At 47.9% G+C, this 121896-nt stretch overlaps 4 protein-coding genes across 4 annotated transcripts in view; 1 reads left to right on the top strand and 3 right to left on the bottom strand.

Annotated features, from left to right (window-relative positions):
• The window catches only part of LOC122923218 (plexin-B2-like), a gene marked incomplete at its 5' end in the record, with an annotated part of 14911 nt that extends 4822 nt beyond the window's left edge, over window positions 1-10089 (top strand). The window contains 8 exons of the mRNA XM_044273972.1: window positions 288-424; window positions 2731-2898; window positions 5083-5203; window positions 8121-8351; window positions 8876-9052; window positions 9371-9507; window positions 9646-9686; window positions 10067-10089. Of these exons, the coding sequence (XP_044129907.1) occupies window positions 288-424; window positions 2731-2898; window positions 5083-5203; window positions 8121-8351; window positions 8876-9052; window positions 9371-9507; window positions 9646-9686; window positions 10067-10089 (1035 nt within the window). The remainder of the gene's footprint in view (window positions 1-287; window positions 425-2730; window positions 2899-5082; window positions 5204-8120; window positions 8352-8875; window positions 9053-9370; window positions 9508-9645; window positions 9687-10066) is intronic.
• Window positions 10090-17912: 7823 nt separating this feature from the next.
• Window positions 17913-76374, bottom strand: LOC122923224 (regulation of nuclear pre-mRNA domain-containing protein 2-like). Its single transcript, XM_044273984.1, has 11 exons — window positions 76000-76374; window positions 45633-45762; window positions 40181-40281; window positions 37449-37517; window positions 36727-36782; window positions 26443-26569; window positions 26170-26345; window positions 19530-19818; window positions 18309-18647; window positions 18025-18219; window positions 17913-17926 (listed from the first exon to the last, which is right to left on the bottom strand). The coding sequence occupies exons 1-11, from the start codon at window positions 76175-76177 to the stop codon at window positions 17913-17915; spliced, it is 1674 nt and encodes a 557-aa protein (XP_044129919.1). The 5' UTR covers window positions 76178-76374.
• Window positions 76375-95846: 19472 nt separating this feature from the next.
• On the bottom strand, window positions 95847-107823 carry PRPF3 (pre-mRNA processing factor 3). Its single transcript, XM_044273974.1, has 16 exons — window positions 107708-107823; window positions 106566-106745; window positions 104319-104449; window positions 103676-103816; window positions 103376-103456; window positions 102379-102596; window positions 101961-102267; window positions 101700-101866; window positions 101534-101616; window positions 99472-99615; window positions 99154-99253; window positions 98240-98353; window positions 97914-98032; window positions 97029-97112; window positions 96837-96898; window positions 95847-96159 (listed from the first exon to the last, which is right to left on the bottom strand). Exons 2-16 carry the CDS (start codon window positions 106708-106710, stop codon window positions 96013-96015), a joined length of 2043 nt encoding a protein of 680 aa, XP_044129909.1. The 5' UTR covers window positions 106711-106745; window positions 107708-107823; the 3' UTR covers window positions 95847-96012.
• Window positions 107824-112288: 4465 nt separating this feature from the next.
• On the bottom strand, window positions 112289-114276 carry MRPS21 (mitochondrial ribosomal protein S21). The gene is made up of 2 exons (XM_044273975.1): window positions 114130-114276; window positions 112289-112616 (listed from the first exon to the last, which is right to left on the bottom strand). The coding sequence occupies exons 1-2, from the start codon at window positions 114210-114212 to the stop codon at window positions 112436-112438; spliced, it is 264 nt and encodes an 87-aa protein (XP_044129910.1). The 5' UTR covers window positions 114213-114276; the 3' UTR covers window positions 112289-112435.
• Window positions 114277-121896: the final 7620 nt, after the last annotated feature.

The raw sequence follows: 121896 nt of genomic DNA on the forward strand, positions 1-121896 counted from the left end.
GAATGCAGTTACTTTCCAATTTCCATGCAGCCACCACAGGGAAATAATAGGCATGGCACAGTGCCCATTCCAGCCAGTGGTCTACAGGACAGTTCCAGAGGGAGCGACCCTCTTTTCAAACACTTTCCACCTTAGCGAAGAGATAAGAGACCAATCAGAGGACCCCTCTCTAATAACTCCCTATAAGGTGCATGAGAAAGTGCTATCTACATGGGAGAACTCCATTCATTTGATATGAAATCTAACTAAAGGACTTTTTTTTTTTTTCTTTTCCTCACCACTTCTAGGAACCAGAGCCGACATCTCTGAGACCCGTTGAAGGAGTGCTTGCTGGAGGAACGCATGTTACAATATCCGGAAATAATCTAGAAACTGGATCAAAAAATGATGTCCAAGTGTCCCTCGACGGTTTCCCGTGTAAAGTGTATGTAGTATTACCTTGCCTCTATACTATGCAGCACTCCTTCTTTTATAATACTGCCATTCTTATCTTGTTGTGTACAAATACACTCTGAATTTGAAGCGCAAGCAGGCAGAAGTACTAGGAATGCTTCATATATGGGTCATACTCTTGCAGAGAGTTGCAGAATCTTGACTAGGACATGAGCATTAATTAGGAGAGAAGGGAATTCACAGACTGCCTGGATAGACGGAGGCGAGGAACTGGTTAGAGCAGTGTTTTGGGAAGTTTACAATGGAGATTGGCTGCACACCAAATGCCAGCCAAATTATGTCTGAGAGGTTCCACTAATCAGGGCAGCAAATTACACGCACATCGAAAACATACTACCTTTTAGACCTGGTTTAGTGTTTTTGTCTTTTACAGATATTTTAACTCTAGATGATAGTTACTTATGGATTTAATACTGTGTTTGCCGACAGAGACTACATAAATATCTTAACAGGCAACCAAATCTCATTGGCTTAAACAAAGACATTTTGTTATAAGAGCTGGTTATAATTACAATTAAGCGGCATGTGTCAGCAATATGGCAGTGGTTGTATTTTAGGATTGAAGACGATGCATGATGTAGTTAATTCTGAGAGGGTCAATAGCTAATTGGAATGCTGTGTGAATGAAGGGGTTACTGTGCTGCTCACCAGAACCTTTGACTTCAAGCTGTGCTAGAGAACTTGCCAAATTGTTCCAGCTGTCCCTGTTGTATTCCGAAGCTTTGCTTAGAGATTTGCCAATTTGGCTGAAGAGAGATACAGTGATTAGTAACAAATGCTCCATGATTTTCAATTCCCTTTTAAATTATAAGTAACATCAGCCAATCCCACTCCAGCTAATTTTTACGTCTGCACATCAAACAAGGCATTTTAGATGCTCTGGTCCCCAATATGTAAGGGGACATGGCGCTTCATTATCTTTGTCTACAAGAAGAAAAAAAAAAACTTTCTCACATCAAAAGTGTAAACTATCATTTAGTACGGTGATATTCCTTACTCCAGCATCCCATAATCCAGGAGGTCCTGTAATCCATCTCTTAGGACAGTACTGCAGTATACTGTGGATTCAGAACACTGAGCAGAAACTGTCTAGAAAGTATGTCGCTAATATTTCTCTACCCTTAGCTTTCTATGGCCATTTTAAAAGGTCTCCTGCAGATGCCGGAAAGACACCACTGTACAGATCTATACTGTGTATAAGTGGAGATATTCTCTACTTGAGCCAATGCTTCTAAGTGGAGAACATTTCTGTACCTGTGGCTGACAGAAGACTCATCATCCTCAGTAGAAGCCTCAAGGGTTTCTGTGTTTAAAAGGCCTCATGCACAAGACTGTTGTTGTGGTCCGCATCTGAGCTGCATTTTTTGCGGCTCGGGTGCGGACCCATTCACTTCAACGGGGCCGCAAAAGATGCAGACAGCACTCTTGCTCCGTTCCGTGGCCCCTCAAAAAAAAAAAAATTGCATGTCCTATTCTTGTCCGTTTTGCGGACTAGAATAGGCATTTCTACAATGGGCCACCCGTTCCGTTCCGCAAATTGCTGAAGGCACACGGGCAGCTTCCGTTTTTTTTTGCGGATCTGCAGTTTGCGGACCGCAAAAAAAAACAGAACGGTCGTGTGCATGAGGCCTAATTCTCATAATCCAGTAGTTTCAGGTTCCCCTATGTGAATTTTACTGTTTTGCTTGTATAATTAAAGCCTTCTTCGCTGCATATCCCATCATCTGTTTGAAATTGAGAAAAAGTGAGAAAGATAAAGGAAACGCCATGAAAAGCATACGTAGCCGCCAGTAGTTTGTCCGACAGACCTCTAGTTTCTGTGACCAGCTTTAACGTGAAAGTCTTCAGTGTTAGGCAAACCTAAATTAAATGATATCGATAGATATACTTCAATGGTCTGTGACACAATTCAGTGTATTTCTTTATTACTTTCAAATTATGATGCTTGCTAAATGTTTCGCATGACCCCAAAGACCCCCAAATCGCTAAGCTTAGGGCACTACCTTACTTAATCTTTAATCTTCTGAAATCCATACGTAGGTAGCATTGGCCCACGTTTATCAGTGTATTCCTGGATTATTTTATCTTACAATTATCCCAGCTAGCCTCAAGGATTTACTAGCTGCCATATGGTTTGTCTGTTTTGCTTGTGGAAGACATGAAGCGTGAAGGATACACACATTTATTGCTTTGTGCTTATTCACCAGTCATTTTATGGAAGACAATTACCTGTTTAGCATCGCCCACCTGACATGTTTTTTTTTATCTTCTTCATAGCATTTCATTTGGTGAAGAAATAATCTGCATTACAAGTGAGGCAAAGAAAGAAGGAAACGTCAAAGTGAAGATGTCCTATGGTACGAACACCTTAAAAGAAGCTGGAAAGTTTACATACAGAAGCAATCCCATCATTTCCCAGTTTTACCCTGATCGCAGTTTTGCCAGGTATTTAGCATTGTTTTCTGCTGCAGTATCATATCTTGCTAGACCATACAATGTGCATCCTTTATTACAATCCATGAAAAAGACTGTTAAGTAAGGATGATTAAAAAATACACAGCGCAGAAAATCCTAAAATAAGCATAAACCATATGGGGTGAAAATAAACATGTACTAGTAGAAATCACTAATAATATATTGACAGGGACAGCTGTGTCCAAAAAAATGAGGGCTCGTTCACATCTGTGTTTAGCTTTCCATTCTTCTGATCTGTCAGAAGAACATGAAAATGAAAAATAACTGATCCATCTTTTGAACATCAGTTTGCATCAGTCTGTGTCACTTCCATTAGTGATCAGTTATTTTTGGCAGAAGTAGTGCTGCATGCATTTCTTCAGTCCAAAATAACGGACCTGTGACAGAAATGACAAAAACTGATGTTGGCTGATCACAACTGATACTTAAAAAAATAAATGAAACCCCAGACAAAGCCATTGGCAAAATGCATCAGGTGTGGTGGGTCTGCGGTGAATATGGAGAGCTCCCGGTTCTCCCCCAAAAAGTGATGTCTGGGGAGAGAAGGATTGGGTTAATTGAATTTTTTTTGTTCTCCCTAGAGATGAGCCACAGCCAGAGGTGTCTCAATTAGTGTTGAGCGAACTTGTGTTTCAAGTTTGGCGTGCAAGGTTCAGGTTATCTAAGAATTCTGTTGTGGATTCCACTACCACAGACCATAACTTATAGTCCGTGATAGCCAAATCCATAACGGAAATCTTAGATAACGCGAAGCTTGTACGCCGAACTTGAAACACAAGTTCGCTCATCCCTAGTCACTATGTGTATGGGGGAGTTATGAGAGAGAGTGGTCAGCTGAGAAAAGCTGTATGGACGCCATTAATTGCAGCAGCAATGCTTGCCAACAGCATTCAGTTTTATAGTGCAATATATAGCAGCAGAGTGCTGGTGCCTTCTACTTACAGCACCACAAATAAACCCCTAAAAAAAAAATCTATATACAAACGGCTCGAGCGCTAACACCCTGAAATAAATGAATGTGTTAGTAAACTCAGAAGTAAGGCTCCTATTCAGAAGACCAGTACCTGTTATCCTCTCCTGAGATGTATGTCTCGATCTTTCTCATTGCGACTGGTATGTGCTCCCAATGGCTGCTCTCAGCTGGGTCAGTACCGTCTTAAAAATCCACAAGGTTTCTTTGCTTAGCAAATCAAGCAGAGGAGCCTGGCTGGTGGCTCACCTCGCAGACAGTAACGTCCAGCAGATCTGTCCACTAGTAGTGGCAGCAGATAGTGGGGATGCACATAAGCCACACATTTGGGGGGCTCCTAGCACGGTTTGCTACAGCAGGAAACCTTGTGGATTTTTAAGAGTGCGCTGATCAAGTTGGGAAAATCAGGAGTATGTATTGTCAGAATTAGAAAGATCGAGACCTACATCTCAAGAGAGGATAACTGGTCTTCTGAATAGGAGCATCACTATTGTGTTCATTGCAGTTCAGTGACATATTGTTTACGTCAGACAATTAGCATAAGTGCTGTCTGTATATTGCTCTTATTAGCAGTTTGTAATTCATAATATACCTAATGTAGGGATGCATTGATATCAAGGTGTTTGCACCAAATAACAATGTATGGCCCCTTTCACACGAGTTAGATACGGATGCGTTCAGTGAAACTCGCACAATTTTGCAAGCAAGTTCACTGAGTTTTGTCTGCAATTGCATTCATTTTTTTCCCGTGCAGGGGCAATGTGTTTTTGTGTTTTTCACGCGCATGATAAAACACTGAAGGTTTACAAACAATGTCTCTTAGCAACCATCAGTGAAAAACACACCGCACCCGCACTTGCTTCCGGATGCAATGCGTTTTTCACTGAAGCCCCATTTATTTCTATGGGGCCAGAGCTGCGTGAAAAACGCTGAATATAGAACATGCTGCGTTTTTCATGCAACGCAGAACTGATGCGTAAAAAAAAACACTCATGTACACAGACCCATTGAAATGAATGGGTCAGGATTCAGTGCGGGTGCAATGCGTTCACGTCACACATTGCACCCGCGCAGAAAACTCGCTCGTGTGAAAGGGGCTTTAGAATGGCTGTTTATCTAAACTAAGACTTGAACTGTGACTGTAGTACGCCATGGTGATGTACTTTTTTTTTTTATTTATTCAGTGGAGGAAGAAATATCACCATTTCTGGGATAGGATTTAATCTTGTGCAGCATTTCAGCATGATGGCCACATTGCAAACAAGAAGAGAGAAAAGAGAACTGGAGGATCATGGCTGGCATATAGTAAGTATTAGGGTACTTTCACACTTGCGTTGTGAGCATCCGGCAGGTTGCTGGAACTGCCTGCCGTATCTGGAAATCCGTATGCCAACGGATATAATTTGTAGACTGATCCAGATGCGGATCCGTCTGACAAATGCATTGAAATCCCGGATCCGTCTCTCCGGTGTCATCTGGAAAAACGGATATAGTATTTATTTTTTTCGCATTTTTAAAGGTCTGCGCATGTGCATTCCGGCAAGTGTTCCGGAATTTTTGCCAGAGAAAATACTGCAGCATGCTGTGGTATTTTTTTATCTGGCCAAATACTGTTAGAGGGACTGAACTGTATGCGTTTTGGACTTTTCCACATTTTTGCACGTTACACCAATAAACTTAAAGGTATTTTATTGGGATTTTATACGATAGACCAACACAAAGTAGTAAGTATGTGTGAAGTGGAAAGATAATGATACATGGTTTTCAAAATAGTTAATAAATAAAAATCTCAAAGGTGTGGTGTGCATTAGTATTCAGCCCCCCGTAGTCAATATTTTGTAGGACCACCTTTTACTGCAATTAGAGCTGCAAGTCTTTTGGGGTATGTCTCTATCAGCTATCTGTACATCTAGAGGCTGACATTTTTGCCCATTCTTCTTTACAAAATAGCTCAAGCTTAGGCTACTTTCACACTGGCGTTTCTGGGTCCGCTTGTGAGATCCGTTTCAAGGCTCTCACAAGCGGCCCAAAAACAGATCAGTTCAGCCCCAATGCATTCTGAATGGATAAGGATCCGTTCACCATGCATCAATTTGACTGCGTTTGGTCTCCGTTGCATTTTTTTAGACGGTCACTAAAACGCAGCTTGCAGCGTTTTGGTGACCGTCTGACTAAGCGGAGCCAAACTTATCCGTCCCGACTTACAATGTAAGTTAATAAGGACGGATCCGTTTTTCACTGACACAATATCGTGCAATTAAAAACGGATCCGCCTCCCATTGACTTTCAATGCAAGTAAAGATGGATACGTTTTGACTTTTTTTTTATGAATAATGCAAACTGATCTGTTCTGAACGGATACAAGCATTTGCATTATTGGTGCGGATCCGTCTGTGCAGATACAAGACGGATCCGCACCAAACGCAGGTGTGAAAGTAGCCTTAGTCAGATTGGATGTAGAGCGTCTGTGAACAGCAATTTTCTTGCCACAGATTCTCAATGGGATTTAGGTCTGGACGTTGATTATGCCATTCTAACTCATGATTATGCTTTTATCTAAACCCGGGATGCTCAACCTGTGGCCCTCCAGCTGTTGTAAAACTACAACTCCTACCATGCCTTTCTGCAGGCTGATAACTGTAGGCTGTCCAGGAATGATGGGAGTTGTAGTTTTGCAACAGCTGGAGGGCCGCAGGTTGAGCATGCCTGATCCAAACCATTCCATTGTAGCTCTGGCTGTATGTTTAGGAACCTCCTCTCAAGTCTTTTGCAGCCTTTACCCGGTTTTCCTCCAGGATTGTGTTTAGCTCCCTCCATCTTCCCATCAACTCTCACCAGCTTTTCCCTGTCTGAGCTGAAGATGGTGTGTTCAGGGTGATGTGCAGTGTTAGATTTCTGCCGCCCATTTTTGCTTTTAGGCCAAAGTTCTTCTTTGGTGTTATCTAACCAGAGCATCTTCTTCCATGTGTTTGTTGTGTCCTCTACATGGCAAACGGGACTTCTTATTTCTTGCTTTCAGAAATGGCTTTCTTCTTGCCACTCTTCCATATAGGCCAGATTTGTGGAGTACATGGCTAATCGTTGTCCTATAGACAGATTCTCCCACCTGAGCTGTGAATCACTGCAGCTCCTCCAGAGAGACCATGGGCCTCATGGCTGCGTCTCCAATTAGTGCTGTCCGTTTAGGTGGACGGCCATGTCTTGTTAGGTTTGCCGTTGTGCCATACTCCTTCCATTTTCGTATGATGGATTGAACAGTGCTCTGTGAGATATTCAGAGCTTGGGATATTTTTTAGAACGCTGATTTACACTTCTCTACAACTTTATCCCTTCATTAATGAGGCACGAAGCAGAGTTTAGTATTTTGATATAGTAATTTATGCAAATAAATGTATTGCTACAACTTCGGAAAGGCCTCCGCGGAGGCCATACATTTTACAGTTTGACAGTGCCCATATTCTTAATAAAGTTTTTAAAAGAATCTGGTTCGTATACAGCAATCCGAACCTGATTTGTATCGGCTATCTCCGGCGATCCCATAGAAATGAATGGAGCTGCTCTGTCTAGCCATGGGACCCTCAACAATTTCATAATTATCCCCTATACTGTGAATAGGGAATACATTTTTATAACTGGAATTCCCTTTTAAGCCAGATCCCCCACAGTCATTTCACTGCCAAAAATGGAAGAGATCAGCTGGAGATTAACTCCTGTTTAGTCGTCGGGATTTTTAAAAGCCTATTTGTTTGAGAAAATGCAGGAAGTTCTGCAGATTACAAAACCCTGGGGCAAGATTATTTGCTGTTTTCTTGTATGATTCATTTTTAGATTTTTCATGTTGGTTTAAGTATTCATGCAGTTTTTATGCGGTTTGTTGTTTGGTTCACAGTTTACCTGTTTGTTAACAAGCCTACTGTTATTCTGGAAACAAGAGCTGGTCATTTATCAGCTATCCTCCACACGGTGAAAGAAGCATTGTTTGAAACGTAAAATACATCTAGTAAATTATTATACACACTAGTTTTATATACAGTATACCAAAACGTGGCTAAATTAGGTCTGTTTTACTAGTACCCAGGGCTTGCATCGTTCTTGTCGTCGATTCAGTGCAGCAGTCTACTTCTTACTGTGCTCTATTAACTGTGTATAAGTGTGTAAAATGTCAGTTATCCATAGTATGTTATTTGAGAGGTCAGCAGTTTTCTCACTTTATTCTTAACAGATAGAAAAGGAAGACATCCTTGAGAAAGTTGATGACACCGTAATAATATTCTCCTCTCCTCAAGTACCGGAAAATTACCAGAACTCAGAGGTTATTGTAGTGATTCAAATGGATGGGTTTGTGACACCTCTGCAGACAACTGATCTCTCTTTCAATTATCTCCATGATCCTACTTTTGATAACTTCACAGATGGGATCAAAAAACAAGTGAACAATCTCATAAATGCCAAGGTAACTATACTGAATACCCTGCTGATGGTGTTGATATGGTAAACTTGTCTGCATTTGATCCTTGGGAAGTCCTCTCTTGTGTGGCCTAGTTGTTGAGGGCAAGTGTTCTATCATTACTATTTTATTTTTTTACAACGTATATCACATTTCACTTCAACATTGGGTCAAATTAAGGTGAATAAAAAAGATTTCCAGGCCAAGAACTTGAACATGTTAACTAATTTGCTTATACTGCCCTCTAGTGTCTATTGATTGTTTTTTTAACTACGGTATGTAAATTATTGTAAGCCAACCAATGGCAAATTCCATTCTTCTAGAAAGAACATTTTCCTTGGTCATAAATGTATAATTGAAGATGCTTAGAAGGCTTATTGTAGACTATCCACCCATTCTGTCTCACTTGATGCGTAACCGCATCCAAAATGTACCCCAAAAAAAGGCAAACATTTGTTTGCGGAGTCATTTTTTATGACAATATTGCAGTTTATGTATTGGTTTATTCACTTTCTGTTCTTGTTATTTAGGGCAATAACCTAAATTCCGCAATGACCATAGAAGAGGCAAAAGCTTTTGTCGGTGAAGGCGTTTGCAAGATAAATACTTTAACTGCAACAGACTTGTACTGTGTTCCACCTGAAGAACAACCTCCACCCAGAAAGCGCCATAAGAGAGACACCACAGACAACTTGCCAGAGTTCACGGTATGGACATCATTGGGGTCTTTTCTCAAACTGGTGTAAAGTAGAAATGGCTTAGTTGCCCATAGCAACCAATCAGATTCCTCCTTTCATTTTCCAAAGGATCTTTCCAAAATGAAAGGTGGAATCTGATTGGTTGCTATGGGCAACTAAGCCAGTTCTACTTTACACCAGTTTGAGAAATGACCATACATGTTTGCTCGGGTATCTTTTCCCCTCATGTTGCCATCTGGTTACTGTAAATTCTTTGCCCAGTAAAGGTGGGCTGTGAAATAGTGGAATTTTTTTTTTTTTAATGTTTAACATTTTTGTCTTGCATAGGTTAAATTTGGAAACCGAGAATGGATACTGGGAAAAGTAGAATATGGACAGTCCCCAGCAATTCCCTTGCACATAATTATTCCAGTAGTGCTCATACCAATGATCCTAATCATTGTCATAGCTGTCTACTTCTATCGGTATGTAGTGCCTCAAGTTGACCTAATACAAGTATGGATATAATAACCTGAATGTGTGTGACCACCTTGGTAGTCTGTTTGCGGCTTGTGATACAATGAACTGCAATCCTAAAGGGGTTTACGGTTATAATTCTATAGCCTGCCGCTGGTAAAAGAAAGACCGGGGGAACATGGAGCAGGTAAGTATGAAACGTCTTCTACAGGCGCTATGCTGAGGGGGGTTACTTAAAGGGGTTGTCTCACCTCAGCTAATGACATTTCTCATGTAGATAAAGTTACTACAAGACACTTACTAATGTAGTGTGATTGTATTGCTTCCTTTGCTGACTGAATTCATTTTTCTCGCTAGTATCATTGGGGGACACAGACCGTGGGTATAGCTGCTTGCTGCCACTAGGAGGCGACACTAGGCTAAGAAGTGATAACTCCTCCCCCGCAGGCTATACCCCCTCCAGCCTGGAGAGAGCATATCAGTTTTTAGCTTAGTGTCGTAGGAGGCAGACCTCCCTGCTTTTGCAGGGCGGCTTACCTTTATTATTTTATTTTTTTCCTCTTTTAGGTTGGGGAAACAGAGTCGCCTAGCCACTCTGTCTACCCCGGGAGCAAGGCCGGTGTCGGAATCCCTCACCGCTCGCCCTCCCCAAGAAACAAAAGTGGACCAGGGCAGCCCAGCTCCCCTGCTTCCCGCCAGCCAAGGGGGTCACCTGAATCCGGCGAGACCCTCCGCCATTCCAGTCTCCTGCCACTTCGTGTGCCAGCGGCTGAAGAGGTGACCCTGCTGGTACTCTGAGAAAGGGTGAAGAGAAGAGGATGAAGATGGGGTGAGTAGTCCGTATTGGGTAAGTACCTCGGCCCTTCCCCTCCCCCTTCTCCCTTCCCCCCCGGTCACCTCATCATAGATGGAGGACCTTTTTCCTCAGGTGGGCCATTCATGGTGAGGGCCCCACATTACCTCAGGCCCAATGTAGGTTTGGGCTTCTGTCCATACGGGGGGCCTGGGTTCTCCTCAGTACGGCCTGCGGGGTGAGCTCCCGCGGCTGATGTTCAGCCAGGGCACTTACAGAGCGCCGCTTCCGGTCACTCCACTCCCGGCCGGCTATTCGTTTGGCCGGCGCCAAAAATTTAGCCCCTGGCTCCACTTCGGGCCTACCGGGATTCAGCCCGTGCAGTTGTTTTAGCGGCACGGGATGAGTTCCCGCAGCGAGAGTGGACACTCCCCCTCCAAATCAGTGGGCAGACATCGGCGGTTGCTCTTCAGGCCCCGCTGTGGTAACCGGCTGGCAGTACCGCCCGGTCGGCTGTGCGCCGAACTTTATGTCCCGGCTTTTGCGGCCTACTAGGCCGCAACTTTCATTCCAGTTATGGAGGGGGCGGGTCCGTCCTTTTGGCGCGGATTCTCCCCGACTAGCTGTCGCTCCTCCCCCAGGTGCCCCGCTGAGCTCCGCATCTGGTCCTCTGAGCTGGGTTAACCCTTTGTGGCAAGTCGTTTGTTTGCAGCCGGCACTGCATTATCTGAGTGTCCCCTTTCTGCATGCCAATTACCTTAGATTAGGAAGTTAACCCTAACCCCTTCCTGCCGGCATGTCCACCCTGGTGGTGGGGTATGGGGCTGGGCCCATGTCCTATCTGGACAGGGCAGGATTGCTCACAGTTTCCCATTCCGCCCTCCGGGGCTGTTTAGTTGAGAATGCACACATGAAGAATTCCCAGACCACCTTCTGGGTCGTCTGGTGTATAGGCCACCACAGGTGAAATCCAGGGGAGCACATCTGAGGGATTCCCAATCCGCCATACGGGCCGTTTGGTTGATAATGCTCCACCTGCACAAATACAGGGGAGCACATCTGAAGGGAGCACATCTGAAGGATTCCCAATCCGCCCGCTGAGGCCGTTTGGTTGATAATGCTCCACCTGCACAAATGCAGGGGAGCACATCTGCAGGATTCCCAATCCGCCCGTGGGCTGTTTGGTTGATATTACTCCACCTGCACACATACAGGGGAGCACATCTGGAGGATTCCCAAACCGCCCGCTGGGGCCGTTTGGTTGATAATACTCCACCTACAAAAATACAGGGGAGCGCATCTGAAGGATTCCCAATCCGCCCTACGGGGTCGTTTGGTTGATTAATGCTCCACCTGCACAAATCCAGGGGAGCACATCTGAGGATTCCCAATCCGCCCGCTGAGGCCGTTGGTTGATAATACTCCACATGCACGGATCCGGGGGAGCACATCTGAAGGATTCCCAATCCGCCCTACGGGGCCGTTTGGTTGATAATGCTCCACCTGCACGGATCCGGGGGGAACACAGATGCAGGATTCCCAATCCGCCCTACGGGGCCGTTTGGTTGATAATGCTCCACCTGCACGGATCCGGGGGGAACACAGATGCAGGATTCCCAATCCGCCCTACGGGGCCGTTTGGTTGATAATGCTCCACCTGCACAAGCCAGGGGAACACAGCTGCTGGATTCCCAATCCACCCTCTTGGGTCATTTGGTTGTTAATCCACATGCGCAATCCAATGGAGGACCTCTGGCAGTTCCCAATCCACCCTCCTGGATTGTGGGTCGATTGAGTACCGCCCACACAATCCTGTGAGCGGTCAGGTAGGGATGCCGATTCCACCTCCTGGGTGTTTTGATGGTTATATCACCGCTGTCACAGCCTGCAACTGCCATGGCTGGATGCTAAGAGGTAGAGCTGCGCACGAGCAGGACATTCCTCCTCGGTCTCCTCCGCACCTCCATCCTTCCTCATTAGGGTGATATTCAGAACCCTCCCTTCTGACAGGGGTTGGTTCTGAGGGAACAGGGAACAGTTCTGCGGACTCTGATATGAACCTTCTAGACTGCATCCATGCTACCGGCAGTACTGATTGTCTGCATTGCCCCTTCCTTAGGCGGCATTTGCTTTGCTACTGGATACAGTACTTACCCTTTGTATTCCCTCCTTCCACAGGTGGACTGACGGCACTTGCACTGGTCAGTGCCAGCCATTTGCGTCTCCCCTTTCGGTTGTTGACGGATTGCTGTTCCACTGGGTACAGTACTGGCGTTATGCATTAGCCTCTCTTATAGGAGGCGTTATGGCTTTATCGCGGGTGGCAATGTTTGCTGTAAGTATTACCACCTTGCTTAGGTGGAGGAATTCTTTACCCACCGGGAACGGGACTATTCGTATGCATTATCCTCTTCGATAGGGGTGTAATTCTCTGCCATAGGGGTCAATTCCTACTGGGTGCATTACCCCCTGCCAGAGGTTAGGTACTGGCGCTAACCTCAGGATACAGTACTCCCTATATATTTTTCTCCCCTTCATAGGTGGAGTGGTTGCACTTCCATTGAGGGTAGTGCTTACAGTACGCGTTACCCCCTCCAGGGAGGGGGTTGTTACACTACCGTTGGATGCGGTTCTGTTTATCTCCCTACCTTCCTTCCTTGACGGAGGGTTGCGCTACCACTGAATACTAGTCAACAGTCGTGGCATTACCCCCTTCTACATCTTACGGGAAATCTCTGAGCATCTATGCATGCTTTAATTCAACTAAGCCTCCGCACTAGATGCCGTGGCTTCCTTCACGGGTGGGCCGCAGCAACAGTCGTTGCCATTGGTGCCTGGTACTCTTCATCTAGAGGTATATGGATACTGGGACTGCTCCCATACTGTATCCTCCCGTCTCTTCTGGTACTGGTGGTTGGCGCAGATAGGTCGTTCCTTGTTCTCTTAAGGGAGTCGCTCAGCAGCTCTTCAGGTGCCCTAGATTCCCATCCCTATGGGCCTCCACCGTTCAGGTCGGTCAGAACTTGGTCCTCTACAGCGTGTGGGTGCACGCCATTATACAAATGTTGGGATTACGACCCAGCGAGCCCAAGGTTGCACTGACTCTGTATTCTGGGCCACCACTCTTCCTCATTAGGTGAGGGTGTTTTGCTGGCATTCTGCATTGACTACTACAGCGTGTTCTCTAAGTCAGGATGGCCGAGTGGTCTAATGTGCCAGACTCAAGAGTTAATCTCTTCCGTGTATGGGTGTTCGGGTCTCCAAATGGAGGTGTGGGTTCAGATCCCACTTCTAACAAAAACAAAAAAAAAAAAAAAAAAAAAAAAAAAAAAAAAAAGCAAGGGTAGTTCTCACAAGGGCCGGAGATCGAACTCATGGCAGAGGGTCATCCCCCTCAGATAGGGGTTCTACCCTGACACTGCTTCGGCGGTTGCTCTGGTTTTGCCCCCTTTTTAGATGGAATGCCTCAGAATGGCTCTGGTTGACTGAGTTAGCTTGGTTCCATGCTACTTCTGGGTGTCCTTAGGCCTCTCCCTCAGTTTTACGCTGGGAGGAGCAGGCGGTAGCTATTACTGTACAAAGGGTATTTGCATCTCCACTACATGCTAGGGTTCCTACTGAACATTCCTATTGCACAGTTCCTTCGTCAGACGGCGGTTTCTTCCGACTCTGGGATTGGTATCCTGTACGGTGTGGCATCCTCCTCAACTGGAGTGTGGCCTTTGCGTTACTCTGGCAGCTTCCTTTGTATGGGCTCCTCCTCAAGGGTGTATTTCATTACCAAGAGATCTGTACAGTGTCAGTCCCTGATGGCAATGGGCTTGCCCTGACCTCTCATTGGTCTTCATTACTGTTAACTGTCCGTTGCTCTGACGACTATTGTTCTTGTGTCGTCAACTCGGGTTTTGCATTGGCGTCAGTGCCATAGCTATCAGCACCTTACTTGGGCGCGCTCGACTGGGTAGCTTAGTCCCTGTGGCACTCGTCTACCACTACGGTGATACTGTCCGTCAGATATGTTTACTTGGTCCCTGTGGCACTCGTCTACCACTACAGTGATTCCTTCCTTCAGTTATGGTTACTTCTGTGTCACATCAAGCGATGGTGGTCATTCCTTTCACTGCTCCTTCCGGGGGTGGACTACGGTCCCCCCAAGCCAGGCTGAGCGGGTGACTGTCTCACCTTGTCACCACTGGTAGGGATTTCGTTCCTTGAACGGAACACCCCTATTTTTCTTTCCTGTCCTTCCTCTAGCTGGACTGCTGACCACCTTTTCCCTTCGGTCTCCTCGACCGGTGGCAATGGGTTGTATAGCTATGGAATCCGGGATCTATTTTTTTCCACGGAGAGTATTCTCTTATCTTGGTCTCTGCCCGGAAGTCAATATATGTCAATTATGTTTTTTTTTTTTTTTTTTCCATTACCGGTTTCTTTTAACCAGAGGAGGATCCTGCGAACCTGGATTTTGGTTCCGCTCCCACAGTTGTGTTCTACAACCGACTTCGCCCCGACGATCGGTATATCGCTGGGGGCGTTTCAGGAACAAACAAGCCCCCCCTCTGGGACTTCTTCTTCTTCTTTTTGTACGTCCATTTGTCCTTTGTCATTGGCATCAGGCAGTGCTCCGCCAGAATTTTCTTTCTGGCGGAAGGTCACCGCTTTTCGGGTCTTCTCGGACATGGTTTTTCTCTTCTTTCTCCCTCGTATTTTAAGGGCGGGCTCTCCATCAGCCATCTATTTTGGCCTCGGAGATTTGCTGGTCCATATCTGGCGCGTTGGCGCGTTCCGCTGTATGGGTTTTCTGCCTGATTTTCTTGGAGGTCCTTGTCATAGCTGGCGTCTTCCAACGGGATGCTTTTTTTTTTTTTTTTCCTGGGATGTCTGCCTGTCGGTTGCTTCCTAGCGGAGTGATGGCCTGGCCGTCCAGCGGTCGTCATTTCTCGGGTTCATCTACTCCAGACATCGCTTCTAGAGGGCAGCGTCTTGGTCTTCCGGCAAGTTCTCCGAGTGTTTCGGGGGTCTTTCCTAGCCATCATCTGTTGCTGCTCCAGGCAGCAAGATCTTGCAGGCGGCAGCGGATGCCGCATCCTCGAGGGCGTTTTTTCTCCAGGGGCGTGTGATTTTTTTTCCCTCCCCGTGGACTGCTTTAGGACGTCCCACGGTCTGTGTCCCCCAATGATACTAGCGAGAAAACGAGATTTTTGTGAACTCACCTGTAAAATCTCTTTCTCGCGTAGTTCATTGGGGGACACAGCTCCCACCCAGTTTCGGTTTGCCGCTCATATTGGCGGTTTGTGGGCCAGTATGGTCCTCAGTTCTGGTGCATTCCGACTGATGTTTGTCAGTTGTGGGTTGTGTACTGTATTTTCATTATTGATTTTTTTCTCCTACTCCTATTGCTTGGGCACAAACTGATATGCTCTCTCCAGGCTGGAGGGGGTATAGCCTGCGGGGGAGGAGTTATCACTTCTTAGCCTAGTGTCGCCTCCTAGTGGCAGCAAGCAGCTATACCCACGGTCTGTGTCCCCCAATGAACTACGCGAGAAAGAGATTTTACAGGTGAGTTCACAAAAATCTCGTTATTCCAGTATTACAAGAAATTATCAGGTCAGTGGATACGACCAGATCGTACGAATATATGCTCGCTCACCAGGAGTTTCGAGTTAATCGTCATCTTCAACTCTGGGGTTCTTGGAGGGGTTTGATCCCAGCGATTCAAGATAGAATTGGAATGGGATGATTGTAGAATTATACTAATGTAATGGTGGCTGGCGCCCTTACATTTGGATGCAGTATTACATTATGATGATTGATATATTGCTGTTCTTATTGTTTTCCACTGGCAATAATGAATGCGGACGATATCTTGGACATGACTATGTTTGTTATGTTTTGCCTTGTATTTTTCTGTTTTTCCTTTTGCTTTATGAGTATATTAATGCTTTGGATTTTATCTTTCTATGTTTTTCGCTAAAATGATGAAAACATTGTAGTTTTATGTTCATTATCATATCGCTGTACTTGCATACGGTATACTTTGTAAGTGAACATATTCTATGATAATAAAAAACTATTGAAACTTAGAAAGCTATGGGAAGGGTTAAAAAAGGTGAAACTGTGATGACAGACTCCCTTTAATGTTTTTGTAGCCTGTGTAATATTACCATGTTCCATACAGAAGCAGGGTAATATGTGAATTGCTCATGTATTATGTTCACCTGCCTGCTTGCCAACATAAGAATTGTAGCTCTAATATGCTGGGTCTCTTCAGATACACCAAGTGAATTAAAGTCAATTGCCGGCATCCCCATTGGCCACATGGACTCAAGCAAAACAGTTAAAGGGAACCTGTCACCCAAAAATCGCCTATTAAGCTGTTTACAGTACCTTATAGTGCTGTATAGTCGTTTCCTGATGCACTTTTTGTTAGTTTTGCAGCATGTATTCTCAGTCAGAAATCGATGTTATATTCAGCTGCTGCCCCGTGCTTCAAGTCAGGCTTGAAGTCACGGGGGCAGCGGCCTCGGCGTCTTACATGGCCCTCTCCCCGCCCCCTGCCTCTGTGACTGACAGCCGAAATCCGATTCCGGGACCGCGCTCAACGGCCGCATGCGCAGTAAAGGGCGGCAGGAGCGCGGTCCCGGCTGCCGCGCGTACTACGCGCCGTCTTACTTTCGCCGCACTGCGCATGCGCCCGACATCCTGTATCAAACGCGCCCGCGCCCAGATGCCGGGCGCGTTTGATACAGGATGTCGGGCGCATGCGCAGTGCGGCGAAAGTAAGACGGCGCGTAGTACGCGCGGCAGCCGGGACCGCACTCCTGCCGCCCTTTACTGCGCATGCGGCCGTTGAGCGCGGTCCCGGAATCGGATTTCGGCTGTCAGTCACAGAGGCAGGGGGCGGGGAGAGGGCCATGTAAGACGCCGAGGCCGCTGCCCCCGTGACTTCAAGCCTGACTTGAAGCACGGGGCAGCAGCTGAATATAACATCGATTTCTGACTGAGCATACATGCTGCAAAACTAACAAAAAGTGCATCAGGAAACGACTATACAGCACTATAAGGTACTGTAAACAGCTTAATAGGCGATTTTTGGGTGACAGGTTCCCTTTAAGTAAAGTACTTTTCCCAGAGCCCAAGCTAAGCTCAGGCACAACAGTTAGGTAGTTAAAAGGGCATCTGTCAGCCAATTAGTACTTATGACACTGGCTGACCTGTTACATGTGCGCTCGGCAGCTGAAGGCATCTGTGTTGACCCCATGTTTATTGTGCCCTTATTGCTGAGAACAATTATGTTTTATTATATGCAAATGAGCAATCTAGGAGAAATGCAGGCATTGCCACTGCAGAGAGAGCTGAGCCCGTTGCTCCTAGAGGCTCATTTGCAGATACTATAACATCATTGTCCTCAGCCACGCGGGCACATATGAACATGGGACCAACAGATCCTTCAGCTGCTAAGTGCATATTCAGCAGGTCAGCCAGTGTCATAGGCACCAATCTGTGGACAGATGCCCTTTAAGGACAGGAAATCAAATTAAAGTCCCAAACGAGTCCTTAACCATGAGAACATCTTTCATATGAACACAGCTACTACTAACTATATACAAGAAAAGGACATTATGCTGGTTTTCCTGCTCATGACACAAAGAACTAAGTACACTCAAAATCAAGTCCATATCAGTGCAGCACACATGGCCATGAAAAAAGGGTTAGGATATATAGATCTAACCTTGCAAATTTGGGGTGGTGGAAACCTGTGTTTTAGACAAAGCAGAAAGAATGCTTTCAGGAGTGATCTCCACTTTGGAAAGTATATTTGCCAAAGGGTTTGGTGCACCCTGTGCAGGTGGCTTTGCAGCTGGACCCAAATTAGATGTTGGTGTTGTTGGGGTACCAGGGGAAGGCTTGGTTGCCGGACTTACACCTAGAAGAAATCATAGGAGTCAAGGATGAAGCACATTTCCATACATGAATAAGTCAGGACTTATGGATATAGCGCAAGTCAAAACTCACCTGATGTCTTCATGACAGAAGTTAAGCTACTTAGGATGGAACTGATTTTTCCCAAGTCTACATTGGGCAAGTGTGGCAATGCAAGGGGCATTGACGGGGAAATGACAGGAGCGGTTACTGTTTTAGCAAAAGCCGTTGATACTGGAGCAGATGTTGCAACTGTCACAGCCGAGGAGAGGACTTGTGTTGGTGCACTGCTGGCGACGGGTGAAGGGGATGGGGACAAAGTAACGACAGGAGTTGTAGCTATGGCCTCACTCTGCTGAGTGGTTGCAGGAGAGCCAACTGTGTCCTTCAAAGTTGATGCTGGAGATTGTGAATGATCATTTCTTTCTTCGACTACAATATATATAAAAAACAAAAAATAAAAAAAACACATTACTACAAATTAAAGTACATGTGATAACCCGACATGAGATGGGCATGCCCATTGATTAGTCTTCAACTGGTCTTGCGGATCAGATATATCACCATCTCTCTCTATATCTATAGCGCCGGCACCAACCTACGACAGGGCGCTGCGATCCGCGGCAGTTAACACCTCAGGTGTGACTTCTCACCTGTGCTGCTGAGGAGAACATGGCGCGCGCTGAGAGCAGTGTGTGCCATGTTCTCTGATACTAGGCTGCGCAGTAGCACAGCCTAGTATCGGTAAATGTCCTGGTATTGAATCGATACAAAAGTATCGATTTGCTATCGATAATTGGATACCCGCTACAACCCTAGATAGAAGCACTGCGTTGCTGAAACCTCCTGGTCTTCTGCGCTACGCTCTGGATGTAGTGGACGTAGGCACGCACTAAGACCTTAAGCTGTGTGATATTAGGTCAGATCTAAGGCAGATAGAGCTTCGAGATCTGATTTTGTGGTGTGATAAATATTCTTTATTTTCCTCTTCTAACTCCTAGGTGCGTCTTCTTGTCCGGAAAAATAATAGGTAAGCCCATTATAGTCTATGATCCACGGCTCCAAATTAACAGCCTGGCTGAAGATTTTCACAATTGATACAATTTGTTCACATGTTCAGCATCTTATATAGGCGAGCTGGACCTGATCTCACAGCATCATTGTTCGGCCGGGTCACACAGAAAATACCGAGCTAAAATGCATCTGTTTTACACTTGTGTAAAGCTAGCCTCTTTCCACAAGGTTGAGAGTGAAACCACTAAAGTCTTGAAAATAATTAAATTGTGCTTTCAAACTGTAGAGTTTGAAACATACCAATTATCTCAGGCATTTCTTCATCAGCATCCACATCAGACAACTCCATGTCCTCCACAATACGATTGTCCTTTGGAGGCTCAGGTGAATCAGACTGCACCGGCTCAACTTCTGGTGACAATGGGCTCACATCTCCCATTCCTTGAAATGGAGACTCCGAGCCGGTGGGCGAAGGAGCATCCATGGCTGGTGATGGTACGGGAGACGCCTCTGGATCAGGAAGAGTTGCCTTTAGTTGATCAAGCTTTTTCTTCAAATTACTCACTCGATTAGCAAACGTCTTATAAGCCTGCAGAAAAGCAAAGTATTAGCTTCACAAAAAATGTCATTTCTCGCTAGTATCATTGGGGGACACAGACCGTGGGTATAGCTGCTTGCTGCCACTAGGAGGCGACACTAGGCTAAGAAGTGATAACTCCTCCCCCGCAGGCTATACCCCCTCCAGCCTGGAGAGAGCATATCAGTTTTTAGCTTAGTGTCGTAGGAGGCAGACCTCCCTGCTTTTGCAGGGCGGCTTACTTTTATTATTTTATCTTTTTCCTCTTTTAGGTTGGGGAAACAGAGTCGCCTAGCCACTCTGTCTACCCCGGGAGCAAGGCCGGTGTCGGAATCCCTCACCGCTCGCCCTCCCCAAGAAACGAAAGTGGACCAGGGCAGCCCAGCTCCCCTGCTTCCCGCCAGCCAAGGGGGTCACCTGAATCCGGCGAGACCCTCCGCCATTCCAGTCTCCTGCCACTTCGTGTGCCAGCGGCTGAAGAGGTGACCCTGCTGGTACTCTGAGAAAGGGTGAAGAGAAGAGGATGAAGATGGGGTGAGTAGTCCGTATTGGGTAAGTACCTCGGCCCTTCCCCTCCCCCTTCTCCCTTCCCCCCCGGTCACCTCATCATAAGATGGAGGACCTTTTTCCTCAGGTGGGCCATTCATGGTGAGGGCCCCACATTACCTCAGGCCCAATGTAGGTTTGGGCTTCTGTCCATACGGGGGGCCTGGGTTCTCCTCAGATTCTGGTCCAGTTGTACGGCCTGCGGGGTGAGCTCCCGCGGCCGATGTTCAGCCAGGGCACTTGCAGAGCGCCGCTCCGGTCACTCCACTCCCGGCCGGCTATTCGTTTGGCCGGCGCCAAAAATTTAGCCCCCGGCTCCTCTTCGGGCCTACCGGGATTCAGCCCGTGCAGTTGTTTTAGCGGCACGGGATGGGTTCCCGCAGCGAGAGTGGACACTCCCCCTCCAAATCAGTGGGCAGACATCGGCGGTTGCTCTTCAGGCCCCGCTGTGGTAACCGGCCGGCAGTACCGCCCGGTCGGCTGTGCGCCGAACTTTATGTCCCGGCTTTTGCGGCCTACTAGGCCGCAACTTTCATTCCAGTTATGGAGGGGGCGGGTTCGTCCTTTTGGCGCGGATTCTCCCCGACTAGCTGTCGCTCCTCCCCCAGGTGCCCCGCTGAGCTCCGCATCTGGTCCTCTGAGCTGGGTTAACCCTTTGTGGCAAGTCGTTTGTTTGCAGCCGGCACTGCATTATCTGAGTGTCCCCTTTCTGCATGCCAATTACCTTAGATTAGGAAGTTAACCCTAACCCCTTCCTGCCGGCATGTCCACCCTGGTGGTGGGGTATGGGGCTGGGCCCATGTCCTATCTGGACAGGGCAGGATTGCTCACAGTTTCCCAATCCGCCCTCCGGGGCTGTTTAGTTGAGAATGCACACATGAAGAATTCCCAGACCACCTTCTGGGTCGTCTGGTGTATAGGCCACCACAGGTGAAATCCAGGGGAGCACATCTGAGGGATTCCCAATCCGCCATACGGGCCGTTTGGTTGATAATGCTCCACCTGCACAAATACAGGGGAGCACATCTGAAGGATTCCCAATCCGCCCGCTGAGGCCGTTTGGTTGATAATGCTCCACCTGCACAAATGCAGGGGAGCACATCTGCAGGATTCCCAATCCGCCCGTTGGGCTGTTTGGTTGATATTACTCCACCTGCACACATACAGGGGAGCACATCTGGAGGATTCCCAATCCGCCCGCTGGGGCCGTTTGGTTGATAATACTCCACCTACAAAAATACAGGGGAGCGCATCTGAAGGATTCCCAATCCGCCCTACGGGGTCGTTTGGTTGATTAATGCTCCACCTGCACAAATCCAGGGGAGCACATCTGAGGATTCCCAATCCGCCCGCTGAGGCCGTTGGTTGATAATACTCCACCTGCACGGATCCGGGGGAGCACATCTGAAGGATTCCCAATCCGCCCTACGGGGCCGTTTGGTTGATAATGCTCCACCTGCACGGATCCGGGGGGAACACAGATGCAGGATTCCCAATCCGCCCTACGGGGCCGTTTGGTTGATAATGCTCCACCTGCACAAGCCAGGGGAACACAGCTGCTGGATTCCCAATCCACCCTCTTGGGTCATTTGGTTGTTAATCCACATGCGCAATCCAATGGAGGACCTCTGGCAGTTCCCAATCCACCCTCCTGGATTGTGGGTCGATTGAGTACCGCCCACACAATCCTGTGAGCGGTCAGGTAGGGATGCCGATTCCACCTCCTGGGTGTTTTGATGGTTATATCACCGCTGTCACAGCCTGCAACTGCCATGGCTGGATGCTAAGAGGTAGAGCTGCGCACGAGCAGGACATTCCTCCTCGGTCTCCTCCGCACCTCCATCCTTCCTCATTAGGGTGATATTCAGAACCCTCCCTTCTGACAGGGGTTGGTTCTGAGGGAACAGGGAACAGTTCTGCGGACTCTGATATGAACCTTCTAGACTGCATCCATGCTACCGGCAGTACTGATTGTCTGCATTGCCCCTTCCTTAGGCGGCATTTGCTTTGCTACTGGATACAGTACTTACCCTTTGTATTCCCTCCTTCCACAGGTGGACTGACGGCACTTGCACTGGTCAGTGCCAGCCATTTGCGTCTCCCCTTTCGGTTGTTGACGGATTGCTGTTCCACTGGGTACAGTACTGGCGTTATGCATTAGCCTCTCTTATAGGAGGCGTTATGGCTTTATCGCGGGTGGCAATGTTTGCTGTAAGTATTACCACCTTGCTTAGGTGGAGGAATTCTCTACCCACCGGGAACGGGACTATTCGTATGCATTATCCTCTTCGATAGGGGTGTAATTCTCTGCCATAGGGGTCAATTCCTACTGGGTGCATTACCCCCTGCCATAGGTTAGGTACTGGCGCTAACCTCAGGATACAGTACTCCCTATATATTTTTCTCCCCTTCATAGGTGGAGTGGTTGCACTTCCATTGAGGGTAGTGCTTACAGTACGCGTTACCCCCTCCAGGGAGGGGGTTATTACACTACCGTTGGATGCGGTTCTGTTTATCTCCCTACCTTCCTTCCTTGACGGAGGGTTGCGCTACCACTGAATACTATTCAACAGTCGTGGCATTACCCCCTTCTACATCTAACGGGAAATCACTGAGCATCTATGCATGCTTTAATTCAACTAAGCCTCCGCACTAGATGCCGTGGCTTCCTTCACGGGTGGGCCGCGGCAACAGTCGTTGCCATTGGTGCCTGGTACTCTTCATCTAGAGGTATATGGATACTGGGACTGCTCCCATACTGTATCCTCCCGTCTCTTCTGGTACTGGTGGTTGGCGCAGATAGGTCGTTCCTTGTTCTCTTAAGGGAGTCGCTCAGCAGCTCTTCAGGTGCCCTAGATTCCCATCCCTATGGGCCTCCACCGTTCAGGTCGGTCAGAACTTGGTCCTCTACAGCGTGTGGGTGCACGCCATTATACAAATGTTGGGATTACGACCCAGCGAGCCCAAGGTTGCACTGACTCTGTATTCTGGGCCACCACTCTTCCTCATTAGGTGAGGGTGTTTTGCTGGCATTCTGCATTGACTACTACAGCGTGTTCTCTAAGTCAGGATGGCCGAGTGGTCTAATGTGCCAGACTCAAGAGTTAATCTCTTCCGTGTATGGGTGTTCGGGTCTCCAAATGGAGGCGTGGGTTCAGATCCCACTTCTGACAAAAAAAAAAAAAAAAAAAAGCAAGGGTAGTTCTCACAAGGGCCGGAGATCGAACTCATGGCAGTGGGTCAGCCCCCTCAGATAGGGGTTCTACCCTGACACTGCTTCGGCGGTTGCTCTGGTTTTGCCCCCTTTTTAGATGGAATGCCTCAGAATGGCTCTGGTTGACTGAGTTAGCTTGGTTCCATGCTACTTCTGGGTGTCCTTAGGCCTCTCCCTCAGTTTTACGCTGGGAGGAGCAGGCGGTAGCTATTACTGTACAAAGGGTATTTGCATCTCCACTACATGCTAGGGTTCCTACTGAACATTCCTATTGCACAGTTCCTTCGTCAGACGGCGGTTTCTTCCGACTCTGGGATTGGTATCCTGTACGGTGTGGCATCCTCCTCAGCTGGAGTGTGGCCTTTGCGTTACTCTGGCAGCTTCCTTTGTATGGGCTCCTCCTCAAGGGTGTATTTCATTACCAAGAGATCTGTACAGTGCCAGTCCCTGATGGCAATGGGCTTGCCCTGACCTCTCAATGGTCTTCATTACTGTTAACTGTCCGTTGCTCTGACGACTATTGTTCTTGTGTCGTCAACTCGGGTTTTGCATTGGCGTCAGTGCCATAGCTATCAGCACCTTACTTGGGCGCGCTCGACTGGGTAGCTTAGTCCCTGTGGCACTCGTCTACCACTACGGTGATACTGTCCGTCAGATATGTTTACTTAGTCCCTGTGGCACTCGTCTACCACTACAGTGATTCCTTCCTTCAGTTATGGTTACTTCTGTGTCACATCAAGCGATGGTGGTCATTCCTTTCACTGCTCCTTCCGGGGGTGGACTACGGTCCCCCCAAGCCAGGCTGAGCGGGTGACTGTCACACCTTGTCACCACTGGTAGGGATTTCGTTCCTTGAACGGAACACCCCTATTTTTCTTTCCTGTCCTTCCTCTAGCTGGACTGCTGACCACCTTTTCCCTTCGGTCTCCTCGACCGGTGGCAATGGGTTGTATAGCTATGGAATCCGGGATCTATTTTTTTCCACGGAGAGTATTCTCTTATCTTGGTCTCTGCCCGGAAGTCAATATATGTCAATTATGGTTTTTTTTTCCATTACCGGTTTCTTTTAACCAGAGGAGGATCCTGCGAACCTGGATTTTGGTTCCGCTCCCACAGTTGTGGTCTACAACCGGCTTCGCCCCGACGATCGGTAGATCGCTGGGGGCGTTTCAGGAACAAACAAGCCCCCCCTCTGGGACTTCTTCTTCTTTTTGTACGTCCATTTGTCCTTTGTCATTTGCATCAGGCAGTGCTCCGCCAGAATTTTCTTTCTGGCGGAAGGTCACCGCTTTTCGGGTCTTCTCGGACATGGTTTTTCTCTTCTTTCTCCCTCGTATTTTAAGGGCGGGCTCTCCATCAGCCATCTATTTTGGCCTCGGAGATTTGCTGGTCCATATCTGGCGCGTTGGCGCGTTCCGCTGTATGGGTTTTCTGCCTGATTTTCTTGGAGGTCCTTGTCATAGCTGGCGTCTTCCAACGGGATGCTTTTTTTCCTGGGATGTCTGCCTGTCGGTTGCTTCCTAGCGGAGTGATGGCCTGGCCGTCCAGCGGTCGTCATTTCTCGGGTTCATCTACTCCAGACATCGCTTCTAGAGGGCAGCGTCTTGGTCTTCCGGCAAGTTCACCGAGTTTTTCGGGGGTCTTTTCTAGCCATCATCTGTTGCTGCTCCAGGCAGCAAGATCTTGCAGGCGGCAGCGGATGCCGCATCCTCGAGGGCGTTTTTTCTCCAGGGGCGTGTGATTTTTTTTCCCTCCCCGTGGACTGCTTTAGGACGTCCCACGGTCTGTGTCCCCCAATGATACTAGCGAGAAAACGAGATTTTTGTGAACTCACCTGTAAAATCTCTTTCTCGCGTAGTTCATTGGGGGACACAGCTCCCACCCAGTGTTCTGTTTGCCGCACATATTGGCGGTTGGTGGGCCAGTATGGTCCTCAGTTCTGGTGCATTCCGACTGATGTTTGTCAGTTGTGGGTTGTGTACTGTATTTTCATTATTGATTTTTTTCTCCTACTCCTATTGCTTGGGCACAAACTGATATGCTCTCTCCAGGCTGGAGGGGGTATAGCCTGCGGGGGAGGAGTTATCACTTCTTAGCCTAGTGTCGCCTCCTAGTGGCAGCAAGCAGCTATACCCACGGTCTGTGTCCCCCAATGAACTACGCGAGAAAGAGATTTTACAGGTGAGTTCACAAAAATCTCGTTTTTCTACTAACCAACCACCATCTAAAGACAGTTTTCAACACAATCCACAGGATAGGTAATAAATACCTGATTGCTGGACTCCCACCACCCACTAGCCCTGTCGTTGTCATGTGTGTAGTGTCCCCTGACCATTTTTGCAGAATAAGCATGAAGTACCCTTTAACACACCCATGATCAGCAATAGTCTCCCTATACAGCTGACTGCAAGGGGACCCACTAATGGGACTTTCAATAATGGTTACTGGTGAGGGCGTGAGAACCCCCATTTTATGAGGGCATTTGGAAGGGGGGGGGTTCTCATAAAAATAAACAGAATCGCATAAATGTGCATCGTCTTTAGTAGTTAGGTAGCATAGTGATATACGATATAAGGTATTCGGCTTATAGACTATGTACTTACATTCACCACAACCTTGACTTCACGGTACTGGGCCTCATAGAATATTCCGGCATTCTCCATAACTTCTGCCAAGGAGGGGCTATTTTTAACTTGCTTGTCCAGGAGGCCAACAAACTCCTCAAGCTTTGCGCTTGCCTCTTCAAAATCCTTAGAAAATTTCTTTCCTCCCGCTTTATCTGGAACATAAGTAAGACACGTCTGGTCACACTGGAGAAGATCAAAGTACTTGCTATGGAAAAGCGCGTCTTAATCCACAGCACTGGTGCTCGGTACCTTTCAGGCGTTTTAGCGTTTCCGTGCTGCATACATCAACTCTCATGTTTGCAAGCTGTTTCTCTTTGAGGTCGAGATTATCCAGTGAGCGCTTGTAAGACAGCAAGTCATCAATCAGACCTTGAGGCTGAGGAAATGAAAAAAAAAAATAATGGGTCAGAAACTGGGAGAATTGTCCAATACATACACATATGCTAATAAAGATGGATTATAATTTTTTTTTATAAAACTAGTCTGTGCACCTAGACTGCACTTCTATCGCCAAAGACATGAGCTCACTTATTTAAGGAGTGTAGGAGTGTATGGAGCAGGCACAGGAGCTGGGTGCGGGCTGTGCAATATAGCCGACACCAAACTGCTGCAGGCTCATAGGCCTGCCAGTGTAAAAAAAAATAAAAAATTACGGGAGCTAAAACTTCACTGAAACTTCTGAGCGCTCCGCAACATCAGGTTTCATCGGCTCTGCTTTTCCAGTGTGCAGAGTACATACCCAATATACTTTCCATGGTTCTGTATTCTGTGAGCCAATGAAACCTGAAGGTGAGAAGCGCTGCAGTTTCAGCAAAAGGTTTAGGTGTCCCTTTAAAAAAAGTATTCCCATCTTGGCTTTTCATGGTCGAGATAGGAATAGCCACAGTAAGCGCTGCCTGGATTTAAAGGATAACTGTCGCATTTTTTTTTTTGAGTATTGGATTGTGGCGATTAATTTCACCTTGGTGGCCCTATTTCAACTTTTCACGGTGTATTTAATTAGCCCTTAATTCCACAGTTTTGTTCCCTGTACTGCCTACTTTTACCTGTGCTTAAAATCAGGTTGCTAGGCAGGTCCGTCTATGTGTTGAAGGACGGAGGACGCAGAAGCACGCAGCGTGCAAGGTCACATTACTGACAGCCAGGGACTGTAAGTAAATGATTAAAGCCAGGTCCTCCCCAGCAGCTGATAACAGTGCCTGGGCTGTGTGCACTTCTCCCTGTCCCTGCGCTTGGCAGACGCTCCCTCCCTCAGCAGAGCTGGGACAATGCAGAGTTGAAGCAGCGCAGACCAGGGAAGGGAGATCTGCCGTCTGCTCAGTGTATAAATGAAAGCAACATGTGGTAAGAGGACCCCTTTGTACTGCCGGAGATTAACCCTTTAGGGGGGGGAGGGCTCTGGTTACTGACACTTTTGGGGGGCTATTGCTACTGGCTAGTGAGGGCAGGCTGGATTAGCCTCAGGGTGAGGGCAGTGGCGGCCATCTTAACTGAATAGTGAAATTGCAGTTTTATGCAGACTGGTTGCTAAGGGCTGAATCTTATTAAATATGGGGTAAGTCAGTCTAATAGTAACGGATTCTGGAATATCAAATTATTAGTAACTACTAGGCCTGCACGATATATCGCCAAAGCAATCGAATCGCGATTATCGCGATATGGCCGACCCAAAAATGCTGCGATTCCTTACAATGATACACCCGCCGCACAGCGCGGTCAGCGGGTGCATCAAGAGAGGGAGGAGGGGCTGGGGGCCGTCATCTGGATTAGGAATGAGAGCAGGGGAGCGGGACAGTCCCTGTATTCTAATGCACCGGCCCCGCTCACTGTTGTATAATCTTATCTAACCTGTAGGCATTGTTAAAATAATTATGTGTAATCCGGCTGTAGTACTTACAACAAGTTCCGCAGCAGAGGAAGGAGGCAGCAGGCCGGGAGGGTGGTCGGGCGGCACGTCAGTCACTACGTCACGCACCCGCGCCGCCTGCTCCATTCATAGAGTGGGCGGCACAGGTCCATGACTTAGTGAGTGACGCGATGACCGCCCGCACTCTCAGCCTGCCTCCTCCCTCCTCTGCTACGGAACTCGTAAGTAATACAGCCGGATTACACATAATTATTTTAACAATATTATACAACAGTGAGCGGGGCCGGTGCATTAGAATACAGGGACTGCACCGGTCCCCGCTCTCATTCCTAATCCAGATGCCGGCCCCCAGCCCCCTGTATTGGGGTCAATTCACACTACAGGGACACAGTTATTGGGGGGGGGGGGGGGGGAGATCTGTGGATGGCACATAGCATTAAGATGCTATATATCCCCCTCCATAACAGTGCCATCCACAGATCCCCTCCATAACAGTGCCATCCGCAGCAAATAGACCTCTAGCACAATTACCTATCGCATCGCATATCGTTATCGCAATGTTTAGGGCCCTAATCGCAATTGCACAAAATTCCCATATCGTGCAGCCCTAGTAACTACATATCAGAAAATTGAAATTAGGGTCTAAATGTGAGAGTTATCCTTTAAGGAAACATCTGGGAGGGAAGTACTTGCCTTACTTAACATATTGAAGTCATGCAAACATTTAAAATAATTTATTTATTTTTTATAAAAAAGCTGTAAAAGCAGTGTCCAAAATAAACGCATTTATCCAGAATCTAACAAGAAAAAGGCGGAAAAATGTCCATGAGAGCTTTTTTTTTTTGTCAAATTGTAATATGTATCCCAAGCTGGTACCAGCTGTCCCTTCAAAAAACAAGCCCTCACTTATGTTTGTAGACAAAAACATAATGAAAAAGAATTTTGAGTGTCAGAATACAAAGAATATTTCTCGTGCATGGCATTGGGGGACACAGCACCACGGTTATATGTCCAACTACCACTAGGAGGCGACAGACATAAAAAAAGTGTTGGCTCCTCCCCGTTGGTCTATACCCTCCACAGGCCCTAGGCTGATCAGGCTTGTTCTAGTGTCCGTAAGAGGCAGACCTGACCTTTTTGCGCAGGTCATCCTGCTACTTTTTTATTCTTTTTTCTTCAAATTATTTTTTCTTTTTTCTTCTCTGCAGGTTCCGGCCTGCTGCAGGGGTGGCTCCATCGTGTTCCGCTTTAGTTGCCCCCTTGCGGGCGCGTACTCAGGTACCGGGCAGCCACCCAGTACCCAAATCTGCTTCCACTGTGGAATTCCGGCAGTCCCACGGTTCCCGTGTTGAGTCCGCCGAATGGGTGGTTATTGCTGCACCTGAAGACGTCGGAGGGAGAGTATGTTCCCTTAGATTAGGGTCTCCCACCCTCCTCCCCGGACTGGGCACGTTCCCCCCTCTCCTCTTCTCCCCTTCTCGGATACCTGCATCTCTTAACCTGTATCCTGGGCCCCAGAAGCCCCCTGGCCTTCCGTTTTTCTCTCTCTGGGGGTCGCTCTCCAGTTCTCTCCCCCACCTGGCCCCCGACCGTCGCGGCAGCTCTGGAGCACTTCCGCAATTGCAGGGGTTCGTCCCCGGCCGCGCTCCACTAATCAAGGCCCCAGCTTTTCGAGCCTACTAGACCGCAACTCCCCGCCCATTCCTGAGCTTCCCGGTCTTGCTCTGTCACCTCCCCTCCGTGGAGGGAGACTGGGAGGGGCCTCTCCTGCCTGTACAATCCAGCTACAGCGCAGGTTCCCTGCTCTGCCTCAGAGGGGCGGTTCTTCCTCTTGCTGACGGCTCCTTCTCTCACCGGGTCGCCATCTTGCTGCTCTCCTGCATGGGGCGTGCTGGGATACAGCTCCTGGGGTCTGGTAGGCAGCCCTGACCAATTGATCTATAGCTGCTGCAGCACCTCTTGGGAACGTGGCATCTGGGACCAGATAGGACAGTCCTGCTGCTCTGAGGGCCTCCTCTCCCAGCCTCCCTATCGGATCGCCACGTATTTCACGTGCGTCCGTTGTCTACGGAGGTTTCCATGTGGTCAGCTTGTCCCTGCTTTTGTTCAGTAATTTTTTCCCCAGACTCCAGCATTACCCCTCCCACCCTTTTGTGTAGGTCCCCCCTGAATGGGCTCCCTCCCTGTCGAACCATGGGAACCTTGCCCGACTGTCCTAATCCCTGGCGGAGTCGCTGGACCGCTACCTACCCAAATTGCGGTCATCTCTCCCCCCCAGGGTCCTCACTGCAGATGGGGCACGCTCAGATACAGGGTCACGCAAGGAGTAGCCCACTGACCAACCTCGGGTGGTCTCAACTAGCTTCCACCCCTCCTCGGCATCCTCGGGTCGCCCCCAGGACAGGCCTGAGGCTGGTGACGAAGCCTTCTGTCAGTTGCCTCTTGGGACACCTCTGCACAGATTCCCTCGGAACAGAGCATCAGACGGTCTTCCACCATACATAATCCCTCTGTGAGGTCAAGACAAACGTGCACGGAGGAACCTACCCTACCCAGGTTTGGTGCCCCTCTAGTGGACTTTCGGATGGTGCTCCCCTGCCTGCATAGGTAATTACTGCACAGGTAAGGCAGCAGTCACGGTGCTTAGCAACTGTGACACCTACGTGGTGTCTCTGGTACGTACGCCCTTGTAGGCTGTACATGGCAGGCCTTCCTGGTTCCCCTATACCAGGGTTCTACACATTTGAGAGTGTTCCCACAGGGTCTCCATCCTAGTGCTGGTGTTCACCACTCTACCTCATTTCAGGGGGTCCCTGTTCTAGGCAAGCTGATAATTCAGGCAAACGCTTCTTGTAGGGTTGGTAACCCTTCTCAGCCTTTCATAGTTCGAGTACCTACACCAGATGCTGTAGCCATTACTCCTGGCTGGCTCTATGGCAGGGATCAACAACCTTCAGCACTCCAGCTGTTGTGAAACTACAATTCCCAGCATGCTCCATTCATTTTTATTTGCAGAGCAGAGCAAGTATGCATGTTGGGAGTTGTAGTTTCTCAACAGCTGGAGTGCCGGAGGTTGCCTACCCCTGCTCTATGGTGTTCCATGCGGCACTATTTCCCCCTACCGGGCGAGATATACAGGCCGTCTTCAATTGCACCTGTCTGTTTCCAACCACCTTGCTTCCTTCATAGGTAGAGTACCTACACCATCTCCTGATGCTGTAATCTAATATCCCTGGCGGGCTCTATTGTGTTCCATGCGGCACTATTTCTCTCTTCCGGGCGAGATATAGAGGCCACTCAATTGCTGTAGCAATTGCCTCTGTTTGGTTCTAGTGGGCACCAAGCTGCCACCTTGCTCCCTTCATAGGTAGAGTACCTACACTATCTCCAGAGGCTGTAGCCGTTGCTCCCATCTGGCCTTATGGTGTACCTTGAGGCACTATTTCTCCCTTACCGGATGATATATTGAGGCCACCTTGTATTGCTGTGGCCACTGCACCTACCTCATCATAGTGTGCACCAAACAGCCATCTTGCTTCCTTCATAGCTGAAGTTCCTGCACCTTCTCCAGATACTGTTGATGCAGCCCCGTTTCCCTCTTTTCAGGTGAAATAGAGGGCCTCCTTCAGTTGCCATTGCACCTACCTGATTGTGGTGTGCACCTGTTGTTCTTTGTGGTACCGTGCGGCCCTATTTTCCCCTTCCCGAGCGGAACATAGGTACCATTGCTAACGCGGTAGCTGTTGCACTTCTCTGGTCCTAGGGCGCACCATGCGGCCACATCGCTCTGATCTTAAATCTAGAACCTCTACCATCTCCAGATGCTGTACCCATTGCACCTGTTTGGTCGTATCTCTGCACTACACAGCCATATTTCTACCTTGCAGGTTGAGGACCTACTTCCTCCAAATGCGGTCGCATTCCCGGATGCTGTGGCTTTGTTTCCACTCCTTAGAGTGCAACATGCAGCCACTTTACCTCTGTTTTAGCCTGGTGGAGTACAGTGATCTCCACTGGATCTTCTCCTTGTTGGGGTACCTAGCTTTGTGAGCACCGGCCGCTGCAGCATTTTCTGGTCATCACTGGATGTCCTCCGCCACACGGAATCCTTCTGGGGTCAGCGACATTATCCTCGCTGGACGTCCATCCTGATGAGTCAGGGACAGAACCACTGAGCGCCACACACCTGCCTGGTAGGTGAATTTTCTGCCGATTGCTCCGGCATCGGACAGGGTCCCGTAGTTCCTTCTGGGTCCAGGTGTTCCCTTATATTCTCTGCTTAGTTGTCCTATACGACAGAGGGCAGTCCCCTTGGACCTTGCTATTGTCTGCGCCTGTCAGGTACTTTCTCCCCCTGAGAGTCTTCTGCATGTCGGTCGCAGCTGGTTTATACATTTCGTGTTGTCACACCCAGTTTCTTTCATGGTGACTTCGCCATTCCTTATGCATATGGGTGTCTGTCGATTTAGAAGTACAACCCAAGCTGCTGTACTTGCCCTCTCCGAGACAATGTATGCAGATTGAGAGCCACTATTCTTGGAATGGCTAGTTGTCCATGGCCGATTCCTTCCCGTATGGTGGTTGTTTTCACTTTTTCTTGGATATTCTGGCTTTTGTTGTCCTCTGGTGGTTCAGTTCCTGGTTCCTTGTGAGCCCATACCGGGTACTCCTTTCTGGAGTCCCTGTCCCCGTTCATTTGACCACACAGAGGGGAACAAATAGCCTTGTGGACCTCTTGGGATTCGTGTCTATCTTCCCATCCTGGTTTAGTGCTACGGTTTGCATTTCCACCTTATGGTCTCCTTCAGGAGGGCCTTCCTCCTGTTTGTAGAAACTTCCCCCTTAGACTGTTGGAAGTACTCTCCTTCTCCTCCCATGTCTCTCACTACTAGGGCTGCAGCTAACGATTATTTGAATAATCGATTAGTTGCCGATTAATTTCTACGATTAATCGGCAAAAACGACAAAATTACAAAACAGAGAGGTTTATATGATCTTACTTGAAAAAATATGTTCAAAGGCCATATTAAAACAAATTGTGGACGACACTATTATGGGGGATCTGTGGACGGCGCAGTTATGGAGAGGGGGGATCTGTGGACGACACTATTATGGGGGATCTGTGGACGGCGCAGTTATGGAGAGGGGGGATCTGTGGACGACACTATTATGGGGGATCTGTGGACGGCGCAGTTATGGAGAGGGGGATCTGTGGATGGCGTAGTTATGGAGAGGGGGATCTGTGGGTGGCGTAGTTATGGAGAGGGGGATCTGTGGGTGGCGTAGTTATGGAGAGGGGGATCTGTGGGTGGCGTAGTTATGGAGAGGGGGATCTGTGGGTGGCGTAGTTATGGAGAGGGGGATCTGTGGGTGGCGTAGTTATGGAGAGGGGGATCTGTGGGTGGCGTAGTTATGGAGAGGGGGATCTGTGGGTGGCGTAGTTATGGAGAGGGGGATCTGTGGGTGGCGTAGTTATGGAGAGGGGATCTGTGGGTGGCGTAGTTATGGAGAGGGGGATCTGTGGGTGGCGTAGTTATGGAGAGGGGGATCTGTGGGCGGCGCAGTTATGGAGAGGGGATCTGTGGGCGGCGCAGTTATGGAGAGGGGGATCTGTGGGCGGCGCAGTTATGGAGAGGGGGATCTGTGCACTGTTATGGGCATAACAGTGCACAGATCCCTTTCCACATAACAGTGCACAGATCCCCCTTCCCATAGCAGTGCCATACACAGATCCCCCCTCCTTCCCATAGCAGTGCTATACACATACCCCCCTCCCCATAGAAGTGCCATACACAGACCCCCCTCCCCATAGAAGTGCCATACACAGACCCCCCTCCCCATAGAAGTGCCATACACAGACCCCCCTCCCCATAGAAGTGCCATACACAGACCCCCCTCCCCATAGCAGTGCTATACACAGACCCCCCTCCCCATAGCAGTGCTATACACAGACCCCCCTCCCCATAGCAGTGCTATACACAGACCCCCCTCCCCATAGCAGTGCTATACACAGACCCCCCTCCCCATAGCAGTGCTATACACAGACCCCCCTCCCCATAGAAGTGCTATACACAGACCCCCCTCCCCATAGCAGTGCCATAGACAGATCCTCCCCATAACAGCCCCGGCCCCGATGCTTATAAGTCGGACTAATCACGTCTGCATCTTTATTTTACCTTTTTACAATGACGCTCCTGTAACAGCCAGGCAGAGCGGACGGCGGCGTAACGTCACTCACGTGACGCACCTGCTCCGCCCACCTCATGAATGAAGGAGGCGGAGCAGGCGTGTCACGTGAGTGAGTGACGTTACGCCGCCGTCCGCTCTGCCTGGCTGTTACAGGAGCGTCATTGTAAAAAGGTAAAATAAAGATGCAGCGACCGCCCGCCCGGATAGCAACGAATCGGCGATTATTCGATAACTGGATTCGTCGACAACGAATCCAGTTATCGAATATAATCGATTACATCGATTAATCGTTGCAGCCCTACTCACTAGTGTGTCCCTGCTGAGGTTTCCTAGGCCTGGTTCCCTTTTTCCCTGATACTTCATTTGGCCAGAGTTTCTCCGGTCTTGCGCTTCTCAGCGATATTTTGTTTTCAGAGGCTCGTTCCTCGTCTCCTGGTTTTGGGATGCAGGTCTTGCCTTTTCTCTTTTCCTGGCCTTTACTTACAACTCCCTCCCTTTCCAAGGGTTGGCGGTTTCCCTTAGCACCTTTGTTTTTTTTTTCCTTTCAATAGGGCGCTTAACTTCATCACCTGCTTCGCGGTGAGGGGAGACCTGCACTCTTGACATGTGAGCCTTGCTATTGCTTCCCTCACTCATCACAGGGTGTTTGTGCTTTGGCCTGAGACAATTAGAATGTTAGGTAGCTCCAATACGCGGTGCTGTCCTACTTTCTCTCCAGCCTTTGGCCAAGCTGGGTGTTCCCCTTTGCCTTCTTCTTGCATTTGGGATTTTCTCCCAGGCATTTGTCCTGGCAGTCTTCACTGTTGCTTCCTTGGGGTTTCTCCCTTGTTATGAGGCTTCTTGTCTAATCCATGCTTTTCTCCTGTTGGGTCACATGGTTCTCCTGCACCTGTATGCCCAACCGGTGGCATGGCTGTTCATTTCCCACCCTCTGGGACTGCTTTGGGACGTCCCATGGTGCTGTGTCCCCCAATGCCATGCACGAGAAATCCGTTAAATCCTTTTCTCGTAGTAGGCATTGGGGGACACAGATCCCACCCTATGTTTTTTACTTCCGCTTCTCCGAGTGGTCTCTTGATCTTTCCCAGTACGGGAGTTGTTGGTTCCTTGCCTTTCGTCTCTCTCCTACTGCTTTTGGTACAAACTGATCAGCCTAGGGCCTGTGGAGAGGGTATAGCCCAACGGGGAGGAGCCAACACTATTTATGTCTAGTGTCGTCTCCTAGTGGTAGTTGGACATATACCCGTGGTGCCGTGTCCCCCAATGCCTACTACGAGAAAAGGATTTTACGGCGAGTACAAAAAAAATAAAGAGATTTAAAGGATATGTGCACCTTTAGATTGCATTTAACTTATTTTTGCCTAACTATATTTTCAATTGGTCTTTATAAAAAATATTGAGCTGTTCAGTCACCAAAGGGTTAGGCTACTTTCACACTAGCGTTCGATCGGATCCGTTCTGAACGGATCCGCTCATATTAATGCAGACGGTGGCTCAGTTCAGAACGGATCCGTCTGCATTATAACTTAGAAAAATTTTGTGAAAGCGGATCCGTTCAGACTTTACATTGAAAGTCAATGGGGGACGGATCCGCTTGAAGATTGAGCCATATGGTGTCATCTTCAAGCGGATCCGTCCCCATTGACTTCCATTATAAGTCGGAACGGATCCGCACGCCGCCGCACGGCCAGGCGGACACCCGAACGCTGCTTGCAGCGTTCAGGTGTCCGCTCACTGAGCGGAGCGGAGGCTGAGCGCTGGCAGACGGATGCATTCTGAGCGGATCCGCATCCACTGAGAATGCATTAGGGCCAGACGGCTGCGTTCAGGGCCGCTTGTGAGCACCTTCAAACGGAGCTCACGAGCGGACACCTGAACGCAGGTGTGAAAGGAGCCTTAACTGGTTTTTCTAACTGTGTGACTGGTACTTTCCCTTTGGTCATATAATAACCCTCATCTCTAAACTACTGAGGTCATAAACACTTATTTAAACCACATTCTTATCAGTATGATAAAGAGTGAGCTTTAATCAGTGTTTATTTAGTCAGAGAGCGGAGATAAGGAGCCGTCAGGTCCTCAGATGACGGAAAAGATAAAAAATAAATAAATTGTATCCACAGGCTGGATAAGCTACACAGGTGGAGAGCTACAGGATTCCATATTGGGTTTTTTTAGCTCAAAAGAAGTATAATACAATGACAAAAAAAAAAAAATGCCCCCAAAGGTATACGTTGCCTTTAATAAAACAATCCAATGAATATTTGATATTGGCACAATCGTTCTGGTGCACAATTAACACCTTAAAAACAAATCCAAAATAGTGAAATTGTGGAAAAGGGGGGGGGGGGTTATAGTAGTAAATTAAATGGTGGCATTAAAATACACAACAGCTTCATATGGCTCTTGGAGGTAAAAGTGAAAATGAGTAAACAAAAATTGGATTGGCCCTAAAGGGGTTAAAACGATGTCATTCTTACCCTGAATTCAGCCACAATCTTCGATTTTAAGACCGCTTTGGGAGTCTCTGGAACAGCTAAAACGCAGAAAAACAGATACAATTTTATTACAGTTAACGGAACTGCTCATGATCATCCTGGAATATTGCTGCTGATCTAGACGGAGGACAAATGGGGTCATTTATTTAGATCTGTGTTTTAGAGGCCGGTCTTCATCCTGCGCCAGTCTCTACATAACTTAGGCGCATCCGCCACCAACCTAAACCTACAGGAGTTCCTTTGCTGCCGTAGATTTTTATAATTTTCTGTGCTTCAAACAGGCTTAGAACATGATGGCACGAGTGGGCTGGCCCACTCCAATTTTTGGGGTGTATGGGCAAGAAGTCACAGATTTGGCCGCAAGTCCCCTATGCGACCGAATCTGCGGCAGATATATCTATTCATAAATGACACCCATACTGCCTAGTCTTAGACATAGGAGCAGAGCTTAAACATAATGAAGTGGCAGCACGAGTTTTAGCACAATGCAAACAGAAAAATCCAGCGTTACTAGAAGTGACAAATCTTCCAACGAGCCATGGAGAGCGCCCGTTTTATAATTGTGTCTCAAAGCCGAGACATTTGCATATGGTACCTAATTAGCATATTATACAACCCCTCAAAGGAACAATAAAATGAGTCTGATGAGCTATATGCGACAAGCCATAGCAAGCTGCTAATGGTTGTACTGAACAGATACTCACTTTCTGGAGGTTTCTCTGCAGGTTTAGCACGTGCACTTTTGCTTTTCTCCCGTTTACTCCAACCTCCACCTGTGGCAAATATTGAGAAATTGTCAAATCTCAGCAAAGAAACAGTCAAATCAAAGCTAACAGCACAAAATCTATGATCAGACATGAAAAACGTCAGAGGAAATCAACCTGGACACCATGATTTGAAACGGTCCGTTTAAGTAACTATGTGCACCCCCCCATCTAATACCAATTCTGGAGCATCTTTTCTTATGACTCCATGTTATGCTGCTCATCCACTATTCCTACTAGCAATAAAAATCTAGACACTGGCCATACTGATTGGATATTGCCAGACATCAGATGTTATGACACAGGGAATTTTAAATAGTTGCTAAAGCATACGTGTCAGGAGAGTTCACAGGTCGTCCTTAGAGGGTTGTCAGACGTACATTTTTTACATCTGAGACGACCCGCAAGTTACATTTTTGTCTTTAGTTAATGGAAGCGTGAAAAACCATGCATAGTCACGATGTACGGTCCGCCACTTCACCTCTGCAAGGCGTTTGAAGCCTCATCTCTGATAACAGAGGACTTAATTTACTACATAATGCCGTGACGGCCAGTTCTCACAGTGGCCTACGCTGCACGAGGACGTGATGGCGATTTAATCCCTTCCCCCTTTAAGCATTTTAGGACTTAGTGACCAAGCAATTATATTCCTTATTTTTTTTCTTCTTCCAAGAGCTGTAACTTCTTTATTTTTCCATCCATGTAGTCATGTGACAGCTTGTTGTTATTGTGGGATAAGTTGTAGTTTTTAATGGCGCCATTTTGGTGTACACGTAACTGATTAACTTTTATTAACGCTATCGGGGGGGGGCAGCAATTAAGCTTTTACAGCAGCGTTCATTTTTCAGCATAGACAACTTAAAGGGGTTCTGCAGTTATTTTATACTGATGTGCTATACTCTGGATAGATCATTAGCATCTGATCGGCAGGGGTCCGACACCCGGGACCCCCGCCGATCAGCTGTTTGAGAAGGCAGCAGCGCCGCGGCCTTGTCACTGTTTACTGCAGGCCCAGTGACGTCACGACTAGCATCACTGGCCTGGGCGGGGCTAAGCTCCATTCAAGTGAACCGAGCTTAGCTCCACCCAGGCCAGTGATACTAGTCGTGATGTCACTGAGCCTGCCGCAAACAGCGAGAAGGTCGTAGTTCCGCTGCCTTCTCAAACAGCTGATCGGCAGGGGTCCCAGGTGTCGGACCCCGCCGATCAGATGCTGATGATCTATCAAGAGGAACTGCGGAACCTCTAACTTTATTCTCCAGGCGGGTACAATTACAGCTTTAACAAATACATAGACCCTTAAGAGCCAAAACTTATTTTTTTGTTTATCTCTCTCTCTCTACGGAGCTGTGTGGGCTTGAATTTTGAGGGAAGACTTTTAGTTTTCATTGGTTTCATTTAGGGGTTCATAAGACTGATCACTTTTACAGCAATTCTGGAATAGTTTTTCCTTTAATCACACCATTCACTGTGCAGTATAAATTGTGTGACAAATTTGGGTCAATCTGGATTATTAAAGACGCAACAACAACAAATACGTTATGGGATTTTTATTTTTGTAATTTTTTTCCACTGAAAAGCTCTCTGAGGCTGCATGCACACGACCGTAAATATTTTGCAGGCCAGAAAATGTGGATCCGCAAAAAATACGGATGCTGTCCATGTGACATTTGTGCTGCATAAGTTTTTTTTGTGGATCCATTCTAACAAGTCCTATACTTATCTGCAAAATGGACAAGAATAGGACATACTCTATTTCTTGCAGGGCTACGGAATTAACATACGGATGCGGACAGCACACGGTCTGCCGTCTGCATTTTTGTGGACCCATTGAAAAAAAAATGGGTCCGCATCCTATACGCAAACAAAACATAACGACACGAAAAACAAAACACATTTATGTGCACAAGGCCTTACCATTATTTTTAAACTTGGAGATTTACCATTTACTTGTCCCACAAGGGGACTTTGTTTTGATCGCTTATAGGGAACCTGTCACCGGAATTTTGGGTATAGAACTAAGGACATGGGTTGCTAGATGGCCACTAGCACATCCACAATATCCAGTCCCCATAGCTCTGTGTGCTTTAATTGTGTCAAAAAAACAATTTGATACATATGCAAATTAACATAAAAGAGTCATATCTTACTTGTGTGACCAGAGAAGAGTCATATTTTCAAGCTCTGACTCATCTTAGGTTAATTTGCATATGTATCAAATCGGTTTTTATACACAATAAAAGCACACAGAGCTATGGGGACTGGGTATTGCGGATGTGCTAGCTGCCATCTAGCAACCCATGTTCTCAGCTCTATACCCAAAATGTCCGTGCTATACTGCCAGACACCAGCAGGCTGTGCTAGAGAAGGAGCAGCCAATCAGGAATATACTGCAGGCAGCATGGGGCAAAATGCCTAGGGCAAAAAATACGGTAAGGGCTCGTTCATACAACTGTTGGTGTCCTGTTCCCGTATTGCGAACCGCATCTGCAATACACGGGCACTGTTCCGTTGTCATGCCGCATCATGGATGCAGACCTATTCAATGGGTCCGCAAATCTGGAGCATGGGCACGGGTATGTTTTGTCCCCGTACCCTAGTAAAAAGGGCCGACAAAATTATTAAAGTACAGCAAATGCCTGATAAAGCACAGGGAAAAAAATGCAACTTACCTAAAGCAGTTCTGAAAGAAGCAATAGTATCCTCGTTGTAAACACTTCTGTCTTCCCATATCTTGAAGACCCTCTCGGCAGACTTTGACACAGATGGATCCCTTTAAAAAATTATTTCAGCAATTAATTCCACAGTGCACTGGTCATAACTGTATACACTGGTATACTCTCCCATAGAACAAATATATAATAGATGCCCTGGTGAATGCCAGTGACACTGATGGCACCAAGGTCTGATCAAGTCACACCAATAAATAAATAAAAAAATCTATCTAATGGATCAATTTTTTTCTTCTCAACTCCTGCAACAAAATCTGCGCTGTGCGCTCAAAGTAGATGGACGCTGCAGAACGCAGTCAACCCTTCTCCTGCCCTGGTCAGACTCTCCTGTTGATGTGTCTGGACTATCACTGCTCTGAGCAGCCCATCATTGCCTGCTGTGGTCACACAGAAATGTGCTGGGACAGGCTATGCAACTGCAGCAGCCAATCACTGTCCTCAGCGGTAGAATTCTGAAAACTGTGACTGACTGCAGCTGTCTCGTGCTGTACTCAGGAGAATCTGATCAGCACCTTAGAGAAGGGTGCTGAAGAAAGGGGTGTGAAAACGAGATTTTTGTGAACTCGCATGTAAAATCTTTCTTGCTTAGTTCATTGGGGGACACAGGACCGTGGGTATAGCTGCTTGCTGCCACTAGGAGGCGACAAGGCTGAAAAGTGATAACTCCTTCCCTGCCGGCTATATCCCCTCCAGCCTGGAGAGAGCATATCAGTTTGTGCCCAAGCAATAGGAGTAGGAGAAAAATACCATACAGTAAACAACCAACAACTGAAACGTCAGTCGGATCGAACCAGAACTGACGACCATACTGGCCCACCGACCGCCATTATTTGCGGCAAACAACCACTGGGTGGAAGCTGTGTCCCCCAATGACCTAAGCGAGAAAGATTTTACAGGTGAGTTCACAAAAATCTTGTTTTCTCGCTCGTATCATTGGGGGACACAGGACCGTGGCACTTCCTAAAGCAGTCCACGGGGAGGGAAACAAATCACACGCCCATGGAGAAAAACACCCCAGAGGATGCGCAATTCCATGCCACCTGCAAGACCTTGCTGCCGGAAGCAGCATCCGCCGATGCCTAGGAAAGCACCCGCTAAAACTTGGTGAACATGTGCCCGGAGATCAAGACACTGCCTTCTACAACTAGAAAGCGAATGCCTAGAGTAGATGAACCAGAGGCCATAACTCCGCTGGGCGGTGCCTTGTCCTAGGAGCGGAATGCCCAAGACAGATATACCTGGAAAACATCCCTTTAGAGGCAGTCAGCTTTGACAAAGACCTCAAGGAAAAAACAGGTAAAAGTCTGCACAGCGGAAAGCGTTAGTTATGGACCAGCAAACTTAGGAGGCCAAATTAGATGGCTGATGGAGAGCCGCTCTCTAAAATGCAGGGGGGGGGGGGGAAGAGAAACCATGTCTGAGATGATATGGAAAACAGCGACTACCTTCTGCAAAGAAAGAAGATACTGGGCGGAGCACTGCCTTATGCTAATGACAAGAGAAAAATGTACATAGAAGAAGGCGCTATCAAATCCGAAAGCCGCGGGGTGGAAGATCCCGCCACCCGGAATGCCGCCTTCCCAGAAATAAAAAAGGAGAAGACGGCGTCCCAGAGGGAGGACTTGTTCCTCACCGAAACTCCTCCAAACTATCCGCAGGTCGTTGGGACAAAGCTGGCTGCTGGCCGCAACTGTGGAAGCAGAACCAAAATCCAGGTCCGCAGGATCCTCCTCTGGTTAAGAGAACGCCCCTTAGGAAGCGTAAATTGGTAGACTAATGCCCCTAGAGCCGTAGAGGCTTGTGGCGAGACTTCTAGCGAGAGAAGCTGCTTGAGAAACCAGTGAGAAAAAAAAATCCTGAGCCAAGCATGCCCAACTGCAGGCCAAAGAACCAATACCTCGGAGAAAGGTAGAAGCAAAGCCCATGTGAGCATCACCGGTGATGGGAAGCCCCGTAAGTGACCATATATGGACAATGCGGAAACACTGCCTGGAAGGACAGATGACCAAGATGAGAGGAATACTCTTGCCTGGTGGAGTTTGATCACTACGTCCAACACCCTCAACGTACCCGGGGAACACTGGTCACGTGGAAAAAAAAATATTGAGCTGGGATTCCATAGCCGTGCAACCCATGGCTACTGGTCAGCTAGACAGAAGGGGAAGGTGGTCAGCCATCCAGCTCGAGGAGGGTGTTCCGTTCCAGGAACTAAACCCCTACCAGCAGTGGCAAGGCGTGACAGACACCCGCTCTTTCCGGCGTAGGGGACCCCGGAATGAGCAGCGAAAGGAATGACCACCATCGGCTTGAGGTGACAGACAGTAATCATAGCTGAAAAAAGGTAGCACTCTAGTGCTAGACGAGTGCCGCAGGGACTAAGCTACCCAGCAGAGCACACCCGAGGTAGGTGCTGATCAGCCATGGCAATTACGCCATTGCAAAGCCCGAGTTGACGACAGAAGGACAACAGTTGTCAGAGCAACGGTCGATCAGTAGTGTAAATTAGGAGGCCAGGGCTAAAGCCCACTGCCATCAGAGACTGGCGCTTTTCAGAATCTATTGGTAATGCAATACTCCACCCGAGGAGGAGGCGGCCAAACAAGAGAAGCCACAAAAGTAATGCTAACGCCATACTCCAGTTAAGGAGGAGGCTACACCATAGAGGACACAGATTCCAGAATCAGAAGAATCCGTCACCTGATGAGGGAACTGTGCAGTTGGAACCCTAGTATGTAGTGGAGGCGCAAATATCCCTTGTACAGTAGGAGCTACAGCATGCTCCCCCTTGTACAATCACTTACCTAAGGTGCCCAAGGGGACGTCCGTTAATACAGGGTGCCCGGCCGCACCCATCGCCGTCCGGTGCCCAGCGCAACCTTCCCTGTCTTCAGCGCCGCCTCCGCAATCCTCCCGTCCCTCTGCCAGATCCCGCGCCTGTGTACTAGGCACAGCCTGGTGCGCCACAGACTCCTGGCAGCGGCTTCGTTGAGCGGATTGCGGAGTCAGCGCAAAGCTAAAGAAGGCTGCGCTGAAGACAGGGAAGGTGGCGCTGGGCACCGGACGGCGATGGGTGCGGCCGGGCACCCTGTATTAACAGACGTCCCCTTGGGCACCTTAGGTTTTTATAACCTGTCAATCACTTACCTGTTTTCTGGGCTAATAGAGCCACAGGGAGGTTTGATAAGGCCAGCTTAGGATTCATGTTATTAGTACAGACATGAGCATATGTTTAGGGGTAAAATCTCATGACCGAATCCCTTTAAGGTATTTGGCCTGCAGAGAGGAACCACCGGATAATCCAGTGCCGGCTGCAAAGAGGTGGCTTACCATGAAGGAGCTCAGCGGGCACCTGGGGGAGGGGGACAGCTAGGCGGGAAGAATTCGCGCCTGAGGGACGGACCCGCCCGCTCCATAACTGGAATAAAAGCCGGGACAAAGTTCGGTGCACGGCCAACCGGGAAGTACTGTCGAAAACAGAGGGACTTGGATAGATGCGCGGGATGTGTCCGCTGGTCGCGGGTGCCCACCCCGTGGGCCGCAAGAAACAGCATGGGCCGAGTACAGGTAGGCCGGGAAGCGGAGGGTCTGGAGCGGGGCTCTCAGGCGCCCTGGTTGCATACCGGCCGAGGGTGCCCACCCCTCGGGCCGGATAAAGTGAGGCTCCCAGAATGCGTCCTGCCAGATAGCGGTCGCGGGAGCCCACCCCGCAGGGCGGAAAAATAGGCTCAAGCCGCAGGACCTAAAGAGCTAGATAGGGGAACTCAGGCCCCCAGATATGGACAGAGGCCCACAATGTACATCGGGGGCTGAGGTAACGTGGGGCCCTCCCCAGGGCATGGCCCACTCTGAAGAAAATGTCCTCCATTTTAGGACGAGGTGACCAAGGGGGGAGGGGAGCTGAGAATACTTACCCAATCCGGACTACTCACCCCATCTTCATTCTCTTCTCTCTACCCCTTCTCAGAGTACCAGCAGGATCACCTCTTCAGCAGCTGGCACCCGAAGTGGCAGGAGACTGGAATGGCAGAGGGTCTCGACGGATTCAGGCGACCCTTTGGCCTGCGGGAAGCAGGGGAGCTGGGGTTCCCTGGTCCACTTTTGCTTCTTGGGGAGGGCGAGCGGTGAGGGAATCTGCCTCCTAACGACACTCAGCTAAAAAACTGATATGCTCTCTCCAGGCTAGAGGGGGTATAGCCGGCAGAGGAGGAGTTATCACTTTTCAGCCTAGTGTCGCCTGCTAGTGGCAGCAAGCAGCTATACCCACGGTCCTGTGTCCCCCCAATGATACGAGTGAGAAATACGTTTTTTGAATTTCGAAACCATTTTAGGCGGAGACCAGTATTAGGTCCCGGTCATGTTTTTTGCTTTGCTCTCAATAACCTCACACAGAAGGCAGTCTTCCGTCATCTTTGGCAGTGCCAGAGAGATGTATTGAGTGGTAGCACAAAGGCTTGACTGCCACTGCATTCATACAGCATAACATAGGAACACCGGTCCACGGGGCTAGTAGTCAGACCCCCACACCCCACAGACCAGCTGTATTTTTGGGACCTTTTTCTGCAGTCAAACGCAGAGATTATGTAAGGAATTCTGTCTAAGGCCTCTTTCACACTTGCGTTGTCCGGATCCGGCGTGTACTCCACTTGCCGGAATTACACGCCGGATCCGGAAAAACGCAAGTGTACTGAAAGCATTTAAAGACGGATCAGTCTTCAAAATGCTTTCAGTGTTACTATGGCAGCCAGGACGCTATTAAAGTCCTGGTTGCCATAGTAGGAGCGGGGGAGCGGTACACTTACAGTCCGCGCGGCTCCCGGGGCGCTCCAGAGTGACGTCAGAGCGCCCCATGCGCATTGATGACGTGCCATGCGATTACGTCATCCATGCGTGTGGGGCGCCCTGACGTCACTCTGGAGAGCCCCGGGAGCCGCACGGACGGTAAGTATGCTGCTCCCCCGCTCCCCTTTACCATGGCTGCCAGGACTTTAGCGTCCCGGCAGCCATGGTCACCACTCTAAAAAAGCTAAACGTCGGATCCGGCAATGCGGCGAAACGACGTTTAGCTTAAGGCCGGATCCGGAGCAATGCCTTTCAATGGGCATTCATTCCGGATCCGGCCTTGCGGCAAGTCTTCAGGATTTTTGGCCGGAGCAAAAAGCGCAGCATGCTGCGGTATTTTCTCCGGCCAAAAAACGTTCCGTTCCGGAACTGAAGACATCCTGATGCATCCTGAACGGATTTCACTCCATTCAGAATGCATTAGGATAAAACTGATCAGGATTCTTCCGGCATAGAGCCCCGACGACGGAACTCTATGCCGGAAGACCATAACGCAGGCGTGAAAGAGCCCTTAAGCTACAGGATTCATTTATACAGTCAAATCTGTACGTACTTCATCAGAGAGGCAGCTTCAGGGAGGACATCAGCAAACGTGTCGCGGTAGATGAGTGCGTTCTTCCTCTTACAATTCTGGATGATATCGTTGGACAAGTAGAAGAGGTTCAGTCTGTGTGGGAAGCCAGCTGTGGGAGAAGAGAAAGAAATAGTTAGGCTATACAGCTCACATACAGCCATAGTTACGTTTGGGCCTTATTCACACATGGTGAGTTGTCAGGACATTTTCCTACATCCCAATGATCAGTCCCAAGCCAGGTAAGTCCCCTCTTAACGCCTCCCCCTTGACCTCGATTGACAGGGCCCAGCTAGGGCAGGGGACGAACAGAGCAAGATTTCAATGACTGCACATACATGTCAAGTAACCATTTTATTCATATATATTTCTAGGATGAATAATGAAGGAACGCCAAAAAAAAAAAAAGTTTGAGGAATACAAGTCTTTGCTGACAGAGCATACAGGAGAGAGGGGAGAGCTCGTCTTTGCTGACAGAGCATACAGGAGAGAGGGGAGAGCTCGTCTTTGCTGACAGAGCATACAGGAGAGAGGGGAGAGCTCGTCTTTGCTGACAGAGCATACAGGAGAGAGGGGAGAGCTCGTCTTTGCTGACAGAGCATACAGGAGAGAGGGGAGAGCTCGTCTTTGCTGACAGAGCATACAGGAGAGAGGGGAGAGCTCGTCTTTGCTGACAGAGCATACAGGAGAGAGGGGAGAGCTCGTCTTTGCTGACAGAGCATACAGGAGAGAGGGGAGAGCTCGTCTTTGCTGACAGAGCATACAGGAGAGAGGGGAGAGCTCGTCTTTGCTGACAGAGCATACAGGAGAGAGGGGAGAGCTCGTCTTTGCTGACAGAGCATACAGGAGAGAGGGGAGAGCTCGTCTTTGCTGACAGAGCATACAGGAGAGAGGGGACAGCTCCACTTTGCCCCCCTATACAGCTGCCATAAAGCATATGCATGCTGCTGTACTGTAAATGCATGAAATACAGGAAAAGGTCGGTGTCTTCCACAATGCCCAAAGCAAAGGTTTTTAAAACATAAGAAAATGAACAGTTCTTAAAGATTAAGACAATTCTGACATTAAATAAAAGTGCAAGTCAATAGACGATACATTCATTGAATGGCTTGTGCCACAAGATAGGAAGCAATGCAGAGAGACTGATCATTCCCAGGTAGCGAGCAGAGCATCGCCTACCGGCACGTGACCGTACGGCTCCGCAAACTGCTGCTACACTCACTGTGCATGGATCAAATCCGTGTGATGTACACTTTTTTTGGGCGGACCCAAAGACAATAACAGGTCAGCATGCACCTGTAAAAAACGCGGTTCGGATGGTGGTCAAAAATATGGCTGTGTGCATGAGGCCTTATAGTACAGCAACTTGCAAACGTATTAAATCTGGGCCCAAAACCGCGTGATGTTGCAAATAGTTTGGAAATAAAAGTGCCATATACAACCACCCAGCACACACACAAAAAAATAATAAAAATAAAAAAATATATATAATATATTATTTTTTTTATATAACAATGCTCCTAAACACAAAAAATAAAACGCATAAACCATCCCCCACAAGATAAAAAAAATACCATCTACAATAATCTACCGCCACACAAAAAATTAAATTATACATAATTCTAAACCACCACACACGAAAATAGCATCTACAATTCCTCCCACCCCCACAGGTATGCATATACAATAACCCTCCAACTATATATGATAAGATTAGGGCTGCAGCTAACGATTATTTGAATAATCGATTAGTTGCCGATTAATTTCTTCGATTAATCGATTAATCGGGAAAAACGACAAAATTACAAAACAGAGGTTTATATGATCTTACTTGAAAAATTATGTTCAAAGGCCATATTAAAACAAATTGTGGGCGACACTATTATGGGGGATCTGTGGGCGACACTATTATGGGGGATCTGTGGGCGACACTATTATGGGGGATCTGTGGGCGACACTATTATGGGGGATCTGTGGGCGACACTATTATGGGGGATCTGTGGGCGACACTATTATGGGGGATCTGTGGGCGACACTATTATGGGGGATCTGTGGGCGACACTATTATGGGGGATCTGTGGGCGACACTATTATGGGGGATCTGTGGGCGACACTATTATGGGGGATCTGTGGGCGACACTATTATGGGGGATCTGTGGGCGACACTATTATGGGGGATCTGTGGGCGACACTATTATGGGGGATCTGTGGGCGACACTATTATGGGGGATCTGTGGGCGACACTTATGGGGGATCTGTGGGCGACACTATTATGGGGGATCTGTGGGCGACACTATTATGGGGGATCTGTGGACGGCGTAGTTATGGAGAGGGGGATCTGTGGACGGCGCAGTTATGGAGAGGGGGATCTGTGGGCGGCGCAGTTATGGAGAGGGGGATCTGTGGGCGGCGCAGTTATGGAGAGGGGATCTGTGGGCGGCGCAGTTATGGAGAGGGGGATCTGTGGGCGGCGCAGTTATGGAGAGGGGGATCTGTGGGCGGCGCAGTTATGGAGAGGGGGATCTGTGGGTGGCGCTGTTATGGAGAGGGGGATCTGTGGGTGGCGCTGTTATGGAGAGGGGAACTGTGGATGGCGCTGTTATGGAGAGGGGGATCTGTGGGTGGCGCTGTTATGGAGAGGGGGATCTGTGGGTGGCGCTGTTATGGAGAGGGGGATCTGTGGGTGGCGCTGTTATGGAGAGGGGGGATCTGTGGGTGGCGCTGTTATGGAGAGGGGGATCTGTGGGTGGCGCTGTTATGGAGAGGGGGATATGTGCACTGTTATGGGCATAACAGTGCACAGATCCCTTTCCTCATAACAGTGCACAGATCCCTTTCCCCATAACAGTGCACAGATCCCCCTCCCCATAGCAGTGCTATACACAGACCCCCCCCTCCTCCCCATAGCAGTGCTATACACAGACCCCCCCCCTCCTCCCCATAGCAGTGCTATACACAGACCCCCCTCCCCATAGCAGTGCCATAGACAGATCCTCCCCCCTCCCCATAACAGCCCCGGCCCCGATGCTTATAAGTCGGACTAATCACTATGTTTATTTTACCTTTTTACAATGACGCTCCTGTAACAGCCAGGCAGAGCGGACGGCGGCGCAACGTCACTCACTCACGTGACGCACCTGCTCCGCCCACCTCATGAATGAAGGAGGCGGAGCAGGCGTGTCACGTGAGTGAGTGACGTTACGCCGCCGTCCGCTCTGCCTGGCTGTTACAGGAGCGTCATTGTAAAAAGGTAAAATAAAGATGCAGCGACCGCCCGCCCGCCCGCATAGCAACGAATCAGCGATTATTCGATAACTGGATTCGTCGACAACGAATCCAGTTATCGAATATAATCGATTACATCGATTAATCGTTGCAGCCCTAGATGAGATAAAATACACCAGTACACTGTGCGCTGTCCGCATCCATACATCCGTTCCGTGGCCCCGCAAATGAGAGCGTGTCCTATTACAATGGGGCCCATGAAAAGTGCAGGACGCACATGAACTGTATCTGTAGTTTGTGAACGGGTATATGGTCATGTGAATGGTGACATTTCAGCATCGTTCACAATGGCCGTTGGGTCCCTGATGTGCGACAAGTTTCCTCGCAGATTTGCACAATCATTTGCAACCGTTTTTGGCGCACATTAAGCTAAACGTATTGGTCAGCAGAGGCCAGACCTTTCTTCCCAGTTTTACTACAACTCCCGGCATGTTCACTGGAATAGCTGTTCTCAAAACTCCCACAGAAGTGAACGAAGCATACTGGGAGCTGTAGTCAACAGGTTGCAGCAAGACGATGCTAGTCAGCACACAGAAGAGGGTCTGATCCAAAAAGGGTAGAATGGAAAGGTTTTTCAAAAATGTAACCAAGTTTGTAACTTTGCTAGTGAATGCCTGCCAACTTCAGCCGGCTCACACCCGATCGCACCAACGCATCACCTCCAGAATTGTGTGGCAAACTCCAGATGAGCCGGGTTTTAGCATGTAAGGGTACTTTCACACTTGCGGCAGGACGGATCCGACAGGCTGTTCACCATGTCGGATCCGTCCTGCGGCTATTTCGCCGTGCCCGCGGACCGCCGCTCCGTCCCCATTGACTATAATGGGGACGGGGGCGGAGCTCCGGCGCAGCACGGCGCTGCACGGAGAAAGGCCGCCGGACTAAAATTACTGCATGTCAGGCTTTTTAGTCCGGCGGCTTTCTCCGTGCACCGCCGTGCTGCGCCGGAGCTCCGCCCCCGTCCCCATTATAGTCAATGGGGACGGAGCGGCGGTCCGCGGGCACGGCGAAATAGCCGCAGGACGGATCCGACATGGTGAACAGCCTGTCGGATCCGTCCTGCCGCTAGTGTGAAACTAGCCTAAAACTAGCCAAAACATGGAAAATCATGACAACTGACGATCCTTAACTGCTTAAAGCCTGGGCCTATTTTCATTTTTTAGTCCCGCGCCGCAGCAATAGTTGTAGTATATTCTTGGTACTGTGTTATTAGTATATTACGTGTGTTATGTTCTGTAAGGATTAATAAATACTGTTATTTATACCTATTGTGTAACGTGTGGGTACTGGCGGTAGTTAGTAAGGCGCATGCAGCTAGTTTAGAGATTAGCGTAAGGCAATCAGTAGTGATTTGTTGTTAATTTAGGCATAAATAGGCGGAGTCATCACTAGACGATCTCCACCTATTTATGATTATTAATTATTGAGATTTGCATAAAAGTCAATAATTAATAGCCCCTTTAACACCATTGCTTATATATTTTCATATGTAAAATTGGGAGGGGTGGGCATTTAAACATTAAATATTTTGGTGTTTAATTTAATTTATTTATTTTTTTACTTTAGGGGCCTAAAACCTGTGATCTTTCGATCCCCTCTCCTATTCACCCTAATAGAGCTCTATTAGGGTGAATAGGATTTTACACTCTCCCTGCTGAGCTGTGCCTCGTGCAGAGAGCGGCAGGCAGCTTACCATGGCAGGCTTGGAAGGCTTCCGCAGCGTAGAGTTGTTGTGATACCAAATTTTTGATTCGGTTTCAATACCATAAAAAAGTATTGTGATACTCGATACCACTCGAAAAAAATAAACCAAAAAAGCCACGTGCATTCCGCATTAAAAAAAAATGGCGAATCGCGCTGTTTTTTTTATTTATTTTTTTATATTTTAATAGCTTGGACTTTTTTCTGACGTGGCGATATGTAATATGTTTATTATTTATACATTTTATATGTGAAATTGGGAAAAGGGGGCGATTTATAATTCATATTTTGGTGGGGGGTTTTCTTACTTTTTTTTTTACACTTTTTATTTAATAACTAACTAACTAACTAACTCCCCCCTTAGGGGCTAGAACCTAAAAAAAAATTCATCCCTTGTCCTAGTCAGCCTGATAGAGCTCTATCAGGGTGAATAGGATATCAAACTCTCCCTGCTGCTCTGTGCACACAGCATCAGGGATGTTACCATGGCAGCCAGGGCTTCAGTAGCGATCTGGCTGCCATGGTAACCGATCGGAGCCCCAGAATAACATTTCTGGGGCTCCGATCAGAAGCTGCCACTGCACCACCAACGAGGGGTAAGGGAGGGGACCTGTGGCCACTGCCACCAATGATTTTAATACTAGGGGGGTTGAGAGGGGCCGGCGCACTGTGCCACCAATAATTTTATTGGGATAGGGGGTTGGGGGGGGGGGGCACACTGCACCTCCAATGATAATTACCCCTTAATACAGGATGCGGGTACTGGCAGATAAGCGGCAGTTAACCCCTCAGGTGCCACACCTGAGGGGTTAACTGCCGCTGATCGCAGCTCCCTGTCAGGGGCAGGGTGCCAGCAATGCGATTCTGCTACCGGCACCCGGCTCCTGTATTATGTGTTAAAGTCTACTTTTCCTGGGTCCAGACTAAGTACTAGGCTACACAGAGCAGCGCCCAGCGATGTCCCAGCACTTACTATTATTCCTGGGCGCCGCTCCGTTCGCCCGCAGTGCCCCATTACTGTCTCCTCTCCATATGCTAATTACTATCGGAGCGATGGGGAGGAGACATCAGCTTCTCTAGTGGGCGTTCCTTCTCCCTGGCTGTAGCACTGTCCAATCGCAGATCAGGGAGAAGGAACGCCCACTAGTGAAGCTAATGTCTCCTCCCCATCGCTCCAATAGTAATCAGCAGCATGTGGAGCAGGAGAGGAGACAGTAATGGGGCACTGTGGGCGAACGGAGCGGCGCCTAGGAATAATAGTAAGTGCTGGGACATCGCTGGGCGCCACTCTGTTTAGGAAAAGCCGTATCATTGGTGGCACAATGCGCCCGCCCCGCGCTCATGTTCAGAGATACTAGACTGTGCAGAAGCGCAGCCCAGTATCGAAAAAAATGGAAATCCCAGTATCGTATCGATACCGAGCCAAAAGAATCAATTGGGTATCGAAATTTCAATACCCGCAACAACCCTACCGCAGTGTCCATGCTGCCATGGTAACCGATCAGGGATCAGTGATTTTACTGCAGGGGGGAGCAGAGGGAGCCGCATCATTCTGCCTTTCCCAGTCATTGTGGCCAGGTGCCTGCTGTATTATACAGCCGGCACCCACCGTGTATTGAGCGGGCTTACTGCAGCAGCCTGATCCATACAAATGCAGGCGCATAACTCTGTACATGTACGCCATTATATTATGAGGTTAAATTCACGTGCTACCAAGCGCTCGCTGACGTCGCTAAGAGGCCACTCGAAAAGCCAAGCAGAGCCGGTGAAAGCCGGAGGTGCAGGTTTCTCTGAGCAGCACCTCAGTACCTTCATGTTTTCTATGGTGTAGTTCACTAAGTGCAATCCGCCTTCTGTTGTCTGAAAAGAGAACAAACTATCAAAGTACACTGAATGGCGGAACTATTACTACTAACTGCCAGAGCTTACTTAGATTAACCCCATTAAATGAGCCTATACATATGTACAGGTCGGCTGCAGCTGAAGAATCTGCGGGACAAACCAGAGGGCAAAAACACACGGGGCATACTTGGGTGCACATTTGGCAGCAGTGAAATCTGCAGCACAGATTGGCATTCTGCAGGTTACGTGGCAATGCTGCGGTAGCCCCTCTCCGCCACACGTGTCCAAGATTTTTCTGTATGTGCTGTGGATTTTCCGTATGCAATTCCACTGTGGGAAATCTACAGCACATCGCAACTGCTCTCCCGGAAGCCAAGAGCCCCGCTGCCCTAGCTGTATGGCTATTAAAGGGGTTCTCCCACAGAAAATATTCTACATTTTTAAACCAGCACCTGGATCTGATCACTTTAGTAATTTTAGATCTATAGCCCCCGAGTTATTTAATAAATCCTCTCTGAACAGCTCCACCTGCCGTTTGCTCTTTTTCCAATTTCTCGGTCAGGCTCAGTTTTTTCCTGCAGCATAGAGGCCTCGCCCCCAGCTTGACATAAATATAAGCACAGCAACTGTAGAAATGAACAGGGAGATCTCTGGATCCATGCGAGGTCCAGGACAGGTTCTAGCTTTCACCCATTATACGATATATCATTTTTATTTATCTTTTACTTTATTATGGCGTAATCCCTTTAACGTCAATAGGAACATAGTCAGTGCCAAAATGTACAGTCTCTCTTCACACTCCCTCAGTTTATACAGAGCGAGCAGAACTGACCCACTGGAGGGGCAACTAAAATCCTAATGAGACGGACAAGAATTCACCCAGAAAATAATAGCATGGGACACCTCACACACTTTTCGGAGGAGAAAACAACCACGTGACGTCCATAGCACCAGGGCACTCAAGGATACGTGAACAATCCATTTCCTATTAGTTTTCCATGTAACAGCCGGCCAATTTTTCAGTCCAATCCCTGGAACTTGAGCAGGGATTCCCAAGAGGAGCGTCATCTGCCATTCAGGCCCTGTGCCCCTCCTTTAGGCTAGGGGTACACCGCGACTCTGGACACGACAATATACACAAAACCATTTATCATGAAAACTGTTTGATCCACAGGAACACTTTTTACAAAACCAGCCATCCGCAACAGAAAGGACATGCTGTAGATTAGCAAACAGACAGTATTCCCTCAGCGCATGGCCGTCCCTCCATCCACTCTGCCCCCGGATGCAGAGCCCACCGTACCATGCGGTAAAGGGTCAGGGGAACCCAGTCATGGAGAAAAGTGCTCATCTCAGAGGGGCTGCCTGGGTTCAGCACTTAACCCCTTCACAGCTTCTATTGCGTTTGATGGCTCCTATATAACAACTTAAGGCCCAATGTAGCAGGAGACTGACAGGAGGGAAGCGTTCACTGATGCCATCACTTGTCCCCATATAGAATCATCGCTTGCAGCCAGCAGAGCCTGTTTAAATCACACAATCTGCTACCGGCAAACAATGATTTAGGAGTCCCCACCAACGATCCTATTACCCGACGAACGAGTAAAACGTGGCACCTTTACACCGGCAGATTATCGCCCTAGTTAGTGATAATCCTCGCGAACATCAGGCAGGGTGACCTTTAGGCACTGAGACCCACTTCAGGTTCCCTGCAGGCAGACCGTTGCGTTATCTACAATGTGAAGGGAAATGGCATTACAAGTTGTATGAAGGGGAATTAAAAGGGTTTTCCAACATTTTAATACTCATGACCTATCCTCAGGATCCTCATCAGTATCTGAAAGGTAGGGGCCCAACACACAGGGCCCCAAGCGATCACCTATCTGAGAAAGCCTTCTTTCAGCTCACCGAGCACAGTGGCGTCACTTCTATGGGACCAAACAGCTCCCAGGCCACGTGACTGACAAACGTGTGGTCACTGGCCTAGGAAAAGCTGAGAGAACGCCACTGCCTTCTCAAACAGCTGATCGGCGGGGGTCCTGGGTGTAAGGACCCCCACTGATCAGATACTCACGACCTATACTGAGGATAGGTCATCAGTAAATAAAATTAAATCTTTAAAAGGGATTGCCCTACTAAATAATCTCCAGTTTTCAAACCAACATCTGGATCTGAACACTTCTGTAACCGCAAATAACTAAAAATGTGGTACAGCTACTTCAGTGAAATCTATCTATCTGCTGTTCACTCTTATTTCTCTGTCCTGCTCACTGAGAAGGCCACACATGCTCAGTTCTATCCTGCCTCCAGCTGCAGTAGAAAGGACACGCCCCTGAGCTGCCAGCCTGAAATACATCTAGCAGAGCAACCGGAGCAATGACTGAGGAGATCTCTGGCTCCATGTGAGGTCCAGGGACGGTTCTAGCTTTGTTAGTAAGAGATTGGCATGTTCTATACGACGTCTCATTTTCATTTTTTACATTAGTCATGGGAGAACTCCTTTAACATATTATTGCTAGTTGTATGGTTTAACTACATTGTAAAATCTGGTGTTCAGACTAAGGCTACTTTCACACTAGCGTTCGATCGGATCCGTTCTGAACGGATCCGATCATAATAATGCAGACGGAGGCTCCGTTCAGTACGGATCCGTCTGCATTATTTTAGCATAAAAACAGCTAAGTGTGAAAATAGCCTCGTACGGATCCGTCCAGACTTTCAATGTAAAGTCAATGGGGGACGGATCCGCCTGAAGATTGAGCCATATTGTGGCATCTTCAAACGGATCCGTCCCCATTGACTTACATTGTAAGTCTGGACGGATCCGCACGGCCAGGCGGACACCCGAACGCTGCAAGCAGCGTTCAGCTGTCCGCCTGTCCGTGCGGAGGCGAGCGGAGCGGAGGCTGAACGCCGCCAGACTGATGCAGTCTGAGCGGATCCGCTCCATTCAGACTGCATCAGGGCTGGACGGCTGCGTTCGGGTCCGCTCGTGAGCCCCTTCAAACGGAGCTCACGAGCGGACAGCCGAACGCTAGTGTGAAAGTAGCCTAAGGGTCACTATGGCTCAGACTGATGTGAGCACTTGGATTTTATAACTATTTTACTTGCATATATTTTTGGCACATTATATGTGATCCTCGGGGGTACATTTACACTTTCTTTTAGCAGTTTTCCCCTGTGGCCGAGACCCTTATTGGAGTCCCTGGTGGAGCCGATCTTGGCCCGTAGACACCAGGTGATCAGGTGACAGGGTCCTGCTAGATTGTACAGCTTAAACGCTGCTGCATGTATAATGGTGCGGGGTGAAAGCCCAGGACCACGCGCCGTTATCAGGCTAAAATCAGAATCCATAAAATATACTAGGATTTTTACATCCATACACACAATCATTTTGCCTACGTGCTATGTAATCCAGACACCTGATGCCACCAGGAAAACAACCGCCACATACAGCCAAGTCCAGCCCTATAATTTGTGCACCTCTGTAGTCCCTGAAGACCTCAGTATAAAGATAGCAGCGCTGCAGATGTGGGCACATCAGGCTCAGACCAATCAGCTCCGGGAGGCACCAGGGACACCGGCTGAACCTCTGCACTGGGTTTGCCATTGTACACAGGTCCTTCCTGCAGAGTCACTTTTGGATTTTGAGGATTTTGATGCCAATTTAAAACTACAACAATACAAATTATCCCTGCTGCCCATCACCTAGTCATGTAATGTCACCACAAGGGGGAGCTCACACCGCACACCACGATACAGCTCAGTGGTCCTGGCGACTTTTGCAGGCAAGCTAAATGTTTTTGCATTTGAAGACACATTCCCCAATTAGTTAAGATTTCTTACTGGACCTTAGGACCAGCACTGGGTCAGTCCTGGGGTACACTGTATACTTCCTGGACAACGCGTCCTGATAACCAGAAGACTGTCCCAGGTTTTAGTATATGGTTTCGGGGATTTCTATCCCAATGTCACTAGTGCATTATGACATAAAAATCCACGGAAACATGAACATCTGTGTCTGGTCAGCTTGGGGACATTAATGGAAATGAGCTCATGGAGCTAAAAGTCCTTACCCTTAAAGGGGCAGAGCATCCAATTTAAAAGCCAAGTAAACTCTTATCAAGGTCTGTTAATAAGAACTTATCACAAGCAGCATCGAAAGAATGCAAATTAAGCAACGTTTTAACAGCTCCCAGGCTGATCTGGGAGTCTCAGCATGCAGTCGTACTCCTTTCCATCGGTCCAATACACCTGGTCAGACATTTAAAGGGAACCTGTCACATTGCAAATGTAGTGTAATCTGCAGGCAGCAGGTTATAGGGCAGGAGGAGATGACCGCACAAACTGCGGCAGAGATCTAACATTAATAAACCACATCGACGGACTCACTCACATCTGCATTCTGATCCCTCAGGCTTTAAGCTATGGACACCTTTGGGGCATTTTTTTTTCACTACATTTTGAGCTAAAATAATTTTTTCAATTGATCTTTATGACCCCTGTCTCTGTGCAGCCTTGAGATTCTCTAGCAGCACGTTCTGTATTTTTACTCTGTTCCGTCAGGCAGGGAGCTGCGGCTCCTTATCTCCGACCTCCTAAACACATTATAGCTCAGACCTTACCTTACTGAGAAGGACACGCCTTTAATACTCCCTGGAGAGGCTGGACCTCTCCAAGAACTTCATCCTTGTTTGTAGTTTTGGCTCCAGGGTTCTTCCTTTAAAGGATAACTGTCATATTATTATTATTTTTTTTGCTAAAGTGTAGGGCAAGTGATACGTAACAATTTTGCAATAGACTTTATTTAGCCAAAATGTTTATTTTTGGTAGAAAACTGGGGCTGAAGTGGCCCTTAGCAGCACTCTTCAAAAGAGCTATGCTTCTGCCTCCCGTGCTTCCCTGGGAGTTACATTCACTGACCTGCGATCCCTTTGATAATAATTCATGAATCAGCCGCCGGAAGTAGAAGCATTGTGCGCAGAGAGCCGGCGGCTGCTTCATGAATTATTATCACAGGGATCGCAGGTCAGTGAATGTAACTCCCAGGGAAGCACGGGAGGCAGAAGCATAGCGTCTGGCTGCACAGCCCGTCTTTTCTAATCGGAGACGGATGGCCCTTAGCAACGCTCTTTTGAAGAGTGCTGCTAAGGGCCATTTCAGCCCCAGTTTTCTACCAAAAATAAACATTTTGGCTAAATAAAGTCTATTGCAAAATTGTTACGTATCACTTGCCCTACACTTTAGCAAAAAAAATAATAATAATATGACAGTTATCCTTTAAAGGAAGAACCCTGGAGCCAAAACTACAAACAAGGATGAAGTTCTTGGAGAGGTCCAGCCTCTCCAGGGAGTATTAAAGGCGTTGTGCACTAATTTCCAGGTCCTGCTTCCTCCACAGCTCGTCATGGTGCCCCCATGAAAACTTCCTGCTTGACGCCACTGCAGCCAATCACTAGCCACTAGGGGTGCACCGAAATGAAAATTCTGGTCCGAAACCGAAACCGAAAATTCAGGATACCCCTTGACCGAAACCGAAACCGCCTTTTTGCCCAAATACTTTTAAAAGACCCCCCACCCCATAACAGTGCCATCCACAGACCCCCCCACCTCATAACAGTGCCATCCACAGACCCCACCCACCCCATAACAGTGCCATCCACAGACCCCCACCCACCCCATAACAGTGCCATCCACAGACCCCCACCCACCCCATAACAGTGCCATTCACAGACCCCCCCACCTCATAACAGTGCCATCCACAGACCCCCACCCACCCCATAACAGTGCCATCCACAGACCCCCACCCCATAACAGTGCCATCCACAGACCCCCACCCACCCCATAACAGTGCCATCCACAGACCCCCACCCCATAACAGTGCCATCCACAGACCCCCCCCCACCCCATAACAGTGCCATCCACAGACCCCCACCCCATAACAGTGCCATCCACAGACCCCCACCCACCCCATAACAGTGCCATCCACAGACCCCCACCCCATAACAGTGCCATCCACAGACCCCCCCCCACCCCATAACAGTGCCATCCACAGACCCCCCCCCACCCCATAACAGTGCCATCCACAGACCCCCACCCACCCCATAACAGTGCCATCCACAGACCCCCACCCCATAACAGTGCCATCCACAGCCCCCATTGTACAATTAATAGATTAATAGAAAATAGCGGGGAGGAACTGGGAGGAGGAGCTGGGGGCCGGTGCGTTCACTGTTCTCCGGCCCCCAGCTCCAGTAGTTATAAAATGTTGTACAATTAATAAGAAATCTATTCATTTGGCCCCCCTCTGCAGTATTACATTCAATACAGCCACATCCTACTCACAGGGCTGTCATCTTAATGCTGGCCGGCCGGGCAGAGGAGCGGCAGCGTCACAACTGACGTCATGTGCCCGGACTACTTTCTGAATGAAGGAGGCGGCGCAGGCATGTGACGTCAGTCGTGATGCTGCCGCTCGTCTGCCCGGCCGGCCAGCACAGCCCTGTGAGTAGGATGTGGCTGTATTGAATGTAATACTGCAGAGGGGGGCCAAATGAATAGAATGCTTATTAATTGTACAACATTTTATAACTACTGGAGCTGGGGGCCGGAGCACAGTGAACGCACCGGCCCCCAGCTCCTCCCCGCTATTTCCGGCCGATATGTAAAAATATCGGCAGAAACAGATTAGGTGCATTCTCGGACGCCGAAATTTCGGTGCACCCCTACTAGCCACTGCTCCCCTTGCATCATGTCAAATGGTCATGTGACGCAGGGGCAGCAGATCACCGCTGCAGCCAGTGATTGGATGCAGCAGCATCAAAATGGAAGTTGACATGGAGGGACTCAGGAAAAGCAGCAGAGTCCGGGGAGCGACCCAGCGCAGCAGATCAGGCAAGTATGACCACCAATGCAAGACCCACTAATCTGAGAGGTCTGGAAATTGGTGGACAACCCCTTTAAAGGGCTTGTCAAAGACCTAAAAAAAATTAATTATGGCTGGGCATGGTGTCAGAATAAATAAAAAACAAAACAACTGGTCTGGTTGTTCAGGTTCTTCTGGTCACGCTTCTGGTCTTCAGGGATTGGAAGCGGTGCCACAGGAACCAGAACGTGTTTGGTTTTTTTTTAAGCCGACTTCATGCCCAGCCATCCCCAACTTTCTTCAGGTCTCAGACAAGCCCTATAATAATCCCTTCACCAGCTGGATCGCTAACAATTTTCTTCAGGTCCCTTACATTCCTTTCAAGGGCAATGCTCTGATTTGGTGGACCCCCCCCCCCCCCCCCTGTGTATTAACCACTTCAGCCCCGCTAGGTGAAACCCCCTTCATGACCAGGCCACTTTTTACACTTCGGCACTACACTCCTTTCAACGTTTATCGCTCGGTCATGCAACTTACCACCCAAATGAATTTTACCTCCTTTTCTTCTCACTAATAGAGCTTTCATTTGGTGGTATTTCATTGCTGCTGACATTTTTACTTTTTTTGTTATTAATCAAAATGTAACGATTTTTTTGCAAAAAAAATGACATTTTTCACTTTCAGCTGTAAAATTTTGCAAAAAAAACGACATCCATATATAAATTTTTCGCCAAATTTATTGTTCTACATGTCTTTGATATAAAAAAAATGTTTGGGCAAAAAAATAATGGTTTGGGTAAAAGTTATAGCATTTACAAACTATGGTACAAAAATGTGAATTTCCGCTTTTTGAAACAGCTCTGACTTTCTGAGCACCTGTCATGATTCCTGAGGTTCTACAATGCCCAAACAGTAGAAAACCCCCACAAATGACCCCATTTCGGAAAGTAGACACCCTAAGGTATTCGCTGATGGGCATAGTGAGTTCATAGAACTTTTTATTTTTTGTCACAAGTTAGCGGAAAATGATGATGATTTTATTTTTTATTTTTTTTCTTACAAAGTCTCATATTCCACTAACTTGCGACAAAAAATAAAAAATTCTAGGAACTCACCATGCCCCTCACAGAATACCTTGGGGTGTCTTCTTTCCAAAATGGGGTCACTTGTGGGGTAGTTATACTGCCCTGGCAATTTAGGGGCCCAAATGTGTGAGAAGAACTTTGCAATCAAAATGTGTAAAAAATGACCGGTGAAATCCGAAAGGTGCACTTTGGAATATGCGCCCCTTTGCCCACCTTGGCATGCAAAAAAGTGTGACACATCTGGTATCGCCGTACTCAGGAGAAGTTGGGGAATGTGTTTTGGGGTGTCATTTTACATATACCCATGCTGGGTGAGAAAAATATCTTGGTCAAATGCCAACTTTGTATAAAAAAAATGGGAAAAGTTGTCTTTTGCCAAGATATTTCTCTCATCCAGCATGGGTATATGTAAAATGACACCCCAAAACACATTCCCCAACTTCTCCTGAGTACGGCGATACCAGATGTGTGACACTTTTTTGCAGCCAAGGTGGGCAAAGGGGCGCATATTCCAAAGTGCACCTTTCAGATTTTGCAGGCCATTTTTTACACATTTTGATTGCAAGGTACTTCTCACACATTTGGGCCCCTAAATTGCCAGGGCAGTATAACTACGCCACAAGTGACCCCATTTTGGAAAGAAGACACCCCAAGGTATTCCGTGAGGGGCACGGCGAGTTCCTAGAATTTTTTATTTTTTGTCACAAGTTAGCGGAAAATGCAGATTTTTTTTTTTTCTCTTTTTTTCTTACAAAGTCTCATATTCCACTAACTTGCGACAAAAAATAAAAAATTCTAGGAACTCGCCATGCCTCTCACGGAATACCTTGGGGTGTCTTCTTTCCAAAATGGGGTCACTTGTGGGATAGTTATACTGCCCTGGCAATTTAGGGGCCCATATGTGTGAGAAGTACTTTGCAATCAAAATCTGTAAAAAATGACCGGTGAAATCCGAAAGGTGCACTTTGGAATATGTGCCCCTTTGCCCACCTTGGCATCAAAAAAGTGTCACACATCTGGTATCGCCGTACTCAGGAGAAGTTGGGCAATGTGTTTTGGGGGGTCATTTTACATATACCCATGCTGGGTGAGAGAAATATCTTGGCAAAAGACAACTTTTCCCATTTTTTTATACAAAGTTGGCATTTGACCAAGATATTTCTCTCACCCAGCATGGGTATATGTAAAATGACACCCCAAAACACATTCCCCAACTTCTCCTGAGTACGGCGATACCACATGTGTGACACTTTTTTGCAGCCTAGATGCGCAAAGGTGCCCAAATTCCTTTTAGGAGGGCATTTTTAGACATTTGGATCCCAGACTTCTTCTCACACTTTCGGGCCCCTAAAAAGCCAGGGCAGTATAAATACCCCACATGTGACCCCACTTTGGAAAGAAGACACCCCAAGGTATTCAATGAGGGGCCTGGCGAGTTCCTAGAATTTTTTTTTTTTTGCATAAGTTAGCGGATATTGATTTTTTTTTTGTTTTTTTCTCACAAAGTCTCACTTTCCGCTAACTTAGGACAAAAATTTCAATCTTTCATGGACTCAATATGCCCCTCACGGAATACCTTGGGGTGTCTTCTTTCCGAAATGGGGTCACATGTGGGGTATTTATACTGCCCTGGCTTTTTAGGGGCCCTAAAGCGTGAGAAGAAGTCTGGAATATAAATGTCTAAAAATGTTTACGCATTTGGATTCCGTGAGGGGTATGGTGAGTTCATGTGAGATTTTATTTTTTGACACAAGTTAGTGGAATATGAGACTTAGTAAGAAAAAACAAAAACAAAAACAAACAAAAAATTTCCGCTAACTTGTGCCAAAAAAAATGTCTGAATGGAGCCTTACCAGGGGGGTGAACAATGACAGGGGGGTGATCAATGACAGGGGGGGGTGATCACCCATATAGACTCCCTGATCACCCCCCTGTCATTGATCACCCCCCCTGTAAGGCTCCATTCAGACATCCGCATGATTTTTTACGGATCCATGGATACATGGATCGGATCCACAGAACGCATGCGGACGTCTGAATGGAGCCTTACAGGGGGGTTATCAATGACAGGGGGTGATCAGGGTAATCAGGGTGATCACCCCCCTGTCACTGATCACCCCCCCTGTAAGGCTCCATTCAGACATCCGCATGATTTTTACGGATCCATGGATCGGATCCACAGAACGCATGCGGACGTCTGAATGGAGCCTTACAGGGGGGTTATCAATGACAGGGGGTGATCAGGGTAATCAGGGTGATCACCCCCCTGTCACTGATCACCCCCCCTGTAAGGCTCCATTCAGACATCCGCATGATTTTTTACGGATCCATGGATACATGGATCGGATCCACAGAACGCATGCGGACGTCTGAATGGAGCCTTACAGGGGGGTTATCAATGACAGGGGGTGATCAGGGTAATCAGGGTGATCACCCCCCCTGTCACTGATCACCCCCCCTGTAAGGCTCCATTCAGACATCCGCATGATTTTTTACGGATCCATGGATACATGGATCGGATCCACAGAACGCATGCGGACGTCTGAATGGAGCCTTACAGGGGGGTTATCAATGACAGGGGGTGATCAGGGTAATCAGGGTGATCACCCCCCTGTCACTGATCACCCCCCCTGTAAGGCTCCATTCAGACATCTGCATGATTTTTTACGGATCCATGGATACATGGATCGGATCCACAGAACGCATGCGGACGTCTGAATGGAGCCTTACAGGGGGGTTATCAATGACAGGGGGTGATCAGGGTAATCACCCCCATGTCACTGATCACCCCCCCTGTAAGGCTCCATTCAGACATCCGCATGATTTTTTACGCATCCATGGATACATGGATCGGATCCACAGAACGCATGCGGACGTCTGAATGGAGCCTTACAGGGGGGTTATCAATGACAGGGGGTGATCAGGGTAATCAGGGTGATCACCCCCATGTCACTGATCACCCCCCCTGTAAGGCTCCATTCAGACATCCGCATGATTTTTTACGGATCCATGGATACATGGATCGGATCCACAGAAAGCATGCGGACGTCTGAATGGAGCCTTACAGGGGGGTTATCAATGACAGGGGGTGATCAGGGTAATCAGGGTGATCACCCCCATGTCACTGATCACCCCCCCTGTAAGGCTCCATTCAGACATCCGCATGATTTTTACGGATCCATGGATACATGGATCGGATCCGTAAAAATCATGCGGACGTCTGAATGGAGCCTTACAGGGGGGGTGATCAATGACAGGGGGTGATCAGGGAGTGTATATGGGTGATCACCCGCCTGTCATTGATCACCCCCCTGTAAGGCTCCATTCAGACGTCCGTATGCTTTTTGCGGATCCGATCCATGTATCCGTGGATCCGTAAAAATCATACGGACGTCTGAACGGAGCCTGACAGGGGGGTGATCAATGACAGGGCGGTGATCAATGACAGGGGGGTGATCAGGGAGTTTATATGGGGTGATCATGGGTGATCAGGGGTTTATAAGGGGTTAATAAGTGACGGGGGGGGGGGTGTAGTGTAGTGTGGTGTTTGGTGGGACTGTACTGACCTACCTGAGTCCTCTGGTGGTCGATCCTAACAAAAGGGACCACCAGAGGACCAGGTAGGAGGTATATTAGACGCTGTTATGAAAACAGCGTCTAATATACCTGTTAGGGGTTAAAAAATTCGGATCTCCAGCCTGCCAGCGAACGATCGCCGCTGGCAGGCTGGAGATCCACTCGCTTACCTTCCGTTCCTGTGAGCGCGCGCGCCTGTGCGCGTTCACAGGAAATCTCGCGTCTCGCGAGATGACGCGTATATGCGTCCAGGAGGAGTAAAGCAACCACCTCCCGGACGCATATGTGCGTACAGCGGTCGGGAGGTGGTTAAAGACTATGTACACCTTTGGTGACCATTTTATTTTTAGTATTGCATTGTATGCATTTTAAACTGAAAAATCATTTTTATAATTGGTTTTTATGGAAAATATTGAGCCGTTTTCCCTGCACAGCATTGACTTCATCAAGTAGCTGGTTAGAATTTTCTCTCTGCTCTTCAAGGCCTCTGATCTTATAAACACTCATTATAGTTCAGGTCTTATCTGTAAGAATGTGGCTCCAAGTGTTTATGTCCTTTAGGTAATTTACAGATAAGGGGCACAAAATTAAAGTGTAACTGTCATGTTTTCATTAAAAAAAAAAGTTTAGCATATGTTACTTAACCACTTCAGTAGCTTAAACCCCCTTCATGACCAGACCACTTTTTACACTTCTGCACTACACTACTTTCACCGTTTATTGCTCGGTCATGCAACTTACCACCCAAATGAATTTTACCTCCTTTTCTTCTCACTAATAGAGCTTTCATCTGGTGGTATTTCATTGCTACTGACATTGACTTTTTTTGATATTAATCGAAATTGACCGAAATTTTTTCAAAAAAAAAAATGAAATTTTTTCACTTTCGGTTGTAAAATTTTTCAAATAAAACTACATTTCTATATACCGTATATACTCGAGTATAAGCCGACCCGAGTATAAGCCGAGGCCCCTAATTTTACCCCCAAAAAATGGGAAAAATTAGTGACTCGAGTATAAGACTAGGGTGGGAAATGCAGCTATAATGCAGAGTGTATGTGTATATAATGCACACACTCTACATTATATACACACACATGATGGGAGTCTGATTCTGACTCCCTGTATTTAATGCAGAGTGTGTGCATTATATACACACACACTCTGCATTAAATACAGGGAGCCATCCACAGATCTCCCCCCTAAACAGTGCCATCCACAGATCCCCCCTAAACAGTGCCATCCACAGATCCCCCCTAAACAGTGCCATCCACAGATCCCCCCTAAACAGTGCCATCCACAGATCCCCCCTAAACAGTGCCATCCACAGATCCCCCCTAAACAGTGCCATCCACAGATCCCCCCTAAACAGTGCCATCCACAGATCCCCCTAAACAGTGCCATCCACAGATCCCCCCTAAACAGTGCCATCCACAGATCCCCCCTAAACAGTGCCATCCACAGATCCCCCCTAAACAGTGCCATCCACAGATCCCCCCTAAACAGTGCCATCCACAGATCCCCCCTAAACAGTGCCATCCACAGATCCCCCCTAAACAGTGCCATCCACAGATCCCCCCTAAACAGTGCCATCCACAGATCCCCCCCTAAACAGTGCCATCCACAGATCCCCCCTAAACAGTGCCATCCACAGATCCCCCCTAAACAGTGCCATCCACAGATCCCCCCCTAAACAGTGCCATCCACAGATCCCCCCTAAACAGTGCCATCCACAGATCCCCCCTAAACAGTGCCATCCACAGATCCCCCCTAAACAGTGCCATCCACAGATCCCCCTAAACAGTGCCATCCACAGATCCCCCCTAAACAGTGCCATCCACAGATCCCCCCGAAACAGTGCCATCCACAGAGATCCCCCCTAAACAGTGCCATCCACAGAGATCCCCCCTAAACAGTGCCATCCACAGAGATCCCCCCTAAACAGTGCCATCCACAGAGATCCCCCCTAAACAGTGCCATCCACAGAGATCCCCCCTAAACAGTGCCATCCACAGAGATCCCCCCTAAACAGTGCCATCCACAGAGATCCCCCTAAACAGTGCCATCCACAGAGATCCCCCTAAACAGTGCCATCCAGAGATCCCCCCTAAACAGTGCCATCCACAGAGATCCCCCCTAAACAGTGCCATCCACACAGATCTCCCCCCTAAACAGTGCCATCCACAGATCTCCCCCCTAAACAGTGCCATCCACAGATCCCCCCTAAACAGTGCCATCCACAGATCCCCCCTAAACAGTGCCATCCACAGATCCCCCCTAAACAGTGCCATCCACAGATCCCCCCTAAACAGTGCCATCCACAGATCCCCCCTCCCCTAAACAGTGCCATGATGGCACTGTTTAGGGGAGGGGGGGGGGATCTGTGGATGGCACTGTTTAGGGGGGGATCTGTGGATGGCACTGTAGGGGGATCTGTGGATGGCACTGTAGGGGGATCTGTGGATGGCACTGCCATCCACAGATCCCCTACAGTGCCATCCACAGATCCCCCTCCCCGACGCTCACAGCAGTATATTTATAAAGTAGTATTTATCAGTAACCTTTAACTTTGGATATCTTACTTTGTCTTTGCTCCGGTAATAGCAGGCAGTGCGGGGAGCGGCGCTCACTCACTGACGTCACGCGCCTGCTCCCACTAGGCGGCGCAGGCGCGTGACGTCAGTGAGTGAGCGCCGCCCCCCGCACTGCCTGCTATAGTAGACTCGAGTATAAGACGAGGGGGCTTTTTGAGCACAAAAATATGTGCCAAAAAACTCGTCTTATACTCAAGTATATACGGTACATTTTTCTCTAAATTTATTGTTCGACATGTCTTTGATAAAAAAAAAAATGCAATAAGTGTATATTTATTGGTTTGGGTAAAAGTTATAGCGTTACAAAACTATGGTACAAAAATGTGAATTTCCGCTTTTTGAAGCAGCTCTGACTTTCTGAGCACCTGTCATGATTCCTGAGGATCTACAATGCCCAGACAGTAGAAAAACTGTAGAAAAACCCCACAAATGACCCCATTTCGGAAAGTAGACACCCTAAGGTATTCGCTGATGGGCATAGTGAGTTCATAGAACTTTTTATTTTTTGTCACACGTTAGCGGAAATTTATGATCCTTCACGAAATACCTTGGGGTGTCTTCTTTCCAAAATGGGGTCACTTGTGGGGTATTTATACTGAAGAAGTCTGGAATATAAATGTCTAAAAAAATTTACGCATTTGGATTCCGTGAGGGGCATGGTGAGTTCATGTGAGATTTTATTTTTTGTCACAACTTACACTGGGTTCACACCTGAGCGTTTTACAGCGCGTTCCTACGCGCTGTAAAACGCTCAACAAGGAGAAACCAATGATTCCCTATGGGAATGGTTCACACCTGGGCGTTTTACAGCGCGTACGATCGCGCTGTAAAACGCCCTACGCTCAAAAAAGTACATGAGCTTCTTTGGGGCGTTTTGTCGCGCGTTCCCGTACATAGACATTCAGGAACGCGCGACAATGGGCGTTCGCTTGTCTCTGTATGCGCGATTGTAAACGCCAGTATAATCGCGCATACAGAGCGCTCCTTTCGGAACGCTCAGGTGTGAACCCAGCCTTAGTGGAATATGAGACTTTGTAAGAAATGATGGCCGCTGGCAGGCTGTAGATCCACTCGAGATTGCGCGCCGATGCGTCAAGGAGTAACAAATCGACCGCCGCCAGAACGCATCCCTGCGTTAGGCGGTCCTGGGGTGGTTAAGCATAAAGCAATCTTTAGTTTCTTTACATACCACTGTTTTCCTTGAGTTTTTCCCTTAGTTACGGCTGTTTAAACATTTACAATATGAAGACCTTCTCAAGATGGCTCCTCTGCCAGTTCTCTGAGGCCAAAACTGCCCTCCTTTACTCCCCATACACACTTGCTGTAGCCAGGAGCTCCCTGCCAGCCAATCAGATTGGATTACTGAGAGACACGCCTCCTCACTCTGAAGCCTAATGCAGGCCTGCAGTGTTAAGGACCGCCCCTCTGTCTTCGGTTTATACTAAAAGGAAGACAGACACGCCATAGCAACAGTCTTTTAAAAGGGAGCAGTGGAAAGGGACAGGGGACATTAATGAAAGCGGTTATTATAAGGTAATTACAGATCTTTTGACAATCATTGACAGACTAACTCAGGTATACATGTCTAGCTGTAATAAACTAGCCAAAAAAATAATAATATGACAGTTATCCTTTAAAGTTAAAGTACCAGTCACGCAGCTGGAAAAACAGTTAACCCTTTGTGACAAAACAGCTCAATATTTTTAATAAAGACCAAATGAAAAAAGTATTTTTAGCTCAAAATAAGTAAAATGAAATCAATCAAAAAAATAAAAAAATTAATTGCCCCCGAAAGTGTACATAGCCTCTAAGTTCTTGTAAAGGGTTGGGCACTGACTCACAGCTACCGATTGGTACTAGCCATACATTTCGGCTACAGAGGTAAATATAAAAAAACATTTGCTCAACCTTGTACCATATGAAGGCTATTACCAGAAGTAGTGAGTAATTAGAAGTACAGACATCTGGAGTAGGTGCACGCTCCACGACACACCCTTTGTAAAGGAATAATAAACTAATACAGATAATTGAGTGCCCTCTGCTCTGTATTAGTGTATTACTCTATTACCAGAAGTACAATTATAATAACAAAAAGCCAAGGGCCAAACTAACTGCCTCCTAATTGCCTCCTAATCTGTCACATGGTAGCGGCTGATCTCCACAAGAAGGTATCCCGCCTCCGATGTAAGTGGCCTCCGTAGAGTCCCCCTGTATACAGATTAGGGACGGTCTGACTCACAGTGGAAAATTGCTTTACAGCAGCCACGTGGGCCACCTGTCTTATCCGTACACAGAGGTGATATCATTATAGGCAGGATTAGAATGACAGATAACTGCAGTAAAGTGGTCTGATGTTGACATGGAAAATTAAAAATATCAAAAATGTATAAAAATACATTAAAAATTTAAAAAAATTAATTGATTTAAACAATGTCATTTTCTGATGACACATTTTCTTATAAAGGCCTGTATTACACCAAAAGAATATCTGACCAATATCCGTCCAATCAGACCAATAGTTGGTGTGTGTAATTGGCCATCTGACCAACGATTGGTCAGAAAATCTGTCAGATTGTAGATGCTTGGCTCAACGTTCCAGCAGATGTGGCTGGAAATCCACAGTAAATTAAATACGTCCTATACATATAAAGGAAATACTACAAGGGCAGACTAGGCGGACAAGGGGGTCTTTATATATGCAGATGGACCCTATCCCTTCACCTTGTCCATGTCTGCTCGTTGTCAAAGCCTCTACTATTTTACTCCCAAAAAATGTATAGAACGGAAGAAGAATAAGCCATACGTCACAGAGGAGATACCGCACAGAACGACAGAAGTGACCCTGAGGAGGAGAACCGGGGGCAGGTTAGGGCGGGGGGGGGGGGGGGGGGGGACACCTGCTGCAGGCACTTACCCACCTCTATAACCAATGCTCTGCTCACTCTGAAGCAGAATTTTAAGCCAGGATTGAGATGCAATTTTGGAGTGAAATGCTGCAACCTAGGCTGCGCCCCCCCCCTCCCTGAAAAACTGGAGAAACCCTACTTGTGCCACTTTTTCTAGAGACCATAGGTGCAAGCAGAGGTCACAACAACGCCTGTACAAGTGTCCTAGACGACTGTGCAGGCCATTTTAGTCCCTGGAAAAAGTCTAAGGTGTACCTATACGCCTTAGACTTTTCCCTGCCATTCATCAGTGCAGTGAGCGATGGGGCCTGTGCCTGAAACAACCAATAACCAGGCTCCTGACAGTAAGGAGCTTTGTTATTGGTCAGTTGGAGCGAGCTGGCGGAGCCTATGGCTGCTCTGAGGTGAGGAAGGAGGCACGCGATCCTCACTGACTGGGTAAGTGGCCTTGCTGTGTAGTGAAATTTAGTGGGGGTCCCAGATCTGAGAACCTTGTTAATCACTATAATGATGAGTCTAACTAAAGAGCTCAGCCTTGTAGCCACACCCGCCCCCCTGTAATAACCGATCCCCCGGAACTATCATCTCTTCCTCGACGCTGTACCGCTGCTGCACCCCAACATCTCTCCCACCGACAGCCTCAACCTCCAAGCTTGTACTGTGTCCAGCAATGAGTGGCTGTGGATGCCATGCGGGGAGGCTGTGCACTCCGACATCTCTAACCCTCACCTTACTATGGGGCATCCGCCTGGCCTTGGGGCAGGATTATCTATTTGGGTTTGACTACTTCATGGAGGAGAACCCAGAAGAAACTGACTACAAGCATCTCTCCATTCAGCCGGTGGTGATTGCTGGGACTGTGCTGAGGGATCCGGTTCTTCAATCAGGACCAAACCCTGGTTCTTAGATCTGTTAATGTATTTTACATTTTTTTGTATTTGCTCACAATTTGATTAGTCTAGCGATTGCTTAGAAAAATGTAGCCACTAATTGCAACCAATTCAGTACTGAAAAAACCCAAAATGTGACCACTCTCTCCAAATCACAGATAGATTAGCCAAAAACTTGATCATAATTTATTAGATCTGAGCGCCTTGTTTTTCTCTATAATGATGAGTCTGAAGCGCTCCGCCGAGCGCAGTCTCTCCTCCCTGCCGAGTCTAGGGGACCGTCTTCACTACTGCGCTCAGTGAGGACAAGTTGTGAGCGCTTCAGACTCCTGCTCATAGAAGTCAGCGAGGGTCTCAGCGCTGGACACCCCAACAGGAGAGCAGCCGACACTAACCTCAGACTCTGGTCTGACCAGCAGATGCAAGATAGCGAGGACACTGGAGGGAGACCCTCAGGGCAGGTCATTCTATTGTCCCGTAGCCAGAAAATTAAAGGAGGAGCAGCTTATAGCTGCAGCACCCTGTGATGTGCCTGTGTACCCAGGCGGGGCCCAGCACAAGCCTCCTGGCTGATACATAGAGGTCACAGCATGATCGACTTACAGATACCCCTACTGTCATTGCCAATGCTAAACCTGGAGATAACAGGGGGAGCAGAGAGGAGGCTGCATGAGGGGCAGGGTCGGGTTCCCACACAGACCGTAGGGGGCAAGGAAAAGCCACTATATACCGTACACTATTAAACTATGTGCGCTATAGTCCAGGACACTATCACACTATACACTATCACTATGTACACTAGAACAGTACATTATCACACTATGTACACTATAATAGTATAACAGTACACAATCCCACTACATACAGTACATTACCACACTGTGCTACCCTAAGCCTACCACCCTGACCCCGCAGAGCCCTCAGTGCCACCCTAAGCCTACATAGCCTCCTACTGTGCCACCCTGTCTACATAGCATTGGCATCCAATCTGAGACCACTGCAGAGGGGGAAGCCCTCATGTGCGCGGTGCTTTGTACCAAGTTGCCCGTAAACTCCATTTCCAGTGCCCCCCGCTCTAGGTGTTTGAGGAATGACTGTAATAAGGAGTCTACTCTTCACATCTATACCCGCAAAAAACTGGTGGCACTGTTGAGGTGGCAGTGGTCTTACGTTTAGTATATTTGCAATTTATGCATGGAGGACAGTTCTAGATACTAGTAACGGTTTCCCTGCATAAATAGCAACCCCTTAAAGGGTATCTACCACCACATTTTGACCTAATTAGCTGTCTGACACTAGCGATCTGCTAGTGTCTGCTGTACCTAACCATGCTATTGTAATACTTTTCTCTGCAGCGGTTACCCTAAAAAACAAACTTTTATTGCTATGCAAATGAGCCTCTAGGTGCTATGGGGGCGTCTTTTCAGCACCTAGAGGCTCCGTCTACTCACCACGTCTGCCGCCCAGGTCGTCCCTCCAGCCTGCCCATCTCCTCCAGATTGACAGCCTCCTTCGCATCCTTCGAGGCCGAATTCTCGCGCCTGCGCCGTGTGCGTCTGTATTCGGCGCAGGGACTGTCAGACCGCTCTATGCGCCCGCATCTCCACTGCTTGAGGCCGGGCGTCGCCTGTTCCTGGGAGCACTGACATTATCGCGCAGGCGAGATGCCGGCGCAGGGAGCGCTCCGACAGTCACTGCGCCTGCGCCGAATACAGACGCACACGGCGCAGGCGCGAGAGTTCGGCCGCGATGGAGGCTGTCAATCTAGAGGAGACGGGCGGGCTGGAGCGACGAGCTGGGCGGCAGACATGGTGAGTAGGTGCTGAAAAGACGCCCCCATAGCACCTAGAGGCTCATTTGCATAGCAATAAAAGTTTGTTTTTTAGGGTAACCGCTGCAGAGAAAAGTATTACAATAGCATGTTAGGTACAGCAGACACTAGCGATCTGCTAGTGTCTGCTGTACCTAACCATGCTATTGTAAATGTAGTGTGACCTCTGGGTGCAAAGTTTATGAATTTTCCTGGTACATTTTGCGCTATAGACTTTTGACACCTCAGTGACGCAGAACAGCCGCGATGTGTGGCAGCGCCCTAAGGCCTCATGCACACGACTGTCTGTATTGCAGTCCACACACCACCGATCCACAAAATACCTACCCCTTCAGTAAGTACTCCGCATACATCTCAACACGGGCAAGAACAAGAGTTCTTTTATTGGTGGAACAAACATGCAGATGTGGATGACGTCCGTTTGATGTCTTTTTTTGCAGACACATAGAAATGAATGATTTCAGGTGCAATCCGTAAGAAAAAAAGCACATCGGACAGTGATAGAAAATACCGTCGTGTGCATAAGGCCCAAGGCCAACTTCACTCGAGCGTATTCAGTCTGTAAAACGGTCTGAGGTATTATGATTTATAATGCTGTGCGTTCCTGCCCGACCTCAGCTGTATCGGTGGCATTATGTGAATACAATTCAGTACAGCCGAGGTCGGGCAGGAACACGCAGCATTATAAATTACTATGATGCCATGGGTTCGTTTCACATAAGCAGCGTTCACAGACTGAAAATGCCCGCGTGACATTAGGGCCCACTCCCATGGACCAATGACTGTACTGACATTTCTTCCCCAGTCTGCCGATCATCACACCTTTCAGGTGGGCATAAGAATCGTCATCTGTCTGCAGCACATCGCTCCGTGTAAAGAGACACGTGCTGCCAACAATAATGCAAACAGCAATGGGATGAACGATCGCAATAACACTCGTTCTCCCCCATACAGGACATGGTATGTAAGCGATCAGCTCCCAATTTTCAAGCAGAGCGTCTGCCTGTGAACTAGTAAAGCTAGCATCAGATCTCATAACATTTTAAAGTGGATATCTCCCCGTTTTTGGCACTCGCTTCCTACCAATAAAAGCTGCACTTTGTTTTGGTCATAAATCAGCAAATACGATCACTCAGGAGAGGTCAGAGAGACCCGGAGAGCCAGGCGGTCTAACAGGTCTGCTACTGAATGGTTCTCTGTATAGTCACAAGCCAAATAAAGAAAGATTTTTTTATCAAACCCAGTTAAAAACAATATATATTTTTTTAATACCATTCAAGAAATCAAAGTAATTGGCAGAGTGCCAACCAGTGGGAGAACAGGAGCGGCGCTGCCCCGGCTCATCTCTATGGGACAGTCGAGCGCTTGTACTCCGCCACCTCCAGCCGCCCCACAGAAGGTAATGGAAGGTCAGATGCAGAAGCCAGTCTCCTAGGACCACCACCAATCAGACACTTAACCCCTACCCTGTGGGCTGGGAATAAGTTACAATACCGAGACGACCTCCGAGCCGGGCCACATATCCGAAAATAGCCAAGAACAAAACGGGCCAGGAACTTTCCGGATATCCGACCTTCAATCATGAAATAAAGCAGCACTAATCAGCCCGAGATATAATATATGGAGTACAGTCTAACAGTAACACAGCTGATAAGGCTGTAAAAGACATATGAAAGCAAAAAAAACTGAGGTAGAAGCCAATTTTCCCCATTTTGGGGGGGGGGGGGGGGGGGATTCCTTCCGACTCCAACCAGACATCAGATACCTCCCTGGACCTCTGTCCTAGACTCCAGAAGACAAGAAGCCGTCAGGTTTCGGGGTCCTGTGCCCATGCCATACAAATAACCACGCGGGGGACGTGCAGAAAGACATGCGTGTGATCCGATCACCAGGAATCAAACTGGATGTGCCAAAACCCTGCCCCCCCCCCCCCTTTCGACAGCTCAAATACTTGTCGCCAAGATAACTGGAACAAACCAAGATGACGGTGTAGTCAGCGCACCACACACAAAAAGGGTGCAAAACGATTAACGAGGTTGGCACACGTGGTTCTGGCACAATCTGAGGCTGGTACTTTGGGCCAACTACTCCTTGACGGTCTCCAAATCACAGAGATTTATCAAAGAAAAGGACCCTAGCGACTGGTCAACAACCAGAGCCTTCGGATAATGAAAGCTGCAACTCCTGCCCATTTACTATGCTCTGGTTTCGATAAATCTGCCCCAATTATCTATAAGGGGACACAGCAGTCTAGCCGTTTTATAAACACCATGGGGCATGCTGAAACTTGTGGCCCTACTGTAGCTTTACTGCCCTAGTACACTGTGGGGTCATAGGGGTCCCACCAAAAAGTCCGTGGAGCTAGTCTGTGTAACAGGGACTCGACAGAGGATAACTGCTAGATTGGTGGGGGTCCAACCATCGTGACCTGTGCCCCAGTATGCAAACTACCACTCCAATCATTTCCACGGGATGAGTACAGCGCTCAGCTATCTCTGGCATTCCCATAGAAATTAATAGGGCGGCGGGACGTGGGCACCAGGTCCCAGTGAGGTACCCCCACCGATCTGATAGATATCCCGTGGATAGCAGATAACCTTCTATAATCTGAATACGGGGTCCACCATGCACTGGATCAGGTAGTTTCATGGTTTAACACTTATGTGAACAGAGCCCGATCCTACCAATCACTGACTGGCAGCACTATAACAGAAAGCATGGGCACACCATGCCAACCAAGTCAGCACTGGGTCTTGTAGTTCTACACTCCCCAGAGGTGCACGCTGGGCTTTGTAGTACCACAGACCTGTCAGGAATACTTAGGAAAGAGCACGCTGGGCCTTGTAGTTCTACACTCCCCAGAGGTGCATACTGAGCTTTGTAGTACCACAGACCTGTCAGGAATACGTAGGGCAGAGCACGCTGGGCCTTGTAGTTCTACACTCCCCAGACGTGCACGCTGGGCTTTGTAGTACCACAGACCTGTCAGGAATACTTAGGAAAGAGCACGCTGGGCCTTGTAGTTCTACACTCCCCAGAGGTGCATACTGAGCTTTGTAGTACCACAGACCTGTCAGGAATACGTAGGGCAGAGCACGCTGGGCCTTGTAGTTCTACACTCCCCAGACGTGCACGCTGGGCTTTGTAGTACCACAGGCCTGTCAGGAACACTTAGGGCAGAACACGCTGGGCCTTGTAGTTCTACACTCCCCAGAGGTGCACGCTGAGCTTTGTAGTACCACTGGCCTGTCAGGAATACTTAGGGCAGAGCACGCTGGGCCTTGTAGTTCTACACTCCCCAGACGTGCACGCTGGGCTTTGTAGTACCACAGACCTGTCAGGAATACTTAGGGAAGAGCACGCTGGGCCTTGTAGTTCTACACTCCCCAGAGGTGCACGCTAGGCTTTGTAGTACCACAGACCTGTCAGGAATACATAGGGCAGAGCACGCTGGGCCTTGTAGTTCTACACTCCCCAGAGGTGCACGCTGGGCTTTGTAGTACCACAGACCTGTCAGGAATACATAGGGCAGAGCACGCTGGGCCTTGTAGTTCTACACTTCCCTGAGGTGCACACTGGGCTTTGTAGTACCACAGGCCTGTCAGGAATACTTAGGGCAGAGCACGCTGGGCCTTGTAGTTCTACACCCCCCAGATGTGCACGCTGAGCTTTGTAGTACCACAGGCCTGTCAGGGATATGTCTATACAGCGCATGGCATGCTGGGAGTTGTGGTCCTCGCACAAGTCTGTGCGGATGATGGCCGCCATACTCACATCTGCGGAACCACTTCAGCCAGTAGTGCACGATGGTGGAGTGGTGCTTCTTGTTCTCGATGCACCAGCCGGACAGGCTCTGGATGGACTCCATGGTGTTGGTGACCGCCTGCAGCTTCCTGTCCAGAGCGGCCTCCAGGGCCCCGGCAGAGGCCTTGCTGCTACCGCCGGCCGCCATGATTCCCCCACAACGCTCTGCGGCCGCTGAGGAAAGGGGGGGGGGTGTTTGTGTTACGGGCTCGCCATGAGGAGAAGCAGACACAACGAGGGAAAGACGGCGACTCCGGACACGGGAAGATAATATGGCCGAGACGAGCCTCAGGACGAACGGCGAATACGAGCACTGCGTCACCAGCGAGCGGACACGACGCGGGAGCGCGCAGCGGGACCGCGCTATATAATAACAAGGGGGCGCGCACGAGGCGGACACGCCCCCTTCACCTCACAGCGCCGCCGTGTGTGGAAGAGGCGGGAAAGTCCTGGCCCCATGAAATACAGACAGAACATGTGAACATATATGTATAGAGAGAGCATTTACCACAGAACATGTGAACATACGTGTATAAAAAACCACACAGAACATATGTACATATATATGTATAGAGCATTTACCACAGAACATGTGCACATACAGTACAGACCAAAAGTTTGGACACACCTTCTCATTCAAAGAGTTTTCTTTATTTTCATGACTATGAAAATTGTAGATTCACACTGAAGGCATCAAAACTATGAATTAACACATGTGGAATTATATACATAACACAAAAGTGCGAAACAACTGAAAATATGTCATATTCTAGGTTCTTCAAAGTAGCCGTCTTTTGCTTTGATTACTGCTTTGCACACTCTTGGCATTCTCTTGATGAGCTTCGAGAGGTAGTCCCCTGAAATGGTCTTCACTTCACAGGTGTGCCCGTCAGGTTTAATAAGTGGGATTTCTTGCCTTATAAATGGGGTTGGGACCATCAGTTGCGTTGTGGAGAAGTCAGGTGGATACACAGCTGATAGTCCTACTGAATAGACTGTTAGAATTTGAATTATGGCAAGAAAAAAGCAGCTAAGTAAAGAAAAACGAGTGGCCATCATTACTTTAAGAAATGAAGGTCAGTCAGTCCGAAAAATTGGGAAAACTTTGAAAGTGTCCCCAAGTGCAGTCACAAAAACCATCAAGCGCTACAAAGAAACTGGCTCACATGCGGACCGCCCCAGGAAAGGAAGACCAAGAGTCACCTCTGCTGCGGAGGATAAGTTCATCCGAGTCACCAGCCTCAGAAATCACAGGTTAACAGAAGCTCAGATTAGAGACAAGGTCAATGCCACACAGAGTTCTAGCAGCAGACACATCTCTAGAACAACTGTTAAGAGGAGACTGTGTGAATCAGGCCTTCATGGTAGAATATCTGCTAGGAAACCACTGCTAAGGACAGGCAACAAGCAGAAGAGACTTGTTTGGGCTAAAGAACACAAGGAATGGACATTAGACCAGTGGAAATCTGTGCTTTGGTCTGATGAGTCCAAATTTGAGATCTTTGGTTCCAACCACCGTGTCTTTGTGCGACGCAGAAAAGGTGAACGGATGGACTCTACATGCCTTGTTCCCACCGTGAAGCATGGAGGAGGAGGTGTGATGGTGTGATGGTGCTTTGCTGGTGACACTGTTGGGGATTTATTCAAAATTGAAGGCATACTGAACCAGCATGGCTACCACAGCATCTTGCAGCGGCATGCTATTCCATCCGGTTTGCGTTTAGTTGGACCATCATTTATTTTTCAACAGGACAATGACCCCAAACACACCTCCAGGCTGTGTAAGGGCTATTTGACCATGAAGGAGAGTGATGGGGTGCTGCGCCAGATGACCTGGCCTCCACAGTCACCGGACCTGAACCCAATCGAGATGGTTTGGGGTGAGCTGGTCCGCAGAGTGAAGGCAAAAGGGCCAACAAGTGCTAAGCATCTCTGGGAACTCCCTCAAGACTGTTGTAAGACCATTCAGGTGACTACCTCTTGAAGCTCATCAAGAGAATGCCAAGAGTGTGCAAAGCAGTAATCAAAGCAAAAGGTGGCTACTTTGAAGAACCTAGAATAAGACATATTTTCAGTTGTTTCTCACTTTTTTGTTATGTATATAATTACACATGTGTTAATTCATAGTTTTAATGCCTTCAGTGTGAATTTACAATTTTCATAGTCATGAAAATAAAGAAAACTCTTTGAATGAGAAGGTGTGTCCAAACTTTTGGTCTGTACTTTACGTGTATACAACCTCACACAGAACGTGTACATATATGTATAGAGCATTTACCACAGAACATGTGAACATACGTGTATACAACCTCACACAGAACGTGTACATATATACACTCACCTAAAGAATGTTTAGGAACACCATACTAATACGGTGTTGGACCCCCTTTTGCCTTCAGAACTGCCTTAATTCCACGTGGCATTGATTCAACAAGGTGCTGATAGCATTCTTTAGAAATGTTGGCCCATATTGATAGGATAGCATCTTGCAGTTGATGGAGATTTGAGGGATGCACATCCAGGGCACGAAGCTCCCGTTCCACCACATCCCAAAGATGCTCTATTGGGTTGAGATCTGGTGACTGTGGGGGCCATTTTAGTACAGTGAACTCATTGTCATGTTCAAGAAACCAATTTGAAATGATTCGAGCTTTGTGACATGGTGCATTATCCTGCTGGAAGTAGCCATCAGAGGATGGGTACATGGTGGTCATGAAGGGATGGACATGGTCAGAAACAATGCTCAGGTAGCCCGTGGCATTTAAACGATGGCCAATTGGCACTAAGGGGCCTAAAGTGTGCCCAGAAAACATCCCCCACACCATTACACCACCACCACCACCAGCCTGCACAGTGGTAACAAGGCAAGATGGATACATGTTCTCATTCTGTTTACGCCAAATTCGGACTCTACCATTTGAATGTCTCAGCAGAAATCGAGACTCATCAGACCAGGCAACATTTTTCCAGTCTTCAACAGTCCAATTTTGGTGAGCTTGTGCAAATTGTAGCCTCTTTTTCCTGTTTGTAGTGGAGATGAGTGGTACCCGGTGGGGTCTTCTGCTGTTGTAGCCCACCTTTCTTTCCCATTCTGACATTCAGTTTGGAGTTCAGGAGATTGTCTTGACCAGGACCACAACCCTACATGCATTGAAGCAACTGCCATGTGATTGGTTGACTAGATAATCGCATTAATGAGAAATAGAACAGGTGTTCCTAATAATGCTTTAGGTGAGTGTATATATGTATAGAAGAACCACCTATAAACATATAGAGAGAGAGAGAAACCAATGGCCAACATTAACGATAAAATGCCCGCCACTAGGGGGCGCTCACTGCATACAGACTCCACCTTCTGACATCATTTTCCTATGGCTTCTGATAATCTGACATCTATCACTGAGGGTGAATTGCAGAGGAGTTTTCTGTATTACAGGTATTATTACAGTGACTATGCCTTCCCACAGCCATAATATTTTTATTTTTCCATTCACATAGCCGTATAAGGGCTTGTTTTTTACAGGACAAGTTGTACTTTTTAATGACACCATTCACTACTGCATACGATGTAGAAGGAAGCGGGAAAACAATTCTAAATGGGGTGGAATTGGAATAAAATAAAATTCTGCCATTGTTTTATGGGTTTCGTTTTGTTCCCTATGTGGTAAAACTGACTTGTGATCTTCATTCTTCGGGTCAGTACAATTGCAATAATACCACATTTATATAGTTTTTCTTATGTTTTAACCCCTTAAGGACTCAGCCCTATTTCACTTTAAGGACTTGGCCATTTTTTGCAAATCTGACCAGTGTCACTTTAACTGCTGACAACTTTAGAACGCTTTGCCTTATCCAGGCCATTCTGAGAATGATTTTTCGTCACATATTGTACTTCATGACACTGGTAAAATGAAGTAAAAAAAATCATTTTTATTTATAAAAAAATACCAAATTTACCAAAAATTGCAAATTTCCAAGTTTCAATTTCTCTACTTCTATAATACTTAGTAATACCTCCAAAAATAGTTATTTTATATTTACATTCCCCATATGTCTACTTAATGTTTGGATCATTTTGGGAATTATATTTTATTTTTTGGGGATGTTACAAGGCTTAGAAGTTTAGAAGCAAATCTTGAAATTTTTCTGAAATTTTCAAAAACCCAATCTTTAGGGACCAGTTCAGGTCTGAAGTCACTTTGCGAGGCTTACATAATAGAAACCACCCAAAAATGACCCTATCCTATAAACTACACCCCTCAAGGTATTCAAAACTGATTTTACAAACTTTGTTAACCCTTTAGGTGTTCCACAAGAATTAATGGAAAATAGAGATACAATTTAAAAATTTCACTTTTTGGAAGATTTTCCATTTTAATAATTTTTTTCCAGTTACAAATCAAGGGTTAACAGCCAAACCAAACTCAATATTTATGGCCCTGATTCTGTAGTTTACAGAAACACCCCATATGTGGTCGTAAACTGCTGTACGGGCACACGGCAGGGCGCAGAAGGAAAGAAATACCATATGGTTTTTGGAAGGCAGATTTTGCTGGACTGTTTTTTTTTTTTACACCATGTCCCATTTGAAGCCCCCCTGATGCACCCCTAGAATAGAAACTCCATAAAAGTGACCCAATCTAAGAAACTACACCCCTCAAGGTATTCAAAACTGATTTTACAAACTTTGTTAACCCTTTAGGTGTTCCACAAGAATTTATGGAAAATAGAGATACAATTTCAAAATTTCACTTTTTTGGCATATTTTCCATTTTAATAATTTTTTTCCAGTTACAAAGCAAGGGTTAACAGCCAAACCAAACTCAATATTTATGGCCCTGATTCTGTCGTTTACAGAAACACCCAATATGTGGTCGTAAACCGCTGTACGGGCACACGGCAGGGCGCAGAAGTAAAGGGATGCTATACGGTTTTTGGAAGGCAGATTTTGCTGGACTGGTTTTTTTGACACCATGTCCCATTTGAAGCCCCCCTGATGCACCCCTAGAGTAGAAACTCCAAAAAAGTGACCCCATTTTAGAAACTACGGGATAGGGTGGCAGTTTTGTTGGTACTAGTTTAGGGTACGTATGATTTTTGGTTGCTCTATATTACACTTTTTGTACCGTTTGCACCGTTTTAAATTTTTGTTATTTACAACATTCAGCTGACAGCTTAGATCATGTGGTATTTTTATAGACCAGGTTGTCACGGATGCGGCGATACCTAATATGTATACTTTTTTTTATTTATGTAAGTTTTACACAATGATTTTATTTTTGAAGCCAAAAAAATCATGTTTTAGTGTTTCCATAGTCTAAGAGCCATATTTTTTTATTTTTTGGGCGATTACCTTGGGTAGGGTATGATTTTTGCGGGATGAGATGACGGTTTTATTGGCACTATTTTGGGGTGCATATGACTTTTTGATCGCTTGCTATTACACTTTTTGTGTTGTAAGGTGACAAAAAATGTTTTTTTTAGCACAGTTTTTATTTTTTACGGTGTTCATCTGAGGGGTTAGGTCATGTGATATTTTTATAGAGCCGGTCGATACAGACGCGGCGATACCTAATATGTATACTTTTTTATTTTATTTATGTAAGTTTTACACAATAATATCATTTTTGAAACAAAAAAAAAATAATGTTTTAGTGTCTCCATATTCTGAGAGCCATAGTTTTTTCAGTTTTTGGGCGATTATCTTAGGTAGGGTCTCATTTTTTGTGGGATGAGATGACGGTTTGATTGGCACTATTTTGGGGTGCATATGACTTTTTGATCGCTTGCTACTACACTTTTTGTGATGTAAGGTGACAAAAAAATGTTTATTTAGCACAGTTTTAATATTTATTTTTTTACGGTGTTTATCTGAGGGGTTAGGTCATGTGATATTTTTATAGAGCCGGTCGATACGGATGCGGCGATACCTAATATGTATACTATTTTTTATTTATGTAAGTTTTACACAATAATATCATTTTTGAAACAAAAAAAATTATGTTTTAGTGTCTCCATATTCTGAGCCATATTTTTTTTATTTTTTGGGCGATTGTTCAGGTAGGGGTTCATTTTTTGCGGGATGAGGTGACGGTTAGATTGGTACTATTTTGGTGGGCAAACGCCTTTTTGATCCCTTGCTGTTGTACTTTTTGTGATGTAAGGTAACAAAATAATGGTTTATTTAGCACAGTTTTTATTTTTATATTTTTTACGGTGTTCATCTGAGGGGTTAGGTCATGTAATATGTTTATAGAGCCGGTCGATACGGACGCGGTGATACCTAATATGTCTACTTTTTTTTTTCTATTTTTTAACAATTTTTTTAACTTTATTTTGGGAAAATTACGTTTTTGTTTATTTTTACTTGAAACTTTGAATTTTTGGGGGGAAAACTTAATTTTTTAAACTTTTTTTTTGTCCCACTTTGGGACTTCAACTTTTGGGGGTCTAAACCCTTTTACAATGCATTCCAATACTTCTGTATTGGAATGCATTGGCTGTATGAGTAATACAGTGTGTATTACTCATACAGCTTCCGGCCTGAGATCCAGGGGGCTGAATCTCACAGGCTCTTCACCGGAAGGCATCACGCTGCCTCCCATGCCATTGGGTCCCCCCGATGGCACCTCCGATCACCGCCGCATAAGGTAAAAGCCGCAAACCGCAGGTCACAGGACCCCCCTCCACCCCCCCCCCCCGGCGTTGTGACAGGATGCCCGCTGAATGATTTCAGCGGACATCCTGTTCCGATCACCGCCCGCAGCGCCGCAATCTAGTTTTAAACTTAGGACGTACCGGTACGCCCTGGGTCCTTAAGGACTCGGCAAACATGGCGTACCGGTACATCCTAAGTCATTAAGGGGTTAATATTTAAAAAGAAAAAAAAAATTGGGAAATTTTCTTTTTTTTTACGTCATATTCTGGCTCACTTAACTTTTTTATACCGTATTTTCCGGCGTCTAAGACGACTTTTTAACACATAAAAATCTTTTCAAAAGTCGGGGGTCGTCTTATACGCCGGATGTCGTCTTATAAGCCGGTATACGGTGTGCTGAAACTTACAGAACTTACTTCTGAGCCGGACCGGAAATTATGACAACACTATTCACTGTTGTGAGATCGTGAAAACTCAGATCCAATGGTATATTCTAACCCCGAGGCGTCCCCATCACCATGGGAACGCCTCAGGGTTAGAATATACCATTGGATCTGAGTTTTCACGATCTCACAACAGCGAACAGTCTTGTCATAAGACCATGCAACCAATAGAGGGCACTGTTCATGAGTTATGAACAGCACCCTCCATTGGTTGCATAGTCTTGATTATCTATTAGCTAATTGTGGGAAACAGCGAATTCTTCCACTTGTCCCTGCTGTGAAGAAACTCTGGCCGGACCCGCTCTATCTGAACCTCCTGAAGCATGAGCTGGGCAAGCGGGTGAGTGGCGCGGGTGGTTTGCACTCTTGTGGTCTTCACGCTGCCCTGGAGTGGAGGGTGCCGGGGCCGCTACAGTGAGCGGTGAGGATGGGTCTCAGGCGGTGCTGCGTCCACGCCATTATCAAAGTAAAAGTCCAGCCTGCCCGGCTTGGCTTGGGTCTTCTTCCCCCGTGGCATCGTGGGTATGTTTACTAAGGGAGTCGGGCACAATTGGCAGGGGTTTGATGGATTGGGAGAGGGGAACTGGCTTACTTGAAGTCGGATTGTGCCGGAGCTATGCGTTAATGAGGCCATTGCAAACGGCTGCCTAGCCACGCCCTGGTTGCATAGTCTTTTATGGCAAGTATAGCCTAAACCCTATATTTTAACTGGAAAAGTTGGGGGTCGTCTTATACGCCGGAAAATACGATAGTTATGTCTACGGAGCTAAGTAAGGGCTCATTTTTTTGTGGGACAATCTGCAGTTTTTATTGATATCATTTTTTTTGGGGGGGGGTGACTTTTTGATCACTTTTTATTCTATTTATAATTTTTTTTAAGGAGAGGTGAAGATTTATTGTTTTTTGGGTTTTTCGCTACGCCATTCGACATATGGGATAAATATTGTTACCTTTTAATAGTAGAGCTGTTTTCAGATGCGGTGATGCCTGTGATGTTTATTTTTTAATGTTTATTTTTCATTATGGGGAAAGGAGGGGGATTTCAATTTTTATATATTTTTTAATACTTTTCTTTAACTTTATAAAAGTCACCCTACATGACTATAATAAGTAATCACTAGATTGCTTCTACAATACATTGCACTGAATTGTTTATCCATTTCATTGCAGATTAGCCATGTTCCTATGGAGCACTGCCACCTGCAGGGCTCCATAGTAACTACAGCTCTAAAAGCCCTGGTTTCTTCAGAGAGAACTAAAGGTTCCATTGATCGCCACACGGTGGAGCCATTCAAGCCGCGGGTGCGCAGAGCTCATGGGGAATGCCGCATCTGTGGTCACAATTCACCACAGAATCTGAAGGACTAAATGTCTGTAATCGGCAATAATGTCGATCGCGCACATTGGCCCTGGGTATCTGTTGATTAAAACAGGAGAAACCCGGTGGCTATGGCACCCATGAGCAGGCGCCATTTTTAAAGTGGGACTATCACCGTCCACAAAAAGTTATTGTAAAATGCAGAGAAAAATGACACACCGGCCTCATGTGTGAACAGGTGTAAAGACTGAGCTCTTATAGAGGAGCAAGTAATCAACAAAGCCATTACAATTCCAGAGACCTTCCTCTCTAGTGATAAACGCCATTACTGCAGCGTGTAACGGTATTACTAGAGAAGCGCTCAGCGGGTTTTACCCTACAGATCCACCAATTAAGAAAGCAATTTCCGAGGGGGACCGTAAATATACGGCGGTTATGCATACTGCCATATACTGACACACTGTGGTAGGGAAGGGGTTAATGGCCTCTGCAGTACAGAGCATTGACGGTCACTAAAGGGTTAACGCTTCCGAACACTGACGGCGAGGTGACATCACAAGCACCTATGTCTTAAGAGCAGAACCCCTATGAAAAGAGGGCGAGCGGCCACATTCAGTGTTGTACTTGATGGCCTGAGGACCTAGAGCTTGACCACCTACATACGTCCACCACACCTAGAGGAAATTTGAAGGTTCTAGCAGGAAGCCCATCGCCCAGGTGGGCAGAGCACCTCCCCCCCCTCTATTTATGTGGCAGCCACATGGCGGCATTACCCTCTAAGCCCAAGGGATGGGCAGCCCTCCAGCCATGGTTCTCTAGAGGTTTCCTCCACAGGGGGGTTTTCCTCTCCTGAGTGCTGGAGGGTGACTTTCCGTAAGTCGGGGGATTGCCATTTCTACTATTTTATATAAAAAATTTGGCCATTTACCCTCCAATAAACGTCTTCTGTGTCTTTATTTGGGTTCTTTGGTTTACATTACAGAAAAGGTCCCTTAAAGATTGTTACCATTAAATAAGTTTTCTGGTTCTTTAAAACTGATGGTCTATCATTAAGATAGCTCATTAGCATCAGATGGGCGGGGGTCCAACTATGGACACCCCCTCCAATCAGCTTTCTGAACGGGCCACCGTGCTCCAGCAAATGCCACATCCCCTGTTAACACTGCTCTGCGCTACTAAACCAAAACTACAGAGCTGTGCCTGGAAAACAATGATGAGGAGCTGGTGCTCACAGGAATACTGTGGTGATTGGGTGTGCCAACAGTTGGACCACCACAGATCTATTATTATTGGGCTATTCTCAAGCTGGGTTGACACACAGAAGCAGCGAATCGCAACCTCACGTGTTTCTGTCAGAGCTCTGTTTCTGATGGCTCTCTCTGCTCTCCCCCTCCCTTCTCTCAGTGCTAGAGATAGCAGCAGGGAGGGGGAAGAGGGTATACATGGCAGAACAAAGTGTGTCAAAGTTTTTCCTCTAGCTGCTGCTGACGCCGAGACTGGCAAATCCGTGAAAAATCTGCTCCCAGTTCTGATGCTCTCCCAACTTTCCTTCTCCTTTCTCTCAGTGTTAGGCCTCATGCAGATGACCATATGTATTTTGCGGTCCGCAAAAAATACAGATGACATCCACGTGCATTCCCTATTTTGCGTAACAGAACAGTCCTATCCTTGTCTGTAATGCGGACAATAATAGGACATGTTCTATTTTTTCGCGGAATGGAAATACGGAAACGGAATGCACGCGGAGTAACTTCCATTTTTTGGGCGGACCCATTCAAATAAATGATTCCGTATACGGTCCGCAAAAAAATGTAACTGACACGGACTGAGAATACGTTTGTGTGCATGAGGCCTTAAAGACAGCAGCAGGGAGGGGGAGAAGTTTGCACACAGCAAATAAAAGTAAGAGAAGGAAAGCAGCTTACACAGGCTGTAGATAAGGAGGACAGCACACACTGCGGGTATTAAACAGTGTGGTCTTCATTAATTTAACTAGAGCCCAATGGTCTGCACTGCCGCGTGGTAGTACCCTTAGGCCCCTCTCACACAAGCAAGCTTTTTACGCGGATGCGATGTGTGAACGCATAGCACCCGCACTGAATCCTGACCCCTTCATGTCTTTGTGCTTTTCATGGATCAGTTCTGCGTTGTGTGAGAATCGCAGCATGTTGTATATTCTGCGTTTTTCACGCAGCCCTGGCCCCATAGAAGTGAACGGGTTTTAGTGAAAAACGCATTGCGTCCGAATGTAATCCGGAAGCAGTCCGGGGAAGTTTGAGTGGGAAATCCCAGTGCCGTTGTGGAGGCTAAATGGAAAATCCAATTACCGGTAAGTAATTATCATCTTTTCCTTACGCCTCCCCAACGGCACTAAGCAGGAGGATTAACAGAGGGACCACTGCAGACAAGACTTTACACCCAAAAGAAAGGTCCCTATTAGAGATAACATCCAGTCTGTAGTGTTTGAAGAAAGTACTTGGACTGGACCAGGCGGCAGCCTGACATATCTGGGCCAGGGAAGCAGAGGCACCTTCCGCCCAGGAGGCAGAAATTGCTCTAGTTGAATGGGCTTTTAACTGCAAGGGAGGAGTAGCACCCCTCTCTGTATATGCCATGGCAATGATCATCTTAATCCAGCGGGAAATAGTAATTTTTTAAGCCCTTTGACCTTTGTTTTTTTCCTGCATACTGGACTAGTAGGAGATTCGATTTTCTTATGTCCTTAGTGGCTTCTAGGTAAGTCAAAACGCATCTCCTGACGTCTAGATTGTGGTACTGAACCTCCTTGTCGGACCTGGCCTGTGGACAGAAGGTAGGTAATTAAATTTCCTGCTGACAATGGAATTTTGTAAATACTTTAGGCAAAAAGGAAGGCTCATGTTTTAAAACTATTCTGTCATCCAGAATAGTTAGATATGGTGGACAGCAAGATAAGGTCTGGATCTCTCCCAGTCTCCTACCCGAGGTGATCGCAATTAAAAAAGCCGTCTTTAGGGAAAGTAACCTAAGAGGGATCTCACTTAGAGGTTCAAAAGGAGGATCCAGAAGTACAGAAAGTACTAGATTAAGGTCCCAGTGAGGCGCAGTAGATCTAACTGCTGGGTTTAACCTATGGGCACCTTTAAAGAAATGCCTGATTAAAGCTTCATCAGCTAACTTTTTTTCCAGGAAAGCACTGAGGACCGCTACCTGGACCTTCGTCTTCTAGGCCTTTCTGTAGAAAGTCAAGAATTATCCTGACATCTGGCAAGATAGTGGGATTCCAGGCATTTTTTGTGAAACGGAGGAAAGCATTTCAGATCCTAAGATAAATCTTATACGTGACAGGCTTCCTACTATTTAGTAGGGTGTTAATAACTGCGTCTGACAATCCTTTGGCTTCAAGATGGAACGTTAAACATCCATGCTGTCAGATTCAACTGGCGCACATCCGGATGTTGGGCCGGGTCCTGAAGGAGGAGGTCCGGAATCTGAGGGAGAAACCAGAACTTCCCGCTCGAGAGGCTTAGTACAAAGGGACAGCTCATAGAGTCCCATGGCTTTTAGTATCACTCTTATGCTGATGACACACAAATCTACCTCTCTGGTCCAGACATCATGACCACCTTACAATCAAGAATCCCACAATGTCTATCTTCTATATCATCCTTCTTCGCCTTTTGCTTTCTAAAACTTAACATGGATAAAACAGAATTTATCATCTTTCTATCACGATCAATGGCTGCACACTCTCCCCGGTCAACCAAGTCTGCTGCCTTGGAGTGACCTTGGATTCCACCCTTTCCACCACCTGCCGCCTCCAACTCAAAAACATCTCCCACATCCGCGCTTTCCTTAACTTTGAATCAGCAAAAATGATTGTACATGCCCTCATCATCTCCCTCCTAGACTACTGCAACACTCTCCTCTGTGGCCTTCCATCTAGCACTCTCGCACCCCTCCCATCTATCCTTAACTCTGCTGCCCGACTAATCCACCTCTCATCCTATAACTCCTCTGCCTCTCCCCTCTGCCAATCCCTTCACTGGCTCCCCATTGCCCAGCGAATTCACTTCAAAGTACTAACAAATACATACAAGGCCGTCCATAACCTGTCCCCTCCCTACATCTCTGAGCTACTTTCCCGATACATCCCCACACGCACTCTCCGATCCTTACAAGACCTCCTTCTCTCCTCTCCTCTTATCGCCTCTTCCCACAATAGACTCCAAGATTTCTCCCGTGCATCCCCCATACTCTGGAACTCGCTACCCCAACATATCAGACTCTCACCTACAGTGGAATCCTTAAAAAAAAAAAAAGAAAACCCACCTTTTCAGACAAGCTTACAACCACTGACCCTGCTGACTCTATACTGCCATGACCAACTTTACCATCACCTACTGTGTCCTTCTCCTATACCAGGGGTAGGCAACCTCCGGCTCCCAGCTGTTGTGAAACTACAACTCCCAGTATGCATACTTGCTCTGCTCTTCTAAGAACTCTCATAGAAATGAATGGAGCATGCTGGGAATTGTAGTTTCACAACAGCTGGGAGCCGGAGGTTGCCTACTCCTGTCCTATACCATGTGGATTGTAAGCCCTCACGGGCAGGGCCCTCTCTCCTTCTGTATCAGTTTGTAACTCGTCTTGTTTATGATTAGTGCAATTGTCTGTATTATGTATGTATACCTCTTCCTATATGTACAGCGCTATGGAATGAATGGCGCTTTAATAATAAATAATAACAAAAAGGGGAACCATGTTCGTTTGGGCCAATATAGGGCTATCAGGATTACCCGGCATTTGTCCTCCATTATTTTTGTCAAGACTCTGGGAATCAGGGATATTGGGGGAAACGTATATAGCAGGCCTTCCGGCCAAGGACCCAAGAATGCATCTACTCTTAGTGGTCTGTCCTCGTAAAATAGGGAGTAGAAACGATCTACCTGTCTGTTTAATCTGGGGGAAAAGAGGTCCAGGACTGGAATTACCCATCTGTCGCATATTGACTGAAATATTTTGTTCAAGGACCACTCTTCTGATTTTAGAGGTTTTCTTCTCAGAAAATTTGCCAGAGCGTTTTCTTTTCCTTTCAGATGAACCGCTGAAATTCAGTTTGTGTGGTTTTAGGCCCAGGAGAATAACTGGAACGCTGTCTGACAGTTTTTTGCTTTTTGTGCCGCCCTGTTTGTTTATATAGGCTACAGTTGTTCTGTTGTCAGACAGAATCTTCACATCTCTGTGATGGATGGCTGGGCGAAAGGCTTTTAAAGGCTAGGAATACTGCTAGAAGTTCCTTTGAGTTTGAGGATAGAGGATATAATTCCTGACTCCAAACTCCCTGGACTAGCTCATCTCTGCTGTGAGCCCCCCAACCTGACCCACTTCACTTGCATCCGTTGTTATCACAATTGGGTCTGAGGCTCTCCACTGAACTCCTTGGTTCAGATTTTCCATTCGTAGCCACCACTGTAGAGATGCTCTCACCTGAGGAGGAAGAGACAGCTTCTTGTCCAGGTGGATAAGCAACTTTTGTCCAGGTGGAAAGGAGAAAATCTGCTGTGGAACTGCACCCACTTGACTGCTGGGATGGCTGAAGTCATTAAACCTAGGACTACCATAATTTCTTAAGATTTTTGCTATTATATTCTGGATCTTCTGTTCCGGGAGAGAGGCCACCATAAGGTGGGAATCTAGAAGTATCCCAAGGAAGATCTTCTTCTTGGTGAGGAATAAGTCGGACTTCTCCAAATTTAATTTCCAGCCTAGGGACTGAAGGACGTCTCTGACTATCTGAAATTTTCTGAGGACAATCTCTGATGAATGAGCCGTAATAAGGAAATCGTTTAAGTAGGGTATAAATAGGATCTCTTGCTGATCTAAGAACCCAAAACTTTTGCCATGATCTTTGTAAAAACTCAGGGAGCAGAAGAAAGACCGAAAGAGGGACTTGAAATTGTAGGTGGGTTAGGCGATTTTCTAGGTAAATCGCAAACCGCAGGTATTTCTAATGATCTCTGTGAATGGGAACATAATAAGCATCCGCCAAATCTAGAGTTATCATAAAACAGTCCTGAAATAACAGATTGATTGTTGATTTGACCGTTTCCAATTAGAATTTTTTGTATTTGACATATTTGTTGAGATCTCTCAGGTTTATAATGGCCCTGTAAGAGCTGTTTGGTTTCTTTACTAAGAAGACTGGTGAATAGAACCCCTTCCCTTTCTGATCCGGTGGTACTGGAACAACGGCTTGTCTTAACAGTAGAGTCTGAATCTGGGATTCCAGATGAAATCGTAACGTATTAGATCTAGAATCCAGGGAGATTTTGAAACCCCTTCCCTGGCTAAAAGAAATTTCATTGGGTACGAAAGGAGCGATGATGTTGAAAAGATCTGGATACTGATGGGAAGCCTTTCTTTCTATCAGATGCCTTTCTATCAGATGCCTTGTCTAATACTGATCCAAAGAGCCTGTCCCCCTCGCAGGGAATACTACAAAGCTTGCTTTTAGAAGTGTTGTCCCCAGACAAGGACCTTGGCCAAACGGACCTTCTGGCAGAGTTCGACAGGGCCACTGATCTGGCGGAAAGCTTGAATAAGTCAGCCGAGACATCTGATAAGAAATGAGTAACTTGCTTCAGCACTGGTATTCTCTTCAGGAGTACTTGCAAGTAAATGTTCCTCTAACTGAGATAGGCATAAAGACAGGGTCCTGGCAGTGTAGGTAGCAGCAATACTGGGTCTTAACATGGAGGTACACGTTTCCCCAAGATCTTTTCAGAATAGACTCAAATTTTTTGTACATAGAGTCCCGTAAGAGGCTTACATCCTCAAAGGGGAGGGAGGACTTCTTAGATACTCTGGCTACTGGGGCGTCCACCCTGGGAGTTTTATCCCAATGAGCCAAATCCGCCTCACTAAAAAGGGAATTTTCGTTTAAAAACCCTAGAGACTCCTGATCTTTTCTCAGGGTCCTTCCATTCGTCTGCAATCAATTTTTTTTATACTTTCATGGACTGGGAATACACATTTTTTTTCTATCCATCAGACCCTTAAACATTTGGTCCTGAATTGACTGGGGCTCTTTTGACTGTTCAATGTTCATGGTAACCCTGTTGGATTTTAGGAGCGAATCAGTGTCTTCAATAGAACACAGGGGTCTACCCGATTCATCATCTCAAGAAACCAAGTCGGAATGGAGGCGACTTCTCCTTTGTCAAAGTCAAAATCAACATCCAGAGGTGCATCAGGAATAGATCTGGAGGTAGACGGTCTCTGAGGAATTACCGCCATTTTAGCCTCAATGGCGGAGCTGACTTCCTCTTTAATGATAGATTTCAGGCTGTCCACTAAAGATGGGGTCTCTTCAGCCATAATCTTATCTGTACATCTCTGGCAAAGGGGTTTCTTTATGTTGCAGGCGAACAGTTTTTTACGGATGGCACACTTTTTCTTTAATGAAGGTTCCCCACTTTTGCTGGGTCTGCCCTGCAATAAAAAATAACCCCTTCAGGAAGAGCTTTGGAGTAATTAATTTAAGTGGGAACTTTCACCATGAAAACCCCAATGGTGTTCAAAATAAAATTGCAAACAAAGATGCATCCATAAGGAGGAGGCTTAGGGCCTTTGGAGGTTCTGCTGACATTTCAGCAGGCAGGGACGTGGCTGCTCCAACACCCAGATGCTTCCACGCTGATGATGAAAGCCATTCTTTGTCCGCCCTGCATTATCTAGTACTTCCGGATCACGTGGTACAGTGCGCGCCCCCCACGTGACCTATTCTCGCGAGACTCCGGCCCCGAGTCTCGTAATGCCAGCTTCCTCCTTTAGCTGCCCCGCAAGGAGGCGCATTATCACCCGGGCTGCCTGCGATTCGCAGGGCTTATGCCTAGACGTCGGAAGGGCTTGTATCTTGCCCCGGATCCTGGCGTCCTGCTGCAGCCGCCTGACATTTAGTCAGGGAAACAGACAGACCCAGAAAAGGCTGATCGACATCTTTCCAAAGCAGGAGGGAACCCCTGCAATGTTCTCCACTTCATCCTGGAGGGACCCAACTGGAGAAGGTAAAGCGGAGGAGGCTTTTTAATTATTGTTCTCGACGTTGTTTCCTGTCCCTGGGAGGCGGTGTATCCTCCTCCTGCTTAGTGCCGTTGGGGAGACATATGGAAATGTACAGTATATGCTAGACAAGGGACTGATGCTGCCTTTCTTGATGGACATATTCTGGCATAGTCATCTTGTCGGGCCCTGTCATTCAAGAAGGAGAGGGAGGGGCTGGCAGAGAAAGGAGGCGTAAGGATGCACAGAGTGTCTTGGGCCCGCCTTGGTTGCACTTAAAAGGTCATTTGCATTAAAAGTGCTCTCTTCAAAATGAAGCTACAGTTCAGCAAGTTAAAGATATCATTAGCTGCAGCTGCGCTGGCCCTACAAAGTATTGTGGTGGATTTAGATTGCCAACTGATTCATCTCGGGGCCTAGTCTGGCGGCCAACTATTCTCGGGGCCTAGTCTGGAGAATAAATTGGAGAGCACTCTGTTATCTGGTGTTGCACAGAACTGCACAAATGGTTACTATAAATATGAAAATTTATTGTGAAGACCTGAGAATAGGATAACATTCAAAATTACCCTCATAAAATGATAAAACTAAGATAAAAAGGTGATAAAAGTGAAAATGGAGGATGATCCAATCTAATAGATGGGGTAAAGATACAGATATACAATCGCTATTCCATGTTGGATGGTAGCCCAACCCCTGAGCATTCAGCAGATTAAATCTAGCAATAACATGTCAGTACCCCCATATCACAAATTACACTATTCATTTAGGGTTGGGGCTGGCGGCCCACTCGTCTCGGGCCCTAGCCCGGCGGCCTGCTTAGCTCCAAAAAGTTCCATGAACTTTATGGATAGTTAAAGGGGTTGTCCGGGTTCAGAGCTGAACCTGGACACATCCCCATCTTCACCCAGGCAGCCCGTGACTTGCACATCCAAGAAGTTCATGCTCCGATGCTCTCCTTTGCCCCGTGCTAAATCGCGCAGGGCAAAGGCATTTTCTGGAGTTCCGGTAACGTACCGGGCTCTCCATGGGGCTGCCAGGCGGAAGCTTCCGCCCAGCAGTGAGCCCGGTGACATCACCAGCCCTGATGGGCTGGCTTTAGCGCTGCCCTATCAGAGCCGGTGACATCACCGAACACACTGCTGGGCGGAAGCCTCTGCCCGGCAGTGTGTTATTGTAAATAAAAGAGCCCTTGCCCAGAGCGATGAAATGGGTGAAATTATAGGTATGTCCATGTTCAGCTCTGAACCCAGACAACCCCTTTAACAAGACATCTTTCCTGCTGCAGTTCCGCTCAACCCTTCACCTGGATGCAGACAAAGTGGACCTTTACAAAACTAAGCAAAAAAATAAGAAAATCCACGCCATGTGAACAGCAGTTGAACGTACGTGAATTTGTTGTGGATTTTTTTTCCCACTGATTTCAATGGAGAAGACAAAATCTGCAATCAAATCGATAAGGAATCCGATCTCTGCTGCTGCCACGTGGATCTCCAGCCACATCCCCTGGTGCAGGACATCATATCCCACCTCCTCGGAGGAAGGTCGGCCACAACGCCTGCACAACATGGCGATAATTAATTTTCTGCAACAAATCCATTGAGTGCACTTACTCCTAAAAGAGAAAGGTCATATGGAAACCTCAGAGGCGGCAATAACTGTGGAATCGACGAAGGTTTTGTCATTTGTGTTTAATCATCTTTGCATAAAAGACAAGTTGTTACTTTCAGCTATGCAAATAAGGCTTGGTTTCACAAAAAAACAAAAAAAAAAAAAACACACCTTACCTCAATTACTGTTGGAAAATGTTCTTCTACTGAAGAAACAAGCTGTGGGTGGCTCTCCCTGCCTAATAAAAGCCACCCACCAATCCTGTACACACCTTCTAAATATTAAAAGGCTTCCCCAAGTTCATGACTGTTTAGTGAAAAGCGCTAAGCCCCAAGTGTAACCATTTGATTTATTTCTGTAATACAGTTAGTGTAGAATGAAATGGGAGCTGTCTGCAGGGAGCTCCCCCTAGTGGTCGCTGCAAGCTAATAAGAATGTGATCACTTCACCCTAAGGCTGTGGAGCTCCAGAATATAAAACTTTAACACGCACAGAATTTTGGGGGGTAGTCGGGAAGGAAAACAAAAGAAACAACTTTAATTCAGAGCCCAAGTTCTGCGGCGTCTGTATTAAAGGGGCTCTCTGGTCTACAGATAATGGTGGACTATCCTCAGGACAGGTCATCAATATCAGATTGGTGAGGGGGGGGGGGGGGTCCACCAATCAGCTTTTTCGGGAAGCCACACTGCTGGAAACTATACAGTGGACAAAGCAGAAGGTGTAGTTTCCGGCGCACACTGCAGTACCCCAACATGGCCACTAGACACGGAGCTCTCTATCCCCCAGCTCCCTACGCTGTATAGCTTCTGGCTGCCTTGAAACGTCCGATTGGTGGAAGGTGCTGGACGTCGGACCCCCACCGATCTGATATTGATTACTGATCCTGAGGATAGGCCATCAACATCTAAGTCCTGGAAAACCTCTTTAAATGGGGTTCAAGCTTAGAAGAAAACAAAAACAGCAGTAGCAAATGTTTTAAAATTTTGCTGCTCCATCCCCCCCCACTCACGATGTGGTGGTCCTTCCTGTCCTTTGCTCACAAGACCACTGCGGCCAACCATGGTCTCAGTTGTCACATACTGTGCTACTTAATGGGTGGTAATACGGTAGTACGGTGTGTGACCACTGATTGGCTGCAGCAGTTAGCCAATAGTAAATAATGAATGGGGAGGGGGAAGGTTGAGCGAGTCTTCACAGGATCATAAATAGTTAAATTTTTGCCATTTGCTGTGTTTTTAAATTTTTTTATTTCACCTCTCAATAGAGCTCCAGTTGGTGGATATGTGGCAGAATTTGCTGCGACTCTCCCATTTATCTCAATGGGGCCTGAATCCAAATACCCCACAGATAAATTGAACCGTTTCTTAGTCGCAGAAATTTCTGCAGCAAATCTGCCACGTGTGAATTCATACAAAATACTACATTTCATGTAACTGCTCCTGGACCTACAAAAAAAAGGACAGGGGCAGCGATGGCAGCCAATGTAAGCATCAAGAAAACCAGTGGGATTGCGGAGGGTGCGCGCTATACAGGCATCATACATGACATTAGGGGGAACTCTGCAGTACATTTGCTTTCAAAAAGGAAAAAATAAAATAAAAATATGAAAAAAAAACGACCAACCATAGGTTTGCAGGGCTAATTCATTGACCACAGTGGCTACTAGAAAAGCCTCATACACAAAGGGCCGTTCAGCAGCTTTATTTTTCGGTAATCCGGAAGTTGAAGTCGTTATCTGCTTGTGTCATAGTCCGGAGAAGGGGGATCTGGACGCCCCTCAGGAGAGTGTAAGGAGATCCGACTATCCACAGTCTGAAGTCCTGTCTCGTTTTTTGTTTTTTTTGAGGGGGGTGGGGGAAGTACAACCTCGGTAAATCTATCGGTGGCATAAAATCCCCAAAAAACGGAGCTCAGTCTGCAGTTTCCAAAACAGATTGACTCAGTGCCAGGTCCCAGTAGTGCTCGGCCCCGTGCTTCTTAAAATGTTCCCGGGCCATGTTCTCTGTGGGGCACTGCTTGAATTTTATGTCCCCGAAACTGCGTTCTTTGGCCGTTCCCTAAAAAAATAAAAATAAAAAAAAAAATGACCAAGTAGTAGGGATTATTAGGAGGCAGAGGACGCTGTAAAGACACCTGCCTGAAAACTGCACATAATCTCTGCCGTCAGTCATTGGTTGCAGTGGTGCTCACCTAGGTCAGAAGTTTACATGCTGGGAGACTGGCTTCCTGACAGCTTCTGCTCTACAGTCGAGGGGTCGGAGAAGGGTCCGATCCTGGCTGTTAAAATTTTGTAATCGGCAATCTGTGACCCAGGACTAAGATTGGGTCACCATGTTTCCTGGCGTCTACGTTCAGCCCCAGGGGTTAATTACCCGATAACTCCCCAGGAGGCCTGCTGGTCTTTGTATAGGTGTCTGGCTTACTGGCCAGTAACTGGTTCCACCAGTCAGGTGTTGGGATGGCAGCCTGTATGCAAAGACCAGCTGTTGGCAACCAGGGCCAGGTTTCCTGCAGTGCCATCTTGCCTAAGCCTGTCAATCAAGGAGAGGGAGGAGCAAGTGTGCACAGAGTGTCTTGGGCCCGCCCTCGGTGCACTTAACCGCTCATTTGCACATGGGATAAAAGTACCAGATCTCTAAGTGAAAGGTTTCATTACATTCAGCTGAGCGAGCCCTACAAGTCCTTGTGACTGGTGACAGGTTATTATCTCTGTAGTCAAGAATCCGGGACTCACCTCCCACACTAAAGAGCACTTGTTGGACTTTTTTACACTTTCCTCATCTGACTCGTCATCATCTGTAAGGGGGAAAAAAAAAAAGGGGCCTATTATTCAGGAAAAACTCGATCTGACGTGACAGAGCGGAGTCGTACAGCTCGAGTCACCGATTACCTTCCGTTATTTCCCCCCCTGTATCTCCGGACTTACCACCTGCCCTGGCATTTGACGTCTGCTCGTCCCATTTTATCCGGCTCAGCATCAGACGCTTAAATTTCTTTTGCGATTTGGGTCCTTTACAATGAAAAATAAAAAAAATAAATCTTCAGTGAAGATCACAGCCCCAAATTGTAGTGATTCAGACAGAACTCAAAGGGTTAAGCGCACCACGTGCAGTAAAGCGGTTGCTCGCATAGACACTATGCAAATTAGCCGCGAGACATCACATGACCACATCCAATCAAAGCATAAGGCCCTGTAATTAGCATAGTTTAAACAGGAGCCACTCCTGATTGGTGGCGTCTGAGCCTGGTGAGCAGTAATGGGCACGCCGCCATCTATGGGTGCAGTCACGTGGGGGACCGCAACAAAGCACTGTGGCTAGCGATCAAACTACCACAGACCACGGGCATCTGATCTGCATTTTTCGCAGGTCCGACGCAGATCCATTAACTTCAAGGGGCCGCCAAAGATGCAGACAGCACACTGTGTGCTATCCGCATACATATGTCCGTTCAAAGCCACGCAAAAAAATAATAAATATAGAACGGTCATATTTTAAGCATAGGACACACGGCCTCTATCCATGTTCTCCAGATCTGCAGTTTGCGGACAGCAAAAATGGCCATGGCTGTGTGCATGAGCCCTAAATCTTGATGGCTTGTGGCTGCATGCATGGACAGAGTGGGGATCCCCAGCTCAGGCCACAATGGAAAGCCACTTTGTATGAAGCCGCCCTGAGCAGATATTTATCGGAATGGATGCCAGGTACAGTACTACATTCAGCTGGCCACAGCTTCCCCCTGGCATAATCTGTTGTTTGCCAGGAGCAGGGCATGGGGCAATCAGCTGATCGACATGAAGTGTAGCTCTTACCTCCTTCCACTACGACCACATTAGCATCTCTGTGTAATACAACTACCCCTGTCAGGTACAGCTGGTTGGCGTTGGCTTCAATCTTGAACTTTTTGGATGGGTTTGTTAAATTGCGAATACTGAAAATCCGAGCGAAAAGAGAAAGAATTAGAACAGACAACCTCACGATTTCTAAAGGAGCAGACTGAACACCCAAGTACGACAGGAACCAAGGAACCCCCATCTATAGATGCCAATGGATAAGGGTAGTCCTAAAACACAGGACACTGCATGCCAATCTGCATATATTCGACATGAAAGGGAGCAACAAAACACGTGGACATTACCTATATACAGCTACGTGGACCCCTTGTGTGATATCTTCCTTTAACTTTTTTACTTTCTTCTCCTTCCTTTGCTCCGCTGTTAGTTTTCTGGCTGCATTGGCCTCTTCATGAGCCCTGCAGATCCGAAATATGGTATGAGATACGCAACATCCACCCACCCATTCCCAACCAACCCATAGGCCAAATATTAGTAATGGAAATGGTGCCAAGCTACGTGTTGCCAGGCGGCCTGTAATTCGCTCAGGATGGAAACCATTGGGGGACCTGAAACTTTCAGCAGCCCGACATAATTGTACTGGGATCAGCCATCGTCAGCACTCCAGCTGCTGTGAAACTACAACTCCTCAGCATGCAAACATATTTGGCGGTTCTTCTTACTCCCATAGAAGTGAATGGTGCATTGTGGGACTTGTAGTTTCACAACAGCTGGAATCAGAAGGTTTCTGATCGCTGGCATAGTAGGAGGGCCCTTCTATAGCTTAAGAGAACGTTCTCCGTAACGTTGGAGCTATGGTATACATAATACGGTGATAATACAGTGTGCAATCTAACCGAGAAGCCTCAACATGAGATATCTCACACTCTACACCATGGTAGTAGTTTTCGGCCTCTGACCAAATCATACCTTTTAGCCCCAGAGACCTGATCCTTGGGTATCGCTGGACCCAGCGATGCCCAAGGATCACTGGGTCCAGCGATGCCCAAGGATCGCTTGACCCAGAGGGAGCATGGTATAATGTAAACGGCCCCATTGAGCGAGCACGCTCCCGTCGAGGACATACTGTTCAGGTCAACCACATATTGTGATGTAAATGTCCCAGTCGATGGCATGCTATAGTTGTGCCCTTAATGTAGTTATGTTGTATGGAGGAGGATACAAAAGGAGATTCCATAGACTCTCGCTTTGTACTTACTTCTGGCGCTTCGCCATCTGTGCCCGGACATGGGCCTCTACTTTTGTAGGGTCCTGTATTGCCTCCGTGCCCAAAACACGCATTAAATTGGATATTCGCACTGAGAAAAAAAATAAAGACAAAAGAATACAAACATTAAGCAATGCACAGGCCAGGTAGATGGCGACATGTGTCAAACCCACAATGTAGTACGGTCATCGTAAGCTATCCTAGCTTCCTGAAAGCCACCCTGGTCTTGGCATGTAGTGAAGAATCTGCTGCTCCTAGAAATCAGCACAATGAAAAGACAAACCCTACAGAGTTCACCCATAAACCTACCTTTGGGTTCTGGTGGGGGCATTAGTCCTAATCTTACTTTCTCCTGCAATTCCTTCTGTCCTTCCCTTCTTGTCTGGCGGCGAAGTTTCTTCTGCTCCTTTTTGGTTAGATAAACCCCGAGGGTAACTGGGGCATCCTTGTCAACTGAATGAGAGAACAGCAAAATGAGCACACACAAAAAACAAAAGGAAGTTGCAGCCAGCCACAATTTACTCTTGCAGTTGGGATTGGTTGCTGATAGCAGTTCTCCATATAGAGAATGTTGCCTTGATGGATCACTCCATTTATTCCACTGATGACCAGTACAGTACATGTACGGCAGAAAACGTCACTTTAAATATGGCGCCCACTCTCCATCATCAACTGTGACCACAGCATCTGAGATCCACCCCAATGGATTTGAAATGAAAAACAAGATGTGCTTTACCTGCAGACTGTCAGCTTTAATCTGAGGATATTTACATCCAAATCAGGTGAACGGTGCAGGAATTACAGCAGTTTGCATATGTGCCTCCCTCTTGTTAAGGAACCAAAAGTAATGGGACAATTGGCTTCTCAGCTGTTCCATGGCCAGGTGTGTGTTATTCCCTCATTATCCCAATTACAATGAGCAGATAAAAGGTCCATGTCATTTCCAGTCTGCTATTTGAATTCGGAATCTGTTGCTGTCAACTCTTAAGATGAGATCCAAAGAGCTGTCACTATCAGTGAAGCAAGCCATCATTAGGCTGAAAAAACACAACAAACCCATCAGAGAGATAGCAAAAACATTAGGCCTGGCCAAAACAACTGTTCGGAAGATTCTTAAAAAGAAGGAACGCATCGGTGAGCTCGGCAACACCAAAAGACTAGGAAGACCATGGAAAACAACTGTGGTGGGTGACCGAAGAATTATTTCCCTGGTGAAGAAAACACCCTTCACAACAGTTGGCCAGATCAAGAACACTCTCCAGGAGGTAGGTGTATGTGTGTCAAAGTCAACAATTAAGAGAAGACTTCACCAGAGTGAATACAGAGGGTTCACCACAAGATGTAAACCATTGGTGAGCCTCAAAAACAGGAAGGCCAGATCAGAGTTTTCCAAACGACATCTAAAAAAGCCTTCACAGTTCTGGAACAACATCCTATGGACAGATGAGACCAAGATCAACTTGTACCAGAGTGATTGGAAGAGAAGAGTATGAAGAAGGAAAGGAACTGCTCATGATCATAAGCATACCACCTCATCAGTGAAGCATGGTGGTGGCAGTGTCATGGCGTGGACATGTATGGCTGCCAATGGAACTGGTTCTCCTGTATTTATTGATGATGTGACTGCTGACAAAAGCAGCAGGATGAATTCTGAAGTGTTTCGGGCAATATTATCTGCTCATATTCAGACAAATGCTTCATAACTCATTGGACGGCACTTCACAGATGGACAATGACCCAAAGCATACTGCAAAAGCAACCAAAGAGTTTTTTTTAAGTGGAATGTTCTGCAATGGCCGAGTCAATCACCGGACCTGAATCCGACTGAGCATGTATTTCACTTGCTGAAGACAAAACTGAAGGGAAAATGCCCCAAGAACAAGCAGGAACTGAGGACAGTCTCAGTAGAGGCCGGGCAGAGCATCACCAGGGATGAGATCCAGCGTCTGGTGATGTCTATGCGTTCCAGACTTCAGGCTGTAATTGACTGCAAAGGATTTGCAACCAAGTATTAAAAAGTGAACGTTTGATTTATGATTATTATTATTCTGTCCCATTACTTTTGGCCCCTTAACAAGTGGGAGGCACATATGCAACATGTTTTAATTCCTGCACCGTTCACTTGATTTGGATTTAAATGTCCTCAAATTAAAGCTGACAGTCTGCAGGTAAAGCACATCTTAAAGTTCATTTCATTTCAAATCCATTGTGGTGGTGTAATAGAGCCAAAAATTTTTTAGAATTGTGTCGATGTCCCAATATTTATGGACCTGACTGTAGGCCAGAGACTGCTCCCAAGCTTTTTCATGACCCTACAGAAAAGTTAGCAGAAGATGCAGGTAGGACGATAAAAGCTGCGGGGTGCTTGTACCTGGAGGGCTGAGCTGAGCAGGATGCTCCACAAGATTAGTGATTCCATGGAAATCTTTCCGCACGGCTAAGGCTTCTGGTTTCCTGGATGTAGACACATAACACGATGTTATCGACAGCCGTGGGTGTCAGAGGACAAACCGAGAGTCACATTAAACCATACTCACAGGTCAATTCCATTGGGGAGAATGAATGAGTCCCACCACTCAAGATCTGGTATTTCTCCTTCCTTGATCTCTTTTTTGGGCGCGATGAGTGCCAGTCGGGTGGATGTCTGGATACCAGTTTTCTTGGCTGCCTGAGATATTTCAGCTTGTAGTTTTTCTAGCTGAGCCTGTGCAGTGACAAAATGAACTAGATTAAATACAGAAATCACCTCCAGATACCGAATGACCCCCCTCCCCAAAGAAAAAACATGAAGACGTCACCTTTGTCCTTAATCTCTGAGCAATTTTCTCAAATTTCCCTTTATCGTGGAACTTAAAGGAACGTTTTGTGCGTTGCGAAGAGGGGATGGTCACGCGAGGGTCAAAGAAAGTGTTAGACTCCAAGTCTTCTGAGGGTTTTTCCTTCAGCTGTTGTTTGAACTGCTCCCTTTTCACGGCTCGGATGTTGGCTTTCAGTGTGGGCATGCGATGGGTCAGCTCGATCTCTTTCCCTGTGGCGTCTACGGTGCGACCCTGGTCATCCAGAATAAGAGGGGTGGGTTTTGTCTGGTCCTTTAGTTCAACTTTCCTAAACACCAAGAACATTGACCATTAGTTAGTGACCTATCAGCCCTGACAAACTCAGAGGGTTGGGAGGGACAGACTCCCAGGAGACATGGTCATATTTGATCGTACTCACGGAGGGGCAATTCCCATGGCATGAAGGCTGGCCAAGCCAACCATATTGGTATTTCCGATGAGACCGGGCTTTAGGGCAAGTTGTGATTGGATCCTTGCTTGAAGCTCAGCGGCTTTCCTGGCTTTTTCAATGGCATCATTCATGAAGGTGGCAGCTTGGGAAGGTTGGATTGTGTTCCCAATGGCGGAACGGTCGGATTGGGTGGAGGAAACCTTAGGCTGATTGGAGAGGGACAGAGAGTAAGACAATTAAAGGCTTCTAACTAGCAGAATAGGCACGAGTCTGAGATTCTGGATGGGCTTTTCTACAGAGATATGCAAGTGGACCTGCTGATCTAAATTTATGCACCCCAAGGCGCCCCCCCCCCCCATCCCTTCAGATTGGGCCACACTGCAAAGGTGAAAGGTCCACTTTAAGAGCATCTCCTCAATGATTCCCCGTGCAAATAGATTCTTACCAAGAGTATGTGGCCATGGAGGTATCGGTATTGTCTACTTTCCTACAGGGAATGTCCCACATGGATAACTTTTAGCTCATTACTCAGGGCCGGCAGCTAAAACCGCTGGTGACTAGTGATTACCGTCAAGAGAAACTATGGGGAGATGTCATTTTCCCTTGCTGCGGCCACCTCTGGAGAAACGTGGTACTACATGGCACCCATTGAAGTGAGAAATTAAAGAGGCTGCAGTGAGGAGCTCTGTCTACCACACGGTTGACACAGTCGTATAGGTCTGGCGCCAACTTTCAGAGACGGAGATACACCTGAACAGCCGACGTGTTAGACCCCCGCCGGTCTTACTTTCGTAAAAGCTGGACAGCTCATTTAACTTAGCAGTTCATGATCACGTTGAGCCCTCCAGACCAAATGCCCCTCTCTCTACTATGGTTAATGGCGACGCTTTCAAAGGAGAGGACCCCCCCATGGTAAGATGCCACCATCAGTTCATTTTTAGAAGGTGCAGCAAAAGTGAAGGATGATAGGTGTTGTATACCGTACCACTGCAGGAGGACTGACGAAGCTCAGCTGTTTTTTCCTCTCTTCTATCTGCCGGGTGGCGGCTTCCATCATCTGCTTAATCTGCAACACAGACACATGACATATGTTCTAAGTAAGCATCCAACATACAGGCTCGCCATAAGAGCCATGTGCCCCTTCACAATCATCGAAGCTCAGGGGCATACAAACATTGGTGTGGTAGAACGACCCGTCTGTCTAGTTTATGTCATACACTTTGGATAAATTGTCCTTCAGCAGGCTGGATGGATGAGGTAGACATATTGAATGAAGAAGGCCTACCTGCAGCTTGGTCAGCATTCCTGGGCTCTCAGTCGGGGGGCCGGGAATCACCTCCGGCTCCTCCACTTCTTCAAAGCGTGGGACGCGCTTTTTCTTTGAATTCGAATCCTTGCCATGACCTTGATCATCTCCAAACGCTTCCTATTGAGAGGGAAACAAGCAGGCCACACTGTAAAATATGAAGTTGATGGAATGAGTTGATTTTGACAGGGACACCATAGCCAGCAAGGCAATTCCTCTGCAGCATTATATGGTGACTATTCAGCTGAATGACAGCTCCTTTAGGACAACTGGCTCAAAGAAGGGGTGCCCTAAGCATCTATGATGTCCATTTATTCCAAAAGGACATACGGACAGGGTCTGTCGTTATGAGACAAGACCTTCTGTCTCGTATAGACAACCTATGTCCACATGTCCCATCTATGCCTAGGATCATCATATAAAAGGTGTCCACTGCTCTATCAGCCAGAACACACCGCTGCTCTAGCTGACCCATGTTACACTGTGTAGGGAAACGCCTAAAGGTACATTTATTAATGCAATTCCATGAGGACTAACAGAGGATCGTCAGAAACAGATGCTTCGGCGCTGTGAATTTGAATTATGCAGGCCATGTCCAGAACTGAGCCAAGAGGATCCTCACCTTAATTTCCCGCTTCCTGCTTTTGTCACTGCTGGATCGGGAGTGCCGGGAACCCCGACTTTCCCTGACAGCGTCATAAAGCTTGTCAACAAAACGCGGAGTGGAGTCATCTAGAAAGGGTTTCAGATGATCTAAAAGGAAAACAACAATGTGTGCAATGAATGGTTAGGAGCAGCAAGCCAGGGGTTTCACCATGAATGGTTATGGGTTACACTAGGAGCAAGCCAGGGGTTTCACCATGAATGGTTATGGGTTACACAAGGAGCAAGCCCGGGGTTTCACCATGAATGGTTAGGGGCTACACTAGGAGCAAGCCAGGGGTTTCACCATGAATGGTTAGGGGCTACACTAGGAGCAAGCCAGGGGTTTCACCATGAATGGTTAGGGAATACACTAGGAGCAAGCCAGGGGTTTCACCATGAATGGTTAGGGAATACACTAGGAGCAAGCCAGGGGTTTCACCATGAATGGTTGGGGGTTAGACTAGAAGCAAGCCAGGGGTTTCACCATGAATGGTTATGGGTTAGGGCCCTTTCACACTTGCGTTGGCCGGTTCCGGCATAGAGTTCCGTCGTCGGGGCTCTATGCCGGAACAATCCTGATCAGGATTATCCTAATGCATTCTGAATGGAGAGAAATCCGTTCAGGATGCATCAGGATGTCTTCCGTTCCGGAACGGAACGTTTTTTGGCCGGAGAAAATACCGCAGCATGCAGTACTTTTTGCTCCGGCCAAAAATCCTGAACACTTGCCGCAAGGCCGGATCCGGAATGAATGCCCATTGAAAGGCATTGATCCGGATCCGGCTTTTTCTGAATGGTTACCATGGCTACCAGGACGCTAAAGTCCTGGCAGCTATGGTAAAGTGTAGCGGGGAGCGGGGGAGCAGTATACTTACAGTCCGTGCGGCTCCCGGGGCGCTCCAGAGTGACGTCAGGGCGCCCCAGGCGCATGGGTGACGTGATCGCATGTACACGTCATCCATGCGCCTGGGGCGCTCTGACGTCATTCTGGAGCGCCCCGGGAGCCGCGCGGACTGTAAGTATGCCGCTCCCCACTACTACTATGGCAACCAGGACTTTAATAGCGTCCTGGCTGCCATAGTAACACTGAAAGCATTTTGAAGACGGATCCGTCTTCAAATGCTTTCCGTACACTTGCGTTTTTCCGGATCCGGCGTGTAATTCCGGCAAGTGGAGGACACGCCGGATCCGGACAACGCAAGTGTGAAAGGGCCCTTAGACTAGGAGCAAGCCAGGGGTTTCACCATGAATGGTTAGGGGTTAGACTAGTAGGAACTGGAAGGGTTTCCCAATGATCAGCTTATTAAAAAGAAAAAATTTCCACAAGCAGACACCCCCTTCAAGAAACACAGGGGGGAGAATTCGCTACACTGATGTCAAGGAAAACTGGCTTGGTTGCCCATAGCAACCAATCAGATTCCTCTTTTCATTTTTCAGAGCTGCGGAAAATAAAAGGAACGATCAGATTGGTTGTTATGAACAACTAAGACAGTTTTCCCTTAGTCCAGTTTTGAAAAATCTCCCCCATAGTCCTTGAATGTTTTGCCATTTTTAAGAACCCTGCTTAAGGTCAGTGAATAGAAACATTAAAGGGGCACTCCGGTTATAAGAAGTTATCCCCCTAACCATATGCTAGATCAAAGGGCGCCTAGAACTCTTAGTGATCTTGAGAAATCTAGCCCCGTACCCGCAACAAATGGAGCAACAGGTTGGGATGTTCCGCGCTGCGCCATTCCTTCTCTAGGAGACTGCCAAAGACTGTAAAGTACACAGCGCTCAACAGGGACGGGGGGGCCTTGTTGATGTGATTTTTGGGGGCCCAAGCAGGCCCAATAGGGTGTTGCATTGCATCAGTCAAGGCACTGTATTAGCACATCTCTCTTCAGGCGCTGACACATTGTAACGAGCCAATCTCTCACATTTCACATCAAGAACATTAGTAATGCGACAGTGGCAGATCAGTAGGATACATTATGACTGGTGGAGAGCTGACCTCTGGGACCCCCATTGATTGCAAGAATTATGCCCCCCCCCCCCCCCCAAAACTAGTTCCCCTTCTGCATTTTCTAAGCACAGCCTGCTCCAGAACAGTGAAAGGAATACAGCACTGCGGAGCCATCGCTGTCAGGATCGGTGGTGGTCCCAGAGGTAAGTCCCCCACCAATCATATCCCTCAAGATGGAAATCCAGATCCATGTGTGCGTCCGTCTCGCTCAGGTCTTACCCGCAGCCTTCTTCTTGTCCATGCCCTTGCCCACGCAGTTCAGGGCAGCCGTGACGACGGTGGGCTCCGAGAAGCCCAGGACTCCCTTGACCGTTTTCTCTATCCATGGCTTTAGGTCATCGAGCTCCCGCCTTGAAAGAGACATGTTCTCACGCGGTGGAGGACGCTCTGATCCCACAGCTGGAACATAAAGGGATGGCATTCTTATTTATCACGTGTACGTGCCAGTATGCCCGATAGGCGAGGATCTCAGGGGTGGGATCGGCGCCTAGTGAGAAAATCCGGTTCCACCATACACTATAGGACCTCCAGTTACATGAAGAACCAAAGGCTGCTTGCTCGGCTCTTTCCGTGACCTCACACAAGAGCAAATACAAATGGAACTCAGTGGGAGAAGAGTCCAGGACTCTTACCAGCGGCAGGAGGCACCTAGTGATGAAAGGTGTCCCATCCCCCGATTCTCTGGCGCTGTCCTGGACTCTTCTCCCAATAAACTTGATCTACGGGCATGGGCATCCCACCATGATGGTAATTAGTGTCCCCAGCCTCAGCTTATTGGCCACGGGGTGTCTTGCAGTAGCTTGAAGCCCAAAATTAAAGTGTCCCTCCAGTCTGATGAAGCGGGAACAACAGCATGCTCAATACCAACAAGTACCATGCACAATACTCGCTGCGCCTCCCCATACCTACGCCACATCTGGTGGGACAGTATAGCCAGCCATATACCCACCCATTGGGCAGGACCAGCCCTCCACGTGCACCTCACCCCCACAGTCACGATCCCTGCAGCTGAGCCCGTCCACATCGTGACGGAGACCCCCTTCTATCATTGATTACGATGACGTTGCGCTGTCACCCAGCTGGAGCCACACTGACCCATGAAAGCAGTCCTGGGTGCTTATTTTAAACAAATAAAACTTTATTCCTAAAGCCCTTGCACTGCACATCTGCCTCAGAACTTTACTAGCTCTGCCCAAGCTCCATGCCCTAGCACTAGAAGTCCTCACACACCCCTTGCCTATACGTCTCCGTGGTTACCCGGGGCAACGTGTACTCCAGCCCAGGGTTTCCGCGGCCTACGCATTTCTACCATATATCCTTTACCCGGCGCCCCCCTCTAGTGGCCGCCAGCAGTAACTCACCCGCTTGCCGTATGTAACTTCCTCCCTGGCTTACTGTTTACAGCACCGGGACTAACGGAGGCTAAACGTCAGACCGGAAACGGAAGCTGAGGGAGCATGCAGCTTGGCGCACTCGCAATGACCCGCATCACGTGGTGCGCCGCGCAAAGCATCACGGGTAGGGAATTTCAACACGCGCCTTTGAATAACTTTATTGGCAGCGGTAAGTGACAAAAATGTTCTTCCATATTTTTTTTTGCTCAAATGTGTGTAAAATAGAAAAAAAAAAGATTCTTTGCAAATAATTATTATTCGTCTTTATTAAAAAAAATGCTTTTATACAAATTGTTTTGTGTATACAGTTCCTATGCAGACCCATGCGTCTCTATGGATACAAAGGCCCTCTGTCAGCTAGTCCTGCAGTTACATATCCCTCCTCCCCCAAGCATCACAGATTAGGCTAGGTCTACACGACAACATTTGTCGCGCGACATTTTGTTGCACTAATGTCGCGTGACAATTTTATAATGGCAGTCTATGGTGTCGCACTGCAACATGCGACATGTTGCGACGCGACAGTCGCAGAAAAATCCATCTTGAATGGATTTTCTGCGACTGTCGCGTCGCAGTCGCAGCATGTCGCATGTTGCAGTGCGACACCATAGACTGCCATTATAAACAATTGTCGCGCGACATTAGTGCAACAAAATTTTGCGCGACAAATGTCGTGTAGACCTAGCCTAAGGCTAGGTCTACACGACGACATTTGTCGCGCGACATTTTGTTGCACCAATGTCGCGTGACAACTTTTATAATGGCAGTTTATGGTGTCGCACTGCAACATGCGACATGCTGCGACTGCGACGCGACAGTCGCAGAAAATCCATTCAAGATGGATTTTTCTGCGACTGTCGCGTCGTAGTCGCAACATGTCGCATGTTGCAGTGCGACACCATAGACTGCCATTATAAAAATTGTCGCGCGACATTGGTGCAACAAAAAGTCGCGCGACAACTTTTGCGCCCTATCTGTCGTGCGACTTTTTGTCGCGCGACAAATGTCGTAGTGTAGACCTAGCCTAAGAGTCCCAGGAGTCGTCTCTCCTACGGCGCGCGCCGGACACTAGGGCGGCGCTGTATATATCGCCCCTCCCTGATGATTATGCTGGTGGGATGAGGATGACAGACTGGGTGCACTAGTGGTTCATTTATACAGGCTGGCTAGCACTAATGGAGGGTCTTATAGAACTATGGTAGGCGGTTATGGGGACAATCGCAGACACAGACTAAATGTATGAAGGCCCAGTACTTATTGGGATCAGGCACTATGCCTGGCTCGCGGTATAATGGCGGTACGGACATCTTAGGCATCAATTACCAAAGACTATTCTTGTTGCCCCTAGCAGCCAATCAGAGCTCAGCTTTCATGTATTCAACTGCTCTGGAAAAATTAGAGCTGTCCTCTGATTGGTTGCTAGGCAATATATAGTCTTACTGTTAGGCCTCATGCACACGACCGTTGTTGTGGTCCGCATTTTTTGCGGCTCAGGTGCGGACCCGTTCACTTCAATGGGGCCGCAAAAGATGCGGACAGCACTCCGTGTGCTGTCCGCATCCGTTGCTCCGTTCCGTGGCCCCGCAAAAAAAAAAATATAGCATGTCCTATTCTTGTCCGTTTTGCAGACAAGAATAGGCATTTCTACAATGGGCCGCCCGTTCAGTTCCGCAAATTGCAGAAGGCACACGGGCGGCTTCAGTTTTTTGCGGACCGCAAAAAACGGAGCGGTCGTTTGCATGAGGCCTTAGACAGCTCGGATGAATCAGGCCCGTTCCTCGGGGGGAGGAGGTGCGCCTATGATATTACCTATTGTATGTAATCCCCTAATATTCTATATAATGCATATTTATATATTTGGGTTAGGCGAGGTTCACATCTGCGGCAGAGGTTCTGGTAGAAGGTGCCGTCTCAAATTTCGGGAAACCGCTATATTGGTAAATGTGCTAGATCATGAAGGACCTGCCCGCTTTTTGTAAAAGTGTTAAAAAAAAACCCGGCAAAATTCAGCCTCAAAACTGGAATTGTGGCTAAATTTGGGAGTTTTCTACACCATAAAATTGCGGAAGAAGATGGATCCCCCCACACAGCGCTCAGATGAACAGTTGTTGACCCTCGGTGTCTCCAGCGAGTGTTCTTATTCGGCGCAACAGTGCCAGGGGCTTGCTTAGTTATTTCATAATGAATTTTATTTAAAAGGATAGTCCCATCTGGGACATTTATGGCATATCGATAGGATGGGGCCCCCAAAGTGAACAGAGAGCAAGTGGCACAAGCAGGGGGCCCCCTCCATTCACTGCTGAAAATAGCTGAGCGCTGGCCTGGGTATTTTTAGGAGACCTGTAGCAGTGAACAAGGGGTGGACGCTTGTCTTCTGTTCAATGCTGTCCTATAAAAGTGAATGCAGAGGACGCTGCGCATGCGCTGTTTGCTCTCCTTTCACTTCGGAGCCTTGTTATGGAGATAAGAGCGGGTCCCGCAGGCGACACCTGCACCTATGTGACATTTACGGTGTATCCTATCAATATATACCTTTAAGGTCTCAAGCAGGAATACCCCTTTAACCCCCTCCTTGAGAAAGTCATCCTTACATCCCTGAAACCAAAGAACGCAATCAAAGACACAGAAGACGTTTATTGGGGGGCAAGTGGCCAAATAGTTTATTTGAAATAGTAGAAATGGCAGAACCCCCGACTCAGAGAGTCACGCTCCAGCACACAGAAGAGGAAGACCTCCTGTGGAGGAAACCTCTAGAGAACCATGGATGGAGGACTGCCCTTCCCTTGGGCCTAGAGGGTAATGCCGCCAGGTGGCTGCCACATAAATAGAGGGGGGCAGCAGTTAGGCGGATGTCCTTTCTGTCCTGTGGGGCTTTGGGCTTCCTGCTAGAACCTCCAAATTTCATCAAGGTGCGGTGGACGTAAGTGGGTGGTCAAGCTCAAGGTCCTCAGGCCATCAAGTATGGCCGCTCGCCTTTTTTTTTTTTTATAGGGGGTCTGCTCTTTCGACGTAGGTGTTTGTGATATCACCTTGTCGGCAGTGTTCTGAAGGGTTAACCCTTTACTGACCATCAAAGTGCCATACTGCAGAGGCCATTAACCCCTTCCTGACCACAGCGCGTCAGTACGCGTCAATTTTCTTAACCATAGTACATTTACGGTCCCCCCTGACAATCGCAGACAATTCCTCACGCTGGCAGCTCGGTGATAGGTCAAGAGGGGGCAAGGCAACATGGCACCTAAGCTCCTCCACAATTGTCATCCTCCACACACGCAAATAGAGTCGAAAGTAGGATGCGGATGAATGAAGAAGCCGCTTACTCGTTGCCATCGGTTCATCTGCCGCCGAAGCTGCTCTGGTCCCTGCTGATCTGAACTTCCTGTTCTGACTTGACACATTTCCCATGCAGCCAGTCACTGGCATTAGCTAGGCGGGCCTTATCTAGCTTCTATTGCACAAACACAGACCCTCCTCCTTGGCGCTTGCGCAGTACAAACACTCTGTTGTAAAGGCTCTCCCTTACTATAAAGTACTGCCTCTACTGCACATGCACCAGACAGAGGACTCTGCTTGGGCCATAGAAGCTAAAGGATGGCAGCGCTAAGACACCTTTTCTACTGCGCATGTGGCAAACATGGGTTCCAGGATATACACAGCAGAAACCAAGGAACAGCGGTGCACATCAGTGTTCACACTGTGTTACGCTTAGCTGCAGACGTAAGGGGCGCGCATGACAGAGGAAGTTAAAAAGCACCAAAAGCAATGTATGCCATGACCTGCCCTCGGGCCATGTACTAGACACCCCATTTAGTCCAGTGGGACTCATGACAATGCATAGGGAGATAATACATACCAGGTACAGTGCCCTCTAATACACCGGATAGTGCACCCGCTAATGTACCAGGTACAATGCCCACTAAAATACTGGGTACAGTTTCCTCTGGGTATAGTGCACTCTGCTATACCAGACAGCGCGCGCGCCCTCTGCTATACCAGACAGCGCGCCCCCTCTGCTATACCAGACAGCGCGCCCCCTCTGCTATACCAGACAGCGCGCCCCCTCTGCTATACCAGACAGCGCGCGCCCTCTGCTATACCAGACAGCGCGCGCCCTCTGCTATACCAGACAGCGCGCGCCCTCTGCTATACCAGACAGCGCGCGCCCTCTGCTATACCAGACAGCGCGCGCCCTCTGCTATACCAGACAGCGCGCGCCCTCTACTATACCAGACAGCGCGCGCCCTCTGCTATACCAGACAGCGCGCGCCCTCTGCTATACCAGCTACAGTGTCCTCTGAGTATAGTGCCTTCTAATATACTGTGCAGAGTGCCCCCTGATATACTAGGTCAGGGACCAGCAACCTTTGGCACTCCAGCTGCTGTGAAACTACAACTCCCAGCATGCAAACATACTCAGCTGCTCCTCTAACTAATAGAAGTTAATGGAGCACCCTGGGAGTTGTAGTTTCAGAACAGCTGGAGTGACGGAGGCTGCTGATCCCTGTACCAGGCGGAGCGCCCCCTGTAAATAGAACACTAAGATAGAAATTATACAGAAAACAGTTTAATATTCACATTCATTACATCTGCACCGAATCAGTCATTCTGAGGCCGCCCATAGTATCTCCTGCCGCCGGTCATGTGATGTGGTGACAAGCGTGACGCCATAGCGCTGCCCCCAGCGTCGTCATCCCTCTAACATCCAGGCCAGGGGTCCGTGCGGGCCTTCCGGCTCAGGAACGCAACCTTTCTTACCATCTCGGAGTTGTAGATCCGCTGACAGGTCTCGTACTTTATCCTCCTCCTCTGGTCACATGGCTTCTCATAATAACGTTTCCGCTTCACCTCGTCAACCAATCCTTCTGTCGTCAGGATCCTGGAGGGAGGAAAACCAGACTTCTGAGCACCACAGGCTGACTGCAAGTAGTGCCCCCTCAGCTGTGTATTAAGAGCGTCTGTGTCTTAGCTGCTGAGGAACCTCCTCAAGCGCCCCTCGGCTGCTGAGGAACCTCCTCAAGCGCCCCTCGGCTGCTGAGGAACCTCCTCAAGCGCCCCTCGGCTGCTGAGGAACCTCCTCACGCGCCCCTCGGCTGCTGAGGAACCTCCTCACGCGCCCCTCGGCTGCTGCGGAACCTCCTAACGCACCCCTCGGCTGCTGCGGAACCTCCTAACGCGCCCCTCGGCTGCTGCGGAACCTCCTAACGCACCCCTCGGCTGCTGAGGAACCTCCTCACGCGCCCTCGGCTGCTGAGGAACCTCCTAACGCGCCCCTCGGCTGCTGAGGAACCTCCTCACGCGCCCCTCGGCTGCTGAGGAACCTCCTAACGCGCCCCTCGGCTGCTGAGGAACCTCCTCAAGCGCCCCTCGGCTGCTGAGGAACCTCCTCAAGCGCCCCTCGGCTGCTGAGGAACCTCCTCAAGCGCCCCCTCGGCTGCTGAGGAACCTCCTCACGCGCCCCTCGGCTGCTGAGGAACCTCCTCACGCGCCCCTCGGCTGCTGAGGAACCTCCTCACGCGCCCCTCGGCTGCTGAGGAACCTCCTCACGCGCCCCTCGGCTGCTGAGGAACCTCCTCACGCGCCCCTCGGCTGCTGAGGAACCTCCTAACGCGCCCCTCGGCTGCTGAGGAACCTCCTCACGCGCCCCTCGGCTGCTGAGGAACCTCCTCACGCGCCCCTCGGCTGCTGAGGAACCTCCTCAGGCGCCCCTCGGCTGCTGAGGAACCTCCTCAGGCGCCCCTCGGCTGCTGAGGAACCTCCTCAGGCGCCCCTCGGCTGCTGAGGAACCTCCTCAGGCGCCCCTCGGCTGCTGAGGAACCTCCTCAGGCGCCCCTCGGCTGCTGCGGAACCTCCTCAGGCGCCCCTCGGCTGCTGCGGAACCTCCCAACGCGCCCCTCGGCTGCTGCGAAACCTCCCAACGCGCCCTCGGCTGCTGCGAAACCTCCCAACGCGCCCCTCGGCTGCTGCGAAACCTCCCAACTCTCCCCTCGGCTGCTGCGAAACCTCCCAACGCGCCCCTCGGCTGCTGCGGAACCTCCTAACGCGCCCCTCGGCTGCTGCGGAACCTCCTAACGCACCCCTCGGCTGCTGCGGAACCTCCTAACGCACCCCTCGGCTGCTGCGGAACCTCCTAACGCACCCCTCGGCTGCTGCGGAACCTCCTAACGCACCCCTCGGCTGCTGCGGAACCTCCTAACGCACCCCTCGGCTGCTGCGGAACCACCTAAAGCACCCCTCTGCTGCTGCAGAACCTCCTAACGCACCCCTCGGCTGCTGCGGAACCTCCTAATGCACCCCTCGGCTGCTGAGGAACCTCCTAATACACCCAGCTTTCCCAAAGGTAGATAATACAGGAATTTCTTATCTAGACTTAACCCTGTCCTATCTGTCACCTGTTCAGCGTCTTATAAGCGGCGTCCACGTTTCCGTTCTGCACTTTCACCGTGCGGGCAACAAACTTCAGATGATTCGCCATCTCAACCCCCCTGTGAAAAGTCACGTCCACTGCATACTGTCTACAGCGCACCGGCAACCGGCACTGGCTACTACAAGTCCCAGCACACCCTGTGGACAATCATGCAACATCACATGCCATGCTGGGAGTTGTAGCACTACAAGAAACAAGCACAAAGACTACACGCTGATAATCATGTCATGCCAGGGGTTGTAGTACTACAGGAAGCAAGCGCAAAGTCAACACGCTGATTCTCAAGCCATGCTGGGAGTTGTAGTACTAGAGGGAGCAAGCGCAAGGACTACCCTCTGGTTCTCATGCTATGCTGGGAGTAGTAGTACTAGAGGGAGCAAGTGCAAGGACTACCCTCTGGTTCTCAAGCCATGCTGGGAGTTGTAGTACTAGAGGGAGCAAGTGCAAGGACTACCCTCTGATTCTCAAGCCATGCTGGGGGTTGTAGTACTAGAGGGAGCAAGCGCAAGGACTACCCTCTGGTTCTCATGCCATGCTGGGAGTTGTAGTCCCTCGGCTGCCAATATACTATGTATAGGACAGCTTACTGATGATGGATCTGCCCAAGGTTACAGTCAGTATCCAGGAACCCTGCACGCACCGCCAGGCCACTATGACAGCAAAGCATGCCGGGAGTTGTAGTCAAAGAGCGAGGCATGTCGGGAGATGTAGTCCTGTAAGCCTGACTCCGCCCCACAGGACAGGGGAAATCTTCAGTCTGTACCTGTGAGGTGAACCCCCGACCAACCCCGGTAACCGCCGCCTGCCAGGACTAGTCTCCAGACCCCGCCTCCTTAATGCATTCTCGATGCTGCTATTTGCATAGCCACGCCCAACTCTACCATGTGACAATCGGGACGTACTTAGGGCTGACGTAACTTTATAAGCCCGCCCCCGATGGTTCATTTGAATAACCACGTGGTCCTCTTTGCTGCCAGCCTAGGGTAGAGGGGTTCTGACAGACACAACTGCCCCCGGAATGGTAATCAATGTGGAATATAAAGGGGTTGTCCAACATCCAGTAAAATTTAAAGGAGGGACCGGACACTGTTCAAAACAGTTCTTAAAGGGAACCTGTCACCAAAAAATCGCTTATTAAGTACCTTATAGTGCTGGATACTAGTGTCCTATAGCACTTTTTCGTCGTTTCCCACATTTATCCTCATTAAAAAATCGATGTTTTATTCAGCTGCTGCCCCGTGTTTCAAGTCAGGCTTGAAATCAACGGGGCAGCGGCCTAGCCGTCTCCAATCCTGCTTTTCCGGCCTCTCGCCGCCTTGATTGACACGCCGAATCTCAGTGCCAAGACCGCGCTCTCAGCCCGCATGCGCAGTAAAGGGCTGCTGTAGCGCGATCCCGGCTCCGGCTCGTTCACTCAGCCGGCTTCAGTTTTGCTACTGCGCATGCGCCCGCCAGCCTTACATACTAGGCGCATGCGGGCTGAGAGCGCGGTCCCGGCACTGAGATGCGGTGTGTTAATCAAGGCGGCGAGAGGCCGGAAAAGCAGGATTGGAGACGGCTAGGCCGCTGCCCCGTTGATTTCAAGCCTGACTTGAAACACGGGGCAGCAGCTGAATAAAATATCGATTTCTCAATGAGGATAAATGCTGGGAAACGACGAAAAAGTGCTATAGGACACTACTATGCAGCACTATAACCGCTACAGGACCGCCGTACGCAGGATTGCGTCCTGCCGGCGGCCCTGCTCTTCTGGGTGGACGCATGATTTCCTGTGAACGCGCGCACACAGGAACGGAAGGTAAGCGAGTGGATCTCCAGCCTGCCAGCGGCGATCGCTCGCTGGCAGGCTGGAGATGTGATTTTTTTAACCCCTAACAGGTATATTAGACGCTGTTTTGATAACAGCGTCTAATATACCTGCTACCTGGTGCTCTGGTGGTCCCTTTTGTTAGGATCGACCACCAGAGGACTCAGGCAGCTCAGTAAAGTAGCACCAAACACTACACTACACTACACCCCCCCCCCCCCCCGTCACTTATTAACCCTTTATGAACCACTGATCACCCCATATAGACTCCCTGATCACCCCCTGTCATTGATCACCCCCCTGTCATTGATCACCCCCTGTAAGGCTCCATTCAGACATTTTTTTGGCCCAAGTTAGCGGAAATATTTTTTTTGTTTGTTTGCTTTTTCTTACTAAGTCTCATATTCCACTAACTTGTGTCAAAAAATAAAATCTCACATGGACGCACCATACCCCTCACGGAATCCAAATGCGTAAACATTTTTTAGACATTTATATTCCAGACTTCTTCTCACGCTTTAGGGCCCCTAAAAAGCCAGGGCAGTATAAATACCCCACATGTGACCCCATTTCGGAAAGAAGACACCCCAAGGTATTCCGTGAGGGGCATATTGAGTCCATGAAAGATTGAAATTTTTGTCCCAAGTTAGCGGAAAGTGAGACTTTGTGAGAAAAATAAATAAAAATCAATTTCTGCTAACTTATGCAAAAAAAAAATATTTCTATGAACTCGCCATGCCCCTCATTGGATACCTCGGGGTGTCTTCTTTCCAAAGTGGGGTCACATGTGGGGTATTTATACTGCCCTGGCTTTTTAGGGGCCCTAAAGCGTGAGAAGAAGTCTGGGATCCAAATGTCTAAAAATGCCCTCCTAAAAGGAATTTGGGCCCCTTTGCGCATCTAGGCTGCAAAAAAGTGTCACACATGTGGTATCGCCGTACTCAGGAGAAGTTGGGGAATGTGTTTTGGGGTGTCATTTTACATATACCCATGCTGGGTGAGAGAAATATCTTGGTCAAATGCCACCTTTGTATAAAAAAATGGGAAAAGTTGTCTTTTGCCGAGATATTTCTCTCACCCAGCATGGGTATATGTAAAATGACACCCCAAAACACATTCCCCAACTTCTCCTGAGTATGGCGATACCAGATGTGTGACACTTTTTTGCTGCCAAGGTGGGCAAAGGGGCACATATTCCAAAGTGCACCTTTCGGATTTCGCAGGCCATTTTTTACAGATTTAGATTGCAAGGTACTTCTTACACATTTGGGCCCCTAAATTGCCAGGGCAGTATAACTACCCCACAAGTGACCCCATTTTGGAAAGAAGACACCCCAAGGTATTTTGTGATGGGCATAGTGAGTTCATGGAAGTTTTTATTTTTTGTCACAAGTTAGTGGAATATGAGACTTTGTAAGAAATTTTTTTTTTATCATTTTCCGCTAACTTGTGACAAAAAATAAAAAGTTCTATGAACTCACTATGCCCATCAGCGAATACCTTAGGGTGTCTACTTTCCGAAATGGGGTCATTTGTGGGGGTTTTATACTGTCTGGGCATTGTAGAACCTCGGGAAACATGACAGGTGCTCAGAAAGTCAGAGCTGCTTCAAAAAGCGGAAATTCACATTTTTGTACCATAGTTTGTAAACGCTATAACTTTTACCCAAACCCTTTTTTTTTAATCAAAGACATGTAGAACAATAAATTTAGCGAAAAATTTATATATGGATGTCGTTTTTTTTGCAAAATTTTACAACTGAAAGTGAAAAATGTCATTTTTTTACAAAAAAATCGTTACATTTTGATTAATAACAAAAAAGTAAAAATGTCAGCAGCAATAAAATACCACCAAATGAAAGCTCTATTAGTGAGAAGAAAAGGAGGTAAAATTCATCATGTGGTAAGTTGCATGACCGAGCGATAAACGGTGAAAGTAGTGTAGTGCAGAAGTGTAAAAAGTGGCCTGGTCATGAAGGGGGTTTCAGCTAGCGGGGCTGAAGTGGTTAAGGTACTCTGAACAGCTTAATAAGCGATTTTTTGGTGACAGGTTCCCTTTAACAGTCCCACTGCTCCTGCAAACAGCAAGGATGGAGAGCCATGCCTGTGGTGCAGTAATAAGCTCCGCCCCTATGTTGCACTGTGGTGCAGTGATAAGATCCGCCCCCTATGTTGCACTGTGGTGCAGTGATAAGCTCCTCCCTCTGGGTTTGCTTTATGGTGTATTGATAAGCCCCTCCCTCTTGGTTGCTCTGTGGTGTAGTGATAAGCCCCTCCCTCTTGGTTGCTCTGTGCTGTAGTGATAAGCTCCTCCCTCTGGGTTGCTCTGTGGTGCAGTGATAAGCTCCTCCCTCTGGGTTGCTCTGAGGTGCAGTGATAAGCACCGCCCCCTATGTTGCTCTGTGGTGCAGTGATAAGCTCCTCCCTCTGGGTTGCTCTGTGCTGTAGTGATAAGCTCCTCCCTCTGGGTTGCACTGTGGTGCAGTGATAAGCCCCTCCCTCTGGGTTGCTCTGTGGTGTACTGATAAGCTCCTCCCTCTGGGTTGCTCTGTGGTGCAGTGATAAGCTCCTCCTTCTGGAATGCTCTGTGGTGTAGTGATAAGCTCCTCCCTCTGGGTTGCTCTGTGGTGTAGTGATAAGCTCCTCCCTCTGGGTTGCACTGTGGTGCAGTGATAAGCTCCTCCCTCTGGGTTGCTCTGTGGTGTAGTGATAAGCTCCTCCCTCTGGGTTGCACTGTGGTGCAGTGATAAGCCCCTCCCTCTGGGTTGCTCTGTGGTGCAGTGATAAGCTCCTCCCTCTGGGTTGCTCTGTGGTGCAGTGATAAGCTCCTCCCTCTGGGTTGCTCTGTGGTGCAGTGATAAGCTCCTCCCTCTGGGTTGCTCTGTGGTGCAGTGATAAGCTCCTCCCCCTAGGTTGCTCTGTGGTGCAGTGATAAGCTCCTCCCTCTGGGTTGCTATGTGGTGCAGTGATAAGCTCCTCCCTCTGGGTTGCTCTGTGGTGCAGTGATAAGCTCCTCCCTCTCGGTTGCGCTGTGGTGCAGTGATAAGCTCCTCCCTCTCGGTTGCTCTGATTTGTCAGTACTGATCATGTGCTGGATTTACAGCAGTAGTGGGTGGAGCTTTGCCCAAGTTCATGAATATTCATTACTATGAACAGTTGTAAAATGTCCGCCCTTATTGATAACGCCCCGGCGGTAGGATCGCGCCATTATTTTGCTGGCTGCAGCACATGGAGACATCATCCCTGACATTAGGACATGAATATGGGGCAGATTTATCCAAACTGTCCTTGTTATCCACAGCAACCAATCAGAGCTCAGCTTTCATAAGCTATGGAGAAATGAAAGCAGTGCTGTGATTGGTTGCTATGGGCAGAAAGTCCTGTCCTGCTGTGGGTACATAACGACGGATGATGCAAGGCTGAAGAGCGCAGTGTATCAGGACTCTGGTCTGACTGAAATCTCTGACGTGACGCCATTTTCTCTTGTCTGGATAGGAGAAGACATAAGAGAGGACAACATGCCAAGAGAGAAAAGACCACACACAAGTAAAGCGAAGCGTCTACCTACCGTCTACCTACAGCACTGGCCAGAAGGGGCATAAGGGAGATCCATTAACCGGACCATACCCCTGAACCAAATACAGAACCCAGACCGGACCCCTGAACCAAATACAGACCCCCCCGAGACCAGACACCTTAAAGTAATACAGACCAGAGACCGGACCCCTGAACCAAATACAGACTCCAGAACCAAATACAGACCCCCAGACCAGACACCCTAAAGTAATACAGACCAGAGACCGGACCTCTGAACCAAATACAGACCCCCCAGACCAGACACCCTAAAGTAATACAGACCAGAGACCGGACCCCTGAACCAAATACATACTCCAGACCAGCCCATATAATCTAATACAAACTCCAGCCCAGAGACCCTAAAGTAATAAAGGGCCCCAGACCGGACATCTGAACTAAATACAGACCCTACACTAGCCCATATAATCTAATACAAACTCCTGCCCAGAGACCCTAAAGTAATACAGACCCCAGACCAGACCTCTGAACCAAATACAGACCTCTGAACCAAATACAGACCCCCAGACCAGACACCCTAAAGTAATACAGACCAGAGACCGGACCCCTGAACCAAATACATACTCCAGACCAGCCCATATAATCTGATACAGATTGTCCAGCCCAGAGACCCTAAAGTAATATAGGCCCCCAGACCCTAAGGTAATACAGGCCCCAGACCGGACCTCTGAACCAAATATAGACCCTACACCAGCCCATATAATCTAATACAAACTCCAGCCCAGAGACCCTAAAGTAATACAGACCACAGACCGGACCTCTGAACCAAATACAGACCCCAGAACCAAATACAGACCCCTGAACCAAATACAGACCCCAGACCAGACACCCTAAAGTAATACAGACCAGAGACCGGACCCCTGAACCAAATACAGACCCCAGACCAGCCCATATAATCTAACACAGACTCCAGCCAAGAGACCCTAAAGTAATACAGACCCTAAGGTAATACAGACCCCAGACTGGACCCCTGAACCAAATACAGACCCCAGACCAGCCCATATAATCTAATACAAACACCAACCCAGAGACCCTAAAGTAATACAGACCCCAGACCCTAAGGTAATATAGACCCCAGACCAGACCCCTGAACCAAATACAGACCCTACACCAGCCCATATAATCTAATATAGACTCCTGTAATACAGACCCCATACCGGACCCCTAAACCAAATACAAACCCTACACCAGCCCATATAATCTAATACAGACTCAAGACCAGAGACCCTAAAGTAATACAGACCCCAGACTGGACCTCTGAACCAAATACAGATCCATGAACCAAATAAAGACCCCAGACCAGATGCCCTTAAGTAATACAGACCACAGACCGGACCCCTGGACCAAATACAGACCATAGATCTGCCCACATAATCTAATAAAGACTCCAGCCCAGAGACCCTAAAGTAATACAGACCCCAGACCAGTTGCTCTGTGGTGTAGTGATAAGCTCCTCCCTCTGGGTTGCTCTATGGTGTAGTGATAAGCTCCTCCCTCTGGGTTGCTCTGTGGTGTAGTGATAAGCTCCTCCCTCTGGGTTGCTCTGTGGTGTAGTGATAAGCTCCTCCCTCTGGGTTGTTCTGTGGTGCAGTGATAAGCTCCTCCCTCTGGGTTGCTCTGTGGTGTAGTGATAAGCTCCTCCCTCTGGGTTGCTCTGTGGTGCAGTGATAAGCTCCTCCCTCTAGGTTCCTCTGTGGTGCAGTGATAAGCTCCTCCCCCTAGGTTGCTCTGTGGTGCAGTGATAAGCTCCTCCCTCTAGGTTGCTCTGTGGTGCAGTGATAAGCTCCTCCCCCTAGGTTGCTCTGTGGTGTAGTGATAAGCTCCTCCCTCTGGGTTACTCTGTGGTGCAGCGATAAGCTCCTCCCTCTGGGTTGCATTGTGGTGCAGTGATAAGCTCCTCCCTCTGGGTTTTCTTTGTGGTGCAGTGATAAGCTCCTCCCCCTAGGTTGCTCTGTGGTGCAGTGATAAACTCCTCCCTCTGGGTTTCTTTGTGGTGCAGTGATAAGCTCCTCCCTCTGGGTTTTCTTTGTGGTGCAGTGATAAGCTCCTCCCTCTAGGTTGCTCTGTGGTGCAGCGATAAGCTCCTCCCCTCTGGGTTGCTCTGTGGTGCAGTGATAAGCTCCTCCCTCTGGGTTTTCTTTGTGGTGCGGTGATAAGCTCCTCCCTCTAGGTTGCTCTGTGGTGCAGTGATAAGCTCCTCCCTCTGGGTTGCTCTGTGGTGCAGTGATAAGCTCCTCCCCCTAGGTTGCTCTGTGGTGCAGTGATAAGCTCCTTTCTCTGAGTTGCACTATGGTGCAGTGATAAGCTCCTCCCTCTGGGTTGCTCTGTGGTG

The sequence above is a fragment of the Bufo gargarizans genome, unplaced genomic scaffold, assembly GCF_014858855.1.
Source record: "Bufo gargarizans isolate SCDJY-AF-19 unplaced genomic scaffold, ASM1485885v1 original_scaffold_1370_pilon, whole genome shotgun sequence".
Taxonomy (NCBI): domain Eukaryota; kingdom Metazoa; phylum Chordata; class Amphibia; order Anura; family Bufonidae; genus Bufo; species Bufo gargarizans.

Bases quoted from the DNA above. Each gene is read 5' to 3' on its own strand.
- MRPS21 (XM_044273975.1), bottom strand. From the start codon at position 114,212: ATGGCGAATCATCTGAAGTTTGTTGCCCGCACGGTGAAAGTGCAGAAC. The intron at 112,617-114,129 runs GTGACAGATAGG...TCCTCCCTCCAG, and splicing joins GCTTATAAGACGCTGAACAG to GATCCTGACGACAGAAGGAT.
- PRPF3 (XM_044273974.1), bottom strand. From the start codon at position 106,710: ATGTCTCTTTCAAGGCGGGAGCTCGATGACCTAAAGCCATGGATAGAG. The intron at 99,616-101,533 runs GTACAAGCACCC...TCTCTCATTCAG, and splicing joins TGCTCAGCTCAGCCCTCCAG to TTGACAAGGATGCCCCAGTT. The intron at 97,113-97,913 runs GTAAGAGCTACA...TTCATTGTAAAG, and splicing joins TGTGGTCGTAGTGGAAGGAG to GACCCAAATCGCAAAAGAAA.
- LOC122923224 (XM_044273984.1), bottom strand. From the start codon at position 76,177: ATGGCGGCCGGCGGTAGCAGCAAGGCCTCTGCCGGGGCCCTGGAGGCC. The intron at 36,783-37,448 runs GTGAGTATCTGT...TCTGCGTTTTAG, and splicing joins TGCAGAGAAACCTCCAGAAA to CTGTTCCAGAGACTCCCAAA. The intron at 26,570-36,726 runs GTAAGAATGACA...TCATTTCCTCAG, and splicing joins AGATTGTGGCTGAATTCAGG to CCTCAAGGTCTGATTGATGA.